General features: G+C 45.1%; 3 protein-coding genes and 1 non-coding gene across 7 annotated transcripts; 3 read left to right on the forward strand and 1 right to left on the reverse strand.

Moving 5' to 3' along the window:
* Nucleotides 1–34,154: 34,154 nt before the first annotated feature.
* Nucleotides 34,155–37,393, reverse strand: Fam43a (family with sequence similarity 43 member A). Its single transcript, XM_042668681.1, has one exon. It carries the CDS (start codon nucleotides 36,374–36,376, stop codon nucleotides 35,051–35,053), a length of 1,326 nt encoding a protein of 441 aa, XP_042524615.1. The 5' UTR covers nucleotides 36,377–37,393; the 3' UTR covers nucleotides 34,155–35,050.
* Nucleotides 37,394–47,216: 9,823 nt separating this feature from the next.
* Lsg1 (large 60S subunit nuclear export GTPase 1) lies at nucleotides 47,217–80,242 on the forward strand. The gene is made up of 14 exons (XM_042669129.1): nucleotides 47,217–47,377; nucleotides 50,486–50,612; nucleotides 52,634–52,754; nucleotides 52,918–53,004; nucleotides 53,511–53,597; nucleotides 63,230–63,290; nucleotides 64,058–64,234; nucleotides 68,812–69,207; nucleotides 70,826–70,927; nucleotides 71,010–71,153; nucleotides 73,816–73,939; nucleotides 75,753–75,832; nucleotides 78,551–78,724; nucleotides 79,695–80,242. The coding sequence occupies exons 1-14, from the start codon at nucleotides 47,279–47,281 to the stop codon at nucleotides 79,872–79,874; spliced, it is 1,959 nt and encodes a 652-aa protein (XP_042525063.1). The 5' UTR covers nucleotides 47,217–47,278; the 3' UTR covers nucleotides 79,875–80,242.
* LOC122099880 lies at nucleotides 62,153–62,260 on the forward strand. The gene has a single exon (XR_006146020.1). It is a non-coding gene; the product is annotated as a U6 spliceosomal RNA (small nuclear RNA).
* Nucleotides 80,243–84,925: 4,683 nt separating the features above from the next.
* Tmem44 (transmembrane protein 44) lies at nucleotides 84,926–121,083 on the forward strand. 4 transcript variants are annotated; one of them, XM_042668531.1, is made up of 11 exons: nucleotides 84,926–85,079; nucleotides 88,154–88,280; nucleotides 89,056–89,143; nucleotides 90,432–90,595; nucleotides 90,720–90,806; nucleotides 93,572–93,742; nucleotides 96,296–96,442; nucleotides 97,650–97,790; nucleotides 105,525–105,683; nucleotides 113,103–113,135; nucleotides 119,860–121,083. In XM_042668531.1, exons 1-11 carry the CDS (start codon nucleotides 84,937–84,939, stop codon nucleotides 119,962–119,964), a joined length of 1,365 nt encoding a protein of 454 aa, XP_042524465.1. In that variant the 5' UTR covers nucleotides 84,926–84,936; the 3' UTR covers nucleotides 119,965–121,083. The 4 variants fall into 4 exon arrangements, with proteins under 4 accessions (XP_042524465.1, XP_042524474.1, XP_042524467.1 ...); XM_042668540.1 differs by having other exon boundaries at nucleotides 97,686–97,790; XM_042668533.1 differs by lacking the exon at nucleotides 113,103–113,135.
* The last annotated feature ends 3,303 nt before the right edge of the window (nucleotides 121,084–124,386 follow it).

Here is a 124,386-nt window from a genome sequence, read left to right on the forward strand (position 1 = left end):
AAAAAGAAAAAAAGAAAATAGTCTCACAGAAAACTGGCTTCTCTGAACTTGACAAGAAGGACCTCAGAGGCCTGAGGGAGGGAAGCACGCACGTACCTGGTGTCCAAACAGCAGTGGCTTCGTGAGGAAGGAGCTCAAGCAGTTCACGTCCCAGCCCTGCCACTTCCCGTGGAAACTGGAAACCCAAAGTGAGCGTGTTCCCATATGAAAAATAGGATTGATATTACCTGCCTAGAAAGGTTGCTGGAGGGATTAGAGATAAAATGTAATGTAAACGTGTGACACAACAGGACCTGCACACTGCAGATACTTTGTAAACAATAGCCTGTGGTATCCACATTGCCATGGCGTCAGAAAGGAGAGTTTCCACATGTAAACACCAGGAGATGTTTGACCAGCATTAGTCTTCATTCCTACTGCTCCGGAAACACCTGGATCAGTTCTAACTCTGCTACTTGCTGTGTGACTTTGCCCAGGTTAGTCTCCCAGCTTGAGCCTGAGAATGTTATCTAGGGAGCTGGGAGTAGGGGGTAGGGGTAGGGAGAAATAGAATTATGCTGATTAAGATATAATATGTGATGTCTGAAATACCATGGTGACACTCCTTCATGCAATGAATGCACAATTTTTAAAAAATGATTGACAGAATGGAGCTGGGAAGGTGGCTCAGTGGTAGAGCGCTTGCCTTGTATGCCTGAGGCCCTGGGTTCGATTCCTCAGCACCACATAAGCAAAAGGAAAAAAAGCTGGGAGTGGCGCTGTGGCTCAAGTGATAGAGCGCTAGCCTTGAGCTGAAGAGCTGAGGGACAGCGTCCAGGCCCAGAGTTCAGGCCCCATGACTGGACGCCCCCCCCCCCAAAAAAAAGAGATTGACAGAAAAGTAAAACAGGCTCTGCTGAGTGGGCAAGTATCAGCAGGCAGGAAGATGAATAGAGAAGGTGAGTGAGGATAATGTGGTCAAAGTACTTCCTTTGCATATATGAAATCAGAACAATGAAACCTGTTGAGATTGTTTTGGAAGTGGGGAGAGGAGCAAAGGAGAATGATAGAGGGGGTAAGCTTGATCAGGATATATTGTATGAACTGTGGAAATGTTACAAAGACCCCTCCCCCTTGTACACCTAATGTATGCTAATAAAAAAGAACTCTTGGAGAATTAAGGAGGCTATTGGGCCATTAACTAGAATTAAAAAGAAGAAAACGGAAGGCTAGACCATGAGCAGGGGATAAGTGTGGACAGATTTCTCTGTCATCCAAGTCTTCACACACACACACACACACACACACACACACACACACACACACACACACACACCACCATCACCACTACCACCACCACCACCACCACCACCACCACCTCCATACTATAGTCATTTTTAATATAACCAGTCCTGGACATGGGTCTCACCAGGCTACACCTACAGCTCCAAACAATATCTGACTTCTCAACTCCCTCATGCAGCATCTACCTGTACAAACAAGAACCCTCCAGATGGCCAGATTCTCTCCTACTGTTTAAAGTCAGAGCAGATCCAAATCTGGTTCATTCAGTGTCGCCTCTGTCAGGTGTTTGTATTCTGTAGTAAACAAAGGTTTATGATATTTTTCCCACCCTCTGAATTGTTCACTGGTCTGCTCAGGTCAGCAAACATTTGCTTCTATTTTCATATGGACTTAGGTCCACTGCACCATGCCGGGATTGGCTCTATTTGTGGCATACAATAAAGGTTTCCATCACTTGGTCTCAGGATGCCTTGGGATCCCTAAATACTTAAGTCAGGTTTGGTGTTTATGGATTATTGCAATGACTGTATATGATTGTGATTATTCTTAAGCATCTTTTTTAAAGCCGTTGTAATTTATTGGGGGATGATGGTCACTTGTCACATTTGTATTATATGCTTTGCATAAATCCAGAGTGGTATATAGTCATACTGATTGTGTCATTGTGTTAATAAGCTCCATCACTGTGACCAGGTGCCAGAGAGAAATCAGCTTTTAAGGAGGGAAAGGTTTACTTTAGCTCATAGTTTCAGGCGTTTCAATCCATGGTCATTGGCCCTGTTGTGGCACAGTACATCCTAGGTAGGAGCACAAGGTGAAGGAGGTCTGTTCCTCAGCTTGGCTAGGAAGCAGAGAGGAAGAGGAAGAGCTGGAGTTCTAATATCCCCTTCAGTGGCATGCCTCACATGACCTAGCTTTCATCCACTAGTCCTAACCTCCCAATAGCACTATGGTGTGAGATTAAACTGTTAACCCATGGGCCTTTGGGAAACAGGATCCACACCAGGGCCATGTTGGGGTTAAGTGGGAAATGAAAACCCAGACTTCTCACAAAGCAGTGTGCCAGCCAATGAGTCTAGAACCTCTCAAACAAGGGGCCTTGTTCAAGTCTCCACAAATGCTGGCACTGACTTCGCATCATGCTGCTGACCAGTGGAATATAAAAGTGAATGGTGCCAGGCACTGGTGGCTCACACCTATAATCTTACTCAGGAGGCTGAGATCTCAGAATCCTAGTTCAAAGCTAGCCTGACTGACAAATCTGAGAGATTCTTGCCTCCAATGAACCAGTAAAAAGCCCAAAGTGGAGGTATGACTCAAGGGGTAGAGCACCAGCCTTGAGCCAAAAAGCTAAGAGATAATGCCTTGAGTTCAAGCCCCCAGGACTCACAATCAATCAATCAATGAATCAATCAATAAAAGCTTGATGAGAGTATAAGGCCAAGAGTTCAATCCCTAGTACTACTGTACACACACATGCTCCCACCTCCCCACCTCACCCCCTCACACACATATACACAGACACATAAAAGGCTCCCAAAAGACTGCTGGATGCAAGCTTGAACATAAAGGGTAGACTAGACACTGGCCTTTGTTTATAGAAACTGTGTAACTCCTAGTGTGAGGTTCTTAAACATCTCACAAACAACACAATTCTTTATTGTGAGGAAAGACCCATAGAGTAAGAGGTAGTTGAGAGGAATTTTTAACCCTAGTTAGAGAGGATTATATAGACCTTAGTTAAACTCAAACTAAGTGCGTCACCTTATTAGTCTCTTGATTAGGGCTTTTAACTAAGGGTCACCCGGTTAAAACACTGAATTTCCAACATGGATACACTGTCGCTTAGAAAATAAGTGACATTCCCTGGGACTAGTACAAAGCTGATTGAATAACCAAGAACACTTGTTTCTTCAAAACACAGAGCTCAAGATGATCACAGCAAATGCTTGGCATTTTTGCTTCCATTCCCTGCTTCCATTGTGACCCAAGACATTGTGACTCAGTCTTGGTACTCTATTCCTCCAAACATGGACTCAACCAGGCAATCACTACCCATTGATCCATTAGCTCTGGCCAACATTGTTTAGCCTAGTTTCTATACTTACCAGGTATTTGGATAGTTAAGTGTATATACTCAAGTGGGGGAAAAGATGTCATAGCAGTGATGCTACATCATGGAATCTAGGCTCAAAACCCTACCTGCTCCAAGGTGGTGAGGTTTCTACCCCATATTCATCCCTCCCTTCATTTATGTCCACAAATTACCTAGTAATTCACCTGATAATTGCTTATTCTTACTTTCTTACTAAAGTGTATCACTGAGATCAAAGGAGGATATTCTTAGGCGAGAATCACAAGGGCTCAATAGCTATGTGTTATGATCATATACAATGATGCTTATTAAAATGAACTCCAAGAAATGGAAACAAGAAGTTTTTTAATTGTACTGTTTGCAGTTCTTTTTTTTTCTTTTTTCTTTAGTTTATTCCCTTTTGTCACTGTTTTTTTTTTTTTATTTCTGTACCCTTTGTCTGATTTGGGGAGGGGAAGGGGACATACAGAAACAATGGGAGAAAAGGTGAACCAATTTAGCAGTCATACTGACTAGACACTATATTGGAAAGGAACTATACAACTTGGGGGAGGGGGATGTGAGTCAGGAGAGGAAAAACTGGGAGAAAATAAGGGGGAGGAGTGACACTTCAAAAAGAAGTATCCTCATTACCTGATTTATGTAACTATAACTCCTCTGTACATCACCTTTACAATTAAAAAAAGGAAATATGGAAAAATAAGGAAAGTATATTCACTGAAAATCTTATTGTAAGTGGATTGTGTTTCTTTGGTTGTATTTTGTGCCCGTCCTAGGGCTTGAACTCAGGGCCTGGGTATTGTTTTGCTAAGCTTTTTGAGCTTTCTTGCTCAACGCTAGAGCTCTACCACTTGGGCCATAGCTCCACTTCTGCCTTTTTGGTGGTTAATTGGAGATAAGAGTCTTATGGACATTCCTATCCAGGCTGGCTTTGAACTTCAATCCTCAGATCTCAACTTTCTGAGTAGCTAAGATTATAGGCATGACCCACCAGTGCCTGGCTAGGATGAGTTTTTTTTTTTACAATAACAATAAAATAATTGGAGGTTTTATTTCCTGATTAAGAACTTAATAGCAAATGAATCACAAAGACGTTCAACAGTGTGCCAAGCAAGCAAACTTATCAATCATAACCTCCTATGCTGAATTAAAGCATGGAATTTTAATGTCCCTTAAAATGGACTTAAGCATTGAACCTATATGGATTAGTCAGCGTTTATAAGGGATTTACATACCACATAAAAACACCCAGCTCTACTGAATCACCAGTTTAAGTCATCTAAAATGAGTACAGGAACTCTAGCAAATGGTAGTTTATCATTTAATTTAAAAGACTTGTAGCTCTGCTGGAGACATGTCTCAGTTGATAGAACACCAGCAAAGTCAGCTTAAGACCCCAAGGTCTGGGCTGGGAAAGTGGCTCAGTGGTAGAGCGCTTGCCTTGCATGCCTGAGGCCCAGGGTTCAATTCCTCAGCACCACATAAGCAAAAAGAAAAAAGCCAGAAGTGGCACTGTGGCTCAAGTGGTAGAGTGCTAGCCTTGAGCTAAAGAGGTGAGGGACAGCGCCCAGGCCCAGAGTTCAGGCCCCATGACTGGACACACACAAAAAAAAAAGACCCCAAGGTCAAACCCTGATATTTTTTTTTAAAGGGGGGGCAGAGGAATCTGCCTTCTTAGGAATTAATAAGATTTGGGGAGTCATTTGATAACAGATTATTTTGGAGAAAAAAAGGTTGCCAAGAAATATTGGACTCTTGTTTTCCCTTTTTCTTTTTTTTTTTCCCCCTTTTTCTTAAAAAAATGGTTTTAGCCAATGCTTCTTTTCTTTTTTATTTGAATGCAAGTATGATCTGAATTAAAAGCCCCTGTGCTTTTCTCACATAAGATCTTGCTTTTCTCCCCTGGCTGACCTCAGATCACAATCCTCCTCCTATGTCTCCCACATAGCTGGAATTACAGGCATAAACCACCATACCTGGCTAGCCAGTGTTATCTGAAGCCTACTCTATGCAGAACATAGTACTGAGAATTCTAGTAGACAAAACTATTTAAACACTGCACGGATCTCAAGAGCTGCAGGGACTTGTGCCCATATCTATAATCCTAGCTACTCAGAAGGCTGAGATCTGAGAATATTGATTGATTCAAAGCCAGCCCAGGCAGAAATGTCCATGAGACTCTTATTTCCAATTTGCTAGCAAAAAAGCCAGAAGTGGAGTTGTAGTTCAAGTAGTAGAACAAGAGCTTTGAGTGAAAAATACAAGAAAGAAAGTAGGGGAGAGAAACAGACCGAGACAAAGACACAAAGAGAGAGGAAAGAAAGAAAGAAAAATGAAAGAAAGAAAGAAGGAAAGAAGGAAGAAAGAGAAGGAAAGGAAGGAAGGAAGGAAGGAAGGAAGGAAGAAAAGCCGGGCGCCAGTGGCTCACACCTGTAATCCTAGCTACTCAGGAGGCTGAGATCCAGCCCGGGCAGGAAAGTCCATGAGACTCTTATCTCCAAAAAACCACTAGACATGGTGTGTAATTTCTCACTAACCAGGCTGTGCACAACCCGTGGCTGTGTAGAACCGGGGTTAAAGTTTATCAATAATCCTGAAATATTAGAATAATAAACTATCTCATCCTTGGTCAAAAAAAAAAAAAAGAAGAAAAAACACTAGAAAACCGGAAGTGGCATTGTGGCTCAAGCGGTAGAGCATTCGCCTTGAGCTGCAGAGCGCAGGGACAGCGCCCAAGCCAAGTTCAAGCCCCACGACTGACAAAAAAAAAAAAAAAAAACGGAAGGAAGAAAGGAAGGAAGGGAGGGAGGAAGGAAGAAAGGAAGGAAGGAACGAAGGAAGCAAGCAAACAAGCAAGCAGGCAGGCAGGCAGGCACTTGTTGGTACTGTTCTTTCCAAAATCACTGCTGCCTTACTTATATGCCTAAGATTTTGCTGCAGCTTAGTTGCATCCTGAATGCTACTTTTTCCTTGTCCTTTCCTCTCACCTCCATATATTGTAATGTTTGTATTAATTTTTCTTTTTTCTTTTTTCTTTTTTTTGTCAGTTGTGGGGCTTGAACTCTGGGCCTGGGTGCTGTCCCTCAGCTCTTCAGCTCAAGGCGAGCACTCTACCACTTGAGCTACAGAGCCACTTCCGGTTTTCTGGTGGTTTATTGGAGATCAGAGTTTCACAGACTTTCCTGCCAGGCCTGGTTTTGAACCTTGATCCTCAGATCTCAGCCTCCTGAGTAGCTAGGATTACAAGCATGAGACACCGGCACCCGGCTGCATTAATTTTCTTAACATACTTTAGTCATTTGAAAGTGCTGTCCCAATGGGTGCTGGTGGTTCACACCTGTAATCCTAGCTACTCACAAGGCTGAGATCTAAGATCACAGTTCAGCCAGTCTGGGCAGAAAAAGTCGGTAAGACTCTTATCTTCAATAGCTCAGAAAAAGCTGGAAGTGGCTCAGGTGGTAGAGCAAAAGAAGCAAAAGAAGCCCAGGGACAGCTCCCAGACCATGAGTTCAAGCCCCATGACTGGCAAAGAATAAAGAAAAACAAGGGCTGGGAAGGTGGCTCAGTGGTAGAGCGCTTGCCTTGCATGCCTGAGGCCCTGGGTTCGATTCCTCAGCACCACATAAGAAAAAAGAAAAAAGCTGGAAGTGGCATTGTGGCTCAAGTGGTAGAGCGCTAGCCTTGAGCTGAAGAGCTGAGGGACAGCGCCCAGGCCCAGAGTTCAGGCCCCACAACCGGACCAAAAAAAAAAAAAAGAAAAAAAAAAAAACAAAGTTTGCTCAATGTCTGAATGCCACAGGTACTTCTCTCTGTGCTTTTCAGCCCTGACTGTATTAAAGTCACCTGGGGCAGTTTTTAAACACCCTGGTGCCAGGCAGCAAAATTAGGACCTCTGTGATGAGACCCAGGCACTGTACTCAGACCAAGTGCCATGGTCAGCCACTCGCATAAGTGGAAGCAAGCAGGTATCTCTCCTGGATACTGACCTGAAGCAAACCACCCAGCACTACTGGATTTGTTCTCCCCTTATCAGTTAATACATTCATCAGAGAAAAGCCTTCAGGGGTGTCACCCATTCGTGTGTGTGTGTGTGTGTGTGTGTGTGTGTGTGTGTGTGTGCAAAAATTGAAGCTTGAAGTCTAAGCCTGGGTGCTGTCCCTTAGCCTTTTTACTAAAGGCTAAAGGAGGATGTGAATCAGGGCCGGAAAGGGGAGCATGTTCAGTGGCATACACCTTGTAAACTACGTGTGGGTGTTCTTGTTCTCAGTCCCCAGTAGGTAGACAGTCAGGACATTTGTCCCAGTTAGCTTGGAAATCTATTTTGATACTTAATCCTCCAGTAGAATATTAGAAAGAAAGCCATCTGTCTGTAGTTAAAAGAAAACAATATGGCTAATTAGATTGGCCTTTTAGATAATTTTAAGACAGAAAACTAAGGAAGACAGACGGTATGTTTGTGTTCTTTCAGATTTTTATTTTCCACTTTTCTAGCCAACAAGCTGATTCCAGGCCTGTTTAGAAACACTAAACATAATAATATTTTAAGTGTAATCTACTCATTTTTCCCTCCTAATGAAGCTCAACAGATAACCTCATATACCCACAAACTAGGTTGAAAATTCCTTCTGCTATTTTTCCAATTCAATATTATCCAACTATTAATGAAGGTAGCCCAGGAAGCTTGCAAGAGAGCCCAGCCTGAGGGTCAGATTTTGTAGGATTTCCTGAGAGAATCATTTCACACTAGTCATTTCCACATCACCCACAACTTTCTTTAATAACATCTGAGAAAGGTTTTAGCCAGATCTATTGTTTGTGTTGCTCTTCAGCCCCAGGTGTATTTACAAAATTAAACCCTGTTAGGCTTTGAGGAATGAGAAGAGACATTTATAAAACTCCCCCAATCCCCAGGGCTCCTAGGCTTACCTAGAGGTCTGGGTTTGGGAATTCACTATTCCCACTTTCATTCCTTCCTGTCATCTGAGTTGTCACCTTGACGATGTTACAGCCCATATGTGCTTCCTTCTGTGAAATGAGGCCGTGCTCATTGGCTGTGGAACATCAAGGGAGCTAGCAGAGCTGCCAAGGGATACAAACTTATCCTTACCCACAAGTCCCAGAAAGACAGCAGGACGACCAGGGGTGGAAAAGAGTACGTAGTAAAGGGTTTCAAATAAGCACAAAAATTCTGGATTTGGGCTGCCCATGTTCAAATCTTAGATCCACTTTGTCAGGGCAAGATACTTCTGGAAGCCTGTTTGTCATCTATAAAATGAGGACCACAGTAGCATCCATCTCACAGAGTTATGCAGAAGGATCCTGATGGTGAATGTGGCAGGTGCCTGGCATATAGTAAGTGTTCAATAGATGCTAACCCTCACCTTCAGGGATAGATCTCCTCAATGTCCATGTCTTGAGAGGTCCTGTTCAAGCTCACTGGGAGGGAATCAGTGGATAGATTAGTGATGTCTGCCATTGGTGTAAAATAGAAAAGTAACTATAGGAGCCACGTACAAGGTTGCTTTTTGTTTGTTTGGGGTTTTTTGACAGTGTTGGGAATTGAACTCAGAGCCTCATACTTACTAAAGAGACACTGTACCATTTGAGCATTCTACCTATCCTTTTCAAAGCAAAACCCTGTTTTCAACGTGGGGTTTTGCTTTGTTCCCAGGTTGGCCTGGACTGTGACTATGCTACTTGGTTTCCCTTCGCCATGTGCTACAAACTCAGCCATTGTGTCTTCTCATGTAGCTTGGGATGGCAGGCATTTGCCACCACACCTAATCATTCATTGACTAAGATAGAATCTCTTCAATTTTCTACCTAGGCTAGCCTCAAACCATAATGACCTTCTTCTCTAGATCCTAAGTAGCAAGGACATATACAATGTTTGTTATTATTGCAGGAACCAGTGTTGGAGCTATTTCTTTCTTCCTAAGACCTCATTCCAAGACCCTCCTTGTGAGAGCCCCTTATGACATAGTTAAATGAATAACTGGCTAGTGTTTCTTGCTATGGTGATATAAGGCAGGATGTGGAGGGACAGGAACTAAAAGTAGGTTCAGAGGCAGAGACACAATCTCTCGCCCCAGCACTGTTTTTATTATTTGTTTGGTTTAGATGTTTTCTGTTTTAATATATAATCTAATCTGTAGTCGAGTCTGGCCCCAAACTCAACATCTCTTGCCTCAGCCTCCTGAGTTGCTAGCATTTACAGGTGTGTATCACCATGCCCCATGAACCCGATGTTTGGATTTGTGGGGGGCCAAGGAGTGCTGGTCCTGGGGTTTGAACTCAGAGCTTAGTGGCTGTCTTCGAGCTTCTTTGGCTCAAGGCCAGCACTCTACCATGAGCCACAGCTCTACTTGTGGCTTTTGGGGGGGTAGTTTATTAGAAATAAGGATCTCAATAGAACCTTGACTGGTAGGGTTTGAATTGGATTTCTGTCTCAATTGCTACAAAATAGATATTATCTACATCAAACAAAAAGAATCTCATGAGCTTTCCTGCCTCGGCTGGCTTCAAATAGAAATCCTTATATCTCAGCTTCCTGAGTAACTAGGATTACAGGCATGAGCCACTGGTACCCAGCCCATGTGGTTTTTGATATCTCGTTTTTGTGTCTCATAACTGTGAACAATTTTACCAACAGGTAAATCCTTGCTTTGAAACTAACTGGGCTAATGTGTAATGGGGACACAAACACCTGAAAGTATAATGGGCAGATATTGGACAACCCAAGGAGAGTACTGTGGAGGGAAGAGCCACACCAGTCCCAGCTGCTCCAGCAACTGAGCCCTCCATCCTGAGCAGACGTCGGCCCTCTCCTGACCCTCAGCTCTCTTATCCATTTAACAAGTATGGCAATCTGGAATATGAGGGTTGTGAGGCTCAAAGGCATAAGATATGAAACATGCGGTACAAAAAGATGTTTTGTAGCAGCAGAGAAATAATGAGATATCACCTACTTATCCAGACATGCTTTATGTATTTTAAAAAATATTTTTTGCTATTTCAGACAACCCTACATGGCACTTCCCTGTCTCTGTCTGTAACTCTTCTATTCCCAGTTTAGGATTAGTATTCAAGTATGAATGAGTCTCTACCATACCTTTTACAACTTAGCTTTTAGCCAAGACCCTGTGGAAACTTCTAGGCATCATCACCTCATTTAAACAGAAAAGACCTCAATCATAATGTACACTGGAGGCTAAAAGCTACAGAGATAAGAATGTGGCTTACTCAAGCCTCTAGACAGGTAGGGACCACAATTGAGAATCTGAAGCACAGCCCCAACAACATCAATTTCAACTGCAGCTGTAGCTGTGTGTGGCTACAGCTATGTGACCTTGGGTAAGTCTCTTCCTGCCTCTGGGCTCTAGAGCCCAGCCTGGAGCCTGTGCCTTTGAAGAACTGGAGGCTCAAAGGCCTGCAGAATAATTGTGAGTAAGCAAAGCAGGGTAAGAAAAGGAATGTCATGGACTAAGGTAGAAATTCCAGAAGGACACATAATTTCACAATGCCTACAGGTCCAGACACCAGGAGCTGCTCAGGGACTTCAGTCACACTTGAATATCAATATCTGAGGTATAGATGAGCCCCACTAAGTAGCCAACAACCTTAATAGGGAGATTCTTTACAGTTAAAGTGTGGTTTGGGTTTGGTTTGGTTATAGACCTGTGTCTAGAAAATAGATAAATAAAAGAGAGGCCTATAGGCAGCAGTCAGAAGAACTGAGCCCTGGAACAAACAGAATACAGGTATTTATCAGCTCTGGGAGTAAAAAAACTAGGGTAGCCTAGGGATCATTTCTGTTCATCCTGTCTTCACTGTTACTTTGGATAAAAGGTAGGAAAGGACTTTGTGAAGAATTTGTAAATTATTAAATATTTTCTAAGAGAGAACTGGAGAAGAGGAGAAATAAATCTGTCCAAATTGTTAGGATGATGGGAGCTTGCGTGGATGGTGGAGCCTAGAGAAAACTGTGAGGTGGGGAAGAAACTCAAAGTGCCATGTTAGCCCTGCTGAGAATGGAACCACATTTTCTTTTTTTTTTTAAATAAGTTTTTTATTGTGAAAACACTGTATAGAGGGGTTACAATCACATGAGCAAGGTAATGAGTACATTTCTTATCAAGCATTGTAGCCTCCTCCTTTGTTTTTCCCCCACCATCCCTTCCTTCCCATCTCCACAACCACACACTCCTCCCCCTGTCCCCCCCCCCAGCCACCGCCTAAATTGTAAAGTTCGTTTTTTGACATAGTGTCTTGTACATCTCGTTGCTGCAATGATCCACCTGTATCCCTATTTAAACAATTTGTTTTTTTTCCCTTCCACTCCCCAAATTATACCAACATCAAATACAGTGAAAACAGGAGTTATACCATGAGGGAGAGACATACAAAGCAACAAAAAATCATGTGGTACCTTATAAATACATTAGAAACAATAGCAAGAAAGAAAAAAACCACTTGTGTCCTTATCTTGGAGTTCATTTCGCTTAACATCATCTTTTTTCTTTTCTTTTTTTTGGGGGGGAGGGGGGGGGTCCGGTCATGGGGCCTGAACTCTGGGCATGGGCACTGTCCCTCAGCTCTTCAGCTCAAGGCTAGCGCTCTACCACTTGAGCCACAGCACCACTTCTGGCTTTTTTTTCTTTTTGCTTATGCAGTGCTGGGGAATCGAACCCAGGGCCTCATGCATACAAGGCAAGCACTCTACCACTGAGCCACCTTCCCAGCCACTTAACATCATCTTATCTGACCTATTCTGCTTGTCTCAGATATATACTAGTTATTGCAAATAAGGGAAACCATGGGACCTATGTTTTTTGCACCTGGCTTACTTCACTTAATATTTAATTTTTTTCCAAGTCTTTCCATTTACTAATGGAGCAATGTCATTCTTTCTGATGGAGTCATATATACCACATTTTCTTGATCCATTCATCTACGGAGGGGCATCTAGGTTATGGAACCACATTTTCTAGGGGTGGGGCTAGGACCTGGTGGGGGTGGGAGGGGAGTTTTTGCTGTTGATGTTGGCTTGATTTTTTTTTAAGTTTCTGCAAGGTAGAGAACCACTGTTGGAAAGTTTCATGTAGAGCTGGAGGTTGGGGAAGAGACTGAACTGGAGCACCCAGAGACATCCTGGAAAAAGGGGGTTTGGAAAAGCAGGGTGCAGTGAAGGAGGTGAGGAGACAGGTTGGTGGGAGGAAAACAACAATGTGGATTTGAAGGCCTGCAACATTCATTGCTAAATCTGACTCTACAAAATTGTATATTTTGTGCAAGGTAAATCTAATCATCTAGACACTAAGCTTGGAAATATGACAGACTGTGCCACTTGACATCATACAGATCCTTGACAGACAGGCACATTACCAGGAGCGGAAAAGATTTCCAGGAGTATGTGATCTGTATGGAGTCTCTGGGGTTGTTTGCTGGCTGAGCTGGGGTTGCAAGCAGCTCTCCTAATACTGGCACTGACCAAGAGGCCTAAGTTAGATTTCTTTCGGGTCTGTTTGTTTGTTTTGCATTGACACCTAGATTGAACATATTTATATGGAAAATGAACAATATAAGAGAGACAGATTAATTAGTGCATAAACCCTGGACAGCAGAGACTTCCATGGACTGATCTCTTAGGAAGGCCCTGGAAAGATCAAATAAAATCAGGATCCTAGGGCCCCAAGATTCTTGATAAAGGGGGTGGAGAAACAGCTTTTTTGACCTTATGCACCCTGATAATAAAGACTGGAACCACCAATGAGGTATGTCTGGGACAGGCAGTACCTCTGTACCTTGGTAGTTCTGGGCTAATGATTTGCTATGAGATCATCAGGCCTCTGAAGACAGTAGGTTTGAGAGAACCAGGCAAACCAGCAAGGGCAAGAGGCAGGACATGATGAGCTGGCTGCCTGGGCATGCAGCTAACAGGGAAGTCCTCCTATCCAGAGCTCTGCATGCCCCAGACTGTCACACAAGGCTCACCAACATCACTGAGCTTCCTGTGTTGATGTCCTATTTTCTATCCTTTATTGTTTATTATGAAACATTCCAAGTTGGCACCAGTGAGCCATGCCTGTAATCCTACCTGTTCAGAAGGCTGAGACATGAGAATCAAGGTTTAATGCCAACCCAGAAAGAAAAGATTAGGCTGGCTGATCTCCAATTAACCAGAAAAAAAATGGAGAGTCTTATCTCCAACTAACTAGCCAACAGCTGGAAGCGGAGGCATGGCACCATCCTTGAGCACAAAAGCTAAGAGACAAAACCCTGGCCCTAAATTCTAACCTTAGAATCTCTCTCTCTCTCTCCCTCCCTCTCTCTCTCTCTCTCTCTCTCTCTCTGTCTCTGTCTCTGTCTCTGTCTCTGTCTCTCTCTCTCTCACACACACACACACACCAAGAAATATTCCAAGAACACAGAAGATTAGATGGAATAATACAACCTATATAACATGTCCTCACTACCACCTGGCTTTGCCAAATCTTAATATTGTTTCCTTAATTTGCTTTACATATATGTGTATATACAAGAAAAATCTCACAGATCCCACTGAAATCTCCATGTGCCACTTCTTTACCTTCTTTCGCTTCCTCTATCCTCAAAGGAAACAGCTTTTTATATTGTGATGTTTTATTATTCCTGTGCATGAGTTTTCACTTTTAGTACATAGGTGGACTTCCATAAATAATTGATATTTTAGTATACTTTTAACTGAATCTTAATGGGGTCATCTTAGAAATCTCATAGAAACTTATGTAATATTGATAACTTAAAATAACATTCCTTATATCATAAATGTAGAACTTGTTGGGCACTGGTGGCTCATGTCTATAATCCTAGGTAATTGAGAGGCTAATAGGATTGGGATTTGAGGCCACCCTGGGCAGAAAAAAGATCCCATCTCAAACCATCCTGGGCACAGTGATGTGTGCTTGTCATCCTAAACTACACGGTGGGCTGAGATTAGGAAGACTGTGGTTGTAGGCCAGTTAAGGTAGAAAAGTCCATGAAACTCCATCTCCATCAAGAGGAGCTGGAGGTTAGGCATTCACACACAGAAATACCAAAAGAGGACAGTTTTAGGAGAGGAACACAAAAACTCAGTGTCTATGAGCCTCTGATCATATAAAATAATAGTTATCAAAATGGAAAAAAAAATCCAGGTGCCAATGATTCATGCCTGTAATCGTAACTAATCAGGAGACTGAGATCAGAGGATCATGGTTCTGTGCTGGCCAGACAATTATCTCCAATTAACCACTAGAAAGCCGAGAAAGTGCTATGGCTTAAAGTGATAGACTGCTAGCCTTGAGTGAAAAAGCTCAGGGATAGCACTCAGGCCCTGAGTTCAAGCCCCATAACTAATAAGAAAGCAAGCAAGCAAGCAAGCAAGCAAGGAAGGAAGCAAGGAAAGAAGGAAGGAAGGAAGGAAGGAAAGAAGGAAGGAAGGGGAAGGGAGGGAGAGAGACAGGGGAGAGGGAGGAAAAGGGAAAGGGAAAGGAAAGGAAGAAAGAAAATAAATTTTAAAAAATAGAAGCTGGATGTACTGGAGCACACCTGTGATCTAAGCTACCGCGGGAGGCCAAAAACTAGACGGATCATATGCATATCTGTGCAACAAGTGAGACCCTATCCTAAAACTAAAACTAACCAATGGAAGTCATGGCTGGGATGTGGCTTACTGATATCATGTCCTCCTAATGAGGGCAAAATCCTAGTATTTTTTAAAGTAGATTTTATGTGGTATATGATCATGTGTATATTCTTTAAAAACTCAAATTGTTACTTGTTTTAATTTTTAGCCCAACACTTCTAAATTGGGATCCATTCACATCAACTAAGTTCATTTCTGGGTTTCAGTGCTGCATGGTAAGCTACTATATGAAAATATTGTAATGTGTGTATCTATTCTCCTTTTAATAGACCATTTTTCCAATGTTTTGCCAACTTTTCACTGTTATAAACAATGCCATAATGAATATTCATGACCATGTGTGCTTACCCAGGTTATAGATCTAGCAGTGAAATTCTGGGTTGTGGGGAATGTACAGCCCCAGCCTTATGCTCCATTTCATTTGTTTTGAGACACTTCCTTGTTATTAAAGGCTTTCTTCCTAGGTGCAAGACTCCTAGAACTGGAATATGACAAGAAAATGCTATCCATAGGGGCTAGTAGGCCTAGGGGATGACTTTAACCTTGAACATCCTCACCTCAGCCTCCAAGTAGGTAGGATGACAAGCATGACCCACCAGGTTTAGCATTTTTAACATTAGTTTTCTATCACCTACTTAGTTATTTCTACATGTGCAACATTCAGATCATGCCTAATTTTTATTTGTGTGGTTCAACTTCAGTGGGTGTCTGATCATAAGCCTTTGATGGACTTTCAGACCCTTAAGAGAAATCCTAGAAGTATAATTCTAAGAAGGGCATTTGTAAAGCTTTTGATACAAATGACTGTGTTCTTGAAAGATGACCATGTGACAGGCCCAGCTGCTGTCTACAGAATAACCACTTGAAACATTTTCACCCATCAGCCCATAGTAAGATCTGCTTACACCGAGGCTCAGATATGGAAAGGGAATCTTTAATGCTGGTGCGGCTGCCAGCATCAAGTTGGGTGGAGGAGACTATTTGGCATCCTCCCAAGCAGTGCTCAGTAAGCTGCTTCCTCCCGTGAGAAAGAACAAGACAGCAAAATAGATGGATGGCACTGTGGGAAAGTCAGAGACTCCACAATCCAATCTCTTCTAGTAAAGACAGTTGAAGTAGGCCACTGGGGCAGTCCATGATATATTATTTAAAGTTCCTTCAGTTGAAAGCAGCAACAACCAAAAAGACTGGAAACTTGCAGGGAGGAAAAAAGGAAATTGTTGGAAGGAAACTGGGTGCAAAAGGCTGTCTACTTTGGGCACATTATGTACAGCACAGCTCAGAGAGTGGGGAAATCATTCATCTTGTCATCTCACTATACAAATACAAATGGTGCCTGCTAGGACAGTAGTGCAGCACACTGCCCACACAACTATCTACAGCAGCCCTGCTGGCATATCTCAGAGAGTAGTGTTTCTCAAAGGACTAGACTTTTGATATGATCATTATTTAACTGCATTGTGAGTGAATACTTTGGTAAACTAAATAAATATGAATTACTAGAAAAAATAAAATATCACTTGATGTCTCTGCATTGTCAATTATTATGGAACATTACTAAACACTCAGTTTCTGAGTGTGCTTCACTATAGACTGGCAACTCACCATTTTGGAAGTGACCATGGTCCACAGACCATACTTGGTGGAGCACAGAAATAGACTGCCCAATCTGCACCGAGGTAGCAATGAAGCCAGGTGTCCAGTACAATTAGAACCAGGTAACCAAACACATTCGGACTCTTTACCTCCCATATGTTTTCCCCTCTGCCTGTTGGGATCATTAAGCCAGATCACAGAGTGGCTATACCTAGATTGTGACCCATAGCTCTTTACAGGTTATGTTGTACAGACTAAGCCACAAAAGGATTATTAGTCCCAGGTCCAGAGATTCCAGCACAAAGACTCAGTGGGCCAGCCCAGGTCTGCTGCTCTCTCTTATGAAGAGGAGACAGGTTGTCTTTGGTAAAGGGGTAAGACATATTGAAAAGACTCGCTCCCTTGGGAACCACATGGATGGATCTGGTTGCAGTTCTCAGGAAGATGGGGTTACCAGAAATAAGTGGATGTGCTAGGCAGACAAAGCAGTAGGTCTCAGGTTATTATGTCTATGTTTGCCTATGTCTACTTGCTACTGAATACTCGTTGTGAGAGATGCTCCCCCTCCACTCCAAAAACAAAAGTCTGTGACCAAGTAAATCCGGAGAACACCATAAATGTGCCACTCTCAGAAAAATTCAAAGGGAATCTTAACATATTAAAGACTCATAGTAGAAGTCTAGCAAAAAAAACAAAAAACCTGTTTAACTAAGTTTAATCCAATGTTTCTCAAGCTCATTTGATCACTGAGCCAGTTTTAATGTGATGCCCAACAACACTCCGTGGAGTTAATGCTACAGCAACACACACTGGGAAAGGCATGTTAGGTAATAGATACCCTCCAGAAAAATATGAGCCAAATTAGAAAGAGAAGAGAAGAGAAGTGAGGAGAAGAGAAGAGAAGAGGAGCCCAGAAAGTTGAATATTTATAGAAACTGCTTGGTAACTTATGTGCAAACAGTTGTCTTATAACTTAAACACCAGCAATGACAGCAGTGTCTAGGGTCAGAGTTATGTATTTTAATGTGGGATAGATCTCTGCAGCCCCAGGCCTTGCCTCTTGAGAACATTCCTTTCCCAAGACACTCTCACAAGTTGTTCAGAATCCTTTTCTTGTGCTGTCTGATACCCTACCACCCTTAGGGTAAGGTGTATCCATGCCTTATATAGTTAGTCACTGCAGTTTACAAAACCAATTAAATAGCATGGGGAATATCTGTTGTGTGCTGTGTGCTTGTCCCAGTAGGGTGAACCACAATGTTTGAGAGCAGCATTAATAGCACCTCACATCTGGTGAGACTTGGAGGCTGGGCTGACCTTAATAAGCATAATGAAGGTCTGCTCTCTAATGAGAGATTAGGATCTTATCCCAGATCAACCACTCGACTTACAGGTACAACTAAAGGGCACAGAGAATTGCATGGACACTCAAGAACAGGGAGCTAATACAAGCCAGACATCAAGTCTAGAAGTGCAGGTGAATATATAATATATGGTTTATTGAAATTACTTTATAAAGCATGACAATATAATATCTATGTTTCCAGACTTTGTGGCCACTCTATAGCAAAAGCTATTATTTACATCAAGCAGTCTAAATGTCAGGAGGTGCCATGCTAAATGCTTCAGCTGAAATAGCTAATTTAGTTCTTACAACCCTATGGAGATGGTCCTCATTTCTGTGGTACTAGATCAGGAAACTGAGGCACTAAGGAGTTTAGTTATCTGTTCCAAGGTTGACAATTGCTAAGGGTGGGAGCTGAGTTTCCACTCTAGGGATCCTCATTCAAGCCTAAGAGCACGCCAGCTGCCTCTGCAGGGCGTCAAAAGTCCCCTGTGTTTCACTGAATAGCAGTCAGCAAGCAGGAATTTAGGGTGCTAGGGTGTTCTATTTTGCCTTTTTTAAAGCCACATGTAGCACAGGAATAGTCATTGTAATTAGCATGTGCTGTAAGAGATTGGATATAGAAGCTGACCCCACCCCTAAGAATACCAACCAACCAGATCCCTTATACACAATGAGGTAAAATTTGCATGAAATGCTACATGCATCTGTCTGTATACCTTAAATCGGCTTTTAGATGACTTAATATCTAATACAATTTAAATTCTATGTAAAATAGTTGTTATATTGTATTGTTTAGAGTATAATGACCAAAATAAAATCTGTACATGTTTGATACAGGCACAATAGCTTTCAAATAACTTCACTCAGTGATTGGTTGACTTCATGGATGTGAAAACAGTAGATACAGAGGACTGGTTGTGTGTAGGGGCGGGCGGACGGAGTGTGGGGGGGTGATCTCAGAGTCAGGGTGCTGTCCCTGAGCTTTATCACTCAAAGCTAGCACTCTACCACTTGAGCCACAGCTTTACTTCTGTCTTTTTGGTGGTTAATGGGAAAGAAGGGTCTCACAGACTTTCCTCTCTGGGCTAGCTTTGAACAGTGTCACATCTCTGAATGCTTAATTGGAAAAGGTGGGCCTGATCTTCTCCCAAGCCAGTACCAAATGGTACTGCATTTCAAATACTTCTCTTTCCCACCTTGTCCTTTTGTTGTTGTTGTTTGTGGGTTGTGGGGCCTGAACTCTGGGTCGGGTGCTGCCCCTCAGCTCTTCAGCTCAAGGCTAGTGCTCTACCACTTGAGCCACAGCGCCACTTCCAGCTTTTTCTGCTTAGGAATCGAACCCAGGGATACATGCATGCAAGGCAAGCACTGTACCACTGAGCCACCTTCCCAGCCCTCCCACTTTGTCCTTTTGATTAATTTTTAAATACCCTTAGAATGTTTCTCTCCCTTCTCTCCCTTGCAGTATCCCTGCCCTAGCCCCAGACCTCCTCATTTCTTGCTTTGGCTTCTTCCTTGTTCTTTTCTACCTTTAGAATCTTCTCACTTATTCCTCCTCCTTCAACACAGGATGAATAATCCATGCCTTCTTCTCATAGCACCCATCATTCATCCTCAAAACCCCAGGGTTTTCCGTTAAAATGTAGACATTGTTGGAAACTAGTGGCTCACACCTATACTCCTATCTACTCAGGAGACTGAGAACTGAAGATTGTGGTTCAAAATCAGCCCAGGCAGGAAAAGACTGTGAGATTCTTATTTCCAATTAACCACCAGAAAATTGGAAGTGGAGCTTTCGCTCAAAGTGGTGGAGTGCTAGCCTTGAGCACAAAAGCTCAGGAACAGATGTACAAGTCGTTATGTCAAAAACGAACTTTACAACTTTGGTGCCGGGGTGGGGGTGGGGGGGAGGACTAGATGGGGGGTGGGGAGGATGGGAAGCAATAGGAAGGGGAAACAAAGGAGGAGGCTACACTGCTTGATAAGAAATGTGCTCTTTATCTTGCCTATGTAATTGTAACCTCTCTGTACAGTATCTTCACAATAAAAAAAAAAAAACAAACAAAAAAACAAAAGCTCAGGGACAGCACCCAGGCCAACAAAAACGTGAGGGGGGTAGGTAGGGGAATGTAGATATTGCCAGATATTACAAATTCTTTTTGGGGGGAGGGGTCCGATCGTGGGGCCTGAACCCTGGGCCAGGGCGCTGTCCCTCAGCTCTTCAGCTCAAGGCTGGCGCTCTACCACTTGAGCCACAGCACCACTTCCGGCTTTTTTCTTTTTGCTTATGTGGTGCTGAGCAATCGAACCCAGGGCCTCATGCATGCAAGGCAAGCGCTCTACCACTGAGCCACCTTCCCAGCCCCATATTACAAATTCTTAATGACCTGATACTGTCATTATCTCATCTACATCCACCTACCTTCTCCCCTCCCTCCACTTAATCCCAGCAAACTGATGAACCATGGTTCTGAGTATGCCCCCTATGAGATTCTTACAGTCATAAATCTCACTCCTCCCTTCAGGAACATCAGCACTATCTTCCCTTCAAGGCTGTCCCTTCTGCAGCCCCTCTTGTTTCCTTCTTTATAGCATTTAATGAGGAGCCCAATTTTATTGACAGCTCACATACCATGGAGAATCCTGACGGGTTCTATGCAACCAGCTCCTTGTGGTAGGACCCATCCTTAAAGTTCCTACTACTCACTCCCTGGCCTCATGTCCTGGCAGTGGGAAGAAGGTAGAGATATGCCAGAGGTTAGTATGGTAAGGTCATGGGAATGAGACAAAGCCAGAAACCTCTCTTGCCTAGGAAGATAGGTGGCTGGCATGCAGGTATGGAAGGAGAATGAGGAAAAGGAACCCTTCCAGAACTCTCTTATTGGTTCTTCTGCCAAGATGACTACCACCCTTCTATCTGATTTCTTAGTCGTTCTCCCTGAACCTTGTTGAAACCACACCCCTTAGGATCTGCGTCTTAAAACACATTGCTTTAAGTTGGATAATTAGGGGTTCAAAACAGCCCCTTAATAAAGTTAAAGCCTCTCATCCAGGCCCTGATCCTGAGGGCAGAAGGCAGTTGATTCTTTTTCCCCTTTGAGTTCAAACTTTAATCGCTGATCAAAAGGACCCTGTCTTGGATTTCAGGTAGCTTCCTTGAAAAGAACTGCATGAAAATGTCCTTGCTGTGTTAGTTCTGGTTCAAGCTAGCTGGGCAAGATTCTTCCTTTCAGCTTCTCCCTCTGAAAATGAGAGTTTGTAACTAGACAATCACTAATATCTCTGACACTGTGATTCTAATCCAATTGCCCCTCTTTATGCCTTAATTTCTTCATCTATAAAACCAGAATAATAATCTCTATCCATTTCAGAGGGCAGTTAAAAAGTAAATGAGATAACAGATATAAAAATACCATTGTAAGCTCTAAATATATTAGTTATTTGTGAGATTCAATTAGCATGTTAAAAGTATTTTATAAATATTCTGGATGATTGAAGTAGATGTTAACATGATTATAATTTCTCTGAAGTGCAGAGATATCCAAGAGCAAAGTCAGGAATCAAAAGCCAGGACTGGCCTGGCACTGGTAATTCATGCCTGTGATCAGGAAGCTGAGGGCAGTAGAGTCTATGAGACTCTTCTCTCCAATGAGCTACCAAAAAAGCCAGAAGTGGAGCTGTGGCTCAAGTGGTAGCGTGCTAGCCTAGAATAAATTAAGTGGTAGAGTGTTAGCTTGGACTAAAAGAAGCTCAGTGTCACAGGTCCTGAGTTCAAGGCCCAGGGATGGCAAAAAAAAAAAAAAAAGAAAGAAAGAAAAGAAAAGCCAGGGCTGGCTCAGAACCAGTGGCTCACACCTGTAATCCAAGCTACTTGAGGCTGAAATCTAAGGATCATAGTTCAAAGCCAGCCCAGGCAGAAAAGTCTATGAGGCTTCCAAATAACCATCAATAAGTTGGAAGTGGGGCTGTGGCTCAAATGACACTGCACCAGCCTTAAGCAAAACAGCTAAGAGACAGCACCTAGACCCTGAGTTCAAGCCCCCAGTCCTGGCAAATAAATAAATAAATAAATGTGAGCCAGGGCTTACAATACACTCCTATAATCCCAGCACTTGGAAGGCCGAAGCAGAAAGGTTACAAGTATGAGTCCAGCCTGAACTACATGAGACCCTGTCTCTAAAAACGCAGACAAACAAAAATGCCAACCAACAAGAACAATCACAAAAACTCAGGAATTCAACATTTGGATGAGTCGTGGACAGATTTTATAGACCAGACATTTATGGATAGTTTTATGATTATTTTGTTATTCCCCAAGATCTACACTAAGGATTGGCCATGTAAATCCAGGCATTCGGGCTGGGAAGGTGGCTCAGTGGTAGAGCGCTTGCCTTGCATGCTCGAGGCCCTGGGTTCGATTCCTCAGCACTATATAAGCAAAAAGAAAAAAGCCGAAAGTGGCACTGTGGCTCAAGTGGTAGAGCACTAGCCTTGAGCTGAAGAGCTGAGGGACAGCGCCCAGGCCCAGAGTTCAGGCCCCACAACCGGACCCAAAAAAATAAAAAAATAAATCCAGGCATTCCTATCGACTCTGAGGCTGGTCCTGAATGTTCATTCAGCTTTTCACAAATGTGCTGAAGAGAATTAAAGTAACTCATGCCTGTTTGCCTCTCCCAGGTAGAGCGTAACTAGGCCACCCTAGTATTTCAAAGCCTCCTCTTTCCATCTTTGTTATTATTCAGTGCATCAAAAGCAAGGTCAAGATGCAGAAGTAAGCCGGGTCTCACTTTGATCATCAAGATCATGGCTATACTCTGCCCAGCAGCCTTCATCCCTATGTCTCCAAGCACAATAAACATATAATTAGGAAATCTTTACAGTGTCCTTGAGACTTGTACACTGGAGTGACTGAAGCCAGGCATAGCATGAGGAGTTCAAGTCATTGCACAGATTTTGCCTGAAAATGATCTCCAACTGCTACTCTAGGCAGCAGCCAAACAGCAGGTCTCTTTACCTCTCTACCTAGACACAGAGGAGCAGAGACATAGGGACAAACCAATAGGCAGAGCAGCTTTTGCAGACAATATTGAAAGCACAGTTTCTTCTAGGTCATGTTATTTGATAGTTAGAATAAAAGGTTGAATCCTAAAACAACTCACTTTCTCATAAAAAGACAGCTACTTCATCTTTACAGGTAGACTGGAACAGATGGGCAGATAACTGATCTGAAGGTGGACCGCGATCTTGAAGCGATGTGAAAATCCCTGCTAATGGGAGATACTGAGGAAGAAAGAAAACTTCCTTCTCCCATCACCCCATATGCTAGAATTGGCCAATGACCCCAGGCTACCAACCAGCAGATTGGAACATAAGCAAGAAAGCAAAGCTCAATGGTTCTTTTTGTGAAAATACTAAATCTCAATCATCATCATCATCATCAGTATATTGTTACAATATCCTTCATATTTATAAATTAACTTCAGATGAAGAAATACTTTTCTCATGACTGACGTCTGCTAGTACAGCCTCACAAATCAGCATACCATCGAATTACTTCTATACTTATTGGTGAATCACCTGACCCAAGTATCTGTACCAGACTCCTATGTCAATCAGCCACCAGGTTTTTTTCCTCTGGAAACCTTTGCCCCAATACCTCCTTCCTGCCCCACCCCCTAAAAATTAGCTATCCATGATCAAGCTTCACAGTAGATATGCTTAAGGTAGAGCCTTTACAGGGCATCGATGCCCTGCTCTGCTCTGTGGCTGGTATGATCCCAGAGTGGGAACATAAGTCAGGCAGCTCCAAGGCAACCACAGGCAAATGCTGGGCACCTGGGCAGGCCTTGCTTTACTGGAAGGAAAGAGTGGGAAATGTCCTCAGTGATGAGCATGCAAACGTGGCCTCTTTCCTTTCAGCTGTGTCCCAAAGCCTGAGGTTTTATGCCTCTTGCAAACCAGAAATAATAACACACAAGAGCCATATGGGCAAGTCCTTAACCTGCTGTGTGCATCCATTTCCCTGTGTCCAATGCAATGGAGAGAGATAATGACCTATCCTTAGGTTTAATTAACATCTGAGTCCTGCTGCTGGGAGATTCCCAAACCCAAGTCTCCCTGTAATTGCAAACCTTTATTTCTTTGGGCACTTTGATGACAGTCACATAATGGGAGCAATGGCCTCAACTCCACCCACTGCCTCACACTTGCCAGCTGCCAACCTCCCTTCTCCACCCCCTCCTGCCCCTCCCAATTACTCTTCGGCCTATCAACTCACTACCTCCAATGTACCTTACCCATAATCTCTTCTGCCCCCAAGCCATTCTGTGCTCAGAATCAGAAGACTTGGACACCAGACCCAGCTCTGCCCAGTCCTTACTTTACCATCACCAGATATCCACATATCCTGAAGTCTCTAGTACTATGCTTGTACACAGTAAATATGAAATGTTCATTCACTGTCCTCCCTTCCTCTCCCTTCCACAAAGGAAATCTGAGTAATTAATGCTGCTGTCTGCCTCAGTGTATGATTTTGAACATCAAGCAGAAACTACTCTCTTAGAAGTTCAAAGTAGCCACATATACATAAGAGCAACTTCCCCTAGAAGAGAGGCTTGACCAGGATCATGGACCAGACACAAACTTCCATGTGATAGTCCCTGGATGGGGCAAAGACTTGACTTTAGTAATGCAACTCCTGAAGAAACACTGGGCCTCCATCTTTAAGATGTTCTAGGGGAATCAGGAATTCTGGGAAAGTTAGAAAAAGATGCAGCAGGCTGAGCTGCAGTGTGGCCAGAATCCTTCTTTGGCCAAATCCTCTAACTGCTGACATGCAGCCTGCACCCGGCTTCCAGGTTCCTCCAAGATATCAGCAATGAATATTCCTCATACTTATATCGCAGATTTCCCTTTAAAAGATGGAGTGTGGTCGTGATTTCCTTTGAATTGCACAATGCTATAAGGTGGCATAATTATCCCTATTCATAAGGAATCCCAGACATCAGAAATCAGGCTGTTTTGTACAATGCCACATGACCCTTGTGGAAGGAACTGCAAGTCTGGGCTCTGTGTCTCACTGTGCTTTTCCTGTAGGTCGTGAAAAAGTGCAATGGTTCTCTTTGGCTTCCTTTCTTCTTTTCTTCCTTCCTTCTTTTTTTCTTTCTTGATAATAAGACATTAATGTCAACAATTTACAGGTTTATCACTCAACAAATAGTTATAATGAAATAATTCTGCATCCCATTAATACCTACCCTAGTAAATTTCCCAGATACTCCTGTTAGGAGTTATCAGGAAGCTAAGATCCTAGGATCCCAGTTTGAAGCCAGCCCAGGCAGAAAAGTCTGTGGAACTCTTATTTCCAATTAACCAGAAAAAAAAGCTGGAACTGGAGGTGTGGCCTAGTGGTAAAGTACTACCTCAAGCAAAAAAATGAGCAAGAGCACAAGTCCTTGAGTTCAAGCCCCAGTATGGACACACACACACACACACACACACAAAGTAAAAATAGTATTTTAAATCAAAGTACTCCTAAAATGCATGATATAGTTCTTACTGATTGGGTAAAGGTATAAGACTTGGTCAAGCAACTAGTGTTCTTCACCCCATTTAATTAAACCCAACATGTTGTATTTCTTGTTTGCCAAGTAAATAGTTCAGGAAAGGGACCAAGGGGGAAAAATTTTTGAATGGTCTTCTAAAACGATACTTTAGAAGTATAAGATCAGAGAAGGGTTAGATTTTTCAAACCTCCTCTCCCCATCCTATGTCCTTCCTACCTGCCCCATAGACAAAATAGCTCTGAGGAGCTTAGCTATCTAGAACCTAGACAGGTAGTTTTATGACTTCAGTGACAGCTTTGGAGGAGACGCATTTAAACTGTCAAAGAAGATATAAAGCCTCTGGGACCACTCTCCTTCCCATGGGGCAGGGCAGATGCCCCTCTCCTCTATATTCTCTCAATACTTATACACTAACTGTCTCCCTGTCTCTGTCTCTCTGTCTCTCTCTCTGTCTCTCTCTCTCTGTCTCTCTCTCTCTCTGTCTCTCTCTCCTCCATTCATTTACTTACTGTTAATGATTGAACCCAGGGCCTTAAGCTTTAATAGACAAGTACCCTACCACTGGATTACACTCTCAACCCTTGATTATACCTCTTTTCATGATGGCTTAGTGTTACATGGTTTGACTTTTTCCTCTTTATTATGAGCTCTAGGAGAGCAAGGACTGCTTTGTGTCCACTAAGTCCAACCCCCTCTCCCATGCCCCTCTCCCATTCCTCCCTCCCACCTCCTTCCACTGATAGCACAGTGCTTGCACAGTTGCACAAACGTGTTCTCAGGGAAGGAGAAAATCAAGAAGAATGAATGAAGGCCTGCCTAGGTTAAGGTCAAGATTTCCTAGGTCACCTGTAAGAAAGTACATCACGTATCATCCAAAACGGGAGACTTTTGAGAATAAAAGTGCCCCTACTATAATTATATGAGGACATCAGGCATAAATTACAATTGTTTTGAGTAAGATGGAATCTATGGTCATGAAGCCCTCTTTGGCTCATGGTCTCCAGCAATATAAAGCATTCCCAAAGTGAAGTGGTGGTTTCAATTAGTTTAAGAATCCTTTAAGATAAAAGAAAAACAATGAAAACTCAGAGCACAATGGAAAGGAAAGGGTGATGTGATTTGGAGTTTTTCTTGGCAGAAATTTGGGAGGATCAGCATAACTCTCTCATCGCACCAAGTTTTCACTGGCCACTTCACGCTAATGCCAACCACAACAGCCTGAGTTTACAGTACAGCTCACATTTGGCTCTGAGCATGCGCGCGCATGCATGCACACACACACGCACACACACACACACACACACACACACACACACACACACAGTTGCATTAGCCTTCTCCAGTGTGCCTGTGTGCGCTCTATCTACACATGATATCCACCAGAAATACCTTAGAGTCTCTGTTTCTTGAAATCTATCTAAAGAATTAATTTAAGAAGATCTGTATCCATTTTGAGAATATCTATTTGAAAGGTAAATAAAATCTCAATTGCAAATGTTTATGGGGGGTATTGTGGTATGTGTGTGTGAATAATTAATTGCACTAGTAGTACTGATTAGGGCTGATATTCAAATGGTGATATAATGAATTCCATTGCATGAAACAAATAAAAACCCAACTAGAGAGCACTGATTGGAGGCCATGCATATATACATATATATATATAAAAACACATATGTATACTTTTAATTGTATCTTATTTATAATTTAAGTAGCTGTACCAAGAGTTTCCATTCAACAAAGTAGCATATGAATATAATGACTCCTGATCAGTGTTATTCCTTTCATCATTCTCTCTGAGGCCATGTTTCTCTATCCCAGTGGCTGGAAGACATAGCTCTGGGGATGGCCAAGGAGCACATGCAGGTATCTATCACAAAGCCTTCCATTTAAGTGCTCACCTACAGTGTCCTACTCTTAACTGATTTCTTCCACTTTTCATGTTTTCTCTCCATAGACCCAGGAATCCATTGTGGACATAGTTGCTCAGTGGGGGAATCCCAATGAGGCTCACTGAATCCACTGTATTATTTCAACCTGAATATTGAATTATTTCAACAGCAAGCTTTCCTTTGCTTTGCTTCATTTTATACAGCACTCACTTATCCATCCTTTGGATTTTGAGCCTCAAAACAAGAAAGAGGGAGAGGGAGGGGGAACAGGAGGGAAAGAGGTAGAGAAGAAAAAGAGAGGGGGAGCGAAGGAGGGGAAGAGAGAGAGAGAGAATGATCTGGTATTATCATCCCCAATATCACATATAGACTTGGTCCCATAAAGAAACTTGCTCAAGGTCAAAGAACTTCTATGTAGGAAACTATGTGCTAGAAATGGCTCTCAAGTCCATTTCTCCTTTAGCTACACCTCATAGCCTTGCCCACAGGAATTCTGCTCCTTAACCCACATCTGTTGGTTAATATTGGGCATTTGGTAAGCCATAGGTCAGAGGAATGGAGTGGCAGATTGAAAGCACACAACTGAAACTGCATGATCTCATCAGTGTGAACACATGCGAAGAGTTTAACTGGCCAGTTTCTTCACCTCATCAATAGCAGATAAGAGAGAGGAAGGATGGGCCCCACATGCCATGATATGGCTCTACATCGTCTCTCAAATGAGCAGTGTGATCTGGTTCAGGTACAAACAATAGCCTTTTGGGGGGGGAAAAGATGAGCTTGACTAGGGAAAATTAGGTGAAAGACACTTGTGAACCATTTCCCCCAGGAATCAGGGCTAAAAGGGACAAACTGGCATACGAACAGCAGGGATGGAAGTCTTAGGGGAGGGCAGGCAGCATCTGGAACTGCTGGTGGTTTTACAGATCTGTAAGTGATACCCAAATGGGAACACAGAACTGAGAGTGTGCTGATGCAGTACGGGGCAGCCCTGCCCACCCACCTTTCTTGAACTCATGTGACTTCAGAAACCTCACTTTCTCTTTCTCTGTGCCTGGAGTACTGCTACGAGGTTGGAATCTTTAGGAATGTGCTAGGAAAACAACTGTAATGTTATGAGAAATACTCCCTGCCCTAAAATATGTTTTACTGCCCCCTCTATGTTCCTCCCATCATGGCGCCTGAAATACCCTTATTATTTGGCTTGTATATCTCAGAGGCCTTTAATATTCAAGACTTCCCTATTAAGATGTCAATTTCCTGGAAAGGTCATTTAGATAAGAATGGAGATATACACTATAAGCTTGAGGAGACAAAATGGGAGACTATACTAGTCGTGGGAAAGAGGAAAACCCCTGAGCCTTCTCACACACATAAAATTGGCCAGTGACCCCCAAGGCAGTGGGGATCCCTGCTTTACTGCTGAGAGCTTTAGGAAAAGGGCTATTAGAAAGAGACTGTGGGAAATTAAAACCTGAACTCTAACCTGGGCTCTGCTCTAAGCTTCTTGTACCACAAGTCCCAGTATTTCCCTTCTCCATTCATAAAATAAAGAGATGGGATCCAAGAAGTCTAAGATATATCTCTTCTACCTGGAATCCATGACCTTGAAATTTATCAGCCTTGTTCTTGGAGCCTGGAATGGAATTGCTTCTTTATTCCTTCCTTAGCATTTTGTAAGTGTCTTTGAGGTGCCAGGCCCTTTGAACCAAACAGCTAAGACTCATGACTGACCTTGAAGAATTCAGTCAAGCAGGAAGGATATATATGATTAATCGCCATGATGCAATGGGAAGAGTCCTCCACCCTCGACCTAGACAACCTAGACCTGTTCTTCTAGGATAGACGTCTTACCAGACCAGATCTCAGGATAGAAGCAACAGGAGACTGAATTCCTCTAAGAGCTGCCATTCACCCAGCAGCATAATTCTTCCCAGGAAGGCAGTCACTTGACTTCTCTCCCTCCAGCATCATTAAGCCAGTTCATCCTTGTTCACACAAGGTAGAGGGAATGAAAGGCTAACAAACAGCATCATAAATCATCAGGCAGCTCTGCACTGAAAATTGTGGGACTACAGAAGAACAGGATAAAAAAGGCAAACTGCAACTGACAGTTCCTTCTGTCTCAAAGCTGAAAGTCTAGTAATAAGCCCTAAAAACCAAAGGCCTGTGAAAAGAGCATTGGCCTGGGAATTTGGACTGTTGAGTACTGGTCCTTTCTGTGTGACTTTGGACAGCCATCACCTCTTTGTGTCTCGGTTGCTCCATCTCTGAGCGCGAGGCAGCGTCAGAGCTGCTTTGGGATAGAAAGATTGGTGCTGGGTGTCGCGTGTGCTTGGTTTAGGTTTTCTTTGTTTTCAAGTGACTTAAGGTCTGAACAACGTTTGTAGGTGAAAGTAAAAAGGTGCCCAAAAGACCACACCGACGAAAAAGTCAGAGGAGAGACAAGATTTATTGTTAGCAGAGATAACAAGTTCAAGCTCTCCCGAGGAGAGGAGAGAAATGGCTCCGACCTGCTCCTCAGAGAACTATTTCATATTGTCCGGGCTGGAAGAGGGCAGTGCCTCACCTTCTGCACAGGTGCTGCCATCGAGGGCGGAGATTAGGTCGGGGGAGGGGGGACAGGGGGCTTTCCTTATGGTAGAAAGAAGAAAAAATGAAGCCAGAACAAGATGCGGAGCTGAGCAATGGGAGAAGCCAGGAGAATGATGTGTCAGCAGGTAGAAATGGATGAAAGAGAGATGAATAGAAGGCCTACTGTCCATGGGAGTTAGAAATGAAGACCTTTGGCTGGGAAGGTGGCTTAGTGGGAGAGTGCTTGCCTAACATGCATGAAGCCCCAGGTCCAATTACTCTGTGCCACATCAACAAAAAGCCCCGAAGTGGTGCTGTGACTCAAGTAGTAGAGTGCTAATCTTTAGCCAAATAAGCTCAGGGGCAGTGCCCAGGTCAGGGGCAGTGCTCCATGACAAGAAAGAAAGAAAGAAAGAAAGAAAGAAAGAAAGAAAGAAAGAAAGAAAGAAAGAAAGAAAGAAAGAAAGAAAGAAAGAAAGAAAGAAAGAGAAGGAAGAAAGGAAGGAAGGAAGGAAGGAGGGAAGGAAGGAAGGGAGAGAAAGGAGGGAGGGAAGGAGGGAAGGAGGAAGGAGGGAGGGAGGAAGGAAGGAAGGAAGACCTTTTTCTGGTGCCACTGAACACCCCCAGAAAGAGGAAAGAACAAGTGTCACGTTCCAGTATCACCTAGCCATTCAAATCACCAAAATAGTGATTCCTCAAGGTTGTTCAAAGTGGAGTTCTTATGAGCTGGTCTTAAGGATTTGGTCCCAGGTATTCTCTGGCTTTTGAAAAAGTCTGCAGAAACAGAAAAGGCTTCTGGTATCAATAAAGTCAGATCCAGATGTGATCCTGTGCAAAAGGCTGGATACAAGAAAGTAGAACTCTTCCTGGCCCCAAAGCCCCCAGCCTGCCAAGCACCAGTCCACTCCTAGCCCCTGAAGTCCATGCATATTTCCAGGTTTGTTATGCAACATCTACCAGTACACTGTAGAGCTACTGATGCATGTCACATGGTGGAAAGATGTCTGCTGATTAAATTACTAAATCCTGTTAGAGAAGAGGGCAACTTTGTCCTAATAGAATTTTCATGTTTCTCATGATCCTTGATGCCTCTGGTGAGATTTTTAAATCTCCAGTGTGGTGCCAAGCGGATACATTCTCACAACCAATCCTCCCTCCTTCACCAGCACAGCCTCAAATTGTGCTCTTAGTAGAATATCTAATTTGTTTGGAATCCACGGTGTGTGGGGCAGAGAGGGATGTTTTCTTTAAGGAGCAAGTGTGTATGGAGGGGGTGTTCTTTGAAACTATTGTAGTGGAGAGGATCTGTCATACTACTGTTTATTTTATACCATGCTCCTCCTCCCTCGTTCCCCCTCACTACACACAACAAACTTTAGGAACAGGGGGTGTTTGTGCTGAAGTTGACAAAGCCCTGAATGCCTGCTCTAAGTACTCAGCAGTCACTCTGCAACAATTATTCCTTTGGCCGGAAGTTTCTCTGTGTTTCCTGCAGTCAGTGCTGCATTGCTGGACCAAGAACATTACTTGGGCTGGGAAAGAATGTACATGTCTCACTGTATTTAAAGTACCATCAGGTTACATAAAGGAGAAACTGGAGCTTCTACCTTACAAAAAAGGAAGAGTTAATGTTTGGTGAAGAAAACCAGACTTCAGGTGTTTTCTGTTTATCTACTTCACTTTGGTTTTGATATACCATTCTTGCTTTGCTCCCCAATGCCAGGAGCAAATTCGTTTTTAGTTTTTCATTTGAAACCTCTCTTCTCACTCACTCTAGTGATACCATCCCTAGAAGACTGAGATGTAACAAGAGGTGAATCGTGTATCACCTTCGCCTCACTTCTAGAATTACAGCAGTCATGAGCCCTGGGGTGCTGTGGGGATGAAAGCCAAAAAGCAGAGGAGAGTGATAGAAGGCCAGGAAGGAAATAAGCTACTTATTTTGCAGGCTTTTATTCTTCTCCTTCAGTCACCTTCCTCCCCCTTGCTATTTATGAATCAGATAAGAAGGGGGGGGAAATCAAGCTTTAAAGAGTTGCCTTACATTTATTGATGGAGCCGGCTGTAAGGTCACTGTCTGACCAATCACCATACCCCATCCATCACAGATGAAAAGCAGCCTTGGCATTCTCACTGGACACACAACTAGCTAAGAATGAGGACATCCACACCCAGTCCCAGCCCGGGTATCAGCCATATTATCTTCCTTGTTGTATGTCTTCATCAGTTTTGATTAGCAGAGGAATTTGCCAATGTGTGGAAATAACTGGAAATCTTAAATCTAGTCAGACAGGATCATGATGGCCCATGGAGTTCTCTGCTGATCAGACGAGGTTGTAGAAGGTCACATCACTGGGAGTGTATAGGCAAAGTGTTTTTCCTGACCTCTACCTGAGCATTTAAAAATGTCAGTCAAAGCTGTGTATCTAAGGAATTCAGGAAAAAGGAGAGGGGGACTCTTTTTTTTTTTTTTTTAGTCCAGTCGTGGGGCCTGAACTCTGGGTCTGGGCACTGTCCCTCAGCTCTTCAGCTCAAGGCTAGCGCTCTACTACTTGAGCCACAGCGCCACTTCCGGCTTTTTCCTTATGTGGTGCTTAGGAATCGAACCCAGGGCCTCAGGCATGCAAGGCAAGCGCTCTACCACTGAGCCACCTTCCCAGCCCCGAGAGGGGGACTCTTAACTAAACCAAGGTATAATGGATTTAAAAGCCTGGTGCAGATCTGGGAGCCAGCCCAGGCAAGTAAAGTCTGTAAGACTCTTACCTCCAATTAACCACCAAAAAGCCAAAAGTGGAGCTGTGGCTCAAGTAGTAGAGTGCTAGCCTTAAGCAAAACAAAAAACAACAAAAACTAAGTGGCAGTGTTGCATGCCCTGAGCTCAAGCCCCAGTACACATACACACATGTACACACGTACACATGTACACACACACACGTACACACACACACACACACACACACACACACACACACAAAGCAAGCCTAGCCCATGTCCTTTAAATGGCATTGAATTAAAAATATTTCCCACCCACCTCCTTTGCTTTTCTTTGCCTTGAAAAGAAGCCTTATTCCTGAACCTCTCCCATTAATTAGAAATAACATCTTTCATCCTCCCTTTCCAGAGAATTCCAGGCTACTTATGCTCTCTGGGTCTAGCTGCTTAGAACATATTTCTGATGAAAACAAAGCAGAGTGGCCTAGGACAGCAGAGAAAGCGTAGAGGGAGAGCTACTTCTGAAAGACAGGAGAAGAGGCCCAAAAGGGCACAGAGGGAAATCCATTTGCAGAAGGCAGTTTTGGCAGTATCTTATTACAACTTCCAGCTGATCGGGTGTGGGGTGTAGCGCCACTCGGGACATCTGTTTGGAGTTTACAACAGAAACAAACATACTGAAAACATGAAAACCCACTCGAGTGGAGCTCTACCAGGTCTTCTCTGCCTAGCTCTCCATGCCAGTCCCACTGGGCCAGGGTGAGTTGTAGAAGGGAAGGAAACGGCTCTGTAAGCTGCCAACCCCCACCCCACCTGCATCGTGACTCACTCACCCATGATTGGAGCTTACAACTTCTTTCTCTACTTGCTTTTCCTCCTAGGAAAAACAGAGCAGGCCCCACTCCTTGGAGACCCTCCCCCCTAGAGACTCATATCTAGTTCATCTCTTAAGATTCCTTAGCTGTTGGCAAAGGAAAAAAGATTACTGTGTCCTTATAGTTGGTGGTGAGGAGAGCCCACTGAAACTGGTAAAATATCAGCACATGGCAAAAGTAACTCCACAAACAGCAGCTCAAGTCTGAGCATAGGAAATCAAGCTTACCCCAGGCTCTCCAAGCATGAGCTCAGGAAGATCAGAAGTCCATATTCATACAACAAATGGATATAGAAAATGCTGGAGAAGGCTGGCCTCTGTTACAGTACGAGGTCTGCCTCTAGCAAGGCCTCACAGCATATATCAAGTAGAATTACCTTCGCTAATACTCTCCAAATGCCCTTAGCACAATACTAGGACTGGAGACACACAAGGCTACCACCTCCACCCAAGCACTTTGTCAGTAGTTCCAGATGCTCACTTGTTCTGTTAGTTTTTCCTTTTTATTCTCTCCCTGCTGGCAGGCAAACAGACCCAGAAGAGCACTACTCAAAAAATAACAAAATGTTTTATACACATTTCTGTATATACAACTGAACAACATTTTACATATTCTTTTGCACAGCAAAAGATATATAAACATTCAGGTCTGAGAACACAGTTATATACAAAAAAAAGATGTCAAAAAATACTTCACAACAGTGCAAAAATATTTTACACAGCATCATGGAGTGAGATCTTTGGGACAGGAGGAAGGTGTGTATTTCTAAAAGAAAACTCCTTCTTAGATATTAGATGTCTCAAACTGTAAACAAAATGCAATTCTTTCTTATCCTCCCCCACCCACCCCCCCCAAAAATGGTTATTTAATGAGGAATTTGGCAGAATTTTAAGAGTCTGAGACTGAGGTAAACAGCCCAAGCTCTCTTGCACCAAAAACAAAAACAAAACCCCTGGGGGTCAGGGGTAGTTTTAAGCCTCAGACATTGTGATTTTTGCTGAGCAGTCAATGACAGGGCAGGCCTCCCAGTGAGGGGGTGGCAGAGGGAAGTTGACCCTTCCTCCTAGGGTCCCAGCTGCTTCACAAACAGGAAACTGGCCTCAGGCCCCTCAAGCTGGCTGGTGGACGTTTCCAACTTTTCACCTCACCCCCATCCCAGAGGGCTGCCCTCCCTCCATTATGGGATTTCCTTCCTCACTGCATCCCTGCGGGGGCAACCCGAGCTGCCTCAGCGTTGGGACAAGGAGGAGGGGTAGTGATGGGGAAAGGGGCCATGAGGAACTCAAGACCTGCGTCCCAAGTGGAGACGTCCCAAGAGGAGACCTCACGTGCCCCACTTCCCCTTTCCTGGACTGGGGGTGGGGGTGGGGCAAGCAGGGGGACCTGACCACGGTTGGGGAACCACTGCGGGGTACCAGGAGTGTATGGAGGGTCTGATGGAAACTCAACCCAAGTGGGGCTCATCCAGGCTGGCACTATCAGTGGGGCCAGACCGGTCTCCGGCGGTGACAGTGGCTGGGGTGGCATCTGGGCCCCCGCCCTCGATGGAGCTCTCGCTGCCCGTGCTCTCTCCCGACAGCAGCCGCGTCACCCGCAAGTCCGCCTGCAGGGTGCGCACGTCGTTGCCGAAGCTGAGCTCGCCCAGGTCGCTAATAAGCTGCGACAGCTGGGCCTTCATGTTGGAGGCGCTGCCGGGCAGTGCTGAGGGCAGCATTCCGGCCCTCGGACCCAGTAGGTCCTCGCCATCGCCCAGCGCCTCCTCCTCACAGCCATTGTCCAGCGTGTCCAGCAAGTCCCCACATTCGGTGTGCGTGGCCACCACCAGCGGCCCCTGCTCCTCGGCCTCCTCCGCTGGGTCCCCCTCCCCCACTCGCTCCGGGTCCTCCTCTTTCTCGTCCTCCTCCTCTTTCTCGTCCTCCTCCTCCTCCTCGTCCAGGCAGCCCTCGGGGTGCTCCTCTTCCTCTTCCTCCCGCAGCTCCTGCTCTTCGCCGAGCAGGTCCTCGGTGATGGAGCCCAGCTTGGGCGCGCTGCGGCTGCGCTCCACCGGGGGCTTGTAGCAGCAGGGGCCGTGCAGGAGCAGCTTCCGCAGAGGCACCAGCGGGATGGTGTGCGCGCCCACCAGCTCCTGCTGCTGGTGCCTCGCGTCGTCCCGCCGCTTGAGGCGTTTAAATTCCGCCAGAGCGTTGGCCGACGTCTGGTAGAGCAGCAGGGCCATGGCCTGGGCCTTCTCGGGTTTGGACACCAGCACGGCGTGGCAGCGCAACATGACCGCCTTGTGCTTGAGCTCGTGCCGGTACACCCAGGCGAAGACCTTGGGCAGGCGCGCGTCTGCCACGCAGTAGGTGACGCGGTGCAGCAGGTAGAGGTGGCCCGGGCGGCGCAGCGCGCGCTCCTCGGCGTGCACCATGCGGATCCCTTGCGCACTCACCGTCAGCTTCATCTTGGTGCCTTGACGGCCCGCCTCGCTCTTGCTCCAGATCTTGCCCACGGCTAGGTCAGTGCAGCCATCGCCGCGCGCCTGGATGGTGGTGGCGTTGCCCAGGTAGAGCACGGTGTACGTGGGGTCCTCGCTGGTGATGTGCAGCTTCTTGCGCTTGGAGCGGAACATGCTGCCCACCCGGCTGAGCGCGCCTTCGGGGCAAGCCCGTGCCAACGAGCTGAGCGCGGAGTAGTGTAGGCTCACGGCGTAGCCTTTGGGTTTGGACGCCTGCCGCGGCGGCGGCGGCGCCTCGGCCAGCAGCTCAAACTTGTGCTTCTTCCACGGCAGCATCTCCGGAGGGCGCCCCGGCGGAGCTGGGCGGCGGCGGCGGCCGAGCGCCGAGTGCGAGCCCCGCTGAGCCACCCACCCAAGGCTGGGCTGGGCCCGGGCAGGACCGAAAAATAAGACTCTTGCTGTGAGCTGCCCAGTAGGAGGGACAGTGAGCGGATGGGTGCAGAGGAGGGCGGGTGGTGTTGGGGAATCCCGCAGAGGGAGGAATATATGTATATATGTATAATTTAAAAAATAAAAACACAGCTTTGAGTGTGCAAAGGCGAGTGACGGGGGAAAGCTGGCACGCCCGCGCACACGCACGCACGACCACCCCAGTCTGGGCAAGGACCAGAGCAAAAGTCTCAGGCAAGCCGCTCAACAGAGGGAAGGAGAGTGGATCGGGAAAATGTCTTAGGAAAAAGCGAGATGGGCGCGGGCAAATAAATAGAAGGGTCGCGGCAGAAGCATCCAGAATGGGGCGAGAATATGCAGAACTCTTCGGCCGATCGTGAAATCGGGCTGGGGTGGGGGGGTTGTCACACACTCAGAATTGTCCCCAGGCCCAGAGGCCAGCAGCCGCGGGAACTCTTAGCAGTGAGTCCAAGAGCTCCCCACTCCCCCGCCAAGGGGTGTCCCAAACCGTGAGCCCCTCGGCTGGGCCGGGTCCCCGAGTCGGCAGCTTGCCCCCCAACCCCAGGTACAGTCCGGCGATGGGTCGGGCGGGCCCCCGCGCAGCGGCGCCGCTGCGGCTCACCGCATCTTCCTCGGCTCCCGCCGCACGCCCGCACGCCCGCCGGGAACTCGCGCTCGCCGGCTCACCGTCCCGGCCCGCTCCGCCAGGGCAGTGCTGGGCTCCGAGGGCGGGGCGCGCGCATCGTCCACTCCGGGGACCGCCGCTACCTCATGTCTTTCCCTTCGAGGGGGGTGTCCAAGTCCGCTCCCGGGCACTCCTCGGTCGGCTGCCCGCCTTCGCCGTGCGCCCTCTCCGGCCCCGCGCGCGCTGTCCCGGCTCGTCCGCTTCACATCGTTGCCGTCCGAGAGGAAGCGCACGGTAAATATAGGCCGGCGCGAACCATTCGCCGCGCGGGGACAGGGGAGGCGCAGAGGAGGGGATCCGCTGCGAGCAGCGACGCCCGACGGATTTCTGGTCTCTTAAAGGGACATCGTTACAACCATGGGTCGAGGGAAGGAGGAGACCAATCCAACGGGGCACCCCAAATTTACCAACTCTTTTATCTACAGGATCCACGGAGACCTGGGGCTACCCAGTTGAACTCTGATACTACACCTCCGGGTTGAATTGCCACTCAGGAAATAAATGTATGCCTGGATCGAAACTTGTGGAGGAGTTAATGCCAGGTGAGACTGTGGACTCTAATTCCCCCCCCCCCCCCCGCCCCGTGCAAAAATGTCAGAGAAACCGTTTTACTTTTCCTACGGTGTGACAGCTCTCTGAGAATCATTGACTACTGTTTAATGTTACTATTTTCAGACTTGTGATCTAGGAAAGAAAACAGAGATGGAGGTGAACTACTATCCTCGAGCCGGTTATCTACAGGTAAACAACGGACAGTAAACTATCAAGATAACTGAATGAACAACATGGTAAGTCAACAAATTAGATGCTCCTGGCACCCACCAATACCCCTTCCTGCTGTCAGTCCTCAGAATGGAGCCGTTTTCTGAGATACACACTATTTCTAAATCAGGCTATATGTGGTTAGATCTGTTTACTTTGGCTGGTTTGTTGTACAATTTTATTATATCACTGCCTTATTTTGGATGAGAATTCCTAGTAAAAATGTAAATGGCATTTTTATTTAAGTGATAATTGCATTAATCTGCGTCTGTGCCAGTCCTGGAGCTTGAACTCAGGGCCTGGGCACTGTCCATGATCATTTTTCTCAAGGCTAGTACCATCGGAACCACAGTTCCACTTTGAGCTTTGTGGTTGTTAATTGAAGACAAGATTCTCACAGACTTTCCTGCCGATGCTGGCTTTGAACCATGACCCTCAGATCTCAGCTTTCTAGGTAGTTTCTGTGTGTGTGTGTGTGTGTGTGCGTGTGTGTGTGCGTGTGTGTGCGCGCGCGCATGCGCATATGCTACCTGGACAATATGGATGGAGTTGTTTTGCTTGTTGTACTGGTCATCATCCCCCCCACCCCTCGGCCCTTTTATTATTTTCTGTTGTTTTTTGGGTTTTTGGGTTTTTTTTGTCGGTGGTAGGGCTTGAACTCTGGGTCTGGATGCTATCCCTGCACTCTTCAGCTTAAGGCTAGCACTCTACTGCTTGAGCCACAGCATCACTTCCAGTTTTCTAATGGTTTATTGGAGGTAAGAGTCTCATGGAGTTTCCTGCCTGGGCTGGCTTTGAACCATGATCCTCAGATCTCAGCCTCCTGAGTAGCTAGGATTACAGGTAAGAGTCACATTCCAGGACTCCTGGTAGAGGACAGTGCTCTTCCTCAAGGCCCAGTCTACTGGGCATATGATGTCTTCCATGCTAGATCCTCATCTCAGAAACAAGGGACTCCTGGAAATTCCCTGGTCCTCTACCTTTACTACTTTTTTTTTTTTTTTTTGTCCTCGGGCTTGAACTCTGAGCGCTCTCCCTCAGCTCTTCAGCTTAACACTAGTGCTCTACCACTGGAGCCACAGCACCACTTCCGGTTTTCTGGTGGTTTATTGGAGATAAGTTTCACGGACTTTCCTGCCTGGGCTGGCTTTGAACCATGATCCTCAGATCTCAGCCTCCTGAGTAGCTAGGATTATAGGCATGAGCCACCGATGCCTGCTCCTTTGCTACTTTTTAACCTGCCTGGGAACTGTAATATATTATTGGTGCTGAGCTTCAATTTAAGTAACTTTTCTGTATAGCTTTGGTGCCAGGTCCTGAACTAGAAATAGACACAATTTGTCTCTAAGAAGTACTCAGTCCAATAAAGTCTATAAACTCCACCCAACTCTGAGCTTCCCCTGGAATGTAGGCTTTATGAGAGTTCCTGGGGCCTGGAACAAATTGGCACTTTATACATGTTTGTTGATTTAATGAGTGAGACATGCATATGAACAAGAAGGTTAAATGCTATGCGAAAGACCCAGGTTACAATGAGAAGCCTGGAAAATAAAAAGCTCGTTGGAATTATGAAAATCAGAAATGGCTTCTTGGAGGTGGTGGCATTTGAAAAATGATAGGATTTCTCCAAACAGGAAAGGGAGTTGAAAGGCTGTATGTGAATAGAGGACAACAGAATTACACGCATGGTGGACTAGGATTAACTATTTTAAAAAAAAAAAGGAGAAAGCTTTCTTATCAGAGAAGAAAGTCTCTCAATAATGGTTTTTGTAGGAAGGGTATCTTTTTCACAGCTGGCCCTACAATGTCCTCCAACTCCCTGGCTTCACCCATGGGTTAGTGGAGGGGCGCCACACACAGTATGGGATGTGTTAGAGCTACAATGAGCCCTGAAGCCATTGTGCAGTGTCCATGAAGGCAGTATGTGTTCAAAGAAAAAAAAACATTCTTGAGGAAACACACCAAATTAATCTGTGCTAAACAACAGTGACCAGTTTTAGCTAGTCCATAATCTCAAAGTCTACTCCCTGCAAAAGTTGACATCATATCTTCTTTAAGCAGTTGACGGTTCCAAGTGGCTCAGAAGTCCAAGGGCCAGAGAGAGGGCCTAAGGAGGAAGAGGAGGGAGTAATAATGGGGGCTAAGTTTGGTCTTAGTCTGTGCAGGGTACAACACCGAGGATTTCATAGGATAGGGAAGCCAGAGCACCACAGTAGCAGAGAGGTATGTCCTATTAACCAACTAGTTTTTTTTTTTTTTTACAGCGGCTAGGCCAGTCTCAGATAGACAGGTCCACAGAGCTGCTCCTGTTGACCTGTGTATGTCATGTCTTGTGTATTACACAACTTGATAGTCTTTTTAATAAGCTTGTTTCAACCTTGGGAGAACAGAAAGATTCTAGGCAAATGTGAACACTCTGGTATTGTGAATCATGTAATCCAAGACCCAGGAAGGGGACCAACCAGGCTATCTCCTCTGGTACTGGATCTGAGCCAGCCTCTGAGGCCTGCCTCACCTTGTGGTAAAGCTGGTCACTCCTCTTGAAAGCAACTGAGGCTGAGCTTCGTCTGTTGGGAACTCGGAGGTCCTTGTTTATTAGCAGACCCAGCCAGAACAGAAGTCAGCAAAGCCAACTAGGAAACCAGTCAGACACTGACTGTACTTTTTGTGACACTGCCCCATCTACTGGTAGCAGGCAGAAGTGCCACTCATAAAACCTGACAAGCCAGTAGTTGGATCAACAACACACAGCCAAGTCAGAGCTAGAAGAAATACTGCCACCAAGAGTCCCAGCCCTTTGTTTAGCCTCTGAGAGCCAGCCTTTTATCTCACTTGAGACTTCTGGAGTGGCTTTCCACCGCCTAATCTTGCATAATGTTTCTCCCTCTCCACCTTCCTCCCCCAACATCTCACTGAATGAACACTGACTTCAGAGATGACAAATCTGGAATCTTCAAAAGTCATTCAGCAAATATTTGTTCAGAGTCTGCTTGGATTGTGACGTTGTCGCTGGGGCAAACAGGTATTTTACCTTGCTGGGATTTATAGCCGGTGAGGAGGCAGATAATCAACAGCCAGACTAATAATACATCAGATAGTGGTAAGTCTCCTGTGCAAAGGAGGCTATTTAGGAGAGAAAGTGACTGACTCAAAAGAACAGCCAGAAAGGTGAGCCAAAGACTTGCACACAGATAATACAGAGGGCTCTGGCACGTGCTGGTTAGTATGAGACACAGACGATCCTTAAGCACTAAAATGTGGTTTGCTCAAATTGAGGCAGGCTACAGGTATGATTTCAAAAGCTTGGTAAGACAAAAAGATTGTGAAAGGTTTCCATTTTCTATTAGTTCAATGACATTTAGGTTATGGTGAGTTAAATAAAATACATTGCTATTTTTCCTTATTTCTTTTTTTGTTCCCTTAATGTGACGAACTAGAACATTTTAGATCCCATGCATGGACAATGTTGTCCTGGTCCAAGGCATAGCTGAGGTGAAGGCCTTTGGGGGCGGAGGGGGGCATGAGCTCAGTGTAGTATAGGACTCTCAAGCTCCCACATCCTGTGTCCTATTCCTGACTCCTGCAGGATCTCCAGGGTTTACATGAGCATTATCAGGAGATCACTGGGTCATTGGGGCACTACCTTCAGATGGGGCTAACAGTTCTTGTGAGGCCCCTGTTAGTTCCCACGAGAGGGTTGTCATAAAAGAACACATTTGACTCCTGGGTCTTCTGACTCCTGTGCTTCCTAGCACACCACCTGATTTCTCCCACATGTGTGATCTCCCACCATAGTGCCATCTGCCACGATGGGACACAGTCTTACATGTGATTCTTCATCAGTGCCACCAAGGCAGGGTCAGTTTAGGACTGGATTAGCTTGTCCCCTTTGAAGATGGATCTTACCCCTGAATCCTTATTGTTAAAGCAGAAACCTTGTATTTTTTTTAAAACAAAGAAACTTGTTATTTTTAACATTTCCATTTCTAATAATAGTAACCAGTGGTGACTAAACTTGCTAGGTGGTGGTTCCCCATACTGTTCTATCCTCTCATGACAAAGAGGTTATGATACGGTCTTTTCATCCATCGCCTGATGTGGCAAAGTAACTATTTGCTGTTGCCAGCCAGGTGGCCTTTCTGGGGCTGTTAGTGGTCTCCTGCTGTGTCCGATATCAGGGAGAAGCACAAAGTACCATTAAAAAGAAGGGAACGTTCCAGGGTCAGGAGTCTGCCAAGCACCATAGTGGCATTAGCCAATACCCACTGCAAGGCACAGCACAAACCTAACTCAGAACATTCTGGTCCAGGATAGCTAGGCTTTGCTTGACCACATTCTGTGGCAGAAAGCTGAGTATCTTCCAAAGGTGCCTATTACATCTTTAAACCACTCTAAGAACACTGAGTGGTTTCTATCAGGTATTCTGGTTCTGCTTGTCTTGTGTATTCCTACAACAATCTGCTCTTCATAAATGTGAATGGTACCTGCATACCCCTGGTGTTCTATCCCTCAGGCCAGTCATGCTGAAATGCTAGTGCTTATTAATGTATTTGGAGTGACTTAAAGAGCGGGGTCACAGGTAGAGATAAAAGTAAAATGCTGGTTGTCAAAAATCACCTCTGGTAGAGTTTGGTTTGCCTGGTAGTGTAGTCCATGGCTCCATGACTGATTTTCCCTATTAAACTTTGGCTGATGACCACTAAAATGTGTAGGGAGTCTGTTCAATGCTGAATTTCCAGAGCCTAGGAATGTATGGATGGATGGATGATTTAACCTTAGTACTTTCTATCTGCAGATTTTGAGTTGGTCATTATTAAGTCTACTTCTAGATTCTTTTACTTTGCTTCACTTATTGGATCTCAATTGCTACAACTTTAAAGTGCAGAAAAATAACATTTCTATTTCTAATAATAGTAACCAGTGGTGACTAAATTTGCTAGGAGGTGGTTCCCCATACTGTTCATACCTTTTCTCATTTGACTGTTGTGAATGGAAAACAGAAAAGACATCTGTAATAAAAGACCCTAGTTTTTTCCACAAGTAAGTGGGAGAAAAATCTGTGAGTATACATACAGTGCATCTAGGGCTCTATAACCTATCAGGAAAGCCTTTGGCATTTTTCTTTACATGCACATCTTACCAAGGGGGCAATTGATGTTTGACTGCAATGACTTAATCATTTAAAATAGTAACCATATAACTTACTGAAACTCACTAGTGTATAAGAATCCACCTTTTTCCAACAAAGACAAATAGAATGGCAGATAATCTGAAGAAGGTTCCCTACTAACTCAGACACTACAAAGATGATCTTGCTTCTACTTCCACAACTCTCAGCCTTATCAAACTGCTTTAATGTGCTCAAAGGGTGGGGAGGGGCATCAAGAATGGGAGAGAAAGGGGGATAGGGCTTCAAGCTTGCCTGGAAACAGTTTCTTTGCCAATGACACATTTTTGATGAAGGGGTGAAAGGAAAATCAATACAGAAACTCACCCACACTCTCTCCCACCCTGGACAGATGTGGGAGTTGGATTGCCAAAAGCTACTCCAAGGTTTGTTCCTGGGTGTGGATTTCAGAGCTTGTAACTACATTTGTTCAGACAAGGTAATTCAAGTGTTATGCAACTCCGTGGATGAGGAACACTCCGTGTATTGCTGTTGGGAAGCTGGATGTGAGACTTCTAGTCCCCAAATCAAAGTGCCTTCTCCAGGAGTTAGCTGTTCAGAGAATCCTGGCTTCATGAAGGACTCAGATCTATGGGGAATTGAGATGTCCAGTGTTCCAGATGTAATAAGCCTGGTAGATGAGCGTTCCTGGTGACCTGACAAATCGATGATGAGAGTTTGGCTGGGCTGTGTTGTTCCCTAACATGTGTGGGTGGGAAAGTTTCTGCAGTTAGAGGGCAGGAACCTGAGCTGATTCATCTTTGCAGCCCCCTCATTGGGGCAGCAGCCAGCACCTTGCTCAACCTTTCATCACCACAATCACCTCTCCCCTCCTCCACCACACTTCAGCCTTCTGACTCTGGCTCCCATGATCTTGCCTCTTCAGCATCCTCATTTGCTTCCTCTTTGCCCTTCTCCTGGACCAGCTATCCATCTAAGTTCTTATCTACATACTCTGTTGATGGGAATTTTTTTCAGCTGTGCCAAATTGGGGTACCCCAACGAAGTATCGAGTAACAATCTGAGCAGCATTATCTCACTTGCTGTGTCTGTCAGATAGAAATTATGAATCTCATGATTAGGCTCCATTAAACAAATAAAATAGACTCGTATCTTTTGAGTAATGACTTGGAAAAAATATTAAAATAATCTATGCTTTGTGGCTAGGAGTAGTTGCTAAATAATCTTACAATGTCAATGTCCTTTTCACTTCAGTCCTGATTAAATCATCACATGGGTTTATTTAGACAAGACTTTTTGGAGCACTTATAAGAATAACAATCGAGACCCAAAATGTTTGCTTTCTCACACCCCTGAAAGTGATAAAACTAGAAGAGAAAACTATAAAATCTCAATTTACTGATTTTGCTCTAGTAACAAGATGGCACATTTTTCTAGATCATCTATTATCACTATTAATATGTAAAGTCCTAGTTCTACTTTTTTCCGTGTGTGTGTGTGTGTGTGTGTGTGTGTGTGTGTGTATGCGCGCGTGCACACGCACACACACACTACAGGGGCTTGAACTTAGGGCCTGGGTGTGCTTCTGTAGCTTTTCTTCCACTCAACGCTGGCACTCTACCACTTGGGACATATACCACTTCCCACTTTTTGCTGGTGAATTGAAGATAGGAATCTCATGGACTTTTCTGCAAAGCAAGACTTCGAACTAATCCTCAAATCTCAGTCTCATGAGTAGCTGGGATTACAGGTATGAGCCACCAGAGCTTTGCCTTAGTCTTATCCATTAATCTTATTTTTAAAATAAAAGTTTGTTTTATCTTTATCCACTTAGCTCTAAAGAGAATGTCAGAAGCTATCACTAATTATTACTATTATTATTAATAATAATATTATTTTGCCAGTCCCAGGGCTTGAACTCAGAGCTTCGATGCTATCTCTGAACTTTCTTCCTTCCATCCTTTCTTTCTTTCTCTCTCTCTCTTTCTTTCTTTCCTTCTTTCTTTTTCTTTCTTTCTTTCTTTCCTTCTTTTTTTTGTCAGTCATGGGGCCTGAACTCTGGGCCTGGGCGCTGTCCTTCTGCTCTTCAGCTCAAGGCCAGCACTCTACCACTTGAGCCACAGTACCACTTTTTCTGCTTATGTGGTGCTGAGGAATCAAGCCCAGGGCCTCAGGCATGCAAGGCAAGCACTCTACCACTAGCCACCTTCCTAGCCCCTATCCCTGAACTTTCTTTGCTCATGGCTAATGCTCTACCACTTGAGCCACAGCCTCCCTTCTGAATTTTGGGGTGCTTAATTGGAGATAAAAGTCTCATGAACTCTCTTGCCAAGGCTAGTTTTGAACTGTGATCTTCATATCTCAGCCTCCTGAGTAGCAAGGATTACAGGCATGAGCCACCTGTGTCCACCAATCACTAATTCTATTGCATATATATTCTCTATATTTTCTTTCTGGAGATTATATCCAGAAATTTTGAAGATATACTACATCTACATTGGGAAATGAAATTGTTGGCCTGTAAGCACTACCTTCCAACCTTGCTAACAACTACAGTAAGCTAACAGTGAGATGGGAGAGTGGTACAGTCCCAAGTTTACCTGTTGGCTAACTTGATATGGCTTATCTGTAGCCAGTCTACTTCATTGTTTTTGCACAAGAAGGAATCATGCTCCCTTGTTACTTGAAGTGTGATCCATAGACCAATTCCATCTGTTATCTGAAAACTTGAAAGGGAAACTTTGTCCTTACCATAAACCTTAGGAATCAGAATACTCCTATACAGAGACTTCAGGGGATTCATATGCACATTTAATTTTGAGAAGCACTAGATTAGTGACTTACTCCTATAATTTTTTAAAATTAGGAGTGTGTGTGTGCCTGTGAGCCAGTAGTGGGGCTTGAACTTAGGGCCTTGTGCTCTTTTTCATTCAAGGCTGGCTGGCAATCTACTAGTTCAGCCACACTTCTGGCTTTTTTTGCCAGTTAACTGCTGATAAGAGTCTCTTAGATTTGTCTGCCTACTCTGGCTTCAAAACAAGATTGTCAGATCTGAGCCTCCTAAGTGCTGGGATTAGAGATGTGAGCCGTTGGCAATTTTTATTAGTTTTTTTTTTATTAACAAGTAAAAATAGTATGCATTTATGATTTACAGCATGTTATAATGTTTTAATTTATCTATTGTGGAATAGGTAACTCAAATCATTATTCTAAATCTAAGGCTTCTAAAATATTTGCTAACAATTCTTATTCCTCACAACCCTAGGACAGTGATTAAGACTTGGCTCTGATTACTGACACTTTATACATTTGATTTATGATTTGGTTAAACTCCTTCCTTTTCTGAGCATCACACCAGAGGGCCATTATGGACTAAAGACAATGTAGCTTACTAAGACACACCTATTTCTAAACCTAGTTTTTTACATTTGCAGTATAAGGAAATCTAAGGGACAAAGTGAAAAGCCCCAGGCTTTAAGAGCAGAATCAGTTATCTGTTTTCACTGTAATTATGGGGAAATGTTAATCCAACGGGATTAACTGAAACTTGTAAACTTTTTTTTTAATTTAAAATAAAGCAAAAGTCAGACCTTGCTGCAATGTCGTCAAGTTCTGGAAACTTCCAACTTGCTGTTCGGAACTCCTATCCAGGAGGGGACTTTTCTTCCGTTTTGGCTGCGGAATACTAAACAAACAATAAAGATAAATGTATTTGCTGAGCTAGACTTCTGCAAGGACACTTACTGGAACGCCAAATTGGCTCGAAAAGCAGTGCCAGGAAGCAGTGCCACCTGCCGCTACAGAAACACTGTTCACCCCAGTCTCGGCCGCCTGTCGACGAAACCAGCGGGAGGCGGGGTTAGTTCCGTGTGGAGCGGCCAAGATTTTCCCAGTTCTAGTTTCCCGTCGGTCGCTAAAGACGGGTGGACCAATCCGGAGTGTACCATGATCTCAACCATGCCATCAATTTGAGATGTAGGAACAGCTACAGAAAAGTTGCCCAAATCATGTTTGCATTCCTTTGTTGTCACGCATTTGGAAAAGTCTAGATATACAGAAAAGCGTTCTGGACCAACCCGTTCCGTTTTCTCCCCCTGAACTTCAGGTCCGAACTACTTGGGCTTACCCAAACGTCACTTCCGGTAGCGAAGCCGTGAAAACCGGAAGCCGCACGCGCTGAGGGGAAGCAGTAGGCGCTGAGGCTGAGTTTGCTATGGGACGGCGGAGAGCGGCCGGTAGCGCGTCGCTGGGCCGGGCCCTTATCCGCCATCAGACCCAGCGGACCCGAAGCCACCGTCACTCTGACTCCTGGGTAAGAAAGACCATGTCATCTTTCCTATTCTGTCTGGTTTTGAGAGACTTGAGTTCCACAGAGTTTGAGGTCAGAAGTCACACTGAAGCTGGGCTGGTGGTTCGCTGCTGTCATCTTAGCTTCTCAGGAGGCTGAGATCTGAAGGCCGCGGTTCAAAGCCAGCCTGGGCAGGAAAGTCCGTGGGACTTATTTCTAATTAACCATCAAAAATCCGGGAGAGGAACTGTGGCTTAAGTGGTGGAACTCCAGACTTGAGCAATAAAGCTTACGGACAGTGTTTAGGCCCCGAGTTCAATCCCCAGTCACCCCTGCGCGTACACACACGCACACGCATACGCACACGCACGCACGCACGCACCACAGAGAAATTTTCCAGAAGTGATGCCCTAACAAGGATTTGAAGGAAATTCCTGCCAGGTTGGGAATCATGTCTTCCAAGTGAGAGTAAGGCACCGAACAGAGAGGCTTGAAAGCAGAGCTCAATTGTGAGGAGGAAGCTGGGATGAGGATGTGAGTTATCTTGAAAGCCAGCATGTCTTGAATTCGTTTGATTTTTGCTTTAGAAGCCAGGGCAGTGCTTGGAAGGTTCTCAGCAGGAAAGAGACAAAACTTTTTTACTATTGATTTGTTACAAAATTTGGTTCTCCGTAACCTGCTGATTGCCACCAGAAAATAATTGAAATTCCTGCTTCCTTTATTTTTCCTTCTAGTGCTTTAGCTAAGAGGAGTCTTCATTTCTGTGGTGCAACACACCATAATAGTTCTCTGGGCCTAGGGAAAATTATAATTGAACCCTTGAAAAGAGTGTAAAAACTGGGTACCAGCAGCTCATAATCCTGATTATAAACTGAAATCTGAGTTATCACAGTTCAAAGCTAGCCTGGATAGGAAAGTTCATAAGACATATCTCCAGTAAACCAGCAAAAAGCCAGAAGTGGATTTGTGGCTCAAGTGGTAGAACGCTAGCCTTGAGCATCAAAGCTCAAGGAGAGCACCCAGTCCCTGAATTCAGGTCCCAGGACCAGGACACACAAGAGTTGGTAAAGTTTGACTTGTGTTTGTCATTCCAGACACCATGTTCACCATTTATTCCACAAGTTGGAGAACATGTGCAGTGCTCACTGGTGTTACTCCCCATGTGCCACAGTCATTCCCCCCCCTCCCCCATTGTGGCTTTGCCCATATGGTCTGCAGAATAAACACACAGTGCTTAACAATATTTATCAAGTCTGAATTACTGTAGACACTTGACTACTGATCATGCTCACTGATTTTAAGCTGCTTGTTATTAATGTAGCTTTTAAGAAATAGTTGGGAAATTTATTCTAAAGAACTGAATTTTAAGCCTTAAGTTTTGCTGATACATGTCTGTTGGTGCCTGTACTAAGTATAGCTTAGGATGGTGTATTTTGTTTTAGTTTTTTTAATAAAGATGATGTACACAGAGGTTTCAGTTACATAGGTCAGGTAAAGAGTACATGTCTTTTTGAACACTGTCGCCCTTTCCCTCCCTCTCTTCCAGTTTTTTCTTTTTGTCCCCACCCACAAGTTGTATAATTTATTTTCAACATAGTGTCTAGTGAATACCATTGCTGCATTTGTTCACCCTTTGTCCCTCCACTTCTTTCTTTTTTTTGGGGGGGTTGGGGAGGGTCCGGTTGGGGGGCCTGAACTCTGGGCCTAGGTGCTGTCCCTCAGCTCTTCAGCTCAAGGCTAGCGCTCTACCACTTGAGCCACAGCACCACTTTCGGCTTTTTTTTCTTTTTGCTTATGTGGTGCTGAGGAATCGAACCCCAGGGCTTCATGCATGCAAGGCAAGCGCTGTACCACTGAGCCACCTTCCCAGCCCCTGTCCCTCAATTTCTGTGCCCTCTCTTATTCTTCCAAAGACAGATAACTGAGCAAAAAGACAAAAAATAAATAAATAACAACAAAGAGGGTTGGGAAGGTGGCTCAGTGGTAGAGTGCTTGCCTTGCATGCATAAGGCCCTGGGTTCTATTCCTCAGCACCACATAAGAAGAAAAAGCTGGAAGTGTTTCTGTGGCTCAAGTGGTAGAGTGTTAGCCTTGAGCTGAAATGCTGAGGGACAGCGCCCAGGCCCAGAGTTCAGGCCCTGCGACTGACAAAACAAAACAAAACAAAATACAACAAAGAAAAAAACTCTTGTTTCCATTTCCTGGAGTTCATTTCAATAAATATTGTTTTATATGAACAGAGGCACATAGGCATTGTGCCTTTGTGTTCCTCCCCTAAGAGAATGGTGTTTTTAACTGGGTTGTGTCTAGAAATCAATTTAGTTATTTACAACTGATATTTTATTTTCTAAAGTAAGCTAGGATAAGAAATACCTATGTTACCTGTGATAAGAGAACTTTGCCTTAAAATTCCTTTGTTTCCATTTTACTGTGATCATTGGTCCTTACACATTTGAATCACTATGTTGTATATCACACATCTTTAGGTCACAATGTAAAATATATTTTTTAAACTTTTTGTGTGTGATTGAGAGTGTGTCTTGCTCACTTTTCTACTTGTATCTGGTGCTCTGCCACTTGAGCCACACCTCCAGTACAGCCTTTTGTTGACTAATTGTAGCTGTAGTCTCAAGGACTTTTCTGCCAGGTTGTCTTTGAATTTCAGTCCTCCAGGTCTCAGACTCCTGAGTAACTAGGATTATAGGCATGAACCACTTGCACCCTGCTTTAAATGTATTTCTTTCTTTAGTCTCTGTCAAAACATTTTATCAACTGGCTGGTAGTCAGCCTGGCTTCAGGTTGTACTTCTACCACTTTGCTTGTGACTATAAGGAATTTGTTAACTATTATTAAAAAACTAACTAAGCCTCAGTTTCATAACTAGTAAGACTATGAAATTTACTATAAGATGAAATACAAGACAATTTATTTCAAAAGATTCTGAAAATTAAATTTAATGATAAAAGGAACTATGAGGTAAGCAAGTTCTCGTTTAAATAATTATGAGTACAGATTCTGATGCTGCTAAATTCTCCTCAAATGCATAGAATGGTTTAGAAAGGAAGTTTAGAGCCTGTTTGGATATCAGAAGAAGAGTGCCTTTGTCTTTTACACCCTGAATTTTGTTTATAGTTGCACACAAGTGAACTCAATGATGGCTATGAATGGGGTCGTCTTAATCTTCAGTCAGTGACTGAGCAGAGCTCCCTTGATGACTTTCTTGCAACTGCAGAACTTGCAGGGACAGAGTTTGTAGCTGGTAAGTTGTTTATTGCTGAGTGTATGTGAAACTGGTCACGTTTTCATCTTGCTAACTAGAGACAAAAGGAAGTAGTGGAGCACCTACTTAATGTCAAATCTCTGAGTTCAAACTCCAATACCACCAAAAAAATGTCTGTAGTAGTATTTGCTTAAACCATTTTAGTGTATGTTTATGGCAGAGAGAGAGAGAGGCTGGGGGGGGAGTGATCAAGATTAATAAAGTTATGAGGGGAGATTGAAAAGGCAACATTTGGTTTGGCAGAATAAGTTAATTAGTTTGATCCCACAGTAGTAATTACCCTCGAGCTGTGATTCTGACCAATTAATGTACATTTGTGAATATTAGAAGAAAGACTGAGAAGGCTACACATAAAATTGACAACCTCAAAAGCAGCAACTAGACTTTTAGAAGTGAGGAAAAGATTAGAAGTTGGTCAAAGGGAAGGTTTATAATATTGTTGGATTTATTTATTTATTTATTTTTTTGGGGGGGGGGGTCCGGTCGTGGGGCCTGAACTCTGGGCCTGGGCGCTAGCCCTCAGCTCTTCAGCTCAAGGCTAGCACTCTACCACTTGAGCAACAACGCCACTTCTGGCTTTTTTCTTTTTGCTTATGTGGTGCTGAGGAATCGAATCCAGGGCCTCATGCATGCAAGGCAAGCGCTCTACCACTGAGCCACCTTCCCAGCCCTGTTGGATTTTTTTTAATAGGGAGATTTACATGGTTGTATAATTAAGACTTAAATTTTCAAAGATAAAGTAGTTGGGTGAAGAGCACAGTTTTAATCTAGAAGGAAATGAGAATAGAATGGGATCAAAAGCAGAGCTGGAAAGATTAGATCAGGCAAGAGAAGGCACACAGCTTCTCTGAGGCCAGATGGGCACACACATGCACTGGTGTGAAAATGAGAAGGTGCAGACCCAACAGCTCCAGTTTTTCTCTTTATAAGATAATGGCAAGATTATCTTCAAGGAGTGGGCAGAAAAGGAATACAGTTGGTAAAGAGCAACAGTTAACATTTAGGGAATGGGAACAATAAGCCAAGCAAATAGAGTTTTCATTCTGTGGGAGGTGCTGAGTGCTTAACTGGAGCCTGGTACATATGCATGGCACATAACTACACTCTTGTGTCATACTTACCACAGTGCACACTCACTGCTAGCAACATGAGGAATAGAAAGTTGGAAGCACACAGTGCCGCTGTAGTGAAAAAAGGAATTTGATGGTTTAGTTAGAAGGTGATGGAATTATGTTCGTGTCTTTTTGGCTAAATGGGGAAAGAAGTGAAGCTAGATGGTGGGCAATGGACTGAGATCAAGGGACCAGAGTGTGTGCAGAAGTTGGACAAAACAGAACAGGGATGGGAGATCACCACTGGAAGATGTTAATGTAAAGAAGCACCAAGTAAGGGGCAAGAAGGAGGTATGAGTTGACTGTTGTTGAGGGTGATAACATGAGCCAGAACCATGACTGGGTTCGCTGTAATTCAGGTTACTGGACTAGGAAGGTTCTGTGTACTACTGTAGTCTGATGAGATGAGTAACAAGCTGCAGTCTTTGTCTAAGGGGACAAGGAATGTTGCTGAATATATTCGATCATCTGGGCATCTTAGAAGAAGCTTAGCTGGCTTCCCCAAGGTCTTGTCTCCAGGGGAGTAACCATTGCCATGGGGACTAGGTGGTACTGTGTGAGATGAAATGGGAAAGGCCAGACATCTAGAGAACTAGAACCTGAGCACAGAGGCCTCTCTAGTTCATATATGTAGGCTTTTTAAAGTAATTCATGAGAGGCAGTGAGTAAGGGTGAATGTTTATCATCATGTGTAATAGTTACAGCAATATGGTTGTTCACTTATTCTAATTGGAATCTTCCTTGCCAGCCCATTGGATTAAAATTATTCTGTATGTAACATTAAATACTATCTCAGGCTCTCATATTAATAGTTTTCCAGGTTTATAAAAATGACTCATGTTTTATTTTGCCTCTTAAATAACAATACTTTTCTTTTTCTGTGAACAGAGAAGCTTAACATTAAGTTTGTGCTCCCTGAGGCTAGAACTGGACTGCTGTCTTTCGAGGAAAGTCAGAGAATTAAGAAACTCCACGAGGAGAACAGGCAGTTCTTGTGTATACCCAGGAGGTGAGTTGAACAAAAGTTTAGGGTATTAAAAGGTATACAGAACCACTGAATAGGAAATTTTAAAGCTGCTGTTCACATTTTTCCTGCGTCCTTTTCTCTGTTACCATTATTTTATCCAAATTCTCCTTATATATGGCATTTTCTCCTTCTATGCTTATTTCAGACCAAATTGGGACAAAAAAACTAGTCCAGAAGAACTCAAACAGGCAGAGAAAGATAACTTCCTGAAATGGAGGCGTCAACTTGTCCGGTGAGTATTTGACTTTAAGAATTTGCCTAGAGGGGCTGGGAAGATGGCTCAGTGGTAGAGCACTTGCCTTGCATGCATGAGGCCCTGGGTTCGATGCCTCACACCACATAAGCAAAAAGGAAAAAAAAGCTGAAAGTGGCGCTATGGCTCAAGTGGTAGAGCACTAGCCTTGAGCTGAAGAGCTGAGGGACAGCGCCCAGGCCCAGAGTTCAGGCCCCGCAACCCGACCCCCCCCCCCCCCAAAAAAAAAAAAAAAAAGAATATTTGATCTTGGTGGAGAATGATATGAATACATTTTATTTTTATGTAGACTCAGTATATGAAAGGGCTGGGGGTGTGCAACTCAGTGGTAGATTGCTCATCTAGTATGTTTGTAAAGCCCTTGGTTTGATCCCAGCACTATATGTGTGTGAGAGAATTGACACTATTTTTAATACAATGAATTAGAGCATTTATGCTTTTTTTTTTTTTTTGGCAAAGATATAAACTTCTCATTCTAAAGCCAGGCTAGAAGAGGAACAAAAGTTGATGCTGACTCCATTTGAACGCAACTTGGACTTTTGGCGCCAGCTCTGGAGGGTCATTGAGAGAAGGTGAGTAACTCTATCTTTTGTGAAATATCCATTACACAAAATGACGTGCTAGGATTAGATTTATCCTGAAGGAAAGAAAACACACAGAAATCTTCTGCTCACATTTAAATCCTTCCAAGTCTTTCTTTTTTTATTCTGTTGATTCAGGGTCTCAGTATGTAGCCCAGGCCTCAAACTCAATATATAGTCCAGGCTGCTCTCAAACCTAAGATCCTCCTACCTTGGCCTCCTAAGAGCTGGGATTACAGGCATTCCTGGATATTGGTATTGTATTTGAATGTTGATATTCATGCATGGATTCTGAATCGATGAGGGAGTAGTGTTAAGTTACATAAAATGCTACTGAATAATTTTTTTAAAATATGAGCTAGGTGCTAATGGTTCATACCTGTAATCCTAGCCACTCAGGAGGCTGAGATCTGAGGATTGTGGTTTCAAGCAAGCCCAGGCATGAAAAGTCCATAAGACTCTCCAGTTCACCACAAAAAGGTACAACACATACATACACACACACATACATACACACACATACATACACACACACTATATTTCCTTTAAAATACTGTGGTTTATGTTCTGGAGTTATAACTTAATAGTAGAATATTTCCAGTACCAAAAAGTTAAAACAATGTTTTGTTATTAAAACATGAGTGTGTTGACAAGTTAGTGAGAATAGTGAATGTTTTCTATGAGGTAAATTCTGACACACATGTAGATTCTTGCCTATAAAGATTGTGGGTGTTAATTGGGGGAGTGGATGGGATTTAGCTGTCTACTAATCAAAGTTCTGGGCACTGGGGGCACAATCCCTGGGCACAATTCCTACTAAAAATGAAAAACAGTGTGGTTCCTGCTATATTGCAGGTAAGAATGCAGTGTACTGTGTCATTGTAGAAAAAAGGGCAATTGAGGGGCTGGGAAGGTGGCTCAGTAGTAGAGTGCATGCCTTGCATGCATGAGGCCCTAGGTTCGATTCCTCAGCACCACATTAGCAAAAAAAAGAAAAAAGCTGGAAGTGGTGCTGTGGCTGAAGTGGTAGAGCGCTAGCCTTGAGCTGAAGAGCTGAGGGACAGCACCCAGGCCCAGAGTTCAGGCCCACGACCAGACCCAAAAAAAAAAGGGCAATTGAAATTTTATTTTTAAACAGGGTCTTACTATGTACCTTTGAACTTGCTATGTATTATAAACTGGCCTCCAACTTTCAAATGTCTTCCATCTGACTCTGTAAAGTACTGAAATTACAGGCCAGTACCATAACACCTGGATAGTTTTTGTTGTTTTGTGTGTTTGTTTTAATTGGAGAGGATAAGCCTGGAATGTTGGCACACATTTGTAATCTCAAATTATTTTGATAAATTGAAAATAGGATATTTTTGTTCTTTTCCATGTAACACAGAATTCTGATTGTTAGAAGCTGATCAGCTCTCTTAATCTCATTTCTTTGATGTAATTAGAAGATCTTTTTCTTTTCCCTCAAAGAGTTCTGAGCTATTTTCCTTATATTTAAATAATTCTTTCAAAAAGGAAGTTGGCCCACACAATCCTCAAACTTGAAATCTCTCTGCCTTTGCTTCCTGAGTGCTGGGGACCTTTAAAATTATGCTTTTTGCCAGGTGCAATGGTTCCTATCTGTAATTCCATCTACACCAGAGGCAGAATCAGGAGCATTGAGATTCAAAGTTGGTCCTGGGCAAAAATGTAAAACCCTACTTGAAAAATAAGCCAAAAGGATTAGGGGTTTAACTCAAGAGGTCAGGTATCTACTTAGTATGTTTGAGGCTTTGAATTCAAATCCCAGAACCACAAAGAAGAAAAAAAAATGATACTTCTTAATAAGGAACTTTCAGGCTGAATTCTTTGAAATCCATAAAATGTACTTATTAAATAAGAACATTAGGAAACAGGATGTTTTAGTTGGGATTCTCAGGAAAACATCACACTTAACACTTAGCAAGAAGACAGGTCTTGAATTAAACTTGTAAGATAACTTAATGTTTCTTTTAAGGATGATAAAAAAAATGTTCTGGAATTAGATAGTGGTGAGGGTTGCGCAAATTTGTCAGTCTACTTAAAACCATTGGATTGCTCACCTTAAAGGAGGTGAATTTTAGGAGGTGAGATATGTCTCAGGCAGTTTTTTCACAGGCAGCACACTTCCCTGTTCTCCAGAAACAGGGGGAGAGCTGTTGGGCTGGAATGTGGGGTTATCAGCAACAGGGTGACAATGAGAAAAGCTTGCTGTGATTGCAGGTTTCGTTTAGGCCCTCTTACTATTTGGCTTGAGTGGAGCTTGGCAGCCCAGTGTCGCTCTCCTGGGAGTTCTGCCCAGCCCAGTGGACTCAGCAGCTGCTGGCAGCCTGTCTTGTTTCCAAGAAGAATGGCACCGTGCTCAGCACCACACTCCTCCCTGTGAGAGAAGGCCCACCTACATACTTAGTTTTCCTCTTGTTTCACATTTTTTTGTACTTCCTAGGTTGTGTAGGTGCTCTATTCCTTTTCTATTTATTCTCTGGTTTAAGAGACTTCCTCAAATATTGAGTGATGTTTGTTGGTTCATTTAATAATAATTGGCAAGCCTGTCCATTTGGGTGGAGTTTGCCAACTGGTGAACCTTTCTATTGGGAGGCTGGGTAGGCATCAGTTATATTTGGTTGGAATGCAATATATTAGTATTTGCAGGGCCAGTCAGATTTTTAAAGCAAAGAATGACCTCTTGGGAATGGCGCAAGCAGAGTGGGAGCTGAGCATCTTCCAAGTGTAGTAGGGAAGCTTATGTTTAATCCCTGTTCTCTTCTCCATCTTGTCCAGTGCCTGAGGTCTCAGTTGTAAAGCCTCTTAGGTTCTTATTCTCCATAATAAATCCACCCTCTGCTGTTGGGGTGGAGGAATGGGAAATGTTAGGTGGGTTGTGATTGCATGGCAGAATGGAGCAGCTGAGCCAGTATGGAGCTCACTACTCATATTTCAGTCCTGTGCCTCACTTGTGCTTAGGTGAAGCTGAGTCTGCTGATTCTGAGCTTGCTCGGGCTCTGCAGCATGACCAGGCTTGTTTCTTACTGGCTTAATGTGTCTAGGTTTTTGGTGGGGTTTTTTTTTGTTTGTTTTTGTTCTTACTTTTTTGTTTGTTTGGGGTTTTTTTGGGTCCGGTCATGGGCCTGAACTCTGGGCCTGGGCGCTGTCCCTCAGCTCTTCAGCTCAAGGCTAGCACTCTACCACTTGAGCCACAGCGCCACTTCCAGCTTTTTTCTTTTTGCTTATGTGGTGCTGAGGAATCGAACCCAGGGCCTCTGGCATGCAAGGCATGCGCTCTACCACTGAGCCACCTTCCCAGCCCCTTGTTCTTACTTTTTTGTGCCAACCTGGGCACACAAATCCAAGAGACTGTAATCTCCAATTACAATTAACCAGCAGAAAGCCGAAACTGGAGGCATGGCTCATGTGATGAAGTCCCACTTGTGAGCAGAAAAAGCTGAGCAAGATGCCGGGCGCTGGTGGCTCACGCCTGTAATCCTAGCTACTCAGGAGGCTGAGATCTGAGGATCGCGGTTCAAAGCCAGCCCGGGCAGGAGAGACCGTGAGACTCCTATCTCCAATAAACCACCAGAAAACCGGAAGTGGCGCTGTAGCTCAAGTGGTAGAGCGCTCGCCTTGAGCTGAAGAGCTGAGGGACAGCACCCAGGCCCAGAGTTCAAGCCCCGCGACCGACAAAAAAAAAAAAAAAAGCTGAGCAAGAATATGAGGCCCCTGAGTTCAATTCCCAGTACTGGCTCAAAAATCCTAGTCCTATGAGTCACTATGAGTGACTCCTCCAGGAGTCACTGAGTGTTAAAAGTAACACCTTGGGGCTGGGAAGGTGGCTCAGTGGTAGAATGCTTGCCTTGCATGCATGAAGCCCTGGGCTCGATTCCTCAGCACCACATAAGCAGAAAAAGCTGGAAGTGGTGCTGTGGCTCAAGTCGTAGCGCACTAGCCTTGAGCTGAAGGAAGAAGAATTCAGGCCCCATGACCAACAACAACAACAAAAAAAGTAAACCTTGTCCATAAAGGGTAGCTGTGACCTAACCATTATATTTCAAATAGAAGAAAGATGGATACAGGTTGCCATCTTTTATTAGAGCTACCAACCTAGTGTGATATTTTTGTGGATGGCAAGTATATTCAGTGTATTTAATCTATAGACTGTTCAATTCCTTACTGTTTTATGGTTCCTTTATAGCTCCTTTTAACTATCCATGTAAGAAACATTTTTTATCTCTGTGGGTAATTTTGTTGTTGTTGTTGTTTGGGTTTTTTTGTTTTGTTCTGTTTTTGTTGTTTTTGTTTTTGGGGGAATTGGTGGGCATGTGTCAGTACTGGGACTTGAACTAAGCCTGGATGGTGTCCCTTGACTTTTTCTTTCAAGGCTAGTACTCTACCACTTGAGCCACAGCTCCACTTCCAACCTTAACTCTGTCCCAATATTTCTGGATATGTTCCACCTAACACTAACCTCTTAAGTTTTTTTAAGAGGTTAAACTCTTAAGAGTTTAAACTCTTTTTACTGTTAAGTCTTGCTTTGGGCCTATTGTGAACACTTCAGGACCAGGGGAAGAAATAGGTAGCTGTCTGCAGCTACCCCAGGACCCAGACTGGCCTGTCCCTCTTGGGGACAGGGCATTGAGTCTGATTAGTTTATAGTCAGTTTGCAGCTAAAATTTCTCTATAGGGGGTTTTGCCCCTAAATCTCCAGGCCAACTAACCAGACAGAAGCACATGCACAGAGGAAATAGGCATTCTGTGCCAGGATCCCATCCAGATTCCCAGAACCAGCTTAGTAATAGAGGTTCCACACCTCTCCCTGAAGTTATTCTTTGTGTCTTTCCCTCAGATAAAGGGTGGAGGAATTAATCCACATCAGCTCTATGTTAAGGTACCAAGACAGCTTTGATTCCAATAACCTTAAGAAGATTGTAATGTAGCCTGGCCTTTGGCTAGGAAGAATCAAGAAAAAAGGCCTGAAGATGAGAATCTTAAGTTGGAACACCCTTTTTTGAAAAAAAAAAAAAAAGGGAAAGAGGAAACATCCTAGATGGCTTTAGCTCTTAGCAAAAAATCTTTACCATGCTGGAGATATCTAAATTAGTGATATGTAATTATCTTAAAATATCAAAATCAGTTTTATTTTTGCAAGGAACAATACTAATAAAACACTCATTTCTCTAGCTCGATATAGTGTGTCAGATACTAAGCCAATTGCAACTACAAGACTCTCATTGAAGGAATGAAGGTCCTTCACTTTAAAGTGTGGAGTCTTACTCCGGCACCTATAGGATTCTGGGCCTTTACAAAAGGTAAAATTGTCTAGGCCAATTTTTAACTCCAGGGGAACTAACTTCTGACCCTAAAAAAAGAAAGCCCTGGACTGGGAATGTGGCTTAGTGGTAGAGTGCTTGCCTAGCATGCATGAAGCCCTGGGTTCAATTCCTCAATACCACGTACACAGAAAAAGCCAGAAGTGGTGTTGTGGCTCAAGTGGTAGAGTGCTAGACTTGAGTAAAAGAAGCTCAGGGACAGCACCCAGGCCCTGAGTTCAAGCCCCAGGACTGGCAAAAAAGAAAAGAAAAGAAAGCCCTTCTTGATATTAGTGCCTCAAAGAAACAATTCAAAATTTAGCTGGAAATGTCTGGATTCTATAGGATTTGAATCTCTGGCTTCTTAGAACATCTACAACTATGGTTTACTTTTTTTTTTTTTGTCAGTCACAGGACTTGAACTCTGGGCATAAATGTTATCCCTCAGCTCTTCAGCTCAAGGCTAGTGCTCTACACTTGAGCCACTGCACCACTTCTGGTTTTCTGAGTGGCTTATTGGAGATAAGAGTCTCATGGAGTGGGTGCTGGTGGCTCACACCTGTATTCCTAGCTACTTAGGAGGCTGAGATCTGAGGATCACGGTTCAAAGACAGCCTGGGCAGCAAAGTCCATGAGACTCTTATTCCAATAAACCACTAGAAAACCATAAGTGGCGCTGTGGCTCAAGCGGTAGAGCACTCGCCTTGAGCTGAAGAGCACAGGGACAGCACCCAAGCCCAGAGTTCAAGCCCCACGACCGACAAAAAAAAAAAAAAAAGAGTCTCATGGACTTTTCTGCCCGGGCTGGCTTTGAACCGCTGTCCTCAGATCTCAGCCTCCTGAGTAGCTAGGATTACAGGCGTGAGCTACCAGCACTATATGGCTTACTTTTTAAAACTATTAGATGCTGTCACATTTGTATTTGCATTTCAGATAAAACCTATTTTTCTTAAGTTCTTAGAACAGAAGCAGCTAGATTCATTAGGAGTTTAAAATCTTATTCCTGCCAGCACTGGTTGTTCACAGCTATAATCCTAACTAACCGATGGCTGAGAATCTTGGTGCAAAGCCAGCGAGGCAGGGAAAGTCCATGGGACTCTTCAGTTAGCCAGCAAAAAGCTGAAGTGGAGTGAAAAAGCTAAGGGACAACTGTCCTGGCGCTGAGTTCAAACCTCAGTACCATCAAAAAAGGAGTGAGAGGAGAAAGGATACGGAGAGAAAATGAGAGAAAGGAAATACAAGGAAAAGAAAGCAGAGCTCTATGGTGCTTTTGTGACAGTACTAAATCTCATTAATTAGTATAGGGAATGAAGGAGGAGGAATGAGTAAACTTCTTCCTTCCTCCTTTCTCCTTATCCATCCCTGCGTTGGTTGTCCTTCCTCTGATATTGAATCTGGGAAAGGAGACAGAAAGGTTCTACCATGGCTAACAGAGAATTAGGGAAACATTCCAAAGCTACACACCTTCCATACCTTGTAAGATGCAGCTCCTGACTTAGACTCCTCAATTTCTAGCATGGAAGAGGGCTTCCCTCTGCTTCCCAGTTTCCATGCAAAATCTCATGAGATCCACTTATGAAAAACATTTCAAGATGTCTCACAAAAAAGGATAGTAAGGTAAAAGTTATAAACAAGGATTTATTTTGGTATAACAGGATTCATGTAGGAAGAAACAAAAAGAGAAATATTTCCTGCTCCCCATGCAGGAAATGAGAATTAAAGACCCCCCTTTATACATTTTTTATGCCTCTAAATTAGAACTGACTTCCCCAGAGTCAGTCTGTACTTGTTGAAACCTCTAGCTTCAATTAGATTGCAATATTACTTGTGCTGTAATTTTTATTACACATCTCTTTTTTAAATAACAGTTTTTAAACAGAATATGTTTCTAATTCAAGGAATATAGTTTTAATCACGTGGGGATAGAGTTACATGAAAATATTAATAAATTGACTACTTCCATATCTTTAACAGGAAATATTTATTGGTTACTTCTCTATACCAGATGTCTCCTGTTTGCTAACAGGCTGTCTAAGCCATCTGCCTCTTTAATTTCAGTATAGTTATCAGAAAAGATACGATGTGTCACATGTCATTGAAATGCAGGAAAGTGCTGAGGCCCTGGTGGCAGAACAGGGTAATCCAATGAAATCAAGCACTAATATTAAGTTGCCAGAATGTTTTCTGTTACGCAGTGGCACTTGGTATCCTAAACCAGCATGTGAAACAAACTAGTCTGAAATGTCCTTTCTTTTTTTTTTTTATTTTTTCTTTTTTGCCATTCCTGAGGCTTAAACTCTGGGCCTAGGTGCTGTCCTCGAGCTCCTTTTTGTTTAAGGCTAGAGCTCTACCACTTGAGCCACAGCACCACTTCCAGCTTTTTCTGTGACTAATTGGAGAAGAGTCTCATGGACTTTCCTGTCCAGGCTGCCTTCAAAAATGATCCTCAGATCTCAACTTGCTGAGTAGCTAGGATTACAGGCATGAGTCACCAGTGCCCTCCTGAAATGTCTTTTCTTACTGGTGTTTTAAAGCTGTTGACTTCCTTCTGCATATTTGGTTGATAGACATAGTGTTTGTGGACCTTGTGATTCTGGCCTATCCAGCTTTCTTGATTTTTTTTTTTTTTTTGGGTCCGGTCGTGGGGCCTGAACTCTGGGCCTGGGCACTGTCCCTCAGCTCTTCAGCTCAAGGCTAGTGCTCTACCACTTGAGCCACAACGCCACTTCCGGCTTTTTTCTTTTTGCTTATGTGGTGCTGAGGAATCGAACCCAGGGCCTCAGGCATACAAGGCAAGTGCTCTACCACTGAGCCATCTTCCCAGCCCTCTTGATTTTTTTTTTGTAGTCATTCAGCTTAATTCTGTTTGAAAGTGAGATATTGCCCTAAAGGAAATATTGGACCAGCTTAATTTAGAGAACTTAAAAACCATTCATCCAAAAATTAGTAACTCTGAACATGGGTTATATATGTTGGTGGTTTGGTGGTGGTTGTGGTTTTTTTCTTGTTCTGCTTCTTGGGGACAGGGCACAGAGAGTGCAGCCGAAAGGGAGGGAAGAAGGGTGAGCAGATGTGATCATAGTATACACTGGGGGAGAGCAAAGGAAAGGGTGGCATTGTCCGAAAAAGACATGTACTCATTACCTGTATTGTAAAATGGTAACCTCTCTATTCAGCACCTTAATAATAACAATAAAATTACATATTTTTAAAGATTAGCAACTTGTGCTTCCTTCAGCAGCACGTATACTGAAATTGGAATGATACAGACAAGATTAGCCTGGCTCCCTGCTCAAGGATGACACATAGATTCATGAAGCAGTGCAGAGAGGGCCCCAGGCATGCCCCAGAAGCCCATTCCCCCACCCCCGTAAGAGATTTGGGTGTTGAAAAAAATTAGCAACTCTGAGTTCCTCTGAATCATAAGATTATGCTAGAATTTTAACCATGTTGAAGAAAATGTGCTTTGAACATTGGTAACCCTACCCTCAGTGGTAACCTTGATCCTTGGTGTTGAGTATAGCTGCAAAGAATTACCTCAGGAAAAGATTGGTTAGCCCAGTCAGGATTCTTAGCATTTGAGGAGACTGCTACAGGGTGGTGAGACACCAGTTTCTGTCTTTCCAGTGACTATCACAGGTGGGCCTTGTAAGGGACTCTAGGGGTGGGTGCCATTGTTGCAGCATGATCTTATTCTAGGGTGTGATGGAAGAAATTGGGCTCATCATTTGTGCTTCAATGTGGCATCTTAAGCTGATGCTTTGCTGCCTTGTGTTTTTGCCATTTAAACATTCTCCAAACTGTTTGCTAGGCATCATTGCTCTTTATTGACAGTCCTAGTTTGAATAAGATACTGGCATCTGTAGTGACAGCTGTCAGCCAGTGATTTGTTAATTTTCTTTTGAGGCCTTAGTGAATGAAGGCTGGATAATGAACACTTAGTAGACTTACTTTGCATTGAGGTATTTGTAATCTTTCACCACACAAAAAGGGGGTAATAGAAGCTATAAAGGAAGTTTTATTAGTAACATGACATCAGGATACTTCTAGACTGTATATGTTACAATTAAGAGCATGACCTCTGGTCTAGACCAGCTGGGTCCCTGTATAACTCCCACACTTTGGGCTGCTTATATAATTGCTCTAAGCCTCAATTTCCTTGTATATTAACTGAGAATAATTGTACATTAAAAAGTCAAGTGCTAGCTTAGTGTTTGAGTATTTGCCACTGTCACCTTTGGTATATGCTAACTGATCTCATTTACTTTAGAGTCACTGGATTCTCTCACTTTTTCCCCCCAGTGATATTGTGGTCCAGATAGTAGATGCTCGAAACCCTCTCCTGTTTAGATGTGAGGATTTGGTAAGTAACATTTGATTTCTGACTTCAGAGTAGAGGGGAGAACAGCACCCCTTACTGCAGTAACTATAGACAAGCATTCTGTCTTCTCTTGCTTTGTTTAACTAGGCCTGCTTCCTCTCCAAGGTCAGAGGCTTACATAATAACACTGTTTACACAGATGTTTTCTCCAACAGTTGTTTCCATCTGCAGAAAGGCACAAATACTTGCATGGGCTTCCTACACTTTCGTTTACAGGCCACTTTATTAATACACATTTGCTGATTTATAATTTTTCAAGAGGCACCAATCTAAATAGCATTTAGCTCGTTTTAGATTATTTAGTCACTTTGTTTTTAGTCTATCTCATTATTTCTTCCCCATCTTACATATTACTCCTATGGATGTTTTACAAAAGATCTAAGTTTATAAAACACCACTGGGATAACACTACATGTAAGGATGAACATAATTTTTAAATTGATGAGTAACAGAAATCTTAATGATGAAAGCTCTTGTCAAAGCTTACTGAAAGGATTAATTAGTAGAATGTACCAAGAGTTTTAATCTTTAAATTAAAAAAAAATTAGGGCTGGGATGTAGCTCAGTGGCAAAGCGCTTGCCTAGCAAGTGCAACATCCTGGGTTCGATCCCCAGTACCAAAAAAGAAAAAAACAAAAAAAAAAAAATTAAAACTGAGAGCAATAAAAACGTTTGTTAGAGATATCAGTGTTATTTCCCTAATTTTTTGCTTGTTGGAAGAGAACCTTCTAAATGTCTGTCCTGCCTAGGAATGTTACGTGAAAGAGATTGATGCCAATAAGGAGAACATAATTCTGATAAACAAAGCAGACTTGTTGACTGAGGAGCAGCGCAGTGCCTGGGCCACATACTTTGAGAAGGAAAATGTGAAGATTATCTTCTGGTCAGCTTTGGCAGAATCCATTGAACTGAATGCTTCCTCCAAGGTACCTCTGGGGGGCTTTTTCAGGGTGGGGTTCAGAAAAGATTAATTTCTGATTAGTGTGCTTCAGTTGTGTGTTCTTTTTTCTTACTGCAGATTTGTGGGAATTAGTTTTGGTTTTGTTTGCAGTTGTTTATTTATTTGTTTTGGTGAGTGGAGAAGTCCTATTACTATGAAAAGTTCTTTTCTTCAAGTAGTCCTTTCCTAATGTTATGACTGGTACTTTAACCTTTGGGGGAAGGGGCAGGAAGTTTTGCAGGAACTTTCAGAATGACCTTCTATTGCTTTTAAGAGAAATCAGAACAAAAGGGTATAACAGAAGGAAGTGGTGACCTGTTTAGGCTTATTTTTATACCAGGGTTTTTGAACTTGGCCTCCTAGCTACTTGGCTGGTGCTCTATGTCACAAGCCATATCTCTAGCCCAGCTTTTTGTTGTTTGTTTATTTTTTGGAGATGGAGTTATTCCTTAAAGACTTTTCTGCTTGGGCTGGCTTCAAAGTGTGGTTCTCTGGATCTCAGCCTACTGAGTAGCTAGGATTATGAGCCACTAGTACCCAGTTTTACTTTTTTTTAATACAAAGGAACTATCTCTACATTGAGATATATACTATGTTATGTCCTTTATCTTTTCACCCAAATTCTACCAAAATGGCTTGAGTTTTGAAAAGAAACTGGTAATGGAATGAATCTTAGGTCTAGAAAAGACTCAAAAGTAGTAATTTTTTCTTTGTCGTCTTTCCTTTTTCCCATTCTCTATGGAACATTAGTTGACTGTTTAGTAGGTACCTAGATAGATTCTGTGCATGCACCCTCCCCTGTGTGAACTTGCAATATAAGCTCTAAACTCCAGCTCACTCTATTCCACCGCTTCTCTGTCAGACACTTACAGTACCTTTCTGTGTCTGTGACTGCTTTGGGCAAGGGATATGAATCAGTGATAGAGGGCTTTGCTAGCATGCACAAGGCCTTGGCTTTCCAGCCAGCATGGCAAAGAGACAGACAGACAGATAGACAGACAGACAGACAGACAGACAGACAGACAGACAGACAGACACACACACACACACACACACACACACACACACACACACACACACACAGGGTAGCTCTCTGTGATTGATTTAAGTGACAAAGCCCTTAAGGCCAAGTAACTCACTGTTACTTATCTCTCAATTCAGAAAGACAGACACACACACACACACACACACACACACACACACACACACACACACACACACACACACACACACACACACACACACACACACACACACACACACGGTAGCTCTCTGTGATTGATTTAAGTGACAAAGCCCTTAAGGCCAAGTAACTCACTGTTACTTATCTCTCAATTCAGAAAGACAGACAGACACACACACACACACACACACACACACACACACACACACACACACACACACACACACACGGTAGCTCTCTGTGATTGATTTAAGTGACAAAGCCCTTAAGGCCAAGTAACTCACTGTTACTTATCTCTCAATTCAGAAAGACACACACACACACACACACATACACACACACACACACACACTGTTACTTATCTCTCAATTCAGAAAGACACACACACACACACACACACACACACACACACACACACACACACACACACACACACACACACACACACACACACACACACACTAGCTCTCTGTGATTGATTTAAGTGACAAAGCCCTTAAGGCCAAGTAACTCACTGTTACTTATCTCTCAATTCAGAAAGTTCTCTTCGGTGAGGCTAACTTAGTGCCCCATAGGATCTTTGAGTTGAAAACTTGTCTTTTGTCCTCATGGCACCCTCTTTTACCAGACTACATTTTCTGCTGTCAAATTCCTCACAGACATCGTTTCCAGTACTCTCATCTTTAGTGACTGTTTGTGTCAGGATTGTGATTAAAATTGGCAGTTCCTACTTGAATACATTACAACTAGTATTGTTTGCCTGGGGCTTCCCTGGAGATTGAAATTTCTAGCAAACATGATATTCCAATTAATTCAGACCTTCTGTTAATTCATCCCCATTCATCTCTGTTGTCTCATTTAAGCAAGAAAAAACAAATCCTTCAAATACTTAAAAACGAAAGCTTATTAGCAGACTACATTCTATTTTTACTTGTAGAGAAGTTTGTGTTTTTTGTTTTTATTTCAACTTGGGATAGTAAAATTAATGAATTGGGACCCAAATAGAGTTTTTTTTATGTAAATTGGTTTTTCTCTCCTTGCACTGAGTTATCTGTGCTTTTTATGTGCAGACGTTCTATATTTTCTTCTAAATCACTAATAATATTGTTGAACACTGAACCAGAGATAGGAGATCTTGGACTTTTTGTGGACTTGGAGACACCCTGAGGCCATATAAATATATTCGCAAAAAGAAACAAAAACTAGCCAATAAAAATAAAACTTTATTCTCTAGCAGACACCGTTGCTGTAAATACATATCATTGTAGTCATTTAATGGTCTCAGCAGTAATATAGGTATTTACTGTCCTCGGGCAGTAGGGCAGCAGTTTGCCATCTTAACCATTGTTTCTTTTGTTTAAAGATAATCCTGGAAGTTAATGTCTTAAAGAAGTGTTTAAAGGATTGGCCCTGGTGGTTCACCCCATAATCCTGACTGCTAAGAAGACAACTCTGAGGTGGTGGTTCAAAGCCATCCCAGGCAGACAAATCTGAGACTCCTATCTCCAGTTAACCAGCAAAAGCTTGGGGCAACTGGTAGCACACCGCCATGAAGGAAAAGGCTAAAGGCTGAGCAAGAGCTTGAGGCCTTGATTTCAAACCCCAGTACTACAACCAATGTGTTGAAATAAATTTGTATACCTCATTGTTCTGTCCTATAAACTAAGCCAACAACCCTGTCAGTGGAAAAAGGATCCATTCCTATATCCTTGGCCAACTGGCAGACTCCATGAGGAAATGGTTCCCTAGAGTGCCCTGGTTGCCTCCAGTTGCTGTCTTATACTTAGGCTCCCCAGCTGAGTGTCAGTCTCTTGTTAATGGTGGTTGGCTTATGGAAGATACTTTTTTCTTCCTTATAGAAGGCATCATTTGCTTCTTTTTGGAATATATAATGTTCTCTGTGATTTCTCAGATTGTGATTTCATACATACAACCATATCTAGCTATCAAGCATAAGCTTACTAAAAATAGCTTCATGTTTATTGTTTCTTTGCCTATGTAAGAATTATTTCTTCCTCTACAGTTGTTGACCACTTCCTTGTTTTCAAATATGTAGCTTTTTTAGTCAGATACCTGTTTCTCTTGGTTAGCTGTTAAATTGCAATGTCCTCAAAGGCTTGACTTTCTTTTTTTATGTTTAACTTTTAACTACTGCAAAATCCTTTGTTGTTAGAATTTTTATTCAGTTGAACTGCTTCTAACCATAAACCATAACCATGTTTCTACTAAATATTCATGTTCATCTCTCATTCTTATTTTTATTGCTTTTTTTTTTTTTTTTTTTGCCTGTCCTGGGACTTAAACTCAGGGCCTGGGTGCTGTCCCTGAGCCTCTTTTTACTCAAGGCTAGCACTCTACCATTTGAATCAGTGTCACTTCCAGCTTTTTTGAGTAGTTTATTGGAGATAAGAGTCTCACAGACTTTCCTGGCTAGGCTAGCTTTGAACCACATTCCTTAAATCTTAGCCCCCTGAGAAACTAGAATTACAGATGTGAACCACCGATGCCTGACTTACAGCTTCTTTTATACTTGAAGTTATTCAGAAAAGCTCACAATGAGGATACACTGACTTCTTTATACTAATTGCTAATTTGTCGTAAAATTTCTGGTTCTTTTGTAAGGAGATTTCTTCTTGGATTGCAGGTATAATCATGAAGTCGCACTTACTTTCTTGATGTTTGTATCTCATCTGTTTTATCTTTGTTGTTAAGAATTAGTGAGACTGAATAGGGTGTGATGGTGCCACACCTGTAATCCCAACTCTGGAGGCTGAGGCAGGATTGAGAAGTCAGTGCCAAACTGGGCACATGATGAGACTTGGTCCCAAAACAAAATTGTGACACTATAAACTTCCCCATTTTTGTTTGGTCAGCTGTAGAGATTCACATGAATTAAGAACTCAGGAGTAGTAGTGAGTGTTGCCTTTCTCTTTTCTAAGAAAGTCTTCCTAGGTAAATACTTACCACATCTGGTGTGGAGTTTTAATGCTCCTCTGTTTCACACACTGGGATCTGTGCTCCATGGTGGTGCTTTTTGGTTTGCTAAAAGCAATTGTAAAAGCGTAACAGGATTGGGATTAGGGCTCAAAGGTAGACTGCTCACCTAACATGTGCAGGCCCTGGGCTCTATCCCTGGTACCAAAAGGGAAAAAATTATGAAGGGCAGATTGGAGGTGTGCTGCTTACAAGGACAGCGCTGAGATGGTTTGGCTCTGTGTCCTTGTACTGAACAGCTTACTTTATTTCCTTCTCATGGTCACCCTTTTCGGTCATTCAGCATAACCTTTTCTGTCCTCTATCCATCTTCCATAGCTACATTGAGTGTTTTCACCAAATATTTTGCTAAAAGGAAAAGTGAATGTCTGCTGTGATTTCTTGAGGAACAAGCACACAGAGATGCTGAAGAAGCCAGTGCAGCTGAGTCTGAAAGCTCCAGCTTGGATGGGAATGAAATTTCAACCAGTGAAACCCACCATCTCCCAGGCTGTGGTTCTCCCTCCCCTAGTGATGAAGACGACAGTGAATATCAAGACTGTCTAGAAGAGGGAGAGGATGAGGAGGACTGGCAGACATGTTCAGAAGAGGACAGCAACCCTGATGAGGAGCCCTGTGCTGAGGACAGCACTGTGGACTCTGAGGCTCAGGGAAACAAGACCCCACCAAGGAGACAGATGCACAACTTTAGCCATCTGGTATCAAAGCAGGAATTACTAGAACTCTTTAAACAGCTACACACTGGGAAGAAGGTGAAAGATGGTCAACTTACTGTTGGATTGGTAAGATGAAATGCACTACAAAGTGTGTACTACTTGAGGCCCTTTTTCACTATCCTTTGTTAGCTACCCAGTCACCTCAGAGAGCAGTCAGACTCCTGGCATCATTAGGAACATTCTGGGCTGGGTGCAGTTACTTATGCCTGTAATCTCAGCTACTCAGGAGGTGGAGCTAGGGAGGATTGCGCTTCAATTCCCGCTAAGGCAAAAAAAAAAAAAAAAAATCAGTGTGACTCCCCCTCCCCCCAACTAGTAAGCCAGATGTGGTACATAGCTGTCATTGCAGCTACACAAAAGGTTGAAGGTAGGAAGCTTGTGGTCTGAAGCCAGCTCTGGGCAAAAGTGAGACCCTAGCAAATAAAGGTTTGGGGTGTGGCTTAAGTTGTAGAGTGCTTGCCTAGCAAGCCCAAGGTTCCGAGTTCAAACTCTGATGAGACTTCTACTCACAACTAACCACCAAAAAGCCAGTAGAGCTATAGCTCAACTGGTAGAATGCTAGCTTTGAGTAACGGGACACCTAAGGAACACCTCTCAGGTCTTGAGGTTAAACCACAGTACCAGCACCAAAAATAACCCCCTGCTCTTCAAAGAGATTATCTTCTTGCTGCCCACTGGCTTCAAGGAATGAGGCAGTGTGGTGAGCAAAGCCCACTGCAAGGAACAAACTTCTTCAGGGCTTGTATTGCGTACATACTTGTCTGTGTTGATATTCTCTGATCTCCTTCCAGTTTAGTTCTGCCTTCCATGTCAGTTACCAAGGGACTAGAACGGGAGAGTTTTCATGTTATCTGCACATATGTTTCAGTGTTCTTGGTGCCCTATGATCTTGCCAGCTTACATGACAAGTGTTCATGATGCACAGTAGAGCGAATCCCAACTTTTTTTCTTTCTTTCTTTCTTTCTTTTTTTTTTTTGGTAGAGCAAAGGGAGCTTACTGCCAGTGGGGCTGACAAGGCCAATTCTCTCCTGGGAAAGGAATCCCAACATTTTTCTGAGGCACATTGTAACAAACAGTTCCATTACCTAGCACCGTATGGCAAGTAGGAAGTAGACCACATCCTACCTATGCCTACCTAATTTCAGAGGAAATCAGAAGACCTGTGTAGATGTTTCCTCACACAGGAGGATGCAGCATGGCTCTGGGTCACCCACCTTATTAACTAAGGAAATGTCAAGCATACTTTTATAAAGACTTTCCATCCAGGGCTGGGAAGGTGGCTCAGTGGTAGAGCGCTTGCCTTGCATGCATTAGGCCCTGGGTTCGATTCCTCAGCACCACATAAGCAAAAAGAAAAAACCCAGAAGTGGCTCTGTGGCTCAAGTGGTAGAGCGCTAGCCTTAAGCTGAAGAGCTGAGGGACAGCTCCCAGGCCCAGAGTTCAGGCCCCACGACTGGACCCAAAAAAAAAAAAAAATAGTAAGCAGCTTTCCTTCCCTCACTCATCACTGGATGTAAGGCTAATTGAGGACATCCCCACCAAACAAGTTCAGTAAACTCAGAGCATCTATTTCAAATGTTCCCAAGAACCAAATGCTTATGCTAAGCTTGCCACCACAAATGTATTGTCTGGGGCTTCCAAAACTGAACTAGAACTATTTGGTAACTTCGGATTCTCTTCTAGGTGGGCTACCCTAATGTTGGTAAGAGTTCAACCATCAACACCATCATGGGCAACAAGAAAGTATCTGTATCTGCCACACCTGGTCACACCAAGCACTTTCAGGTATTTCTACAGGTCTTGGCCACTCATGCTGATCCTCTTCCTCCACCATATGCCCACCAGAAGCATCTCACTTGCCTTTCAGACTCTCTATGTGGAGCCTGGCCTCTGCTTATGTGACTGCCCAGGCCTGGTGATGCCGTCCTTCGTGTCCACCAAGGCTGAGATGACATGCAACGGAATCCTCCCTATTGACCAGATGAGAGATCATGTCCCACCTGTATCACTGATATCCTTTCTGTTTTTCAAACACCAGGGGTTGCGTGTGTATTAGGATTCAACAGCATTTTATGCATTACTCATTACTGATAGTACTTTTTTATGCTGGTCCTAGGGCTTGAACTCAGGACCTGGGTGCTGTCCCTGAGTTTTCTGCTTAAGCCATAGCTCCACTTCCGGTCTGTTGATACTTAATTGGAGATAAAAGTGTCATGCACTGACTTTCCTGCCCCAGGTGACTTTGAACCATGATCCTCATATCTTAATCTCCCGAGTAGCTAGGATTACAGGCATGAGCCATCAGCACCTGGCCAGTACTGATAATTTACCAATATGGAATCTCAAAATTCTTGTGACCTGCACAAACTTATAATGAGCTTATCATCAGGATTTTTTTAATTTGAACTGTCTCTTGACTTCGGCAGTATAGTTTCTGTAAGTGGGAAAGCTTCACATTCTCTTCCCTAAGTTGCAAACCTGTATAATACTGTCATTAGGTACTGATGCTTGAACTCAGGACCTAGTATTGCCTCTTATCTTTTCTACTCAAGGCCTAATACTCTACCACTTGAAACCCAGCTCCACTTATGGCTTTTTGATAATTAATTAGAGATAAGTCTTATGGACTTTCTTGCCCCAGCTGACTTTGAACCATGATCCTCAGAGCTCAGCCTCCTGACTAGCTAGGATTATAGGCATGAGCCACCATGAGTGCCATTTGACTTTAGAGTGACATTGGAAAACTTGCTAACCTTTAAATAATTTCCCCTTTATATAATGCTAACCTTACAGTTGATTGTATTTACTTATTATAATTAATGCGTATAGATTGCTTGTGTACTTTTCCAGCATTTACTCAGTAATATTTAATGCTTAAAAATAACCCAGGCACCAGTGGCTCATGCCTGTAATCCTAGCTACTCAGGAGGCTGAGATCTGAGGATCACGGTTCAAAGCCAGCCCAGGCAGGAAAGTCCGTGAGACTCTTATCTCCAATAAACCACCAGAAAACTACTGGTGGTAGAGCGCTCGCCTTGAGCTGAAGAGTGCAGGGACAGTGCCCAAGCCCAGAGTTCAAGCCCCACGACCAACCAAAAAAAAAAAAAAAAAAAACCCATGAGGAAGGCATTGCTATCATCCCCAATTTCTTATACCTGAGGAACCTGACACAGAAAACTAGTACCTGACAGCTAGATTAGGACTCTTAGCTGAAGCATAGAGGTAGTAGTGCCTGGTTATTCTAGATGAAGAAGCACTCAAGGTAGACCTGTTAGAGCCTTGGCAACATCTAAGATTTTAGCCTACTTGGAAGTAAACAGTCATACTGTTTTGTGCGTATGCTTATAGAAGACATAAAACTCTGAAACTAGCATACTAGCCTGTTGGCTTATGAAGAAGGTAAAATTCTAGAACCCACACATCACTTGACACGATCCTTCGTGGCTTGTTGTTTACTCCCAGTATGTTTTGGGGGGTTTTTGTTTATTTTTCTGTAAAAATTGGTGAGTAGGAATTAGTTTATCCAGGCTAAACAATATTACTAAAAGGAAATACTAAATGACTGTTTAAAATAATGCACTACTTCTACATGTAGCAGCCTGGATAAATCTCAGAATATTGAAGTTCTATTGTATATGTCATGTATATGTGTACATATGCATACACCATTTTTGGAAAAGTTTTGCCTCACAAAACATGATGCCTTGTACTGAGAGGTACCTATATGCCTAAAAGTGTGTGACGTGCACTGAAGGATGCACTACAAACTCTGCTTTCCTCTGTGTGAAGAAAGAAACTGGTATCATGACTTAAAAGTTTAATTTTTAAATAATAATATGATAGGTGGTTTTGTTACTTTCATTAACAGGAGCCACAGATGTTCGTGCTTTTCTGTTCTAAAAAGTTCTGTAAATTGGTTGGGAATGTGGCTTAATGGTAGAGTGCTTGCCTAGCATGCATGAAGCCCTGGGTTCGATTCCTAAGTACCAGATAAACAGAAAAGTCCAGAAGTTGCACAGTGGCTCAAGTGGTAGAACACTAGCCTTAAGTGAAAAGAAGCTCAGGGACAGTGCCTACGCCGTGAGTTCAAGCCCCAGGACTGGCAAGAAAAAAAAGTCCTGTAAATAATCAGACATGTATTAAGTACTACTTCCTATAAGGCAGACATAGTTAGGTGCCGTGAGGGTAATAGGCCTAAACCATGCAGGGCCTGTCTTTGAAGGAGCATCATTCTGTGCAGTACATGGTAGCTCTGTGTGAACCTGCTACAAGATAGAACCTTACTATTTATCCTTGATTGTGAAGATCAAGAGATGTTTTTATTATTTAAGAAATCATTTGGAAGCCAGATGCCAGTGGCTCATGCCTGTAAACCTAGCTACTCGGAAGACTGAGATCTGGAAGATTGAGATTTGAAGCCAGTGTAGGCAGAAGAGTCTGAGAGACTCCATCACCAATAACCAGCAAGAAGCCAGGCTAGAGACATGGCTCAAGTAATAGAGTAATAGCCAAGTGAGTAAGCTGAGAGAGTGAATGTAAGGCCTTGAATTCAAACCCAGTTTGGTGGAGAATGGGGACTCACAATGACTTAATGATGTTTTTAGCAGCATGGTTCAGATGTCATGGGGAGGTAGTGAGTCAGTTCAAGAGAATGGATTCCTTGATGAGTTTACGTTTGCCAGAACATTCCAAGACGTGTTTTAGAAGCTACCTATGGTATTAGTATCATAAAACCTAGAGAAGACGAAGATCCTCATCGACCTCCAACCTCAGAAGAACTATTAACAGCTTATGGATGTGAGTTGTATGTTATTTTAAAACATGAAAAACAAATGTAGTTAACATAAATAGTAAGTTTGGAGGTAGGGTATCTTGTTTTAAACCCAGGGTAAACATGTGTTGTATACTCCTGAGCTATTTTATTTTGTAATAATAATATAAATGCTATTTTTTGATCTGGGGTCATGCCCAAAATGGTAAGGTATATGTCACTTCCAGCTTTTTCTGAGTAGTTTATTGGAGAAAAGAGTCTCACGAACGAACTTTGCTGCCTGGGCTGGCTTCAAAGTGGGATCCTCAGACTTCAGCCTCCTGAGTAGCTAGGATTACAGTTGTGAGCCACCAGTGCCTGACAATGTTAATAATCTTAATAAGGGGCTGGAAAAGTAGCTCAGTGGTAGAACGCTTGTCTTGCATGCATGAGGCCCTGGGTTCGATTCCTCAGCACCACATAAGCAAAAAGAAAAAAGCCGGAAGTGGTGCTGTGGCTCAAGTGGTAGAGCGCTAGCCTTGAGCTGAAGAGCTGAGGGACAGCGCCCAGGCCCAGAGTTCAGGCCCCACGACTGGACCCAAAAAATAAATAAATAAAATAATCTTAATAAACCTTTTCCATTTGGTGTTTTACTTGGGAAGGCCTTTACCGTCACCCAGTGATAAAATTGTCTTCCTATATTATTTTTTCTTTTTTTTAACATGCTTTTTATTGTAAAAATACTGTACAGAGGGGTTATTTAGCATTTATATATATATTTTTTTTTTTTTTTGGTTGGTCATGGGGCCTGAACTCTGGGCCGGGGCACTGTCCCTCGGCTCTTTAGCTCAAGGCTAGTGCCCTACCACTTGAGCCACAGCACCACTTCCAGCTTTTTTCTGCTTATGTGGTGCTGAGGAATCGAATCCAGAGCCTCATGCATGCAAGGCAAGCACTCTACCATGGAGACCCTTATTACAGTGTGACACCCCATGCATGCACACACATACCCTTACTTCCAAAACTGCCTGTATCCTTGCTGGCTCCACAGCTAGGGTATGCTGCAGGCCACCACAGTCCTTTCCTTCCTGGAGGCTTGAGTTGTTGAAACCATGTGGTGGAATCTCTTGTTCACTTCTCTTACTCAGCACAGTCATGACAAAATTCACCTGTGTTGTATCTACCCATTGCTCGTTGTAAAATCAGCTCTTATAATGGGAAATACAACATTTTTTTTTGAGAGATATTACAAGTTAATTTTATTCAAGTATTAAGTTGTGTTAGGTATTTCATTTGCTGTGCTTTCAGTAATGGTAATTTTATTTTCTTTTTTTCTAATAGTTCTTTGATTTTTTTGGGGGGGGTGGGTGGGTCCGGTCATGAGGCCTGAACTCTGGGCCTGGGCGCTGTCCCTCAGCTCTTCAGCTCAAGGCTAGCGCTCTACCACTTGAGCCACAGCGCCACTTCTGGATTTTTTCTTTTTGCTTATGTGGTGCTGAGGAATCGAACCCAGGGCCTCAGGCATGCAAGTCAAGCACTCTACCACTGAGCCACCTTCCCAGCCTCGGGAAATACAACATTCTTATTCTTATGAATATAATTAGCATTTAACTTGGTCAGTAGAACAAATGCCAAGTACAAATCCTTTGGTCTCATTAAGCCAAAATGCAAAGAATCAGGGACAGGTCACTGGAACAATCCTAGTTTAGTTGGATCTTCAGAGCCAAGGTTGATGAGGGCTTTGAACTGTGATCCTCAGATCTCAGCCTCTTGAGTAGCTTAAGATTACAGGCGTGAACCCCCCAGCATATGGCCTATAATCTTCTGATTGAAGTTTTGCACAATTCATTACTTTTGCAGGTATGCGAGGATTCATGACAGCACATGGACAGCCAGACCAGCCTCGATCTGCACGCTATATCCTAAAGGATTATGTCAAAGTGAGTGGATCTTCTTTATTATTACTCGCTTGAATAAGCATGTTTTCTTTTCCCAATTCTGTGTTCTTAGCTAAAACAACCTGTCAAGTTCTAAGAGGATTCTTTTTATTTTTTATTTTTTTCGCCTGTTGGCCACCTGTGGAGGATTCTTTTTATTGAGATGGGATTATAACTGGGATAGTTAAATCAGCATCATGAAGAAAGGACTGATAGAATATTAGGAAAGGAAAGATGAACATTTCTGAACACCTGTAATTACTGAGTTACTGATTTATGCATTTGATTATCCTGTCTCCTACAGCCTTTTGCTTTTTTCCATTTTAAGTATATTACCATAATTTCCTTACAATATAGCTATTTATATGCCTTTCTTCCTAGGCTTATCTAGCAGTAATAATAATAATAGCAAGTCACTGGGAGTGTACTCTATGGCATGTACAGGCCTTGAGTTCAGTCCATAACACCCCAAATAAAATAAAGTACAATTCAAAGGTTGATGATATTGTTATTTTGCAAATGACGAGCCTGTGCTATTTTGGGTCTCCTCATGAGTAAAATGGAGAGTCACAGTACCTAGCTCATGAAATTATGGGAAATATGTAAACACATGGTCCTATGTTTATGTTTAGTAATACCAAGCTCATGATTTTTGTTGTTGTTGTTTTTATTGGTTGTAGGGCTTGAACTCTGGGCCTGGGCGGTGTCCCTGAGCTCTTCAGCTCAAAGTGAGCACTCTACCACAGTGCCACTTCCTGTTTTGTGTACATAATAAACCCCGAAGAGTTGTTACATATCTAGCTTAGGTCTTCCTAAATACCAGCTTTATAGTTTCCTAAGGAATAAACAGTTGTGGGGATTTGGCTTTATTCCTTCCTCAAAGTCACATGAGACTTCTTGGAACATAACAGTCAAAGTGAGCAGCCATTACTATTTTGATTTCAGTTGAGAAAAACAGGAGTTAGCACTATTTATATGGAAAATCATTTATTCATTTACCTTTTATTTTTAACTGTGGGAGATACAAAGATAAGCTTACATCACAGCTACAGTGACTCACACTTGTCATCCTAGCTACTGAAGAGGCTGAGATCTTGAGAATCAAAGTTCAAAGTCAGCCTGGGCAGATAAATCAGAGGGACTCTTCAGGTAACTACCAGAAAGCTGAAAGTGGAGCTGTGGCTCAAATTCTAGAGTGCCAGCCTTAAATGAAAAAGCCAAGCAAGAGCCCAAAGCCCTGGTATCAGAATAACAACAACAACAAAAAGCATCTAGACAGTCTTTTGGGACAGCATCTCATTACATAGCCCAGGCTGACCTTGCACTTAAGATCTCTCAGTTGCTGGAATGACAGCATTCATCCCCACTCTTAGCCCTATAGGAACTACTTTGATTTATGCCCATTAGTACGGTCATAATTGCCATAAATGTAATCACTGAAGTGCACCAAAGAACACTTAGCAGAAATGCAAACAAAGTTAAAGGAGCCCAGAGAAGAAAGATCTCGTCTCATCTTGGGCCTTGGAAAGAGTTAGGTCCCTAGAACACTTGAAGGGTCAACATTAGTGTGTTAGTGTCTGAGTCTTTTTATTCAGTGAGCCAAAATTAAGCTTAATCAAAAAACAAATGTTGCTGTAAGTACATACTTTTTAAGCAAAAGTAGATTATAGAATAGTAAACAGCCTCAGTGGGAGGTGGGAGACCTAACAAGGATTAATGAGATAAATATTATAATTAGTTTGCATGTATAAAAAGTGAAGCCCGGTACCAGTGGCTCACGCCTGACTGAGATCCAGGTTCAAAGCCAGCCCAGACAGGAAAGTCTGTGAAACTCTTATCTCCAATAAACCACCAGAAAACCGGAAGTGGCGCTCAAGTGGTAAAGCACTAGCCTTGAGCTGAAGAGCTGAGGGACAGCGCTCAGGCCCAGAGTTCAAGCCCCATGGCCGACAAAAAAAAAAAAAAAGTGAGGCACCAGTGACTCATACCTGTAATCCTAGCTACTCAGGAGGCTGAGATCTGAGGATCCCAGTTTGAAGCCAGCCCAGGTGGGAAAGTCCCCGTGAGACTCTTATCTCCAATTAACCACTCAAAAACTGGAAGTGGTGCTATGGCTCAAGTGGTACAGAGCTGCCTTGAACACAAAGGCACAGGAATAGCATCCAGGCCCTGAGTTCCAAGTCTCACAACCAACAACATCAACAGCAAAAAAAAATAAAAGGGCTGGGAATGTAGCTTAGTGGTAGAGTGCTTGCCTAGCATTCATGAAGCCCTGGATTTAGTTCCTCAGTACCACATAAACAGAAAAATCCAGAAGTGGTGCTATGGCCCAAGTGGTAGAGTGCTAGCTTTGAGCAGAAGCTCAGGGACAGTGCCCAGGCCCTGAGTTCAACCCCCGGATTGGGAAAAAAAGAAAAAAAAAAACAGAAAACAATGAAATCTGCTGAAAATGTTTGGAGAAGGGGGACTAGGGTAATGCTGAGTGATTGCTAGAGGGGATGAGGGTAATTGAGACTTGCTCTTTACATGTATGGAAGTGTCAAACTCCCTTGCACAACAAATGTGTGCCAATAAAAATTTGAAAATTACAAAAATCAGGAAAAGCAGACACTCCCTCAGCATGTCGCTGACTGACATGTCTCCTCTGAGGGCCTTCCCTGAGCATGTGATGACACACTAGACACTTAGGCTGCACTGCTCACCTCCATGTTGTCTCTGTAGGGTAAACTCCTGTACTGTCATCCTCCTCCCGGAAGAGATCCTGTGACATTCCAGCATCAACATCAGCGACTCCTGGAGAGTAGAATGAATGATGAGGAGATAAAAATGCAGCCCAGGAGAAATAAAAAAGCAAAGCAGATTGAAAATGTAGTTGACAAGACTTTTTTCCATCAAGTGAGTTTTTAAAATTACTTTGATTCCCACATGTTCTTTGTAATAGTGAAAAGTAAGATATTCATGTACTATAAACAATATTTAAGTTTGCACATGCACATACCCTTTTTGGGTTTCTGAGGCAGTTTCTCTATATACCCCCAGCTGGTCTCAAATGAAAACTCAAATTGTTCCCTGCCTCAGCTGCCTAAGCGCTAGGAATAGAAGTGTGTACCTGTACTGACAGCTCTATACACACCTTCTAAAACAAGCTTCTCAGTAGCTGATAATACATTTTCAGAGTTGTGTGGCCATCACTATGACCATAGTATAATACTAACACTTTACTATTATACAAAAGTTGTGAGATATCGCTTTACACTTAATATTGGGTTAATTTTTTTCTTACTAACTAAATTTATATTTTTTAGAGTCATTGTTTTATGTGGGTTGAAAAATTTGAATTTTGATATTAAGATAGAGCTGTCTATGGGGCTGGGAAGGTGGCTCAGCGGTAGAGCGCTTGCTTTGCATGCATGAGGCCCTGGGTTCGATTCCTCAGCACCACATAAGCAGAAGAAAGCCGGAAGTGGCGCTATGGCTCAAGTGGTAGAGTGCTAGCCTTGAGCTGAAGAGCTGAGGGACAGCGCCCAGGCCCAGAGTTCAGGCCCCACGACCGACCAAAAAAAAAAAAAAGAGCTGTCTAGAAAACAGCTGGTATTTTGAGTCTAGATCACCGAAGATGGCTTTTGAAACCAGGGGACTTAAATGAAGTAGTCAAGGGTAGAGGGAAAAGAGATGAATTGAAGACAAGCTGTGGGAAAATTAACATGTAAGGGAGGGGAGAGAAAGAGGACCTGTCCTCCAGGAAAGGGTAGTCCACTGAGCGCTCATGTTCATCCTGAAGCAATTCATAGACAGTTCTGTGCATATTCCTTAAAGCACGTACGTGGCCTGCTGGCATCTCAAGTCATGTCCTCTTGTTTCCCAGGAGAATGTCAGAGCTTTGACCAAGGGAGTCCAGGCAGTGATGGGTTATAAGCCTGGGAGTGGCCTGGTGACTCCAGCTACTGTGAGCGCTGAGAATGGGGCTGGGAAGCCCTGGAAAAAACATGGCAACAAAAATAAAAAAGAAAAGAGTCGTAGACTCTACAAGCACCTGGACATGTGAACGTGGGCAGCAGCAGAAACAGCACCTCCACAGTGCAGATAAGACAGACTGCTGGTCTCCTGCGGAACACATCCATAGCCCTGGAATGCAAGGTGCTCGTGGGGAGCGCAGTGGCTTCTCACAGTTGACATCCAGCCTGGGCAGCTCCTCAAAATACCAACCTTGACTACAGTTGTCACCACAGAGCCCCAGAAACCTAGTCCTGTTGGAGGCTAAAGATGAATCATGTGGCTTTGTTCCTGTAAACATGCACACAAATGCATACCAACTTGTGAGTCAGGGGAATGTTTTTGAAAAGATATTAACATTCAATTGCCACTAACTGATGTTTTCATTGGTTTAAGTAAATAAACTGCCATTTGCACATAGTGGGTACCTTTAATCATGTTCATTTGCTAAAACAGGAATTTTTTTTTCTTTCATGGATGTTTATTATATAACAGGAATTTTAGATGGATTCTTTTAAGCACATTGTTTGGATTTATTCTCAACCACACACACACACACACAAAACACAGAGTCAATACAGCCCTTCAATTGCACAGGGCTTGGGGCAGGCATGGGTCGTGTTTAAAATCCCTGAGAACATTGCCTTCCATGTTAGAACTCACTGGGTTCATTCTACATGTTCCACAGAAGATCCCAATGGAAGTAATAGAAGTAAACCCCAGCTGCCCACAACAACACCATCTCATTAAAGCCTCCATCATTTTTCTCTCTTCCCTTTATCCCTCTTCTGCCTCCCTTTAATTTCCTGGGGTTGGCTCCCTAGTAAAATGACTGAACAGAAGTCCTTGCTTAGAGTCTGAGGAACTCAAACCAGGCCATCCTGATGGGGGATTTCTATTTTTGCCTTGCCATTTTTATTTTTACATCTACCGTGAATGTCTTTCATTCAGCACTCTTGATTTTCTTTTGAGGATTGCCACCCTCACTGCAGTCTGTACTATAGACAAAGGAATTAGTTATTATCGTTATCACTTCCCAGCATTTTATTATGAGCAATACACCACTCTTCTAATGTAGAACCTGCCATATATCAGTCATCTGTTTACTTTCAGGAAATTAGAAGGATGTCCTTGCTAGGAATCAATAGCCACGTGTATTTTAATGGGAGTAAACTGGAAATCTTATAAGCTAGAAATCTATTAAGTAATATTCTATTTTAACAGATCTGAAGTGAGAAAATAAAAGTTTTCCTGTTAATATCCAATTGCTGCATGTTAGGCACACTGTATCCAGATAAGGGTGAAGAGGACACAGGGCAGGGAAGGTTTTGCTCTCCAGGGACTGTCCTGCATGATGAGAAAACAATTTTGTACATTCTGTGAGCAACTGGCAACGTACATTTTTAAGATGTGCAGCAGCCAGGCATTGGTGACTCGTACCTATTCAGGATGCTGAGATCTGAAGATCAAGATTAGATGTCAACCCCAGGCAGACAAATCCCCAAGAGCAAAGAGCTAGAAGTAGAAATGTGGCTCAAGTGCTAAAGCAAACCTAGTATGTGTAAGGCCTTGAGTTCAAACCCCAGTACACCAAAATAAGGGGGAGGGGAGCAAGGACAAAATCTTTTTGTTTTTTTAATCATTTCTGTTTGCAGAGTGGACACAGCCCTTTAAGTAATGTATTGTGAGACCTGGGCAGGAAACTGCCCCAGCAAGGTGCCTTACAGAAGAGAAAGCTCCTGCAGGCCTTGCAAGTTGTTTAGCCCAACCCTTCTTCAAAGGACAATGCCTGAGGCCCTGCAGCTGCCCTGGCCAACAGGAAATGCTATGAGCAGTGATGTGGCCCACTGCCCAGCAGGACAAGTACTATGTCCTCTTACTAGGTTTTCTTTTCTGTGGACTGAACTGTGGCCAAAAGCCCATGATCCTTAGCTCCCAGTCAGTTGCCGGCCTCTGAGGATCCGGGAAAAGGAGCTAGAAGAATCTGGAAGGAGCCCATGGGGAGGAGTTGTTTAGAATACATGTTCTAAGTGTTCTGCACAGGATTTGGATTCTTCTCCCTGTACTGCAGTACCTCTGCTGCTGTTTTGCCAAGAGGGCCCAGCACTGTGCCCCAATCACATCTGCAAAGAGCAGAAAAAGAATGTCAGCCCACAGCCCACATTCTACTCACCTCGTTTTTCTTCAAATCATCATGACCACGGACTGCCAGCAGCCACTCCACCCCTCCATCTCTAACCCTGTGCTTCCCACAAGACTCCTCCAGGAAACTAGAGAACATGGTGCAAGAGGCTTCCTAATGTATGGATTCCTAATCTCTGCAACCCTTAGGTGCTAATTTATGTGGGAAAAGGATCTTTGTAGTGTGATGAGGTTAGGGAACTCAAAATGGAACATGATCCTGGTTATCTGAGGGACACTACAAAACACAGAGGCAAAGGGAGATTAGACACTCACAAGTGGAGAAGGTGATGGGACCACAAAGGCTGAGATCAGACTCTCAGACCTGGTGCTAGTGGCTCATACCTGTAACCCTAAGCTACTCAGGAGGCTGAGATTTCAGGATTGTGGGTCCAGACATGTGTCTCCAATTAAACAGCAAAAAAGCAGGAAGTGGAACTGAGGTTAAATGAGTGCTAGCTCTTAGCACAAAAGCTCAGGGACAGTGCCTAGACCATGAGTTCAAGCCCTAGTTCCAACACAAAAACAAAACAAAAGCACATTAATTGTGGGCCTGGGAAGGTGGCTCAGTGGTAGAGCGCTTGCCTTGCGTGCCTGGGGCCCTGGGTTTGATTCCTCAGCACCACATAAGCAAAAAGAAAAAAAAACGGAAGTGGTGCTGTGGCTCAAGTGGTAGAGCGCTAGCCTTGAGCTGAAGAGCTGAGGGACAGCGCCCAGACCCAGAGTTCAGGCCCCACGACCAGACCCAAAAAAAAAAAAAGCACATTAATTGATTTCTCAGTTTCTGGAAGCTGGGAGGTCCAAGGCCCTAGGATTTTGGTATCTGGTAAGAGCCTGCTTTCTGGATCATAACTGTCAAGTCCTTGCTGTGTCCTCCACCCTCCATCCTCATGACTTTGTTACCTTCTAACAGGCCCATCTTCGGATGCCATCAAATTGGTAAGGAGCTTCCAACACAAGGTGCAAACATTCAGACCAGAGCAATACCTGAAACACTGTATAGAGTTTCATTCTCCAGTTATAACTTTTTTTTAAAAACCTGCCACAAAGTGTTGCTTCAGCTTGCAAACCTAGCTACTTGGGAGGTATAGTTTTACGGTATCAAAGTTCAATGCCAGCCTAAGCATAAAATTTCATGAGACTCCAACCAAAGATTGTGAGTACACACACACACACACCTGCACACAAACTACAGAAAAAACGGATAAGCAAAATGTGATTTTTTTTGGGGGGGGTCCGGTCGTGGGGTCTGAACTCGGCCTAGGCGTTGTCCCTCAGCTCTTCAGCTCAAGGCTAGTGCCCTGAGCCGCGGCGCCACTTCCAGCTTTTTTCTTTTTGCTTATGTGGTGCTAAGGAATTGAACCCAGGGCCTCAGGCATGCAAGGCAAGCGCTCTACCACTGAGCCACCTTCCCAGCCCCCCAAAATGTGATTTTTGTTATAAAACATTTCTGGGACTGGAAGTGTTGCTTAAGTAACAGTACTAGCCTTGTAATTGCAGGCTCTGAGGTCAATCTCAGGTCTTGAATTCAATCCTTGCAAAAATAAGTAAACATTATTATTTAGTCATAAAAGAGAATGGAGTAGAATTGGAGAATGGCAAGTGGTAGAGTGCCTTCCTAGCAAGTTCAAAGCCAAATTCAAAAGTCCAAGAGCTAACAAAGAGGGGACTGGGGGAGAGAGAAAGCAAGAAAGAGAGAGGGGGGAAGGAGGGAAAGAAAGGAAGGAAGGAAGGAAAGGAAGGAAGGAGAAAGAGGGAGGGAGGGAGGGAAAGAAAAAAAATAACAGGAAGAAAATGCAAGCTTGGTAAATCTTAGAAGCAATATGTTAAGTGCAAGAAGCAGTCACAGATCGTTCGCCTGCCGGATGATTCCATGCATACAGAATCGGTCATGGAAGCAGAAGGTTAAATTCATGATTTCCAGGGCTGGGAGAGTGGAGGACAAATAGAGTGTAACTACTAATGCCTGGGGGCTCGGTGCGGGAGTGATGAAAGTATTCACAGAATAGTTCACTTTAAACAGGAAATGTTTATGGTATCTCAGGTTTTTAATATTTATTTATTAATTTGTGATGCTGAGGGTCGAGTCCTGGGCCTCCTGCTTACTGTGCAAGTGCTCTACGGAACAGCTATTTCCTCAGACTATGAAGCTGATAGACAGACAGATGATAGATTTGTAAAGCAAAATGATATCCATGCCCTATTTTAAGCACACTTAATTCAATACGGAAAATTTTAAATATATGGTAAGTTTTTGAGAACACCGGCTTTGTGTGCTGACTTGGGTGGCAATGTGGCTGGCTGGGGAGTGGGTGCGTTCCAAAACCCGCTTCTCGGCGGGGATGACGTCCCTCCGGGTAGCAGCTTCAGAAAAGAGGGAGGCGAGAAGGACGACCCGCTCCCCGGCCCCTCTGCGCCCTTTCCTGGTCTCTCATTCTTGTTGTGCACTGCGCACCCCTGGGCGCCCAACGCCCCAGCCCTCGGCCGCGCCGCTGTGCGCGCTGTCTGGCTCTGGAAGTGGGATGACTTTGGTGCCGGGACACCGTCCCTTCCTTACAGGGACCGGCGAGGCGCGTGTCCTCGGGGGAGCCCGGCGGCTGCCCGCTCCCAGGGACCGCCAAGGGTCTCGCGGACTCCCCCGCGCCGCATCGGCCCCGCGGGCCGCGGGGCGGGGGCGCAGCCTTTGTGCGGCGGCGGCTCCGGGCTCCGCCGCTGGGGGGCGGCCTGCGCCCCACCGACCCCCGACAATAGCGTGAGGGTGGGGAGCCGTGCGGTCCCGGAAACTTTTCCCGAGGATCGCCGCCGCCCCCAGAGCCTGGGAAGCGGAGGGGGCGCGCCACCCCTGCGGTGGAGACCCGGGGCGCTGTGCCCGGACCAGGGGCGCCGTGCGGGAGGCTCCGGCTCGCGCCGGGCTGGGCGCGCCGAGCGGTGCCATGGAGGAGGCGCCCAGCCCCGCGCCCGGCCCCGCGCTCGGGGACTGGGACTACCTGGATCGCTGCTTCGCCCGCCACCGGGTCTGCATCTCCTTCGGCCTGTGGATCTGCGCCTCCTGCTGCTGGATCGCCGCCCATGCGCTGTAATGGACCCGGGGCGCGGGGCGCGGGGCGGGGGGCGCGGGGCGCGGGGCGGGAGGGACAGGGGACAGGTCGGGCAGGGGCTGGCCCCAGAGGAAACGAGAGGAGGACATAGAGGAGCCCTGCGGTGCACAAGCCTCGCGTTAAATCTAGCGTTTCTCTGTAGACCGAAGTCGGATCCGTCTTTCCGGATTCCACGCACGGGAGAGCCGGGCCCGGAGCCAGCAGCGCCAGGCAGGGTGGTGCAGTGAATGCGGCCGGGACTGGGCTCTGTTGTCAGCCCTGCTCTATTGGCTGGTGGCGTGAGCTGGGCAAGTGATTAGCCTTTGCTCCTCGCTTAAATGAGGATAATATCGCGTAAGAGGGAGGGGAGTGTTACAGGAGGCATATTGCCAAAGTAAGTGCCCATTGAACGTAACCATGGCTCTAGCTCTGCCCCCTAACCTTGAAGACGTCAAGTCTCTCCATGCTTCTGGCCTCGATTTACCCAAAGACCTCCTAGCTGGGACTCTGGTGGCCAAAACCCTGGTCTCTGTAGCCTGGGTTCCAAAAGGTTTTGGGCAATCCTTTCCCAGGAACAGAAATTCAGCAGCAATGCCCAAGATGGTACCACCCAGGTATTCCCAGGCAGCGGAGACAGTACGATTCCCCTCTTCTTACACATTGACTATTCCCCTCAGATTTGACATAGTGCAGTCTGCAGCCCTAATGCCCAGGAACTGGAATACATTAAAATGACACTTCGGACAAGTAGTGTATTTATTCACTTACCCAGATCCCTGCCACAGGCCTGTGAGGTCTTCACATGTACAGGGAAGGAGCCTCCAGTTATTGAGAAGTTAAATAAACTCCCGAAGTGACATGTCCAGATGGAAACTCTAGGCCCTGTTATGCAGGGGCAGAACTTCAGGGCTGAAAGCTCTCCAGGTCAGAAGTTGGAAACTAAAAGAGCACTGTGCACATTTGTTTTTTTGTTTTTGTGGTCGTGGGGCCTGAACTGTGGGGCCTGGGGCGCTGTCCCTCAGCTCTTCAGCTAAAGACTAGTGCTCTACCACTTGAGCCACAGTGCCACTTCTGGCTTTTTCTGCTTATGTGGTGCTGAGAAATCGAACCCAGGCCTCATGCATGCAAGGCAAGCGCTCTACCACTGAGCCACCTTCCCAGCCCCCACTGTGCACATTATCACCTCTGTTTTTCAGCCACCTGGAAACCAAAGCATGAGAGGTCAGGGGACTCCTAAGGGTGCCAGGTTGGCTGGTCTAAGAGCAGAGCCTCTGCCAAACTTCCTGAATATCCATCTATCACACTTCCAAGCGGTGGCTACCTGGGTGGGCTAAGGTGGACCAGGATCTCTGTCCTCTGAGATCTGGGAAGTTTATTGAGAGCACGAAGGCCCAGAACAAAGCCTTCAGTGTGAAGCCAGAAGACCTGCTTTCAACTCACCTTACCAGTCTAAAACTCAGTTTTCTCCTTGCTCATGTGGGAGGGCTGACATAAAGTATTGCTTATTTGGGTCTAACTTTGATGGTCTCTAAGTTAAAGTTGTCATTCTTTTGGTTTTGGATTGGTTTTAGGAGCCCAGAACTTTGATTAATGGTTAATGATCCCACTGTGAGCTTTGAAGGCCTAGACTGAGCAGGTCAGAAAATGCTTAGGAACCCAACAGCCTTCTATTACCAAACCTTTTCCCAAGGGGTGACATTCAGAATCTAATGATGTGGAGTGAGTACCACCTTCTGGTTAATGGAAATGAAACCTCAACTGCTGTCCTGCCTCAGTGTTTCTGAAGAAACACAGCAAGGAGCTGTGAGAAACACAGCAAGGCGCTGTGTATAAGAGTATAAGGTCAGGAGTATAAGATCAGAGGACCGTGGTTTGAAGCCAGCCTAGGCAGAAAGGTCTGTGAGTCTTCATCTCCAATTAACCAGCAATAATCTGAGCTGCAAGTGTGGTTTAAGTGGTAGAATGCTATCAGAGCAAGCAAGCTGAGTGCAGGGACCTGCGTTCAAATGCTGGTACTGAGTGGGTAGTTACAATCATTATATTCAATGAACATATGTGAAAATGGAGCCACTTGAGGGTACAAGTGGGCTTAGGAGAGATGGGGAAGAATGACGGAAGGGGTGACGTTGACCAAGATGCATCTACTCCGAAACTGACATGTTGAGTTGAAACTCCTTTGTACAACTACTTACAGATAATTTAAAAAAATTACAAGGAAGCCGGGCGCTGGTGGCTCATGCCTGTAATCCTAGCTACTCAGGAGGCTGAGATCTGAGGATCGCGGTTCAAAGCCAGCCCGGGCAGGAAAGACCGTGAGACTCCTAACTCCAATAAACCACCAGAAAACTGGAAGTGGCGCTGTAGCTCAAGTGGTAGAGCGCTCGCCTTGAGCTGAAGAGCTGAGGGACAGTGCCCAGGCCCAGAGTTCAAGCCCCACGACCGACAAAAAAATATAATAAAATAAAAAATAAAAATAAATAAAAAAATTACAAGGAAATGGTACTGACGGTTTTGCCTGGGGTTGACGCTGAGATCCTTCTACCTACATCCTCCCATGTAGCTGAGATGACAGATGCATGCCACGTGTTATTGTTGAGATGGGGCCTAGACTGGCCCCCAGTCTCAATCTTACCAATCTCCTCCTTCCAAGAAATAACATTACAGGTATGAGCCTGGCACAATTGACCTTTTTAACGTTGGCTGCTGGCTCTGCCATTGGCTGAAGTGCTACTGTTGGAACCCTCATGATTGTCTTTTAGACAACCAAACCTGATGGCTAGTGAGTCAAATAGAGAGATCAGTCATTGCACTGATCGATTTGGGGAGAGTCAGTCATCAGTAGAGGATGCTGCTGCTTCCCTGCCTCTGCCAGGGGCTTCTAGGCCAGTGGCTTGGGATTCTTCTGACCATTTCTTCTCTATCTATAAAATAAGCTGGGAGACACCTGCTCCAGGCTTGGGGAAGAATGTGCTTCCTTGGAACATAAAGCCACAAGTGCCTTTTTAAAGGTATCTGTTTTGGTGTGTCCCCAGATTCACAGCTTCTGTGTTATATCCATGCTTCTATTACCCAGGCTTCTTTACCTGAGATGTGCAAAGAAATCTGGACAAAGCCAGTCAGCACTGTGTTCTGCATGCTGTCTCCTGAGTAGTCTGTGTGATACCATCGGGGCGATTCTGGCCAGACAGCTTGCCATCCAGGTTTGTGTGACCCTTGGGGCCAGTCCAACACGGGTGTGACTGTCCTTTCTCTGCTGCAGCCACAGTGGCTTCTCTATTTCATCATTATGTAAGGCAGAGTTTACCTTCAGAGTGTCTGTTCTGTCATTTCTGTTCCCCCCTCCTCAATATTCTTGCTCCCTACCCCACACGACTCATTGGTCACTTTCTGTAAAGCGTATTCAAAGTCACCTTCAACAATAAGATCTCTCAGGAGGCTAAAATCTGAGGATCTCTGCTTAAAGCCAGCCCAGGCTACATAGCAAAACTCTGTCTCAAAACACCCAAACAGGAGGAGGGCATCCCATTTCTTGGTACCTGATGAGATAGAACGAGAATACACTCAAGTCCAAAAGTCATAGCTAGTGTTTATTGAATACTTGCCTACATCCTTGACACTAAAGACCCATTGTTTTACAGATGAGGAAACTGAGGCACAGATTCAGTGGCTGAGCCATATTTACACAGCGAAGACTACCCATGCAATAGAAAGAATGTGAAATAAGAAGCAAAGGGCTGGACTCCTGCCTCCATCTGTTCTGACAGGCATCTTTGCAAATGGGATGAACCATTTGGGCACTCCATCCCCTCTTCAAAGAGACCTTTCTCAGGGCAGGGGGCAGGCAGGAGGTGTGGCTTACAGATGGCAGTACTAAACCAGTGTTGCTCATGTGGAAGAGGGGATCCTGAAGGTGAGGTGCTGAGGTTCTAGAAAAAGATGCTTGAATGTCAAAACTCTATTTCTATTTGTTCCCAGGTTTTCACTGGTGCCTACCTGGCAGCTGTTGACTTAGTGAGCTTTCTGTTCATTCTCTTCCCAGTCTGCAGATCCAAATCTAACTCGGGTGAGTATGTGGCCATCCATTCCTGGTCTCATTCATCCATGCATTCATCGGGATGCTAAGTGTCAGCTCCTTGTCATATCCTGAGCTGGGTCCCTTCCAGGCACAGGCAAACTGAAAAAAGACCCCAACTCCAGCCACATGAGAAAGTGAAGGCCCTAAATAGTTACTAGAGCTTTGGGCAGGTGTGGTCAGCCAGGGAAGCCATGGACTTCAGATATCAGGAAAGTACTGGGACTGGGCACACAGCAGGCATTCCAGGTGAGCAGAATAGCACAGGCTCATGCCAAGAGGAGCAATGGCGCATGATCTGGAGATGAGTGGAGAGATCTCAGCATGCAAATCTGAGTGGCCAAGCAAGGATACCATCCACAGGTGTGGACCATCCATAACAGAACAGGAGCAGGAAGTGACAGGAGGGGTGAGGAGCTCTGAGTATGTGGGACTGGAGGCCCCTGAAAACAGGCATCAGTGTGCTTGGACCCTTGTCCAAAAGAGGGAATGCTTGTGTCAATGGTACTGTAACATGTTGTCAGTGGGCGCTCCTAGAAAATGGTCCTAGATCTGCACAAAAAAGTGTGTGTGTGTGTGTGTGTGTGTGTGTGTTTTACTGGAGCTTGAACTCATGGCCTCATGCTCTTGCTTAGTTTTTTCAGTCAAGGCTGATACTCTACCACTTAAGCCACACGTCTACTTTCAGCTTTGTACTGTTTATTGGAGGTAAGAGTCCCTTGGACTTTTCTGCCCCAGCTGGGGGTGGAGAAGGGTGGGGGGGAATGGTAATGGGGAGCTTCAAACTGGGATCCTCAGATCTCAGCCTACTGAATAGCTAGGATTATAGGCATGAGCCACTAGCACCCAAGGCAACATGAAAAACTACTGCTCACTGCTGTTTGTCCTGCTCACAGGGGAGGTGTTGTGGCACAGACATATCACTGGCCCATGTGGCTCCTGGGGCCTAGAACTGGCCAGACACCTGTCTGCGAAGAGCTGGTGCTAACCCTACCCCTGGGCCCAGATGGTTGTACGGTAGTTTCCCTGCCCTCTGCAAGCCCTTGAGTTATTCTCTTCTTCCAGAGGCTTTGCCTCCCCATCTACCCAGTTGGCTCTGTTCATCTTCCTGGGCTGAGAGGACTTTATCTGCTATCAAAAGCCTGTGTGCTGACACTAGAGCTTCTCCTAGATTAGGACTCTCAAGGACAGGCCCCATTCCCTAGCCACACAGAGCAGAACCATGACAAGCTGGGTGAACACATGGGCCAGTGATATGTCTGTTTGGTGTCTCTTGCAGGGCAGGACACCCGGGAGAGAAAGAGGAGGCGGCTCAGGGCCACTGTGTTTGTCCTGACTCTGCCGCTGAGCCTGGGCTCAAGCTGGGCTCTCTGGGCTTCTGTGCCCAAGATTTCAACCCCTGTTCGAGGCTCACAGCGGAGGCTGTTGGGGAAATTGCTGCAGGTAAGGCTGAGCCACCCCAGGGAGGGTGTGGGTTGGTCCTGGGCAGTGCCTTGGGTGGACTGGCGGAGGGGGATAGGGATTTCTGGCCCTCAGAATGCTGACAGTGTGTCATCTATTCTTGCAGGACAACACTGAAGTCTTCGGTTACCTGCTGGGCGGTATTGCTGCCCTCGGTTCCTGGGCATCTCGCATCCCCCCACTCTCCAGAATTGTGAGGCTGGGGTCGGGGGGAGGGCGGGGTGGAGCAAAGGGAGTTGGGACGGTGGCAGGTCTTAGGGCACCAGGAATATTCTAGAGGCTCTGTGTACTATGTATACATGCATATGTGGACTTCGATTTTTCTGAGGAGCCACAGTGACCAGGGCAAGGGGTGCATGTGGAGAGCCCGCGGCTCAGCCAGTGGGACCTGAGGCCTGTGATAGGTCTTCAGGGAAGGCCTGTGCATTCTTCCCTATTTCCTACCAGGAAAAGCACTGGGAGTGGGGGTGGGGAAGAAGGGGACAAACAAGGGTGCCACTAGAGATTGAGAAGGGTGTAGAGACCAGACACAGTCAGCTACTGGGCTCTGATTGGCATGTCTGGGATGAGGAAAGCCCTGTTGGCCAATCCTGTTGGGCTAGAGAGGTGAGTTGCCCCTTGGGGGAGCTCACAGCATCATGGATTAGGCAGATGTGTCGACAAGATGTCAATGATGTAAGAAAGGGAGAAGTAGGTGTTTGAGATTTCAGAAGAGGGAGAGAAGGGATTTGAGCTCCATATGCTATTCAAGGGAGCCAGAGGAGAAATCACACTGCTAGGCTGCAGGTGGTGGCAGCTGTCCTGGAGGCTCAAAAGGGAAGGTGGGGCAGGTGAGGGAAGGGCAGTCTGGGCTCTTAAGGGGGCACAGGACAGTGCCTGAACAACAGCAACCAATGAGGCATGCATAGTGGCTGTGCTGCCAGGTAATCTCTGTAGATGACTCCACCACCTTAGCCCCGTCTCACTGACAGGAGCAGCACCAGCCCTGACAGCAAGAGATGAAATGGCCCACTGTTTAGCATAAGAAGAACCCCTGGACTAGGAACATCATGGCTGAGTAGGAGGCCCAGGGAAGGCAAGTGGCTAGTGATGACTTGTGTGAACACAGAAAGGGCCCAAACCTGGGTCTTAGCCACAGGAGTCCTGTCTCCAGACTAAGCAAGGGATCAGAGAACCCTGAACCTGTGTGTCCAAGGAGGGATTTGGATAGGGAAGCCTTTGAGGGAGCCAGAACAGTGCCTGGCCACCAAGGTTAGTTCCCTAAGGCTGGTTGTAGTCAGCCAAGCTGGAGTTCTGGATCTCTGGCCAAACTGAGCTGTGCCCTGTGCTGGGTAGAAAGGGCCCAAGGGAGAGGGGTTCATCTCTACTCTCAGCCTCTGGGACAGGGCCCAGGGCCCATCTCTGGTGGATGAGCCATGGGCTCTCCACTTTACTCTGGCTCTGCGCATAAACCCAAACTATGATTGTCTCTGTTCACTGCCTTTAAGCAGATAGTGGCCACCTGCCATCTGCTTGGGAATAAAAGTAGCCAAATCTGAGATGTCAAAACCAAGGTTCAAAGCCAATCCAGGTAGGCAAATCCTGAAGCTTGTTATATACAGTTAACCAACAAAAAGACAGTGTGGCTATACAGTGGTAGAGCACCAGCCATGAGTGAAAAAGCTGAGCACAAGCATGAGAACCTGAGTTCAAGTCCCAGTGCTGGCGCGCACACACACACACACACACACACACACACACACACACACACACATACACACACACACACACATGCAGAGAGAGAGAGAGAGAGAGAGAGAAGTTCAGGTGCAGAATATAATGTTACATTCCTGAGGATTCTTTGAGCTAAAAAAAAATAGGAGAAAATCACACATCACATGCCTTTTTTTTTTTTTAGTTTTTTCCTCCATTCCTTAGCCAAGGTCTGACTATTTTTAAATATAATCAGCTAAGGAACAATCTAAAATATACACATTTTATATTTGTATATATAAATTATGTGACTTCATGTAATTAATGTATAGTTTTGTGTATACACATATAAATGCATATATAATGATTTTGTACCTCTAAAATAGATAAGTATTGCATATGTTTCTTATTTTTAAACCCATAAGCCCATTCCTTGTTCTCCAGAATTGTCACCTTGGCTTCAGAATTGCCAGAATATTCTGTCATTTTCCTGATCTTTCCTTTTTGACCTGGTTTAGAATTATTGGTCCCAGCAAGAGAAGGGCTGGGCATAATTCAGATCCCCTCACTACTTTTCCCAGCTAGGGTCTTAGAGACCCTGCCTTGTATCAGAAGTTGGGCACTGAGATGCCAGGGTCTGCCTGTTCTCAGGAGCTCTCTGAATATGTAGAGAGCAAGGAGTGTTTTGTTTTTTGTTGTCCTTTGTTTTGTTTTCTTGGTGTAGTACTGGGGTATGAACTCAGAGTCTCTGCTTGGCTTTCTCACTCAAGGTTGGCCTCTATCAGTTGAGCCACACTTCCACTTCCAGCTTTTTGGGGAGGTGGTTAATTGGAGTTAAGAGTCTCCCTGATTTGTCTTCCAGCAGTCTGGCTTTGAAGTGAGATCCGCAGATCTCAGCCTCCTAAGTAGTTTACGATTTATAGGTCTTAGGGCCCAGCAAAAGCAGAATCCAGCTGAGCAAAAGGCAATGTGTTGGAGAGATGTATTAGGTATGATTGAGCCCAGATGAGAGTTAGTCGCTCTCCATAGTGGGCAAATGATAAGAATAGGCTTCTGGACCCAAGGTTTAAGGTAGATTTTTGAAAGATGAATAGGAGTTTGCCAGGCAAAGGTGCAGCTTGACCAAAAGTGAGATGTGTAACAAAAACAACACCCTTGGGGAGTGGCCCTGGATACGGGGCTTGCTACCCCACATACTGTGCCACTGAGGAGCCTGGGCCCCCAAACCTACTTTCCTCCTGCCAAGCCCCTTCTCTTTCTGCCTAGTGCCAGGGGAAGTCACTCCCCTTCATCCACCTGTGGACGCGGTTCCTGTCGGCTCTGGCTGGCCTCCTCTATGCCTCAGCCATTGTAGCCCATGACCGGGAGCCTGAGTACCTGCTACGGGCCACGCCCTGGTTCCTGACTTCCCTTGGAAGGGCTTCGCTGGACCTCACTGTATCCACCCCAGGCTGGAGGCTGGGGGAGGCCGGACTGCCTGGGTCCCAGCCGCACCCTGCCATGTCCTTTGTCGCTCTGTATAGGCAGTATCTGGCCCAGCACTTAGGGATGGTGTGAAGCCTGTGGCAGGCAGCCACCAATACCATTATTTACAATGATTATTCTTTAGGCTGGAGCTCTCTGAAACAACAAAGAAGAGTGGGAAGGTTCCAGGCCTTGGAGTCAGAGACCTGGGTCAGTTCTCTCCCTGTCTCTCTGCCTTAACTTTCTCTCAGGGCTGGAAGAGGTATCTGCATGCTGACCTGCCATGCAGGGTCCTTCCTGCCTTCCTCCTCTGCTTTCTGGCACTGGATCCTGTGGTGGAGAAACAGGTGAAAGCTGACCAGTGCTGCTGATGGTCAGTGGCTGCCTCATGGCTCCTTGCTGCTTCCTGAGGTGCCACACGGATGACCTTGCATGAGTTTGGCAAGGGCAACCAAGCCTTGGCAGTGCACTGCAGGTGGTTATTAGAGGTGCTGGCAGTGGGAAGGGCTATGGTGGGTGGGTATGAATAGTCTGGAGGTCTGAGATCAAGGCAGGGCACATGCTAGGTTTTTGGGAAGAATCTATCCTAACCTTCTTCTGGCTACTGGTGGCTCCAAGTATTCCTTAACTTGTGGCCTCATAATTTGAGCTTCTGTTTCTATCTTCTGTCTTTTATATGGTCTTCTTTTTGTATATCTCTATATGGCAGTTCCTCTTTCTCGTGCTTCTACTCTTGGTGATGGTACTGGCATTTGAACTCAGGACCTCACACTTGCTAGGTAGGTATTCATCACTTGAGCCAACACCTCCAAGCTTTTTTGTTGTTGTTAGTGGTAGAGCATGAACTCAGGGCCAAGGTTCTGTCCCTGAGCTTTTCTGCTCAAGGCTAGCATTCTTTGAACCACAGCTCCACTTCCAGTTTTCTGGTGGTTAATTGGAGATAAGAGTCTCATGGACTTTCCTACCTGGTCTGGCCTTGATCCGTGATCCTCAGATATCATCCTCCTGAGTAGCTAGGACTACAGGTGTGAGCCACCAGCACCCAGCCCAAGCCTTGTGTGTGTGTGAGAGAGAGAGAGAGAGAGAAAGAGAGAGAGAGAGAGAGAAAGTAAGTGTGTGTGTGTGTGTGTGTGTGTGTGTGTGTGTGATGGGGCTTGAACTTGGAGTCTGGATGCTGTCCCTAAGCTTTTTTTTTTTTAATCAGTCATGGGGGCTGAACTCTGGGCCTCGGCACTGTCCCTTGGCTCTTCAGCTCAAGGCTAGCGCTCTACCACTTGAACCACAGCACCACTTCTGGCTTTTTTCTGCTTATGTGGTGCTGAGGAATTGAACCCAGAGCCTGATGCATGCGAGGCAAGCGCTCTACCACTGAGCCACCTTCCCAGCCCTATCCCTAAGCTTTTTTTTTTTTTTTTAACTAAAGGTTACTGCTCTACCACTTGAGCCCCAGCTCTACTTCCCCTAAGCTTTTTCCTTGAGCTATTTTTCATCATCTCAGACCTTGATCTTCCTACCTCCACCTCCAAGTTATATGAAATTACAAGTGTATGCCTATACATCTCCTCCCCATCTCCCCTCCCTTCCTCCCCCTTTCCACCTCTCCCCTTATCCCTCCTCCTCCTCCTCCTCCTCTTCCTCCTCCTCTTCTTCTTCTTCTTCTTCTTCTTCTTCTTCTTCTTCTTCTTCTTCTTCTTCTTCTTCTTCTTCTTCCTCTTCTTCTTCCTCTTCTTCTTCCTCTTCTTCTTCCTCTTCTTCTTCCTCTTCTTCTTCTCCTCCTCCTCCTCCTCCTCTTCTCCTTCTCCTCCTCCTCCTCCTCCTCCTCCTCCTCCTCCTCCTCCTCCTCCTCCTCCTCCTCTTCCTCCTCCTCCTCCTCCTCCTCCTCCTCTTCCTCCTCCTCCTCCTCCTCCTCCTCCTTCTTGTGCTAGTACTGGGTCTTGAACTCAGGCCTGCGAGTTGTCTCTTAGTTTTTTCAACTCTACCGTTGAGCCAGCTCCACTACCAGCTTTTTAGTGGTTAACTGGAGATAGAAGATTCACATGCTATACTGCCCAAAGTGACTTTGAACCTCATCCCTCAGATCTCAGATTCCTGAGTAGCTAGGATTAGTAGCTAACTTGAGCCATGGGACCAGGTCTGAATCATTAGACACAGGGCTTATTCTGTTCCTCGATGGCTACTTACATCAACAAAGACTCTACTTCCAAATAAGGTCACATTCTGAGGTTCCAGGTGGGTATGAGTTTGGGAGGACACTATCCCACAAGTACTTGTCCTGTCTCTGTAAGCCACATCCTTCAGGAGGATGTTTACAACAAGTATTTACAAGAGACAGGAATGCAGTCAGGCCTGGCCTTGTCCTCAGATAAGCTGAGTCTATCTGGGGTAGACCAAGGCAGGATAAGCCCGTGGAGGTATGAGAGCCTAGATGGTCAGGACACCAGGAGTTCTAGGGAGGGTAGAATGGGAAGGGTAGCAGCAGGCCACTGGCAGGTCTCTATTTTCTATACCTTAACTTCCATGTCTCAGATTATTTTCCTTTCATGTGTGATGAAGAGCAAGATGAGAAGGGCCTTTGGATTTACCACAGAAACCAGAGAGGGCCCCGACACCCAAGCCCTCCTGACCTGTGCAGAGAAAGAGGACGACCACCAAGAGGCCAGCAGTGAGGACAAGGTCTTTCCAGTGTTTCCTGGGTGGGGTGGACAGAGGCAAGGGCCCTGCACCAAGTCTGGGACTTGGGAACCTTGAAAGTCCCTCCATGCTGTGTGTGTGTGTGTGTGTGTGTGTGTGTGTGTGTGTGTATACATGTGCATGCATCACACTCACCAGTACTAGTGCTTGAACTCAGGGTCTGGGCTCTTCCAGTTGAGTCACAGCTTCACTTCCTGCTCTTTGCTGGTTAATTAGAGATAAAAGTCTCATCCCAAGCTATCTGGGAGGCTGAGATTGGGAGGATTGTGGTTCCAGGCCAGCTCAAGCAGAAAGGTCTATGAGACTCCATCTCAGTGGAAATAAAGCTGTTCATAGTGGCCAATGACTGTCATCTCAGCTATCATAGGAAGCCTAAAGGAGGCTTAGCAGGAAGCAAGTCTTTACCTTAAAAATAACCAGTACAAAAAAGGCTGGAGGTGGGGGCTGGGAAGGTGGCTCAGCGGTAGAGTGCTTGCCTTGCATGCATGAGGCCCTGGGTTCGATTCCTCAGCACCACATAAGCAGAAGAAAAAAGCCGGAAGTGGAGCTGTGGCTCAAGTGTAGAGCGCTAGCCTTGAGCTGAAGAGCTGAGGGACAGCACACAGGCCCAGAGTTCAGGTCCCACAACTGGACCCAAAAAAAAAAATTTTAAAAAGGCTGGAAGCATGGCTCAGCAGTAAAGTACCTACTCAGCCCTCATGAGGCCTGAGACTCTGAATTCAAACCCCAGTTCCCAGCTGGTTCTCTTGGGCTGCAGAGTTTGGGGACCATTGGCTTTAAAAGAAGAGCGCTAAGACACTCCTTATAAGAAGCAGAATGTGCCGGGCGCTGGTGGTTCACGCCTGTAATCCTAGCTACTCAGGAGGCTGAGATCTGAGGATCGCGGTTCAAAGCCAGCCCGGGCAGGAGAGACCGTGAGACTCCTATCTCCAATAAACCACCAGAAAAAAAAAACCGGAAGTGGCACTGTGGCTCAAGTGGTAGAGCGCTCGCCTTGAGCTGAAGAGCTGAGGGACAGCGCCCAGGCCCAGAGTTCAAGCCCCACAACCGACAAAAAAAAAAAAAAAAAAAGAAGCAGAATGTGAGGTCTGCCTTAAAAATAGGAAGAAAAAAAAAAGACTAAAATGCCCTAAGGGTTCTTTCGAATAAAATGGGAGCTTGTTTTTAGAACATGCCTCTTGCCTTTCAGATGTCTCCTTTCTGTCTTCCTGTCTCCTCTCAAAAGAATTCAGATTGGGTGCCACTCACCACCCTGTCCCACTGCAAGTCTCTGAGGACAATGACAGCAATCAGTCGTTACATGGAGCTCACCATCGAACCTGTACAGCAGGTGAGGGTCCATGGGCCACAATTAGGTGTCCAGAAGGGTGGGCCACAGTCCTGGAAGGCTTCCTGAAGGAGGTGATACTATTGTGATGGGGGGGACCGTGTAAAGAGCTGTGTGGGCCTGTCATGGAGGGCACGTAGGAGAGGAAAATGGTTTCCCTTCACCCTCTTTGCTACAGCGGTTGAGGATCATGAGTCAACTTGATAAGAATTACAAGAATAAACAACAACTTAGTTGCTTATGCATGAAAGTTCACAAAGAAAACAGTAGCCACGGGGCTGGGAAGGTGGTTCAGTGGTAGAGCGCTTGCCTTGCATACATGAGGCCCTGGGTTCGATTCCTCAGCACCACATAAGCAAAAAGAAAAAAGCCGGAAGTGGCGCTGTGGCTCAAGTGGTAGAGCGCTAGCCTTGAGCTGAAGAGCTGAGGGACAGCGCCCAGGCCCAGAGTTCAGGCCCCATGACCGGACCAAAAAATAAAAAATAAAAAAAGAAAACAGTAGCCAGATGAGGGAGGTCTCTCTGTCCTAGGCTAAACACAAGAGAAAGGATTAGAACTTGTGGGGACAGGCATCTTACAGAAGGGGAGCAGAGGGAAAGTAGGGGTGCACATGTTGTCACTGAAAGTAGCTCTCTTCCTGCTGGACACTAGAAATTTCCTGCATAAAATTGGGTTTTCCTTACGCAAGAGAAAATTTATATAACTTGGCCCTAAAATTCATGGACTCTGCAGAAGTTTGCTTATGTACTGTAAATATCCAGAATTTTTGTCGTTATCCTTTAAAAATATATAATATATAATTAGAACAATTTACACAGTGTGTATTCTGAATTAGGCATTATAAAAATCTAGCATTGATTCAAAGCATAGCTATATGTAAATTCTATACCTTTTTTTCTTGTGCCAATATGGAGGTTTGAACTCAGGGCCTAGGAACTGTCCCTGAGCTTGTTTGCTCAAGTGGAACCACAGCTCCACTTCTGACTTTTGGATGGTTAACTGGAGATCAGAGTCTCACAAACTTCCTTCCTTAGACTGACTTTGAACTACTATGCTCAGTCCCAGCCTCCTGAGTAGCTAGGATTACAGGCATGAGTCATCAGCACCTGGGCCTACACCATTTTATACAAGGGGCTTGAGCTTCTGAGGATTTGGGTGACTATGAGGCTCTGAAAGCCAAAGGATGATTTTGCTCTACGTTTAGGCAGTTGGGGTAGGAACAGCTTCTCCTGCTTCTGCTGCCTTTCACTTGCCTGTATTCGAAATGGCCCATATGCCTAAGAGACATTCTTGAGGTTGCGCATCCTGGTTCTCTCCCAGAGTGTGGGAGGAGAGAGGGTGCAGCAGTCAGATTACTTAGATGGGCCAAAAACCTGGCAACCCCCAAGGGCAGTGGATCCTGGAGGCTTCAGTGCTAGACTCAAGACCAGGTGTGAATTCCATCATCGGTGCACAGGAGAGGAGAGTGGACTAGGGTCAGTGAGGAATAGGAGTCTGTCTGTGTGCCGATGGGCCCGAAGCCCGGAAGTGGACGGGCCGGGCCCACATGACTCCTGGGGCTTGGCCCACTCTGGCTCTTCAGGAAGGAAAGGACAGGGAAATGGGCGACAACAAGTTCACGCCTCAGCCCATTTCCCCAGAGATTATTCTCTTCTTTTTCTTTCTTTCGTTTTTTTGTTTTGTTGTGTTGTATTATGTTTATTGTATTTTATTTTTTTGCCAATCCTAGGGCTTGAACTCAGGCCTGGACACTGTCCCTGAGCTTCTTTTGCTTAGGGCTAGCATCTACCACTTGAGTCACATTCCCAGCCGGAGATTGTTCTTGTCAGATTGCTGTACCCACAGTCATTTCTGCTCTGATTGAGGCTTGCTCATTTGGCCATTGACTTCTAACCTCTGTCCCCAAGCTCCTGGTGCTTCTGCCATCCTTAGAAGTGTCCAGGAGTATCCCCTTCTCTTGTGTGTCCTTGGGGACCCCAGTCCCATGGCTCTACATGCTGGTGCATGAAGGTCCCCAGTGTGTACAGCTGCACCCTGCTTCTCCTCAGTTCCAGTCTCAGCTCTCTGGCTGCCTATTCTGTGGTACCATATGGTGCCTCATACTTACCACATCCAACACAGACCTCTGGTTTTCCCTGCCCAGTCCCTCTTCTCACCCATCCTCCTTGCTATGGTTCACAATGCCCTGTCCACACATCAATTCAACCCAGATTTCTCCTTCCTGTCTCCTCTCCTGCTGCATTCCCATGCCATCCAGCCCGCATGTGGGTCCTATAAATGCTCCCCTAAAATATGTGTCAAGATGTATTGTTATCCTTATAAATTGTTGCACTTATAAATTGATATACACCCCTTTGTGTAACTAAATGAATTTTTTAAAAAAAACATATGAAGGCCAGTAGCCGTGTGGCTCATCTTCTCTGCCACCCTTGTCCCACCTCTCCACCTGCACTAACAGCTAGAAGGTGTTTTGACAAATGAACATAATATCTGGGCTGGGAAGGTGGCTCAGCGGTAGAGCGCTTGCCTTGCATGCATGAGGCCCTGGGTTCGATTCCTCAGCACCACATAAGCAAAAAGAAAAAAGCCGGAAGTGGCGCTGTGGCTCAAGTGGTAGAGTGCTAGCCTTGAGCTGAAGAGCTGAGGGACAGCGCCCAGGCCCAGAGTTCAGGCCCCATGACTGGACCCCCCCCCCAAAAAAACCCAAAACTCTAAAAGACAATGTCCAGGATCTGAGTTCAAGTCCCAGTACCAGTATCAATAAATAAATAAATAGACTTCTGGCTAATCTTACAGAGACTCCAACACCCTTAGGCCCAGCCCCGATCCCTTCCTGCTGTGCCCACATTGCGTGCTGTGTACCGCCGACCCCCCCCCCTCCATTCTCTGCCCTGTGTCTCTCCCTTCCTGCTGCACAGGGGTTCTCTACCCCTCTGCCTATGGATCGGAGCTCTCAAACTGCAACAGTTGTTACCCACCCCAAAGGCCCCCAGGGAGAAATAGCTTCCTTGCTGGGTTCCCACCCCCTCCCTCATAGCTGAGGAACAATGTCTTAAAGCACTTAGTACAGTCATATTTCTGTGTGCTGTCCATCTTGAGTGTGTGTGTGTATGGTGTGCATACACACATGTATGCACATGCCAGCACTTAGGCTTGAACTCAGGGCCTCATGCTCTTAGGTTTTTCTTTTCTTTTCTGTTCTTTCTTTTCTTTTCTCCCAAGGCTAGTGCTCTACCATGTGAGCCACAGCTTCCACTTCTGTCTTTTTGGTGGTCAACTGGGGATAAGAGTCTTACAGACTTTCCTGCCTGGGCTGTTTTTGAGCCACTATCCTCAGATCTGAGTAGCTAGGATTACAGGTGTGAACCCCTTGCTGTCCATCTTGGAGCCTTGTGCCCTTTGTCTCCTGTCTGAATTCTTCTGGGAGTCACAAGCCCTCTGTGAAGGTACAATCTGAGCATGTTGCTCACTGAGGTGGTCCCTGTCCAGCTGCCCAGGGGACGCTCAGAGGAGCTGGGGCCTTCCTCTTTGCTGTTGATGTTTCCTTGGATGTTGGGCATGACTTCTCTGGGAAGTTCCCAGAGAGGGCATGCCTTTACTGTGAGGAGCCCACTGTGCCCATGGAACTTGCGGGGTGGAGGGAGCTGGAGGAAACAGAATTTTAGTAGCAGATTCCTGAAGGGTGGCAATAGACCATTTTCCATCTTGGAACTATTGAAAAAGAACTTTCAGAAGCTTCTAGGATGGGATGCTGGGATGGAACTTAATGGGAGAGTGCTTACCTAGCATGTATGAGGCCTTGGGTTGGATCCTTAGTACAGCAAGGGAGGGAAAAAGGAAGGGAGGGAAAGGGGGAAGGATGGAAGAGGAAGTAAAGAGAGGAAAGAAGGGCTGGGGAGGAGATGGAAGAGAGGGAGGGCAAGTAGGGTTGGTTATGGTTACTTTCACAGCAATTGTACATCACTGTTGGGTGGGCTTTGGGTGGGCTTTTGCTGGGGAACCGACCTGAAGGAAGTACATGTTCTACCTCATTCTCTCAAGAGCCCCAAATCTCACCAAGTCTGAGCTCCTACCCATGCTCTTCCTTTTGTGTCCACCAGGGGGCAAGAGTTATCTGGCAGACAGGGAGCCTGGAGCCTACTGCCTTCCCACCCTGGACGGTAGCCACCTTCCTCAGCTCTAGCGACAGCACTCTGTGGCAGCCTGCTTTCTGAGGGCTACTTGCCAGACTAAACAGACCTAATAGTAATGGCTCTGAGCAACAGCCAATGCTTTCTTGGTGTTTATTATAATGGGCTGGAGTACCAGTCTAAGTTCTGTATACAGATTTGTTTTTATATGTATATTTGTCTGTGTGTGTGTGTGTGTGTGTGTGTGCAGGTATGGGGCTTGAACTCAGGGCCTGGGTGCTGTCGCTGAGCTTTTTTTTTTGCTCAAGGCTGGCACTCTTCCACTTGAGGCACAGCTCTACTTCCTGCTTTTTGCCGGTTAATTGGAGATAAGAGCCTCATAAACTTGCCTGCTAGACTGGCTAAGCAGGTGCTGTAGACTTGAGCCACACTCCAGCCCTAATAATTGTCATTTTAACTTAAGGCACAATACCAAGAGTGGTAGTATATGCCATAGTCCCAGAGATGCTTGCCTCACGAGTCTGAGGCAGGAAGATTGCTTGAACCCAGGAGTTTGGGACTGGCCTGGACACGGTACCAAGAACCTGTCTCAAAACAAACAAACAAACAAGAGGGGCTGGGAATGTCGTTTTAATAGTAGAATGCTTGCTTGTCACGTGCAAGGTACTGAATTTGATCCCCAGCACTAAAAAACAAACAACAGCTGGGTGCCGTTGGCTCATGCCTGTCATCCTAGCTATCCAGGAGGCTAGATCTGAGGATCTCGGTTCAAAGCCCACTTGGGCAAGAAAGTCCGTGAGACTCTTATCTCCAATAAACCACTAGAAAACCAGAAGTGGTGCTGTGGCTCAAGCAATAGAGCGCTCGCCTTGAGCTGAAGAGCACAAGGACAACATCCAAGCCCAGTGTTCAAGCCCCATGACCAACAACAACAACAACAACAAAAAGTCTGAGGTACAGGGAAGTTAAGTAACTTGCCCAAGATCCCACAGCAATAGGCTTCAAACTATGCCTGTCTAGGACCTGACCCAACACCACTAATCCTAGCTACTCAGGAGAAGGCTGGAATCTGAAATTGTAGTTCAAAGTCTAGGCAGAAAACTTAGACTGGTGTGTGTGTGTGTGTGTGTGTGTGTGTGTGTGTGTGTGTGTGTGTTGGTCCTGAGACGTGTGTGTGTGTGTGTGTGTGTGTGTGTGTGTGTTTGTGTGTGTGTGTTGGTCCTGGGGCTTGAACTTCGGGTCTAAATGCTGTTTCTGAGCTTTTTTGCTCAAGGCTAGCACTCTACCACTTGATCAAAAGCTCCATTTTTGGGTTTTTGGTAGATAATTGGAGATAGAGAGTCTTGTGTGCTTTCCTACCTGGGCTGGCTTTGAACCACAATTCTCAGATCTGAGCCTTCTGTGTAGCTAGGAGTTCAAGCTGAATGACTAACAAGAAAGGAAAGGGAAAGGGAAAAGGAAAGGGAAAGGAAAGGAGAGGAGGAAGACCCTGATTTCAAGCCCCAGTAATAGCACAGAAAGAAAAAAATAGAACAGTGCCTTCTGCTCCACTGTACCTGCTCCCTTAGCTAGTATTATTGCTCTCTTTTCCTTCTTTAATGGGCATGTTTGAGACCACTGGTGACTCGTTGGCCATTCTGTTTGGTGAGGAGAGCGCAGAGGTACCTGCTGACATTGCTGGTCCTAAGGAGACTCCAAAAGGAGCAGGGGAGCATCTGCTAGTGATGTGGGACCCCAGGGAGGCATCATCCTTGCTAGGGACATTGAAAAGTCCACTCAGCTGTTGACTGGAGTGTGGCAGTTCCCCCAGGGAGACTATAGGATTCTCTCTTTGCTGTTATAAGAGCACCTGCCTCCCTGTCCACAGAACCTTCTGCAGAGGGCATCAGGGCCACATTTGTGCTTCTAGGTTGCTTCTGGAAGCTGCCTTGTTCCTTTGTAGTCTTCCTCCAGACTCACATGGACTGGACAGAGCACTGAGTATGCTGAGGACCAGGCCTGCGCGATTGAGACCCAGCACATGTAGCCACTCTTCCTGTGTGTCCACGTCACAGCCCCATGACACCCGTTGAAGGGCTAGGCCACCCCTTTCGATAGGTTAGGAGATGGAGATTCAGAGAGGACAAATTTCCTTCTGAGACTGCAGAGCGCTTTAGTGGAAGAATCCCATCCAGAAAGCAGAGAGAGACACCTGTATGGCAGGTCGGTGGAAAACCTACCATCTTGCAAAAGTCCAGCTGGTGGAGCATCACTGATCTTTGAGGAAGCACCTGTGAGTGCTGTGGGAAGCAAGACAGGCAGACAGACAGACAGGTGCTCCATGTTCATTGTCCTCCCATACCGCCCAGCGTCCATGTGCTGGCATGAGCTGGCAAAGCCTCAGTGGGACATGTGTTTTCCACATTAAAATGCACATCCCCTTGGATCCTTCAGTTTTGCCTGTACTCTTGAGATCTCCGGGTGTTTGCTGTACTGTAGTGTGGTCAGTACTGATTGCAGTAAGGAAGGTGGGAAACACCCCAAGCATCCATCAGAAGGCTATAATGGTTAAATGGGCTATGCTAACCCATGCCTCCCAAACTTCTGACATAGAACCCCTCTAAGGCAATATTGTTAGGTGAAAATAGGGGTGTAAGAGAGTAGGTGCCAGTGGCTCACACCTGTAATCCTGGTTGGTTCAAGAGGCTGAGATCTGAGGATCAAGGCTCAAAGCCACAGAGCAGACAATTTTTTTGTGGGGAGGTCCGGTTGTGGGGCCTGAACTCTGGGCCTGGGTGCTGTCCCTCAGCTCAAGGCTAGCACTCTACCACTTGAGCCACAGCACCACTTCCGGCTTTTTTCTTTTTTGCTTATGTGGTGCTGAGGAATCGAACCCAGGGCCTCATGCATGCAAAGCAAGCGCTCTACCACTGAGCCACCTTCCCAGCCCCCATTTTTATTTATTTATTTTTAATTTCTTTTATCATGGGGTTTGAACTCTGGGCCTAGGTGCTCTCCCTTAGGTCTTCAGCTCAAGACTGGTACTCTACCACTTTGAGTCACAACACCACTTCCGGTTTTCTGGTGGTTAATTGGAGAGAAGAATCTCATGGACTTTCCTGCCTAGGCTGGAAACCACAATCCTCAGATCTTGGCCTCCTGAGTGGTTAGGATTACATGCATAAGCCACTGGCACCCAGCTTAGACAATTCTTATGGCTCTTATTTCCAGTTAACCAGCAAAAAGCTGAAAGTGGAGGCAAGAGTCATGACCAAAAAGCCAAAAGAGCAAGAGGCCATGAACTCAAGCCTCCGTACAACACATACACACACACATGCACACGTATACACACACACATACACACACAGAGTGTAAAATAATGAAGACTATACCATCATTCCCAGAAATAGAGGCAAATACATGTATGTGCACTTAAGAAAGTGTGTAGAATGTCTGGAAGGGTACATGGCAACCAAGGCACTGGCCACTCTGGAGAACAAGGGACCAGGACATCAGCCAGGCCCTGCCCTGCCCACCTCTTATTCCCTTGGATCCTGAAGCAAGGGAATGCTTTGGCTCTTCAGAAGCACCAAGTGTCCCTGTTTTCTCTTTTCCACACCCCCTGCAGGCAAGCTGCAGCGCCACCAGGTTGCCAGGTGATGGACAGATGATTGCAGGCGATGCGTCCCTGCAGGAGCCTCCTTCGTACCCTCCCGTCCAGGTCATCCGGGCCCGAGTGTCCTCCAGCAGCTCCTCTGAGGTCTCCTCCATCAGCTCCGACCTGGAGGTACACCACCCCCCTGGCGAGCGGGTGCATGGCTGTGTTATTCACCAACACTTGCAGGGTGGGGGTGGGGGGGTGAGGGGGAGTGGCCTGGCCTTGTATGGCACCTCTGTCATCCTGCCTTGCTTGCCTCATGCCTGCTGTATCATGAATGAACCTGTAGGTGGGTCCCACCCTTTGCTCAAGGACCTCCCAAACTAGGGCAGGACTAAGTGCTGGCATGGTCAGCCTGGTAAGGAGAAGATGTGTTGTCAGGATCCAGCCATCATGAGCCACTTGCTCATTCAAGTCCTAGAGAAGTAAATGCATGAGAAATAAAGTTTAAGATTTCCAGGTCCTCCAACCCATTTGACCATGGGAGCACTTCTTCATCCTAAGGACCCCCCAGCTCTGCCCTGTGGTGCCAGTGGTGGCCTATGGCAGTCACCATAGATTGGCAGGTGGCATCTTGGAGGCACAGCAGGCGTCACTCAAGTATGACTGTCCTGTGGCTCTCCATCCCAGCTCCCATTTGATGAGAAAGTTTCTACTTGTCTGAGGAAAATGGAGGATGATGAAGTAGTTGAGTGTGTTTTGGCAGGAGGGTGCCGGTTTTAGTGTGCATATGTGTGTTTGTGTGTGTGTGTGTGTGTGTGTGTGTGTCCTTCTAACTTTTTTTTGCATGTGTTAAATGCTCTTTTATGAAATGAAATGACGGTAATAAGTAGTGGAGTTGACTGGGTGCTGATGGCTCATGCCTATAATCCTAGCTACTCAGGAGGCTCAAATACAGCCTGAGCTGACAAATCCTGAGACTCATTTTACCTCCAACTAACCAGCAAAAGGCTAGGGTAAGGGAATGATTCAAGTGGTAGAGTCCTAGTTGAGCAAGCCAGCTGAACAAGCTTGAGTCCCTGAGTTCAATCCTGGTATTGGCAACAACAACAACAAAAAGTGGTGTTGAGATTTTGGTTTAGGTTTGGTTGTTTTTGTAATGGCCTTATTTAGCAAAAATATCAGTTACTTATTGTGTGTCCCCAAATTTGTCAAACTTGTTCTAGGCCCTGAAATAAACTCAGAGCCATTTATGGTGGGATAAAGTCCATAGACCTTAGAGTGATGTTCCAGATGCTTACCAGCTTGCCAGTCTCACCTGGCACTATGGTTTGACTGTGGGCTCTTCCTTGTCCCTAGGCCTCTGGGCCTTTCCTCCCAGAGTTCACTTTGCTCACATTTGCATGGCCAGATCCTCCCCCTTATGGCACTTGCTCTGTGAGGTCACCCATAACCCCCCAGGGTCAGTGGCTCCCTTCTTCTGGAGTGCCAGAGCACCCTGCTTCACCTGCCCTCCACGGTTGGCCTCTGGTCTGGGGAGGGAAGGGTGTGGCAGTGTTGGCTTTGTCCCTGAATCATTGACATAGTTGAGAACACTATCCTGGAGATTGTATTCCTGGGTCATTCGTGTTATGTGTAGAAATGTAGGCCTCACTAGCTGCTCTGGAGGCCGATATCTGAGGATCAGGGCTAGAAGCCAGCCATGGTAGAAAAACCTATGAGACTCTTATCTTCAGTTAACCACCAAAAAGCTGGAAGTGTGGAGCTGTGGCTCAAGTAGTATTGTGCTAGTGTTGCTCAAACAAAGCTCAGACAGGGCCCAGGCTCTGAGTTCAAGTGCCAGGACTGGCAGAGAGAAAGAAATAAGAAAGGGGCTGGGAAGGTGGCTCAGTGGTAGAGCGCTTGCCTTGCATGCATGAGGCCCTGGGTTCGATTCCTCAGCACCACATAAGCAAAAAGAAAAAAAGCCGGAAGTGGCACTGTGGCTCAAATGGTAGAGCGCTAGCCTTGAGCTGAAGAGCTGAGGGACAGCGCCCAGGCCCAGAGTTCAGGCTCCACGACCGGACCCCCCCCCCCAAAAAAAAAAAAGAAATAAGAAAGAAAGAAAGAAAGAGAGAGAAAGGGAGAGAGAAAGGGAGAAAGGGAGGAAGGAAGGAAGGAAGGAAGGAAAAGAGGGAAGAAAGGAGGGAGGGAGGGAGGGAAGGAAGGAAGGAAGGAAGGAGGGAGGGAAGGAGGGAGGGAGGGAGGGAAGAAAAGGAAAGAGAAAAAGGAAAGACAAGATCCAGTTTTAGAACATGCACCAAAGCCTATGCTGGGCAGCCTGAAGCCACAGTCATGGCTAAGCACCAAGGCCGGGGGGGGGGAGTAATGAACACTGGGGAAAGGACCTCACCACACAGGGCACGCTCAGTGAGAAGAGGGGAGTAGAGTGGCATGGGTGAGACTGGCAGGGAAAGGGGAGGAACATTTGCGCAGTGGAAACAAGAGTGTCTGGCTATATATCCACTCTCTCTTCCGCTGTCTCTTGCTCTCTCTCCCCACCCCCTCTCCTTCCATCTCTCTCCACCCCCAGATTAGGTCATGAGTGCACAGCAGCCTAGAAAACATCAGCAACCTGCCTCATGGTTTGAGATCTTTCTCAGTTTTGCAGACCTTGTGCACTGGTGCTTCCCTGACTGTCCATTCTCTCCTCTTTTAGGAGTCTGTTGTATGAAATTTGTTAACTCTAGGGACCCAAGATCACCTTTTTAAATTAAGCAGGTGGAAATGAATACTTTGGCACACATTAAAAGGGAATGGGGGCTGGGAAGGTGGCTCAGTGGTAGAGCGCTTGCCTTGCATGCACGAAGCCCAGGGTTCATTTCCTCAGCACCACATAAGCAGAAAAAATTGGAAGTGGCACTGTGGCTCAAGTGGTAGAGCGCTAGCCTTGAGCTGAAGAGCTGAGGGACAGCGCCAGGCCAAGAGTTCAGGTCCCACTTCTGACAAAAATAAAAAATAAAAGGGAATAGCTTTTAGAAGCTCAGCTTCCTTAGCCCCACTCTCCCCTGGCACAGACTTTCTACTCACACCATAAACCACACTCACTGGGGACAACACAGGTTACCAGGGCCTTGTAGAGATAACCTCTCATTATAGACTCACGCCCACAGGCCAAGGAGAATTGTGAAGCTTAATATTGATTATTTAGTTTATGAGCAGGAGATCCTGTAGCTTTTTTCTCTCTTCAGTTTTTAACAGTAATATAGGGGGCTAGGCAACATACTTGCAATTCCAGCTACTGGAGAAGCAAGAATTGAGAAGATTAGGCTGAGAATCAGCTCAGGCAAAAAGTTAACAAGACTTTCATCCCAAACTATAAGCTGGGAATGGTAGTTTACTATTACTTTGTATTACAGAATACAAACCAAGAGGGAGGGGCTGGCAAAAGTAGCTGTAAACTTTTTACAATGGGTAAAGAGAGAATTAAAAGGCAGGCCTGGCAAAGGAAGTCCTAAAAGCACCTATTGTCCCTGTGTTTTGAGTGGGCCTAGACCACTTCTCCACCCATCTTACCCACCCAGAACCATTATGTAAGATGAAGGTGTTTTCTACAAGTCCCCAGAGTATAAAGGCTACAGATAGAAACTCTCATTTTGAGTTTTGAACTTCCATTTCCTACATAGGAATCAGGAAGTGCTTCTGTTTTTCCATTTCTCCCTACTTTATCCTTTATTGTACAATCCTAGATAAAAATTTAAAAACAAAGAAAACAAGAGTAACTTGAAAAAATTTAAAAACAAAACAAGAGTAACTTGTTGACTACTTTCTCCACCAGAGGGCACTCTTCTTTCATTTGAGGCTGCCTGTGCTGCTGCAGAATTGGAAAGTTTGTTTCAAGGGTTCAGTTCAGCTGGGGCACACTTTAGCCTACTTGTTTGTTGGTTTGTTTGCTTAGCTTTAAATAAACTTTTGACTTGGAGAATAATGTTCCATATGTAGAAAGTTTTCATGGGTAATTCTGAATTCCTGCCTCTTTGCCCAGCTTTCCTGTGCTCACACCTTATATAACATGTTACATTTATCAAAACATTAGCATTGGCACATTGCTATCAACTAAATGGCAGGATTTATTTGAACTTCATTCCTTTTTTAAAAATCCATGTTCTTTCTCTTTTCTATGATGCAATCCAGGATACCACATCACAATTGGTAACATTGTTTAAAGAAACAAATGTATACTAGCCATAAATTTCCATTTCCAGTTTGCTGAATATCTATTATCTTTCAAGAAAAGTGAAGGGCTGACAGGTGCCAGTGGCTCATGCCTATAATCCCAGCTACTCAGGAGGCTGAGATTTGAGGATTGCACTTCAAAGCTAATGTAAGCAGAAAAGTCTGTGCGATGATGATTTCCAATTAATGTGGAAACGCTGGAAGTGAAGTTGTGGATCAGCTGGTAAAGTACCAGCTTTAAGAGGAAAAAGCTAAGCAAGTGCACAAAGCCCTGAGTTCAAGCCCCAGTACCAGTACACACACACGATGATGATGATGATGATGATGAAAGAAAAGTGAAGACTAGCATTTATTAAACTTTTTATTTCCTTTACATTTGTAATGGAAATCTAACCCCTGCTTTAATAATGTGCATTTCCATTTTTTTTTTTTGCAATGTGTGTGGAACCACTATTTTAGTAACTTGTATCTCCCCCAATTAATCTTTTTTTTCCCTCTAACTTATTTTCCTCCATTGAGATGGCACTCCAGAACAAATGCTAGCTGGGGGTATAGTTCAGTGGCAGAACTCATGCTTAGCATGCATGAGGCTCTGGGCTCTATCCTTCGCACACCCATGCATATACATAGACACACATACACAGGATGAATGTTAAAGAATTAGCACTGATGGGCTGGGAAGGTGGCTCAGTGGTAGAGCACTTGCCTTGCATACATGAGGCCCTGGGTTCGATTCCTCAGCACTACAGAAGCAGAAAAAGCCGGAAGTGGAGCTATGACTCTAGTGGTAGAGTGCTAGCCTTGAGCTGAAGAGCCAAGGGACAGCGCCCAGGCCCAGAGTTCAGGCCTCACGACCAACAACAACAACAAAAAAAAGAATTAGCACTGATTTTTGTGAGATTTAACATGGCACTATGCTTGGGACTTTTTGAAGAGTTCTTATCTAAGAGGTGCATTCTGAAATATTTATAAATGAAATTATTTACTTTAAAAAACTATACCAAGGGGCTGGGAAGGTGGTAGAGTGCATGCCTTGCATGCCTGAGGCCCTGGGTTCGATTCCTCAGCACCACATAAGAAAAAAAGCCGGAAGTGGCACTGTGGCTCAAGTGGTAGAGTGCTAGCCTTGAGCTGAAGAGCTCAGGGACAGCGCCCAGGCCTAGAGTTCAGGCCTCACAATCAGACACCCCCCTCCCCCCCCAAAAAAAAAAGAAATCTAAAATACTATACCAAATAAAATGATTGGGAAGCCAAATGAAATAAACAGGATAGAGCTGTCAGTTATCATTCTATTATTGTTTTACTGTTTGTGTACAATTGAAGATTTCATAGTTTAAAAGTTGTTTAAGCCAGGTGCCGGTGGCTCATGCCTGTAATCCTAGCTATGCAAGAGACTAATAACTGGAGGAGCAGAGTTTGAAACCTGCCTGGGAAGACAAATCTATGAGACTTCATCTCCATATAACCAGCAGAAAAGTAGAGCTGGTGGCATGGCCCAAGTAGTGGCACAAGCTGAATGAACTTAAGGTCCTGAGTTCAAGGGGAAAAAAAAGTTGCAGTGACGGAAGCCCTCAGTTCTAGCTATTCGGAAGGCAGAGATTGGAGAATTATGATTTGAGGCCAGCCTGGGCATAAAAGTTTGTGAGACCTATTCTCCACCAATGACTGAGGGTGGTAATACGTGTCTATTCTCCCAAACTACAGGGGAAGCCCAATGGCTAGACACAATGGTGAGTGCACCTGAAACCCCAGCAATGCTGAGAAGCAGAAGCAGAAGGATCAAAGGCCAGGCCAGCATGGGCATAAATGTTTTATGTTGAAAATAACCAACATAAAAAGGTTATAGGACTGGGAGCTGGGAGCTGGGTGCTGGTGGCTCATGCCTGTAATCCTAGCTACTCAGGAGTCTGAGATCTGAGAATCACAGTTCAAAGCCAGCCCATGCAGGAAAGGCTGTGAGACTCTAATCTCCGATAAACCACTAGAAAACAGGAAGTGGCTCTGTGGCTCAAATGGTAGAGCATTCACCTTGAGTTGAAGAGCACAGGGACAGCACCCAAGCCCAGAGTTCAATCCCCACAATTGACCAAAAAAAAAAGGTTACGGGACTGATTCAAGAGGCAGAATGTCTGCCTAGTAAGTGTAAGGCCCAGAAGAGTTCAAACCCGTGTTCATTGTCTAACATGAAAATTGAGCTGAGTGCTGGTGGCTCACTGCTGTAACCCTAGCTACTCAGGAAGCTAAGATCTGAGGATCCCAGGTCAGGCAGGCAAGTCAGTGAGACTCTTATTCTCCAGTAAACTACCAAGAAGTGGCTGTGGCTCAAGTGACAGAGAGCTAGCCTTGAGCAAAAAGTTTTGAGTTCATGTTCTAGGACTGGTGAGAGAGAGAGAAAGAGAAAGAGAGAGAGAGAGAGAGAGCAAGAAAAAAGAGGACAGAAGGAAGGAAGTAGGGAAGGAAGGGAGGGAGGAAGGAAGGAAGGAAGGAAGGAAGGAAGGAAGGAAGGAAGGAAGGAAGGGAGGGAGGGAGGGAGGAAGGAAGGAAGGAAGGAAGGAAGGAAGGAAGGAAGGAAGGAAGGAAGGAAGGAAGGAAGGAAGGAAGAAAGGAAAATGCTGAGCAGTAGGGGCTTTGTTTCTATGTAATAAGAAGCCTGGGTCTGGAGAATGTACATAGTACGTAGTTTGAACACAACAAATACTTCAATTTCAACAGCCCAGGTCCTGTGGACAGTTCATCTTGGCACAAGTCTGTTGAACAGACCAGGCATTCACAAACCAACCTGATAGACACCCATAGATTCCTAGCTCTTGTGTCAGAAATACATGTCTCCCAGGCACCACAGAAGCAAGCAAGCACTGGAAGAATGAGAACAGACACTGGTGTCCGCCCTCCAAGAACCTGAGTCAGGCATACTTGAGGTTTGGAGTGGGACCAAGCATGTAGCAAATGCTAAGGAAAAATGAGTCTTGGCCAGTGGCAAACACCTCATATTTCAAGTGGGGATTTTATGTGTATCTCTTTCTTGGTTTTATGGGTTCCCATGGAATCATCTCAGCTAAGTGGTTAATAATTGGGTAATTTATTATTGTTATTATTACCATTAATAATAGTAATTTCTAATAATAGTAACTTTTAACTCTATGTAGTTATTTTTCCCTGGATCTGAAGCCCTTCATAACTATCATGGTAATTCTGTTGATCATTTAACTAAATTGTCACTGCTGATCACTGCTGCCTTACTGCTTGATGCCATCAGCTTTCCCTTTGTCCCCAACCATATGAGGCTTTGTCTCCTGGCTCACTGAGCAGACAAGCTGGCACCGGGCACTGCCCTGTGATGGTGGCAAAAAATCTGTCCAACATTTTTTCCCTGTCTCTCTTTTTATCCTACAGCAGAAGTATTGGGAAGCCCTAAACTTGGAGCAGGTATGAACAATTGTGCTATCTCTTTTTCAGGAGGGACTTTTATGCCTTGATTTTAGTTTCTATTTTTTTTTTTTTTTTTTATTGTTGGTGTTGTTAAAACCTCCTTTAGTGAAAATGAGAATGGAGTCCAGTGCTTGTGGCTCACAATTGTAATCCTAGCTACTCAGGAGGCTGAGATCCAGGAGATTGTGGTTGGAAGCCAACCCAGGCAGAAAAATCTGTGAGATTCCATCTCCAAAAATAACCAACAAAAAGCCAGGCTACAGGTGTGGCTCAAGTGGTAAAGTGCCAGTGGTGAGTAAGCAATCTGAGGGAGCTTAGGACTCTGAATTCCGTTATAAATTAAATAAATAGCATGCAGGCCAAAGGTGTAGCTCTGTGGGAAAGCACCTGCCTAGCATAGGTGAGACCCTAGGCTCCATCCCCAGCACCACATAAGAGAAGGAAGCAAAACGGAGATGCAGTGATGAGGATGGGTGGGATTTCAGCAACCTTACTTCCAAGTTCTTTCTGCTTTGGGGCTATTCATGATAAATCCAATCAAGGAGAGACTCAGGGAGGATGCATACCCAGTGAAGAAACGTGATTTGGAACAGGATCTGTGAGCCGGCGGAGTAGCTGCAGGTCACCAGTGCAGTACTGGGTGTGGCTGTTATGATAAAGTCCCATATGTTGTTTTTCTTAGGCCTGGGGCAGCTGGTTGCGGTCTCCACACCACCCCAGCCCCTGGGAACAAGAGAGCGCATGTTTTGACAGCCCAGTACCGGTCATCCCCCGGGACTGCTTCTGATGTCGCAAATTGATTTTATTATGCCTGCTTTCCAGCCATGTGTTCGTTATGGAGACTCTGTTGCTGTGCCTTTTTAAAAATTTTTTTTATTGTTACCATAAAGGTGATGTACAGAGGGACTGTGTTTACATAAGTAATGAGTACATCTCTTTTTGCTCTTTTTTTTTTTTAAATGCTGTGTCTTACTATGTAGCCCAGAGTACCCTTGAACTGTAGGGCCTCCTGCTTTAATCTCTTGAGTGTTGACATTACAAGCAAGCATCATTGTGCCTAGGCTTGACATAAAGGTGTTTTGTTGTTGTTGTTGTTGTTGTTATTGTTACTATTATTATTATTATTAATTTGCCAGTCCTGGGGCTGCAACTCAGGTCCTGGGCACTGTCCCTGAGCTTCTTTTGCTCATGGCTAGCACTCTACCACTTGAGCCACAGCATCACTTCCAGCCTTTTCTGTTTATGTGGTACTGAGGAATCGAACCAATGGCTTCAAGCATTCTAGGCAAGCACTCTACCATTAAGTCACATTCTCAGCCCCTTGATATAAAGTTATTTGGGCTGGGGATGTGGCACAGAAGTTCAGCATTTGCCTAGCATACATAAGGGCCTGTATCAGATCCCCAATCTTGAAAATAATGTTCTGGGGCTGGGAAGGTGGCTCAGTGGTAGAGCGCTTGCCTTGCATGCCTGAGGCCCTGGGTTCGATTCCTCAGCACCACATAAGCAAAAAGAAAAAAGCTGGAAGTGGTGCTGTGGCTCAAGTGGTAGAGCGCTAGTCTTGAGCTGAAGAGCTGAGGGACAGCGCCCAGGCCCAGAGTTCAGGCCCCACGACTGGACCCAAAAATAAAATAAAATAAAATAAAATAATGTTCTGCAGATTTAGAAGCCAGAGATGAGGCATGTGCATGTGCATGGTGGCACATGTCTGTAATCCCAAGTTTGCAGACAATTACAGGATTACAATCTTGCTGAGAGAGGATTATGTGTCTGGGAGCAACCTGGGCTATATAGCATAGACCCTATCTCAAAAGACAAAAAACAAGTTTAGTGTGGTGGCTTATACCTGTAGTCTCAACTACTCTGGAAGCTGAGCTCGTGAGGATTGGAGGTTTAAGACCAGCCTAGGCAAACCAAGACCCCATCTTAGGTGTGGTGGGTTGGGTTGAGTATGTAGTCTCAGCACATGAAAAGTCATAGATAGGTAGGAGAATCATGATCCAAGGCTGGCCAGGGGTAAAAAAACTCAAAACCCTACCTGAAAAATAACTAAAGCACACAAAGTGCTAGGAATATGGCTCAGGTAATAAGAGTACCTACTAGCAAGCACATAGCCTTGAGTTCAAGCTCAAACTCCAGTACTATCTGGGGAGTGGGAGAGAGAGATTTTAATATTTTCTACGACTTAATCTACTTTAAAGAGTTCACCTGAGCAAAATGGCAGTTGTTTGAGTTAGCAGGCAGTTAAATATATCAGGATTAGCACGAATACCTCTTAAGTAGCTATTGATGGAGTTGAAATAATGGTTATCAACCATCAGAACATCTGAGAGGCAGCAAGGGAGCTGCCAACAAGCCAGGACTGTGGGGACCTGAGCATCAGACTCCATTACCAGCAAACAGGGGTCTGCTGCTGTACTTGGTCCAGGCACATTCTGAGATCTCTGGTCTAGACTGCAGCTTCAGAAGGGCACACTGTGCAGGGCACTGGCAGCTCACGCCTATCATCCTTAGGAACTACTCTGAGGATCATGATTCCAAGCCAGCCCAGGCAGGAAAGTCCATGAGACCCTTATCTCCAATTAGCTTCCAGAAAACCAGAGTAGAGCTGGGGCTCAACGTGGTAGAATGCTAGTCTTGAGCCCCAAAAGCTCAAGGACAGTATCCAGGCCCTGAGTTCAAGCCCCATACCGAGGGGGTGGGGAGAAACACCAGAAGAGCACCTAGTCTAGTCAGAGAAAAGAACAGGTACCTACTGCTTTAGGCAGCTGGGTCAGAGGCTGAGGGGCCGGGGAGCTGTTTTACTTGGAATCTTGGATAATATCAGCAAAGAGTTTGGTTAAAGGACTCATCCAGGTCTGTGACCACAACTGAGAAGTGGGCACCAGGAGGTTGGCCTAATCCCAGTTAGGTACTGAGAGCTGAACTACATGAACTAAATCGGCTTGGTCCCATGGTTGCAGAGTCGCTGGAGATGCAGGGATCATTTAGTGTTTTATGTTGTTTATTTAGTTATTAGTGCCAGTACTGGGGCTTGAACTCAAGGCCTGGGTACTGTCCTTTGAACTTTTTCACTGTACCACTTGAGCCACGGATCCACTTCTGGCTTTTGGGTGTTTAATTGGATATTAGAAGCTCACAGATAACTGCCAGTGGCTCACACCTATAATCTTAGGTACTCAGGAGGCTGAGATCTGAGGGTCATGGTGGGAAGGCAGCCCAGGAAGGAAAGTCTGTGAGACTCTTATCTCCAATAAACTACTCAGAAAAAGCCAGAAGTAGTTCTATGGCTCAGGTGGTAGAGTGCTAGCCTTGAGTAAAGAGAAGTTCAGGGACAGTGCCCAGGCCCTGAGTTCAAGCCCCAGGACTGGAGGAGGAAGAGGAGGAAGAGAAGGAAGAGGAAGAGGAGGAGAAAAATGAAGAAGAGGAAGAAGAGGAGGAAGAGGAGGAGGAGGAAGAGGAAGAAGAAGAGGAGGAGGAAGAAGAAGAGGTCATCGTCTGATAGTCCTTTCTTTCCAGGCTGGCTTTGAACTATGAGCCTCAGATCTCATAGCTTACTGAGTAGGTAGATTACAGGTGTGAGCCACCCATATCTGGTTTTAAGGATCTTTTTTAATACAGTAAGTTTTTAAGTCACCAAGTAGTAGAATTTGATTCCGTTTTTTTTTTTTTTGGGGGGGGGGGGGAGGTCCAGTCGTGGGGCCTGAACTCTGGGCCTGTCCCTCAGCTCTTCAGCTCAAGGCTAGCGCTCTACCATTTGAGCCACAGCGCCACTTCCGGCTTTTTTTTATTTTTGCTTATGTGGTGCTGAGGAATCGAACCCAGGGCCTCATGCATGCAAGGCAAGCGCTCTACCACTGAGCCACCTTCCCAGCCCCCTTGATTCCATTCTTAACAGTAAATCACTTGAGGTTCTTTTTTCAAACCAAACTGTTTATAGCCAACATAACAAACATTCTCAGGGAGCCTTGAAGACCTTACCTGAGGCTCCAAGGCTCCTGGCTCAGCTTAAGTCTGGGCAGCTGGCAGAGTTCTGAGTGCATGTTCATGCCTAGGTCTGTGATCTTGCCCAAAGAGATTATCCTGCCCAGGCTGACATATCCTTTATCACCATTGCTTCTTGTATCTGGGTCACTGGACAGTGTCAAATATGACTTGACAATTCAGCATCCTCAGTCACAGAATCTCAGAAATCGAAGAGACCATAATATCTAGTTGCTGATTCAACCACACAGATAACACACAGTGAAACCAAGGCCCAGAGAAGAGAAAGCAAGCTAGTGGCTGGAGGACCTGCTCCCACTTAGCCTCTGTAGCTCGGACTTCTAAATAGCCCCAAGCACATGGTTCTCTATAGTATCATCTTAGAAGGGCACAAGGAGCCAGGTGCCAGTGATTCAGTCCTGTAATCCTAGTTACTCAGGAAGTTGAGATCTGAATTGGAGGTTCAAAGCCAGCCAGGGCAGGAAAGTCCATGAAAATTTTATATTCAATTAACCAGCAAAAGCCAGAAGTAGAGCTGTGGCTCAAGTAGTAGAGCAGCAGCCTTGAGCAAAAAAGGGAAGGGACAGCAACTAGGCCCTGAGTTCAAGCCCCAGTACTGGTGTGTGTGCACACGTGTGCATGTGCACGCATACACACACACATACACACACACAAAAGAAGGGCAGGATAACTTGGCAAACAGCTGCATCAATGCTATGCATACATTTATTTTCACCCATCATACCTACCTCTGCAAATTCTACTTGCTATATTTATGGGTCAGGATGATGAACCCACCATTGGCAGTGCCCACCACCTGGATTGGGTTTAAGTGTTTAAGTCCACGGAGCCACAATGTAAGAACACCCTCTGGGGGTTATGGACAGATCTGCACCCTGCTCCTTAGGAGTTTATCATCTTCGATAAGGCAGATGGCCAATAAAGGCCCAGGGCTGGGGCTGAGAAGGTGGCTCAGTGGTAGAGTGCTTGCCTTGCATGCATGAGGCCCTAGATTTGATTCCTCAGCACCACATAAGTAGAATAAGCTAGAAGTGGTGCTGTGGTTCAAGTAGTAGAGCACTAGCCTTGAGCTGAAGAGCTCAGGGACAGTACCCAGAGTTTAGGCCCCATGACCGACAAAAAAAGAAAAGAAAAGAAAAGAAAAAAGGCCAGGGCTGTTGGTGTGTAGGTGGAAACAGAAAGAGGAGGGGAACTCACTGGGCTGCAGGATCAAGATAGGACTCCTTCCCTGGGCCACAGGGTAGACATAGTCTCACCCAGGACTGAATTAGTCATTAGGAATTTGGAGGATGATGGGAATGTGACTCAGCCTGACCGGATAAGGGTTTGCTGAAAGCAGGGGACAGTGGAAAAGGGGCGGGAAGCAGAGTGGGAAGGGGAAGTGGGGCTATTCTGTTGAGGATGACTGTTTATTAATTCCCTGCCTTAGAGCTATACTTACCTCAGGTACTAGGAAAACTGGCCAGGACTGGAGATGTGGCTCAAGTAGTAGAGTGCCAGCCAGGCAAGCCGAGCAAAAGCTCCACCCTTGTGTTCAAGCTCTGGTTCTGCCCTCCCCCGGCCCCCTATCCCCCTCTCCCCCCTCCCCACATGCACACAAAAGAAGACTACAATATCAAAGTCTGTTGTAGTGGGGCATACCTAAAATTCCCTCACTCATTCCAGCTACAGAGTAAAACTCTGAAGTCCAAAAAAAAAAAAAAAAAACACATGTGCTGGTGGTGCATGCCTATAATCCTAGCTACTCAGGAGGCTGAGAGCTGAGGATCGCAGTTCAAAGCCAGCCCAGGCAGGAAAATCTCTGACTCTTATCTCCAATTAATCACAGAAAAAGCTGGACATGGTGCTATGATTCAACTGGTAGTGGGCTAGCCTTCAGTCAAAAGGAGCTCAGAGACAGCATCCAGGCACATAGTTCAAGCTCCAGGAATATCAAAAACAAAAATAGGGTGGGGAATATGGCTTGGTGGTAATGCTTGCCTAGCATGCACAAGGGTTCAATTCCTCAGTACCACATAAACAGAAAATGCCGGAAGTGGCATGTGAATCAAGTGGTAGAGCACTAGCCTTGAACACAAGAAGCTCAAGGACAGTACCCAGGCCTAGTACAAGCACCAGGATTGGCAAAAAAACAAACAAACAACAGGAGGCTGGGGGCTGGGAAGGTAGCTCAGTGATAGAGCGCTTGCCTTGCATGCCTGGGGCCCTGGGTTCGATTCCTCATAAGCAAAAAGAAAAAAAGCTGGAAGTGGTGCTATGGCTCAAGTGGTAGAGTGCTAGCCTTGAGCTGAAGAGCTGAGGGACAGTGACCAGGCCCAGAGTTCAGGCCCCACGACCGGACCTAAAAAACAAAAAACAAAAAAATCAGTAGGCTGAGATGGAGGATTCTAATTCAAAGCCAGCCTGGGCAGCAAAGTCTGTGAAACCTTATCTCCAACTAATGACCAGAAGAGAAGTAGAACTGTGGTTCAAGTAGTAGAATGCTAGCCTTCAGAGAAAAAGCTAAAGGAGAGCAACCAGGCCCTGAGCTCAAGCCCCAGTATCAGCACACACATACACAAGAAAAGAATAGAAAAGAAATCCTTGTGAAGGTAAGCAGACCGGCTTCCTGTCTTGTGTGTGCTTGGATCATTGGGACCAGGACTGGGATTTGGGGATTGTGATAGATGGGAAGGGTCTGTTTCATGATGGTATCCTTTGTGCCTTTTCCCAACAGTGGGACCCTGAAGATGTGAATCTTGAAATGAACAGAGACAATATGGAGATCCTCAGATCCCAGGTGCACAGGGCCTCACAGAGGCCCATGGACTTGACCCCCTGATGATTTCTATCTTCAGCAGTCAGTGCGTCAGCTCAGAGCCTAAGGTCAGGCACTTATCAGGATTGAGCAAGATCAAACTACAGTGACATCTGTGGCAGGAGCTGAAGCTGTTGAGATAACTGAGAGCTGTCACTGAGCTTGGCTGGTCAGGATGGAACTATGACTCTGGGTCCTATAGATTGACCTAAACATGCACGGTTTGTTCTGAAGATCAGAATTTCAAAGATGGCCCCTGCTTTGTAAATATAACACCTGTATTATTTGACTGAAGGACATTGGACTGGATGTGGTGGCACATACCTGTAAGCCAAGCACTTGGGAAGTTAAGATATAAGGATCATGAGTTGGAAGCCAACCTAGGCTATTTAGCAAAACCAGACTTAAAATGGGGGTGAGAATTGGAGGAGCCTTCAGATCCTGTTTCCTGTCCTCTCTTTTCCTCAGTTCAACCATCAACAGATGACATGAGTTCAACTAACAAATAGCTGTTGTGTGTGGATCTTAGCAGCGCCCCTGCTGTGAGACCTGGCTCAGCTCAGGAATGCCATGCATCTGCTGAGGACTTGTGCCACAGGCACATGACCAGCCAACACCTGCCTTCCACTCTGTAGCCACTCTCTGCAGCTATGCAGTGGCCTGCTGGGTGAGCCAGGTGGCTGGGAGATAACTGGTTTTGCAAGAACAAACAAAGCTCTAGGTAACAGGACTCCCTGCAGCCTGGCAAAGCGTGTGCTGAAGCAGAGTTTGCATATGAAAGAGCTGGTGTGCGGGAGAAAATGAGAAGCCTGCAAAGCCTGAGGACACACTGGGAAGTGTCAAATTCAAGCACAACATTACTTTGGTACGGTGATCATAAGCGCTGGGGTGAAAGGGAATGGGACCAGGTGGGAGCAAACGCTGACATGAATAAATGGTGTCTGAATGCGTTGAAGGATCTCACTGTGGAGCACAGTGGGAAGGCTGTGTTCCAGCATGGTCACAGCAGTCTGACACAAGGGCAACTGGAAAAACGCCAGGAGACACAGCTCCATTCCTGGCAGAACCACAATGACCTGTGTGACTCAGCAGCCACTGCCCCGTTCTTCTGAGGGGTGGCACGAGCCCTGGCTGTGGGAAGAGTTACATACAGAAGCAGGGCGGGGGTGGGGGGAGGTGAAGAGGAGTCCTGCAGGCCTCTCCATAGAGCTTAATCCCACATCATGCTAAACTAGAACCAAATTTAAAGCCACATTATCATCCCCAATATCTATTCGGGGTCCCTGGTTGTCTTGTAAGGGAAAGTATACTATATCAGCTTTGCTTTGTGGTCTTAACCACTGAGGTCGTACTTTGAGGGAAGAGGAAAAGTTGAATGGAGGCCTAGGATGTAAGAGAGCAGACATTCCAGCAGACAAAATGGTAGAGAACCAGATGCAGTGGTTCACATGTGTGATTTCAGCTATATAGGACATATAAACAGGATAAACAGGACGGTGGTCCAGGCCAGCCTCACTGTGTGTGCACAAGATCCTATCTCATCCAATAAAAAGCTGGGCAGGGTAACACTTTACTGTCACCCTAGCTATGGGAGAAGTATAAATAGGAGGATAGCAGTCCAGGCCCACTAGGGGAGGGAGAAGGAACTAAAGCAATAATGGCTGGAATGGCTCAAGTAGTAAAGCATTTGCCTAGCAAATACAAGCCCTGAATTCAAACCCAAGTACTGAACAGAAAAAAGTACAGAGGGTTGGAGAGGGGAAAGGGTAGACACTAGTCAAGGAAATAGAATTGTGATGTGGCTAAAACAGATGGTGCAGTATGGGTTGTAGGTGGTCACAAAGTGTTGAAAGGTAAATCATCCCAGAAGCTACATTTTAAAATATAGAATATTGGTGTCTTTATTATACAGTTAACAGGCTGCAGGCCGCCAGTTGTTACAAAGGCCTGCAGCATGCAAATACACATAACCCAGCTAGGAAACATGCTAAAGAGGAAAGAAATAATAAAAGCAATACTAAGAAGCCAATTCAGCTCCAATGGAGAGCTGAATTGAGATGCCATGATGACTGGAGACGAGACAGGAGACAGGACAAAGGACACGATCATGGAGACACACGTGGCATGGAGTCCAACAGCTAGACTGGTCCGTGCCTAAAGAGGTCAGCGCAGGAGGCAGATCCTCAGGAAATTCCTAGTCCCTGGCACTAGACTGACAGATTCAGTTATCTATCAGTAAGTGCCTGCCCCTCCCTCCAGGGGTCCAGGCATGGCCATTACCTGGGAGGCAGGTGATTGAGGGTGGTTGTAGGAGGGGCTGGTTTCCTTCTCCCAGCATGAAGACAAGATGCCAGACCCTACCATCCACCATGTGGCCAATATGGCGCTGGCCAGACCTGACCTCCTTACTTCAAAAGAACCTAGAAAAGAGTCAAACTGTGTCATCTGGTTAGTTGGTACTTGATCCTATGCCTGTGAAAGCTCCTAGAATAGGAAGGTGACTGACTTGGTCAGGTAGGCTAAGAGTGGGTAGTAAGTTCCTCATCTTCATGGACTTTTCAGGAAGCAGGAATGTACTCATGGTACAGTGAATGTGGGCAGCAGATTGGATCTCAAGTATTAAGAAGGAAAGCAAAAGACAGGAGGATCGGATGACATTTCCTATGTTTGCCTTTATCTCATTTCTCCAGCAAAGGCCATATCATGATCCCTGAGGTACCAGTAGCTGGCTGGGTCTGAGGGAAGTGGATATTACTCAAGAACATCAAATGATCTTGCTGTCGCACAAACATCTCCCTTGATCTTATCATCCTGCCTCCACTCCTCACAAACTAGTTCCTATAATCATGGTCCCAGCTGGTCTCCAACCTCTCGCCTCTTCATCCACAGTGAACCATCACACTGAGGATTTTGGAAGTGAAGTCTGGCTTTATATGCAAAGCTGCTTATATGCAAAGCTCTAGAACCCTAGAGCCTTGGTGCAGAGATGCCAACTAACATGTCTTCCACCCAGTAAGAGTGGGCCTCTGTCCCAACTGAGAAAGCCATCAGGCAGCTTAGGAGGCCAAGAGAGCAACTGAGCCCCTTTCTCTGATGACCCGCTGAGTGCAAAATATCTGCTTATACTGCAGAGAGGCTAGGGAACAAACTGTGCAGTCATCTTCCCTGCCCATCCACCTGCAGAAGGTGTGACAAGAGTCTTTGTGGCTGTAGCTGGATGACAGTGGCTCACGCCTGCAATCCTCACTACCCAGGAAGCTGAGATCAGAGAATCACAGCTTGAAGCCAGTCCAGGCAGGAAAGTCTGAGACACTGTTATCTCCAGTTAACCACCAAAAGACAGAAACAGAGCTGTGACCCCAGTGGTAGAGTACCAACCTTGAACAAATAAGCTAAGGGACACTACCCAAGCCTTGAGTTCAATTCATAGTACCGAAACACACAGACACAGACACACAAACACACACAGACACACACACACACATGTATGTTAGTTAAGCTGCCTATTTTCTGCATATTACACAGCATATTACCTAACCTTTATGAATCCCTAAGCCCACCCAGAAAGCCTGCAGTAAAGACTAAGTGAATTAATACATTATCAAAGTGTATCAGATGTGACTAAAAGTGTGTATGTGTGTGTGTGTGTGTGTGTGTGTGTGTGTCTTGGGACTTGAACTCAGAGTCTGGGCACTGTCACTGAGCTTTTATTACTCAAGGCTAGTACTCTACTCTTAAACCACAGCTCTACTAACTGCTTTTGCTAGTTAATTGGAGATGAGTCTCATGGACTTTCTTGCCTGGGCTGACTTTGAACCATGATCTTCAGATTTAAGCCTCCTGAGTAGCTAGGATTACAGGCATGAACCACCCGCACCTGGCCTAAAACTGTTTTTGTTTGTTTGTTTGTTCTTCATTTTTTTGTTGGTTGCAGGGCTTGAACTCTGGGCCTGGGCACTGTCCCTGCATTCTTCAGCTCAAGGCCAGCGCTCTATCACTTGAGACAAGGCTGGTGGTTTATTGGAGATAAGAGTCTCACAGGCTTTCCTGACAGGGCTGGCTTTGAACGGAGACCCTCAGATCTCAGCCTCCTGAGTAGCTAGGATTACAGACCTGAGCCACCAACACCTGGCTTAAAAGTGGATTTTGAAGAGAGTTAATTTCCGTTCCTCCATACTCCCCAATACACATGCTGAAAGACAGTAACCAAAGAATGAGAGCCAAGATGAAAGGTATTGGAGATCTGGATCCCTTTAACAATCACCATAATCAATGATTATCCAGCCCTTACTAAGCTCTAGGAGAGGGGAGGATTTTACTTCCTTCATCTGTCAAAGAAATATGCATATTTTAGGGAGAGCAATGATTACTAAGCTTTTCTTAAAGCCTGTTTAAATCCTGAACAAGTTATCAAACTCAATATGATGAAAGGCCGTTTGAGCACCA

The sequence above is a fragment of the Dipodomys spectabilis genome, unplaced genomic scaffold (assembly GCF_019054845.1).
Source record: "Dipodomys spectabilis isolate Male_0828 unplaced genomic scaffold, ASM1905484v1 ptg000017l, whole genome shotgun sequence".
Classification (NCBI taxonomy): domain Eukaryota; kingdom Metazoa; phylum Chordata; class Mammalia; order Rodentia; family Heteromyidae; genus Dipodomys; species Dipodomys spectabilis.

Bases quoted from the DNA above. Each gene is read 5' to 3' on its own strand.
- Fam43a (XM_042668681.1), bottom strand. From the start codon at position 36,376: ATGCTGCCGTGGAAGAAGCACAAGTTTGAGCTGCTGGCCGAGGCGCCG.
- Lsg1 (XM_042669129.1), top strand. From the start codon at position 47,279: ATGGGACGGCGGAGAGCGGCCGGTAGCGCGTCGCTGGGCCGGGCCCTT. The intron at 47,378-50,485 runs GTAAGAAAGACC...TTTTGTTTATAG, and splicing joins ACCGTCACTCTGACTCCTGG to TTGCACACAAGTGAACTCAA. The intron at 50,613-52,633 runs GTAAGTTGTTTA...TTCTGTGAACAG, and splicing joins AGGGACAGAGTTTGTAGCTG to AGAAGCTTAACATTAAGTTT.
- Tmem44 (XM_042668531.1), top strand. From the start codon at position 84,937: ATGGAGGAGGCGCCCAGCCCCGCGCCCGGCCCCGCGCTCGGGGACTGG. The intron at 90,596-90,719 runs GTAAGGCTGAGC...CTATTCTTGCAG, and splicing joins TGTTGGGGAAATTGCTGCAG to GACAACACTGAAGTCTTCGG. The intron at 96,443-97,649 runs GTCTTTCCAGTG...CTTGCCTTTCAG, and splicing joins AGGCCAGCAGTGAGGACAAG to ATGTCTCCTTTCTGTCTTCC.